Source organism: Oncorhynchus mykiss, chromosome 7 (assembly GCF_013265735.2).
Source record: "Oncorhynchus mykiss isolate Arlee chromosome 7, USDA_OmykA_1.1, whole genome shotgun sequence".
In the NCBI taxonomy this organism is placed as follows: domain Eukaryota; kingdom Metazoa; phylum Chordata; class Actinopteri; order Salmoniformes; family Salmonidae; genus Oncorhynchus; species Oncorhynchus mykiss.
This window is the reverse complement of record NC_048571.1, coordinates 57448670-57592848: the sequence shown is the minus strand read 5'-3', so window position 1 is coordinate 57592848 and position 144179 is coordinate 57448670. Positions and strand designations below refer to the sequence as shown.

The 144179-nt window shown below is 43.9% G+C and overlaps 3 protein-coding genes and 2 long non-coding RNA genes across 11 annotated transcripts in view; 4 read left to right on the top strand and 1 right to left on the bottom strand.

Moving 5' to 3' along the window:
• LOC110528047 overlaps positions 1-13804 on the top strand; it is a 23057-nt gene extending 9253 nt beyond the window's left edge. Inside the window, exon 3 of the long non-coding RNA XR_002474183.2 lies at positions 7113-13804. This is a non-coding gene — a long non-coding RNA (uncharacterized LOC110528047). The remainder of the gene's footprint in view (positions 1-7112) is intronic.
• Positions 13805-27576: 13772 nt separating this feature from the next.
• klhdc8a (kelch domain containing 8A) lies at positions 27577-58572 on the top strand. 5 transcript variants are annotated; one of them, XM_036983606.1, is made up of 7 exons: positions 27577-27707; positions 48703-49123; positions 49331-49541; positions 49801-49965; positions 50574-50792; positions 53549-53650; positions 56669-58572. In XM_036983606.1, exons 2-7 carry the CDS (start codon positions 48959-48961, stop codon positions 56899-56901), a joined length of 1095 nt encoding a protein of 364 aa, XP_036839501.1. In that variant the 5' UTR covers positions 27577-27707; positions 48703-48958; the 3' UTR covers positions 56902-58572. The 5 variants fall into 5 exon arrangements, with proteins under 5 accessions (XP_036839501.1, XP_036839502.1, XP_036839500.1 ...); XM_036983607.1 differs by lacking the exon at positions 27577-27707 and adding an exon at positions 39193-39338; XM_036983605.1 differs by lacking the exon at positions 27577-27707 and adding an exon at positions 39374-40031.
• An 11103-nt stretch (positions 58573-69675) lies between these two features.
• Positions 69676-73621, top strand: LOC118965302. Its single transcript, XR_005052616.1, has 2 exons — positions 69676-70112; positions 71008-73621. It is a non-coding gene; the product is annotated as an uncharacterized LOC118965302 (long non-coding RNA).
• A 13616-nt stretch (positions 73622-87237) lies between these two features.
• LOC110528045 (solute carrier family 41 member 1) lies at positions 87238-130929 on the top strand. Of its 3 annotated transcripts, XR_005052615.1 has the most exons (12): positions 87238-87547; positions 88809-89997; positions 104468-104575; positions 121191-121262; positions 121964-122108; positions 123707-123853; positions 124508-124655; positions 124906-124985; positions 126281-126415; positions 126492-126640; positions 126705-127782; positions 127836-130929. XR_005052615.1 is itself a non-coding variant. In XM_021609829.2 (11 exons), exons 2-11 carry the CDS (start codon positions 89515-89517, stop codon positions 126888-126890), a joined length of 1653 nt encoding a protein of 550 aa, XP_021465504.1. In that variant the 5' UTR covers positions 87238-87547; positions 88809-89514; the 3' UTR covers positions 126891-130929. The 3 variants fall into 3 exon arrangements, 2 of the variants coding, with proteins under 2 accessions (XP_021465504.1, XP_036839498.1); XM_021609829.2 differs by having other exon boundaries at positions 126705-130929; XM_036983603.1 differs by having other exon boundaries at positions 87240-87380; positions 126705-130929.
• Positions 130930-131146: 217 nt separating this feature from the next.
• si:ch211-112f3.4 (EF-hand and coiled-coil domain-containing protein 1) lies at positions 131147-137012 on the bottom strand. Its single transcript, XM_021609828.2, has 7 exons — positions 136044-137012; positions 135361-135841; positions 135124-135258; positions 133586-133789; positions 133346-133502; positions 132725-132850; positions 131147-132540 (listed from the first exon to the last, which is right to left on the bottom strand). The coding sequence occupies exons 1-7, from the start codon at positions 136642-136644 to the stop codon at positions 132226-132228; spliced, it is 2019 nt and encodes a 672-aa protein (XP_021465503.2). The 5' UTR covers positions 136645-137012; the 3' UTR covers positions 131147-132225.
• Positions 137013-144179: the final 7167 nt, after the last annotated feature.

The following is a 144179-nucleotide window of genomic DNA, read 5'->3' as shown; positions in this document are numbered from 1 at the left end:
CTGTTCTCGCTTCTATCGCAAACGTAGACCGGCAGTCAGTGGCGTACCACAGGTTTGTTGTTTTAAAGCACATTTTTGCTGTTTTAAAGCTAATTCCCTGCAATTCTGCACGTATTTTATTGCAATGGGGCACAGATTAATATGTGAAGTTTTGTAGTTAATCTCATGCTATTTTACAAATTTTCCATGAGGCAGAGAGAAAACTTTGCAGTTTTCTTGGTAATCTTGTGCTATTCTACACATTTTGCAATGAGGCTGAGAGAATTTAGTATTTTTTTATATAATTTCCTGCAATTCTACTCACCATTCCGGGGCTGCGGGGATGTGTGGTACACCAGCGCCATCAGTGACTCACAGACCGTCAGCGACTCACAAAGTGATTTCCCCAAGTTTTCTGTCTTTTAAATCATGTTGTAGATTTGAGGCTAACTGTTCTGTTCAGAGTATTACGTGTCCTAACTCATATCATTATTAGATGAATGGCCAAACATTCATTTGAACTTAGAATTGATTAAGGTATAGCCCATACTCTATGATACAGCCAATATGACATGTTGCATGGTTGGATGTGAATGGCTTAGGCCGGAGAACACAGGGACAGTATTGTCTATATGTAAGGAGGGGCTAAACAAGGGAAAGGTCCAATGTGTGTTTGTGCATGTTTGTGTGTGTGGAGGGTACAGGAGACGGCAGTAATCTCTGACTTCTCTGAAGTGATGAAGCTGGTTGGAATCCGTCTGGAAGACAGGACGTGCCACCGGAGTTATTTAGGGACTCTGGGGGATGACTCATAACAGCCCTTGCTACCCCCACCCCCTTGTCTGCCCCTCACTTCAATTTCCTTTCTCCCTTTCTTCTCCCTTCTCACTTCTCCCCCTTTCTTCACCTGCCTCCTCTTTCTCCGGGGGCAAAGATCGTTAGGTGTCTTATCTAGAGGTCTTTACATCACTCACAGCCCTGTTATCACTGCAGCCAGGGCACTGCTCACTTCTCTCCCCCTTTCGCAGGAAAGTAATCCATTTTTTAACCAAGGGAGGGATGAAGGGAAGGGGGGAGGAGACGTTGGACCTGGAGAGCCTCCTTTTCTTTTTTAGTTTGATTTGTTGTATTTAGAAGGGGCATTGACGCAGGCTGTACCAATGTAAACAATCCATTTTAGAATGTCACAACGGGTTCTGGAAACAAAATCTGCACAAACACGCACACACAGACACTCACACACATTTCTCAGTCTTATCACTGCTGTCATGCGTGTGGACTCAGACAGCCAGTTTGCCTAACAAAGGCAGCAGAGTCTGGATTATATCTGTGTCCGTGTGTATAAATAATGTATAATAAGCTAATACGCTTTCAGTATTCTGTTAAACTTGCCTGGCTGTTGACCAAAGGGATCAGTTTAAGGATTCTGTCACTCAAAGTCAATGCCTCTGCTTATCAGCACACATACACATGCACGTGAATGCACACACACACACAGATAAATGTGACCCGTTTCAGAAAACTAGGCATATGTCGCGGGTTTAAACATACCGTTTGAACATACATTTTGGGCAGAAATGCCTTCTCGAAAATGTGAACTTTCATGTGCCTTAATAACAAACTTGTATGCCATCTATAAAAATAAATAAAATTGTTAAATTACGAGCCTAGTTGGTTTAGCCACAGAAAAAGTCAGCAACCTTCCCGCTAGCCATGATTGGCTAAGAAAATTAGTGGGCTAGACATGCTGAGAGATGAGTTTTGATTGGTCTGCCATATAGCACGCTTCTGTCTATTTTAGCTGGTCTAGGTAATCCTGTCTAACACTGCTTTTTTAAAAACGTTTGCGTATTAAAACTGCATAAACCTAATGTCAAGTTAAAGTGTACTGTTAGCAAGCTGACTGGCTCGATATCTAACGTTACGTGTATGCTCTCCACTTTCTGGAGGACCGAGTTTTGAAATCAGTGGAATTTGAGTATGATAGCTAAGGAGATGGAGAAAACACCTGTCTCCAGATTACATCTTCAAACTAAGGGTAACCATGGCATCCTCACAGGAGGCAAGTCCATCCATGATGTAAGATTGTCTAGCTAGCTACATTTTCAGATATTACACGTTTCTAATTTTGACAAAAAGGGATTTTATTTCAAGTTAAAGTGTACTGTTAGCTAGATAACATTAGCTGGCTGTCTCGCTAGCTAACATTACATGTATGATCTCATTCTTCGTATCTCTGACGCATTTGCTTGACTAGTTATAGCCTAATGTTAGCTAGCTAACATTCAACCTGGTTGGTTAGCTACCTGCAGATTCATGCTGGGTAGTAACATCATGAGTAGGGATAATGGTTAATTTTTTACCCAGCTAGCTACATGTCTTAACAAAAGACTCTTATCTTGGTGTGCGAGAGCGCAGAATAACTGATGAATTTATGAACGCTCAACATCCGTTGAATATGGCTGGTGTCAATAAACGTTGGCAAAAAAGCGTAATTGAATTGTTGCCAGCAGCACAGTTACAGTCACCAACGCTCGGGATAACATGAAAACAACCTAACCAGCTCTGATAGGGTGAGTAATGTTCAGTGAGCTGTTCTCTCTCACTTAGAAGTCTGGAAGTAGCTAGAAAGTTATCTTGGGTGCTTGACTACTGCTGTTAGTACAGAACACTCTGATCAACCCGTAAAGAGATGGGTGGGGCTAAAGCTTAAGAGGGTGTGAATGATGCTGAGTGGGTGTAGACAAAGAAGGGCTCTCCAATAGTAGTACCAAAACATTCAAAGGCCATTTTCTCAAAAGTGAGTTTACAAGTTTATCAACTTTTAAAGCAAAATTACTTTTCCATTGTTCCTCAACTGTAGTGTATGACATACCATTTTGTAGCTCTGAGTCTCTACTTTTCGCCAATGTAAAAAACACAATTTCAAATTTTGCTACATAAGACCGATTGGAACCGGTCGGTCACAAAAGTGTATATGCAATTCGACCTGTTCACACCACAAAAACAATCTGATTAAAGTTTGACTATGCCCTGTCTTCCTCTCTCAGTCCCTCTGTCTCTCTCACTCTACTTTACCTATCTGTTTTTCACACCCCATTTCCCTCTCTCACTGCCAGCATCATCCCTCCTCTTTCTCAGTCCGTCTCTCTTAACCACTTTCAGTTTTAGGTAATGATATTTTAGGTCATTCTTCCTCCGGTCCTTCTCTCTCTCCCCTCTACGGGCCCGTTCGTAAATCCGTCCCTGCCCACTTCACTCTCTATCCCTTTCTCTATCACTACTCTCTCCCCTCTACTCCCTCTTTCCCTTTCTATATCCATCCTCTTGCCCCTCAACTCTATCCTGAAACCCTAGGAGCTCTAAAAAGAAGATTTTCTCCCAAACTACAAAACAACTCCTTGTTCTGTGGGATCACAGAAGGCGTCCTGTGTGTGTGTGTGTGTGTGTGTGTGTGTGTGTGTGTGTGTGTGTGTGTGTGTGTGTGTGTGTGTGTGTGTGTGTGTGTGTGTGTGTGTGTGTGTGTGTGTGTGCGTGTGTGTGTGCGCGTGCATGTATGCCTGCATGCGTATGTGTGTGGTATTACCTCTCCTACGCCTCTGATCATTGACTCATCCATATTCAACCTGTTAATAATGTACAGGGTTTTCTCATCTTCTGCCTAGCCTGTAACATAGCTCCAATAATTACCTCCCTCTAAAGAAGATAGAAGGAGAAGACGATGACTCAAATATTGAGAAGATGAAAGGACAGAGTGCAGGAGAGGACAGATGGATACATCGGCAAGAGAAGAAGGGTGGGAGGAGAGGAGAGAGTGAGCATGAGAGATGGAGTGTAGAAGAGATAGGCATAATGTATTTGCAGGATTAAATCATTATGTCAGATCTTGGATAGAGTTGAAGATTAAAGAGTGGCCATAGCAGAGGGCTTCACAAATGATCGTATAGTCAGAATAAAGCTGGAGCATTAGTTACAGCAGTAAAGCTACTGATTGAGATGAAGAGTTGAAGGGCATTGGGACATTGGTTGAGTTGACGATAGGGCAGAATAAAAGAAAGTGGTGGATGTGATAGCATCTAGCTGTACCAGCTCTCACATTCTCACATCAGAATTAGACCTTCATCCATGTCATCAAATGCTACGTTTCAAAGTTGTTGCAAAGTCAAAGGTGTTTAAGGTTCAGTTGAGGCATTAACTCTGAATGGTTATGGTAAGGGTTAAGGTTTAGGATAGGCTTAAAACTAAAATCTCAAAAACAACTTTCTATCTAGATTAAAACTGGCATCCTTTCGGAATTAGAGGCAGATTATTGTGCCCTTCCCCCATCCCTGTCCACAATGCCCTAGCAAAACCGAAACCTACTTGAAGGTAGCTGCACTCACTTTTGCCCCTAGTGGCCGGTTTCTACGTCATCTTCCGACATCCTCAGACATGGGTGGATGTCGAATACTGACTCATATCACGGGTGACCTGGCTGGCGATAGAGTGTTGTTCCAGTATTACTGTAACTCCCTGCTGTGGTGTCGGAGCTGTCAGACAAGCTGAACGTTTTAAAGTCAGAGAGAGTGAGAACGCTACACACAACATTTATATAGACAGAAACGCTGAGGTTAAGAGGATAGGATGCTCACAGAACACACACACAGTCCAAATGGGGGTTGGGGAGGTGGGTGGCTCTTTAACTAACTCGCTGCTGTTTTCTATGGCTTTCTATTCCTATGTGATTTTTTTTCTACTGTCACATAGGGTCCAAAGTCATTGGGTACAGAGTGGAACCTCTGCTATGTCACACACACAAACACACACACACATTCACACTGCAGGGACTAAAGCCATCGGGTACGAAGTGGAACATCTGCTAACGAAGGGGGAGAAGAGGAGAGGAGGAGAGGAATGGGGTGAGGTTGTCAGGGCTTGAGGAAGGAGAAGTTGCAACTAAACTGCGAAAGTCAACACACGCGCACACAGTGTGCCTGTAGGCAGCCCTAGCTCTGGGTCAGAGATAACTGCTATAGTATGAGATGAACACTTCCTTAGGACACATACACACAAAACACACATCCACCCCACACACACGCTAGTTGACGCTTGTTCGTGCTGACTCTGGTATCTAATGAAGCTCTCAGTTTAACCACCTGGCTCTTAATCTCAAAGCAGCATGTGATTGGCTAACGACAGGGAGGAAGAACTGTTAACGTGGGACTTTTTCTATCCCAACAAAACACCCTACTGTAACTGTGACTGTCAATCCATGTGTGAGAGTAAGAGAATTCTGACAGTTAAAATGTTCACAAAGATGTGCGAACGCATTCCCCATGACATATCCATGGGCTACCAGGTCTACAAAGAGGCTGTCAAATAATAGACAGACTGAAATGTCAATCAAGAAACCAGTGTTTAGTGCTGCATATCACTTGTTTTTTCAGTGCTCGTTCTTTATGTCTCAGTCAGATGGAAAGTAATCTGTCATAATTCATTATTTCTGGCTTAACTCCTGATAATCATTTTTCCTGTAATGCTGTAGGGAGAATGGCTGGTATTAGAGAGTGGGATGAAAAATTGGCTTTCCTCCTGCTTGAGTCACAGAGATCGATAAACTGTCGATTTATTCCTTACCGCATTGTGTGTGTGTGTGTGTGTGCGTGCGTGTTTGCATGTGTGCGGACGTTGGCAGAATTATGGGCTGACCTATGGATTGCCACTCAGTAACTTTCAGAGTTTCCCACACAACAGATCAGGAATCTATTCTGTTCTAAACTTTTCACGGCTCAACATCCCCTTGAAAAGTTTAATTTGAGCTTTAATGTTTGAAAATCTCTGGAGTGTGTTTGCCTTCTGGAATAGAAGTTTGCCTACAGGATAAGAAGTTTGCCTATTGGATAAGTGCAGCAATATTTACTGACATGAAAATCTGGTTCTAGACTGAACAAAAATACAAACGCAATATGTAAAGTGTTGGTCCCATGCTCCATGAGTTGAAATTAAAGATCCCAGAAATGTTCCATACACACAAAAAGCTAATTTCTCTCAAATTTAGTTTACATCCCTGTTAGTGAGCATTTTTCCTTTTCCTTTATCAAGGAGCTGATTAAACAGCATGATCACTACACAGGTGCACCTTGTGCTGGGGACAATAAAAGGCCACTCTAAAATGTTCAGTTTTGTCACACAACATAATGCCACTGATTTGAGGGAGCCAGAGAATGTTATGTTATGTTATATTAATTTCTGTACCATAAGCCACTTCCAATGCCATTTTTAGAGAATTTGGCAGTACGTGCAACAACTGCAGACAATGTGTAACCAGGCTAGCACAGGGCCTCCACATCCGGCTTTTCACCTGTGGGATTGCCTGAAACCAGTCACCCGGACATCTGATGAAACTGTGGCAGACAGCATGTATGGTGTTGTGTGGGCGAGCGGTTTTCTGATGTCAACGTTGTGAACTGAGTGCCCCATGGTGGCGGTGGGGTTACAGTATGGTATGGGCAGGCATAAGCCATGGAAAACAAACACAATTGCATTTTCTCGATGGCAATTTCAATGCACAGATATACCGTGATTGTTGTCGTGCCATTCATCTGCCGCCATCACATGTTTCAGCATGATAATGCACAGCCCCATGTCGCAAGGATCTGTACACAATTCCTGGAAGCTGAAAATGTCCCAGTTCTTCCATGGCCTGCATACTCACCAGACATGTCACCCATTGAGCATGTTTGGGATGCTCTGGATCAACGTGTATGACAGCGTGTTCCAGTTCCCGCCAATATACAGCAACTTTGCACAGCCATTGAAGAAGAGTGGGACAACATTCCACAGGCCACAATCAACAGCCTGATCAACTCTTTGCGAAGAAGATTAATTACACTGCATGAGCAAATGGTCACACCAGATACTGACTGTTTTTCTGTTTCACGCCCCTAGCTTTTTTTTTAAGGTATCTGTGACCAGCAGATGTATATTTGTATTCCCAGTCATGTGAAATCCATAGATAAGGGCCTGATTTATTTATTTCAATTGACTGATTTCCGTGTATGAATCATTGAAGTTGTTGCATGTTGCATTTATATTTGTGTTCAGTCTACTTTAACACCACCTCTCTGGGTCTCTGTCTCTCTCTCTCTCTGCAGGTACTACATGTGTCTCAATCAAACCATGCCCCAGTTCACCTTTGCCTGTTTCTGTGGTCTGCACGGCTTCTGCCGGAGACGGAAAAATAATAAAAATAAGAAAAGGGAGGAACAAGTGGAGATGGAGGAGAAACAGAGGGATCAGGAGACAGAGGTGTGAAGGAAGTCTGGAGGGACTTCACCCTCCTCTTCATCTTCTCATAGACTCTGTTTTGGTCATAGTTGAAAAACGGTTGAAACCCCTTCCTGTGTACCTCAGTCCTTGGGAATGAAGACAGGATATTTTCACCAAACACACTCAGTACCACTGATTTTTACTCAATTTAACTTAAAACTGTGGTCTGTAATTTCTTATAATTTTTTTTTTACTCCATGTAGGCCAGTACACTTACAAAGTCCTGCCAAATTGAATTACAGATTGTGCCTTTTAGATGGGGAGATGGAACAGTATGTAATGATGGCATTCTTCTTTCTACGTTCAGATCCTTTTCCATTATTCACACTGTGGTCCGTCTCTCCTCCACCTGAAGCAGCTGTCCAATCAGCAGCTTCACTGGACAGTGTAGGTAGAGGTCAAAGGTTAAAACAAATGTTATTTACAATCTCCTCCACCAAGGGGATGTGCACACACACATGTAAATTAAAGATATGCATGGGTCTGTAAATGTGACTCACTGCCTCGATTACAGTAGGTATTAAGTAACAAAATTATATATATATATATATTTTACATTAGATAAAAGTAGAGACTCAGAGGTAGAAAATGGTATATCATACACTGCAGTTGAGGAACAATGGGAAAGTAATGATATTTGAACTTGTGAACAATGAACCATAATTCCCAACCCATACAGTAATAGCAATACAAACTGATTGTCATAGCTAGCCACCATGCATGAATCTGCAGGTAGGTAAAGCTAATCAACTATGTTCAATGTTAGCTAGCTAGCTAACATTGGCCTATAACTAGCAATGCAAATGGATTTCTGATATACTAATAATGTTCCTACACAGATCATACACGTAACGTTAGCTAGTGAGCCAACAAGCTAACGTTCGCTAGCCTCCTAACAGTTCGCTTTAACTTTCAATGAAAACAACTTTCTGGCTAAATTAGAAACTTAGAATATCGCTTCATGGCAGACTGCTACCCCTTTAACCCCATTTTGTTTGTAGTTACAGCTTGTTTGGCCTGCGTTGTGTCAAGTCACTCCAGTTCACACTGTAGGTAGTAGTAGTCCATCTAAACTTTTTTCCACTGATCTTTGTCTATAGCGCCTGCTAAAATTCAGGGCAGCAATGTTGTTGAGAGCAGTCCAACATTATATCTTTCAAAAAAGATAGCCAGGATTCACATACGAAGCAGCTCATGTTATAAACAGAAGCATGCTACATGGCCAATCGATCTCATCTCTCAGCATGTCCAGCTTATCCATTATCTAAGCCAATCCGGTCTTTTTCCATGGCTAAACCAACTAGGATCCTAATTTAACAATTTTATCCGTATTTACCAATTGCATGCCGTTTGTGTTATTAAGGCACATAAAAGTTATTATGTTCCAGAAGGCATTTAGATTTTTTTTTAAATGCCTAATGCCTCTCCTGTGAAGTAGTGACGTGCGACATACACCTAGCTTCTTGAAACGGTTTATAAATGCCACTGGTGGCGTTGGGACACCTGTCACCTGTCACCTGTCACCTGTCACCTGTCACCTGTTTAATATGGAAGTAGTGAATGTGTTTGTGTGTGCATTGAAACTTCATTGCAACTGGAGCATAGAGAGTTTCAGTACCTAGATATTCATATGCTGCAGAATGGCCACACACACACACACACACACATACACACACACACACACACACACACACACACACACACACACACACACACACACACACACACACACACACACACACACACACACCTTCTCATTAGCCTGTGTAATTATGCATGGCACATCCAGTTGGCCAGTGGAGATGTAATTAACCTTTTCCTGCAGGAAACAGCAGTCTGGACGTCTGACACACACACACACACACAGACACACACACACACGTCTGGTGTCACGGAAATAGAGTGTCAAAGACGACGTCTGGCATTCAATGATAATCCCCTCACGCATATTTACATCCAAGGTTTAAACTATTAATGTCAGATTACCTCTCCTCTCCCTTTATCTTCCACCCTTTCTCTCTCTCCCTCTTCTCGTCCCCAGCCCCTTCTCTGACTTTCTTCCTCCTTCACTTTCCATGTCTCTGTGTCTGTCTGTGTCTGGCTACACAAACCTCTTTCTCTCTTCCCTTCTGACTGTCTCTGTCTCCTTTTTCTCCTTTCTCAACCTCCTTGCCCACATCCCTCTCTCTCCTGCTCCCTCGCCCTCTGTTCATCTCTTTATCTCTCAGTAAAACACGTTCTCTGGGCAGTGAGCATGGCCTTGCCTGGCTGGCACTTCCACAGATTGACACCAGCACTCGCTCAGGGAGCCCTCTCGCCAAGTCCACAAAAGCTGCTTTACAACAGATGAAGGGATAGTGTGATTGTGTGTGTGTGTGTGTGTGTGTGTGTGTGTGTGTGTGTGAGTGTGTGTGTGTGTGTGTGTGTGTGTGTGTGTGTGTGTGTGTGTGTGTGTGTGTGTGTGTGTGTGTGCGTGTGCGTGTGTGCTTGCGTGTGTGAGTGCACCCACATGCGCGTGAGTGTGTGTTTTTGTGTGTGTGGTGGTCATGTGTGTGCATGTGTGTGTATACGTGTAGGTTTATAAGAAAAGATAAAGCGATAGGGTTGAGTATTTTCCTATTCTACCATTGAGAACAGTGAAATAGGATAAAGCTAAGCCATTTCACAGAGATGAGCAGCTATTATGAGCCACCATGTTACAGAAAGGCTTTTTAACAAGAAAGGGAGAGAGAAAATGATAGGGAGAGGGGCAGAGAGAGAACAGTTAATGAGAGAGGGATGGAAATGGAAGAGGGAGCTAATACTCGGCACTCATGCTAATTGGCTACAGTTGCTAACTCTCTGAGGTGAGAGGAGGTTTAAAAAAGCACAGACTGATCCCTGCATTACACTCGTTTAAAGAAACGATTCGCTTGAATAATGCAGAGGAGCTGAAATGAATAACAGGGTGTTATTAGCAGTGGGAGGGCTGTTTTTCACCTGAGTGACTATGTGTAGTCTTCTCAGCCAGGTCGCCCGTGATACAAGTCAGTATTCGACGTCCATCCATGTCTGAGGACGTCGGGAGATGGCATAGAAACTGGCACTAGGGGCAACAGTGAGCGCTGTTATCTTCAAGTAGGTTTCGGTTTTGCTAGGACATTGTGGATGGGTGTAAGCATCTGCCTCTGATTCCAAATTCAAATCCAGTAATAAAAAGTAGTTGATATTTTTGTAGTTGATATCTCCAGCCTTAACCCTTACTTTAACCATTTGGAGTTAACGTCTAACCTTAAGAATGTAGAGTTAATGCCTGAATTTAATCCTAACCTTACAAATGCTGAGTTAATGCCTAAACTTAACCTTAAACAATTTGACATTTGATGTTTGAGAAACATTAATGAACGTCTAATTCTGACATGAGACTGTGAGTGCTGATACAGTTTTCTATGGATCATATCCATACCATGCATATGGAGCCTTAATCAAAGACAAATAGCTGAAAATAAATGGGATTGACTATATAGCGACTCCCAGGCCTGGAAATTTACTGATTTTAGGGGCTAAGCCATTTTTCCTTTAAGAGGTGCCCAATCTGCCAGGGCAACAAGGTCATCTGCTAGGGCACCAATGCCATTAACCAAAATAGGCAATTAAATAGTGTAGGTGATAGCCTATGCATATTGGCTGCAGCCTGTCAAGTCTAGACAGATGCTGACATGAGGGAGTCGCAGGAAAATGTATGACTTTTAATTACATATATCGGCTAAACGCCAGTCATGTTTGACAAATATAATGTAGGATCCTTATTAATATGGAAAGGATTGATTCTGTCGACATACTTGAGGCACTGTTCATTCAGATAGAAGAGAATGGCCAGTTCCTGATGCACACTGCATCACCCACCTTGCAATCTGAGTGGAGGTAGTCAACATTTTGAAACTGTTGAACCATAAACAGAATTGTTTAAAACCTGGAAGTTTTTTGTCATTTTATGAGGCATGTCTTACCATGTCCCAACCATATGAATGTTAAGGGGATTATTTTATGAACATTTCCCCATATGTCATTGAAACAAGTAACATTCACCTGGAACTTGGAACATTCACCTTTATAGCCCACTGCCCTGTGCGCATTGCTGTGCTTATAATGTGAAGAAATAGCCCAATAGTTTATCCTACTTTGGAGTTGCGGTGGTTGTGAGAAGGACCCGATCATGTGAAAGGCATTGGCTAATAAGAATTAAGATATCTGAGCGAGCCATATGTGAGAGGTGCATCGGAGCTGTGCTTCGGAGTACGGTGATTGGCAGCTGGGAGAAGGGAATTGTAATTAGCCTATTATATTCAGCCCAAGGGCACAACGGGCACTGTCCACAAGGCATGGATTTTTTTAGGGGGCATTATGGCCACACAAGTGGGCATGGCCGTCAATGCCCCCGGGAAAATCCAGGCCTGGCGACTCCTATGAAAGCAGGAGCAAAGGAAAAAGGGAGAGGGAGAGAAAAGGAGTGCTGTCAGATTAGATTTGGGTCAGAAAGGGAATTGAAGAGCCAGTGGGGCAGAGGGTGTTACATATGGACGATATTCATCTCTTTTCCTTTCTCACTCTCTCTTTGTCTCACTACCGCTTTCTATCCCTCTGTCCCTCCCCCATCTCTCTCGCTCTTGCTCTCTCTACTCAATACCTCACTATCTCACACCTGCAATATAGGGGGAGTGAAGGGGAAAAGAAGATGAAAACCACCTTCTCCTCTCCTCATCCCCCTCTCCCCTCTTTCCTAATGAAGACTAAAAGTGATCTTTCTACTCTAATGCTCTAATTGGGCAATAAGAGATGGGAACTGATAGAGATTGATTGAGATTGATAGAGATATAGTTATGAAGAAAAGAGGGACAGACAGAGAGTGAGGATTAAGATATAGAGAGGCATAGAGAGGCAGGATTTGAGGTAGAAAGAAGAGCAGGAAAGGAAGTGAGAGAAAGTGAGGAGCTTTTATGTGACTGAGAGACAGATAGGGTGATGGGAGATGAGACGGGATGAGTAAAGTTAGAGAGATATTTTGAGAGCAGGAGAGAGAGAGCAATAGGTTAAGAGAGATAGAGAGAGATGGTGTAATTGTGATGGTAATAGGGTTTGTCAGGAGCACCTGTCAGGGTCGAGCTGAAGCGGCTCCGGAGCGAGGGAGGTGATGGAGGAGAGGAACGAAATAGGGGATTGGAGTCAGGATCCCTCTGAGGAGAGTCCTATATCCATGGCAGGATTACCTGATTGCCAATTTGTGTCCGTCTCCAGACATCACACACATAAAACACACACTCGCATTCACTGCAGGGGAAGGATGGAGTTGATTGGACAGGCTCTTGGTGCCTAACGAGGTGTCTATGGCAATCACAGACCAGCTGCTTTGTGATTGGAGGAGGGCTTGTATTCACATAATTTCTAGATGAAAAGAGAGTGCTGCACTGATTATCTTCTAAAACCCAGCTTAGAAAATCAAAGTGACCTTCATGGGAGAGATCTCAGATATTTCTGAGTACAGAGTATGTTGGCTTAGGCAGATTTATGTATTAAACATACAGGTGTTAGTTAACCTGAGAATGGTATTAAATGCCCACCCAGATGCCTGGAGCGAGGCAGAGAGAAGAGACAGTGAGAGGGAAGGGCTGGGTATGGATCCTCAGAGAGAGACTGGTCCTCGGATCAGAAAATATTGACAGGCTATAACCCAAACACCCAGTTATGTCTGACACTGTCTCACACACACACACGCACACGCACACACACACACACACACACACACACACACACACACACACACACACACACACACACACACACACACACACACACACACACACACACACACACACACACTGGATAGCAGGTTGTTTGTATGTGTAAAAAAGGAAGAGTTTGTGTGTGTTGTGGAGGGGTGTGTAGTGTGCATGTGTGGGGTAGTGGGCTGTATGCTTGGGATGCGGAGCACGTCAGAGTTCTGTGGAGTTTTCTTTGCAGAAAAGCCTCATTAAAGAGGTGTAGGCTCGTCTTAACACAGCTATCTACAGCCAGACCAGACCACACACAGAGAGAGGGAGAGAGCGTGAGGGAGATGCTGAGGGAGACACTGAGGAACACTTAAAGCACACACACAGACACAAATATGAAATACGATATAAAGCATCTTTCTCAGGTTGCTGTGGTATCACACAACATTTGAGTGTGAGTGAATGGGTTTGTTCTCATCAGGATTTTACCTATCTCTCCCTCCAGACTCTCTCATCTTCTGGGTTTCTATGATCTTTCCTTTGTCCTTAAACTATGTTCTCCTATTCATGTATATTTGATTGTGTCAACTCCGCGGAGATTGCCTATGGTGTATATGTGTGCCTTTTAAATCTGTGCTTATGAATAAATAATAGATTCCTACGCACTCTGATTATTAAAGAAGCCATATTGCCAGGAACCCATGATGAAATTATATTGTAATTCATGCCTCTCCGATGAATAAACAGATATTTTTCCTTCTTGCAATTTCTTTCCCGTTTCTGTTCCAGTCAATGAAATCTAAAGCTCTGTTGTTTTGCGCTGAGACTCCCTGATGTTTGCATTTGTATGGTTTTCACAACTGCTCTGAGATTCTTTTATAAAATTGTCCTGTTTCTAAATATACAGCCCTCCTTCTCCTCTATTCTAAAGCAGATGATTGCATTCACACTGCTTCACCAAGGCAAGAGTTCATACAACAAGAACACGGGAGAGAGGGAGAGGGAGAGGGCAAGGGAGAGAGATACAGAAAGAAAGAAAGAAAGAAAGAAAGAAAGAAAGAAAGAAAGAAAGAAAGAAAGAAAGAAAGAAAGAGAGCTTGAGGGTGGGAGAGGAAAGGAGAGGATATATAAGGGATGGAAGTATGGGAATATGAAGAGATGAGGGAGGGACTGGAGACAGAACGGAGAATGGAAGAGAGGCAGGTATAGAAAGAGAAGGAAACATAAGCAGAACAAATCAAGCGAACACAATCAAGAGCCCTTAGGCTAAATTATTCTCCATCCTATAAAACTAAATGCTAAGTTGCTGTTATTTGGTAAATTTCACAATTTGATGGATGCCTCAACACTTCACATTAAGACCTCTCACCTCTCTGTGACCCTGTGATAATCACATAAGCAGCATGGTGATGAGACAGATAACGCTGTACCCTCAACTTACTTCACACCCTCAATTCATGCAAACGGCACAGACCTTGAAAACTGATACATAATCACCCACCCACACCCACGTCAGTCCTACCCTCATCCAGACATACAGTCCCTTCAGAAAGTATTCAGACCCCTTGACTTTTTTCACATTTTGTTACGTTACAGCCTTATTCTAAAATGGATTAAATAAAACAATTTCCTCAGCAATCTACACACAATACCCCATAATGACAAAGCAAAAAAAAAAAAAAAAAAAAAAAAAACATTCATAATTTGTTTAAAAAAGGATAATTTCCTTTCAATATAGTGTATTGTATGTAGATTGATGAGGGGGGGGCTTTGACCTAACAAAATGTGTAAAAAGTCCAGCAGTAGGAGGATGATCAACAGAAACAGGATGCACCTGATTGGACATGATTTGGAAGGGCACACAACAGTCTGTATAAGATCCCATAGTTGACAGTGCATGTCAGACCAAAACCCAAGCCATGATGTCGAAGGAATTGTGCGTAGCACTCCAAGACAGGATTGTGTCGAGGCACAGATACCAAAACATTTCTGCAGCATTGAAGGTCCCCAAGAACACAGTGGCCTCCATCATTCTTAAATGGAAGGCTCTTCCTAGAGCTGGTCGCACGGTCAAACTGATCAATCAGGGGAGAAGGGCCTTGGTCAGGGAGGTGACCATGAACCCGATGGTCACTCTGACAGAGCTCTAGAGTGCCTTTGTGGAGATGGGAGTACCTTCCAGAAGGACAATTAGGCCTTTATGATAGAGTGGCCAGATATAAGCCATTCCTCAGTAAAAGGCACATGACAGCCCACTTGGAGTTTGCCAAAAGGCACCTAAAGACTCTCAGACCCTGAGAAACAAGATTCTCTGGTCTGATGAAACCATGAATTGAACTATTTGGTTTGAATGCCAAGCGTCATGTCTGGAGGAAACATGGCACCATCCCTATGGTGAAGCTTGGTGGTGGCATCATGCTGTGGGAAGATTTTTAGCGGTAGGGACTGGGAGACTAGTCAGGATCGAGACAAAGATGAACGGAGCATAGTACAGAGAGATCCTTGAAGAAAACCTGCTCCAGAGTGCTCAGGACCTCAGACTAGAGCGAATATTCACCTTTCAACAGGACAACGACCCTAAGCACACAGCCAAGACAACGCAGGAATGGCTTCAGGAGAGGTCTTGGAATGTCCTTGAGTGGCCTAGTCAGAGCCCAGATCAAGCATCTCTGGAGAGACCTGAAAATAGCTGTGCAGCAACGCTCCCATCCAACCTGACAGAGCTTGAGAGGATCTGCAGAGAAGAATGGGAGAAACTCCCCAAATAGAGGTGTGCCAAGCTTCTACCGTCATACCCAAGAAGACTTGAGGCTGTAATTGCTGCCAAAGGTGCTTTAACGAAGTACTGAGTAAAGGGTCTGAATACTTATGTAAATGTGATATTTCAGATGTTTTTTTATGTACAGTAAATTGCAAAAATTAGCAAAAACTGTTTTTGCTTTGTCATTATAGTGTATTGTGTGTATTAGATTGGTGAGGGTAAAACAACTATTTAATCAATTTTAGAATAAGGCTGATACCTACCTTTTAAATGTGTATCTTTCCCAATCTCTAATCAACATTTACACACATGCACACATGCACACACACACACACACACACACACACACACACACACACACACACACACACACACACACACACACATACAGGATCAAAGTGACCGGCTAATACCGGTCACTTTGGTCCAGTCACATTAGCATAGCAAAAGAACACTGTCCCTCAATATGGACCTGGTAACCCTGGCAACCAGAACTGGCCAGTCCAGCCACTGAACCAAGCAAAATAACAGGACTCCTACTAGGGTGTACTAGGGTGTATCTCAACAGTCTATAGTGGTCTCCTCTCCTCTAACTGTTACCTTTCCTTTATCTCCACTAATTGAGGTTAAATCTAGTTGAAAACTCTTCTGCAAGACTGTCAAGAATTGAGTACCTGCCATAACTTTGTTCCACACACGCGTGCACATACAGTACACACACACACACACACACACACGCACACACACGCACACACACGCACACACACGCACACACACACACACACACACACACACAGGCATTGTCTCTCTGTTTAATAAGAGTCTAAGTGATTTAATTGTGTTCTACCTGACAACCTCACACAGTGAGTTAATTGTGTTCTACCTGACAACCTCACACAATGAGTTAATTGTGTTCTACCTGACACCCTCACACAGTGAGTTAATTATGTTCTACCTGACAACCTCACACAGTGAGTTAATTGTGGTCTACCTGACACCCTCACACAGTGAGTTAATTGTGTTCTATCTGACACCCTCACACAGTGAGTTAATTGTGTTCTACCTGACACCCTCACACAGTGAGTTAATTGTGTTCTACCTGACACCCTCACACAGTGAATTAATTGTGTGGGCAGACTCTCTGCCCCGCTGTTGACCTCCTCTCAGTGTTACCACACACCATGCTGTATGAGCCTATAATAATAACTAGAAGAGAAAGAACAACACATCACGAAACCGTGTGTGTGTGTGTGCCGTGTGTGGGTTAATTCAGTGGAGTGACATGTTACAGCACAACAGAAGATACAGGCTGCTAAAAATATATGTTATTAACAGATTGTAGAAACCCTCAGCACAATGACGATATGCAGGAAATATCCCAGGTGGACCCAATCTGGAACAAAGAATCACTACTGGTATCTCTTCCCCAATTCATCTCATCTCTACATTGTTTAGTATATTGTAGTTTAATAGTCATTTATGGGGTGCTTAATATATTGATCCTGTTAAACACTTGTAAAAGTGTTTTATGGAAATGTGTTTCTTACATATCCCAACTCACCCTGAGACACCCGCAGGGAGTGGGGTCACTGCCAGGGTCACCATTGTCCAGCACCCCTGGAGCAATAGAGGATTAAATGCCTTGCTTAAGGGCACAGCGACAGATTTCTTACCTTGTCTGGGATTCAAATCAGCAACCTTTTGGTTACTGGCACAATGCTCTAACCTCGAGGCTACCTGCCACCTGTTTTACACTGGTAACTCTGAACTGTGTTTGCGTCCTTTTAGACGAGAAACTCCTTTTGACTAGTTATTTGGAACTCATCATCAGAAGTGTGATGGGGAAGTTTTAAGATAAGGAACTTTTTTTAAAGCTCTTTGAGGTCGTTTTTTCCTCTCTTTCCTCTGTGTGTTGAGTTTCCTGCCAAGCTGCATTGAGACGGAGCCTTAGAAAGACAGAGTTCTTTAATGAGCGTATCGATCAGCTGTTCTCACACCCCTATTTCCAGAGAGAGAAAAGCTTTAGAAAGCTTTACACTCACAACGTGGGCTTTTTCCAAAGGACCACAGGGAACTCTGCTTTGTGCCTGTAAAATTCAATTTACCTTTTCACAGATGGGCAGAACTGCAGCAGGTGTTTAATATATACACACAGAAACACATGCACACACACACACACAGACACACACACACACAGTACAAGTCAAAAGTTTGGACACACCTACTCATTCAAGGGTTTTTCTTTATTGACTATTTTCTACATGGTAGAATAATAGTGAAGACATCAAAACTATGAAATAACACATATGGAATCATGTAGTAACCAAAAAAGTGTTAAACAAATCTAAATATATTTTTGATTTTAGATTCTTCAAAGTAGCCTTTGCTTTGATGACAGCATTGCACACTCTTGGCATTCTCTCAACCAGCTTCATGAGGTAGACACCTGCAATGCATTTAAATTAACAGGTTATACAGAAGATAGCCCTATTTGGTAAAAGACCAAGTCGATATTATGGCAAGAACAGCTCAAATAAGCAAAGAGAAATGACAGTCCATCATTAAGACATGATGGTCAGTCAATCCGGAAAATTTCAAGAACTTTTAAAGTTTCTTCAAGTGCAGCCGCAAAAACCATCAAGTGCTATGATGAAACTGACAGTACCCCGTAATGTCAAAGTGTAATTATGTTTTTCTAAATTTTTACAAATTAATTTAAAATGAAAAGCTGAAATGTCTTGACTAAATAAGTATTCAACTCCTTTCTTATGGCAAGCCTAAATAAGTTCAGGAGTAAAATGTGCTTAAAAAGTCACATAATAATGGGTATGGGTATGCTTGTAATCGTTATGGACTGGGGAGTTTTTCAGGATAAAAAGTACATTGAATGGAACTAAGCACAGGCAAAATCCTAGAGAAAACCTGTTTCAGTCTGCTTTCCAACAGACACTGAGAGATGAATAACCCTTTCAACAGGATAATAACCTTAAACTCAAGGCCAAATCTTAACTGGAGTTGTTTACCAAGACAGTGATTGTTCCTTTTGACTTAAATCTACTTGAACATCTATGGCAAGACCTGAAAATGGTTGTCTAGCAGTGATCAACAACCAATTTGACAGAGCTTGAAGAATTTTGAAAAGAATAATAGACAAATATTACACAATACAGGTGTGGAAAGCTCTTAGAGACTTGCCCAGAAAGACACACAGTTGTAAATGCTGCCAAAGGTGCTTCTACAAAGTATTAACTCAGCGGTGTGAATACTGATGTAAATGATCTATTTCTATATTTCATTTTCAATACATTTGTAAAACTTTAAAAAAGACATGTTTCACTTTGTCATGATGGGGGATTGTGTGCAGATGGGTGAGAATTCTTTTTTTTAAAATCCATTTTTAAATTCAGGCTGTAACAAAACAAAATGTGGAAAAAGTCAAGGGGTAGGAATACTTTCTGAATGCACTGTATCCACACAAAAGGAAAATGGAAATTGCTAGCGCCAATGAATGTGTGTCTGTATATTTATACAGTATGTAATGTATATGTGTGTGTGCGTGTGTGTGCGAGCAGGCTCAGGGAGGTGTAACCCAGCCCTGTGTGAACCTCTGTGTTCTCTCTGACTGAGATAGGGCTCAGTCTCGCTCTAGTTCTCTCTCTCTGCATCGCATTACCTCTCCACCCCCACCCAGAAAACAGCACAGAGAGATAGGATGAGGGAGAAGGAGACAGAGGGAGGAAACAAAGAACAAACGAGGGGGCTGCTGAAACTGGGTTGGGCTGCAATGCCCTGTGTATAGGCTTATAGCATCTGATGTGAACACAGAGATGGAAGAGGGAGATGGGAGAGAGAGAAGGATGAAGAGAGATGGGAGGGAGAGATTGATGAAGAAAGAGAGGAGGGAGAGAAGGCTAGAGAGAGGGGAGGGAGAGAGACGAGAGGGGAAAGGGGGAAAGAAGAAGCAAGAGAGAGGGGATAAGAGAGGAGAGAGAGGGAGAGAAGAGAGAGTGGAGATGGAAAATGAGAGTGAATTTGTTGAAACAAAAAAAGGAGAAATGAGATAGAGAAAGATATGATAGATATATAAGAAAGCGAGAGAAAGGGAATCAAATGTCCATGACTATGATTACTTCGTCAGGTTGTGTTAGTGAGTAAAGCTCTCCAGCGTCGCTCTGCATCTGTGTGTGTGTGTCACCCAGATGCTTCATTTCTGCAGATTTTTAATGAGGAAGAAATTGCCTCGCTCGTTGCCTGCGCCTCTGTAATTTCTGACGCGCTGAAAGAGAAAGAAAACACTTGTGTAGCATCCAGAGTAATATTGCCTCTCTGGCGTGATGCGAATGTGAAATGTTTACAGGTTATTTCTAAATATACAGACACTATGCTCCTGTAGGAATAGCCAAGTGCTGGTCATTGATTTACATTGAATTTAGCTAATTTATAATGCTGATTTATCTTATTGTTTTCTCTCCACTTTTACATCAGGATAGACATAGACTACAAACAGACCAGAGAGGAATCGAGAGGGGACTTCTATAATTCTCTGGGCCAACAGAGTGGAAAGTCTCTGTAAACACTTGAAACAGAGTTTAAGCTGTCCTGATCAGGCTATTGATCTACTGCTGAGGGATATGCACACACACATCTCTCTGTATATTTGGCAGTCTGTCAAAGCTGAGATTTAGCTCTAATCTGAATCAGGGTCTGAATAGAGAAGAAGAATGAGAAAAGGCAGTGCTACGGATAGCAAAGCTCAGATTGGTGAACGGGCCTCCATGACTCCATACCAGACCTGTTACTAATGGAGCAGTGACCTCTCCTGGTTGAGCTATGTACTCCATCTCTATCTGCTTACTGTGAAAACATAATTGTTTAATTTTTTATTTTATTTAACCTTTATTTAACTAGGCAAGTCAGTTAAGAACAAATTCTTATTTACAATGACGGCCTACCAAAAGGCAAAAGGCCTCCTGCGGGCATGGGGGATGGGATTAAAAATACAAAATAAAATAAAAAATATAGGCCAAAACACGCATCACAACAAGAGAGACACCACAACACTACATACAGAGAGATTTAATTCAATGAAAGAAAACACGGCTATCAAACAGACACAGGTGAAGTTGTATTGATGAAATATATAGCCAGACGATGCTGTACAGCTACAGTTGAAGTCGGAAGTTTCCATAAACTTAGGTTGGAGTCATTAAAACTTGTTTTTTCAACCACTCCACAAATTTCTTATAAACATACTATAGTTTTGGCAAGTCGTTTAGGACATACACTTTGTGCATGACACAAGTCATTTTTCCAACAATTGTTTACAGATTATTTCACTGTATCACCTTTCCAGTGGGTCAGAAGTTTACATACACTAAGTTGACTGAGCCTTTAAACAGCTTGGAAAACTCCAGAAAATTATGTAATGGCTTTAGAAGCTTCTGATAGGTTAATTTACATAATTTAAGTCAAATGGAGGTGTACCTGTGGATGTATTTCAAGGCCTACCTTCAAACTCAGTGCCTCTTTGCTTGACATCATGGGAAATCAAAAGAAATCAGCCAAGACCTCAGAAAAACAATTGTAGACCTCCAAAAGTCTGCTACATCCTTGGGAGCAATTACCAAATGCCTGAAGGTACCACGTTCATCTGTACAAACAATATTACGCAAGTATAAACACCATGGGACCACGCAGCGGTCATACCGCTCAGGAAGGAGACGTGTTCTGTCTCCTAGAGATGAACGTACTTTGGTGCGAAAAGTGTAAATCAATCCCAGAACAACAATAAAGGACCTTGTGAAGATGCTGGAGGAAACAGGTACAAAAGTATCTATATCCACAGTAAAACAAGTCCTATATCGACATAACCTGAAAGGCCGCTCAACAAGAAGCCACTGCTCCAAAACCGCCATAAAAAAGCCAGACTACGGTTTACAAATGCACATGGGACAAAGATTGTACTTTTTGGAGAAATGTCCTCTGGTCTGATGAAACAAAAATTTAACTGTTTGGCCATAATGACCATCATTATGTTTGGAGGAAAAAGGGGGATGCTTGCAAGACGAAGAACACCATCCCAACCATGAAGCACGGGGGTGGCAGCATCATGTTGTGGGGGTGCTTTGTTGCAGGAGGGACTGGTGCGCTTCACAATCCTCACATCATGAGAATGGGAAATTATGTGGATATATTGAAGCAAAATCTCAAGACATCAGTCAGGAAGTTAAAGCTTGGTCGCAAATGGCTCTTCCAAATGGACAATGACCCCAAGCAAACTTCCAAAGCATACTTCTAAATTTCAAGGTATTGGTGTGGCCATCACAAAGCCCTGACCTCAATCCTTCAGAACATTTGTGGGCAGAACTGAAAAAGCGTGTGCGAGCAAGGAAGTCTACAAACCTGACTCAGTTACACCAACTCTGTCAGGAGGAATGGGCCAGAATTCACCCAACTTATTGTGGGAAGCTTGTGGAAGGCTACCTGAAACGTTTGACCCAAGTTAAACAATTTAAAGGCAATGCTACCAAATACTAATTGAGTAGATGTAAACTTCTGACCCACTGGGAATGTGATGAAGAAATAAAAGCTGAAATAAATCATTCTCTCTACTATTATTCTGACATTTCACATTCTTAAACTAAATTGGTGATCCCAACTGACCTAAGACAGGGAAATTTTACTAGGATTAAATGTCAGGAATTGTGAAAAACTGCGTTTAAATGTATTTGGCTAAGGTTTATGTAAACTTCCGACTTCAACGGTATAGTGATAAGAATACTTGTCCACTGATTCTATCTAGCCAGGCTGTGAGTAACAGTAATCACTGTGCAGCTCTCAGATGTCTTTATAGATGCAGCCTATTGAGTTGTGAGCCTCTTTGAGTGGCTTGTATCAAAGCCTCTCAGTTTCCCATCCTTACTTAGTTTTACACGGCTATCTCTTCGCAAAGATCCATTCTCTCTCAAACTACTGGGGAATGGCATCAGAGTGAATGGCGGATGTTTTATGTTTTTTTATGCATCGACAGGACAGAACAGCAGAGTCCAGTGTGTGTCTCTTTAATAACAACAGCTGGTGTGGAATCTGTAATATTAAGGACGTTTCGAGGTTCTGCTAACCTGAGTTAGAGAATACCTCATGATAATTTGTAGACCATACTATTGACTATACTATTTTCGTGGATGTCTATTTACCACCACAAACCGATGCTGGCACTAAGACTGCACTCAACGAGCTGTATAGGGCCATAAGCAAACAAGAAATTGCTAATCCAGAGGCCGCGCTCCTAGTGGCTGGTTCTTTTAATGAAGGAAAGCTCAAATCGTTTTACCTCATTTCTACCCGCATGTCACCTGTGCTACTAGAACAGGGGTGTCAAACTCATTCCACGGATGGCCGAGTGTCTGCAGGTTTTTGATTTTTCCTTTCAATTAAGACCTAGACCAGGATTTCCCAAACTCGTTCCTGGGGGCCTACCCTAGGTGCACATTTTGGTATTTGCACTTGCACTCAAAACTGATTTAAATAACCAAGTTTGGGAAACCCTGACCTTGACAACCAGGTGAGGGGTTCCTTACTAATTAGTGACCTAAATGCATCAATCAAGTACAAGGGTAGAGTGAAAACCTGCAGACACTCAGCCCTCCACAGAAAGAGGTGGAGACGTGAACTAGAGGATAACATTTCTAGATCACCTTTACTCCACATACAGAGATGCATACAAAGCTCCCCCTCACCCGCAAATTTGGCAAATTGTACCATAACTCTATCCTCCTGATTCCTGCTTACGAGCTAAACATTTAAACAGGAAGTACCAGTGATGCGCTCCGATGAATTGGATGCTAACCTACAGGACTGTTTCGCTAGCACAGACTGGAATATGTTCCGATTCATCCAATGGCACAGAGGTGTTTGCAACATCAGTCACCAGCTTCATTAATACGTATGTTGGCAACATTGTCCCAACAGTGACCATACATACATACAGTGCCTTGCAAAAGTATTCACCACCTAGGAGTTTTTCCTATTTTGTTGTATTACAACCTGTAATTTAAATGTATTTTTATTTGGATTTCATGCAATGGACATACACAAATAGTCCAAATTGGTGAAGTGAAATTTAAAAAATAACTAAAATAATTTTAAAAGACGGAAAAGTGGTGGGTGCACATGTATTCACCCCCTTTGCTATGAAGCCGCTAAATAAGATCTGGTGCAACCAATTACCTTCAAAAGTTACATAATTTGTTAAATAAAGTCCACCTGTGTGCAATCTAAGTGTCACATGATCTGTCACATGATCTCAGTATATATACAGTCGTGGCCAAAGGTTTTGAGAATGACAGAAATATAACTTTTCACAAAGGTTGCTGCTTCAGTGTCTTTAGATATTTTTTTCAGATGTTCTATGGAATACTGTATAATTCCAAGCATTTCATGAGTGTCAAAGGCTTTTATTGACAATTACATGAAGTTGATGCGAAGAGTAAATATTTGCAGTGTTGACCCTTCTTTTTTAAGACCTCTACAATCCGCCCTAGCATGCTGTCAATTAACTTCTGGGCCACATCCTGACAGATGGCAGCCCATTCTTGCAATAATCAATGCTTGGAGTTTGTCAGAATTTGTGGGTTTTTGCTGGTCCACACATCTCTTGAGGATTGACCACAAGTTCTCAATTGTATTAAGGTATGGGGATTTTCCTGGCCATGGACCCAAAATATATATGTTTTGTTCCCTGAGCTACTTAGTTATCACTTTTGCCTTATGGCAAGGTGCTCCATCATGCTGGAAAAGGCATTGTTCGTCACTGTTCCTGGATGGTTGGGAGAAGTTGTTCTCGGAGGATGTGTTGGTACCATTCTTTATTCATGGCTGTGTTCTTATTCAAAATTGTGAGTGAGCCCACTGAGAAGCAACCCCAGACTTGAATGGTCTCAGGATGCTTTACTGTTGACATGACACAGGACTGATGGTAGCGCTCACCTTGTCTTCTCCGGACAAGCTTTTTTCCGGATGCTCCAAACAATTGGAAAGGGGATTCATCAGAGAAAATGACTTTACCCCAGTCCTCAGCAGTCCAATCCCTGTACCTTTTGCAGAATATCAGTCTGTCCCTGATGTTTCCCTGGAGAGAAGTGGCTTCTTTGCTGCCCTTCTTGACACCAGGCCATCCTCCAAAAGTCTTCGCCTCACTGTGCATGCAGATGCACTCACACCTGCCTGCTGCCATTCTTGAGCAAGCTCTGTACTGGTGGTGCCCCAATCCTGCAGCTGAATCAAATTTAGGAGACGGTCCTGGCGCTTGCTGGACTTTCTTGGGCGCCCTGAAGCCTTTTTCACAACAGTTGAACCGCTCTCCTTGAAGTTCTTGATGATCCGATAAATGGTTGATTTAGATGCAATCTTACTGGCAGCAATATCATCGCCTGTGAAGCCCTTTTTGTGCAAAGCAATGATGACGTCACATGTTTTCTTGCAGGTAACCATGGTTGACAGAGGAAGAACAATGACTCCAAGCACCACCCTCCTTTTGAAGCTACCAGTCTGTTATTCGAACTCAATCAGCATGACAGAGTGATCTACAGCCTTGTCCTCGTCAACACTCACACCTGTGTTAACGTAAGGAATTTTTAATTATTTATATGTTTACATTTGCTTTTGATACTTAAGTATATATGGATTACCAGGACAAGTACTCAGAGCATGTGCTGACCAGCTAGCAAGTGTCTTCACTGACATTTTCAAACTCTCTCTGACCCAGTCTGTTACAAGCAAATCACCATAGTCCTTGTGCCTAAGAACGCCAAGGTAACCTGTCTAAATGACTACTGCCCCGTAGTACTCATATCTGTAATGCTTTGAAAGGCTGGTCATGGCTCACATCATCACCATCATCCCAGAAACCCTGAACCCACTCATATTTGCGTACTGCCCCAACAGATCCATAGATGACGGCATCTCTTTTGCACTCCACACTGACTTTTCCCACATGGACAAAAGGAACGCCTACAATGGGGCAAAAAAGTATTTAGTCAGCCACCAATTGTGCAAGTTCTCCCACTTAAAAAGATGAGGGAGGCCTGTAATGTTCATCATAGGTTCATCATAGTTTTTCCCCACAAAAGAGCTTATAACAGACAGAAATACTCCTCAGTTTTCTCAGCCTGATGTGGAGGTCCTGGACTTGTGGTCTGCTGATGTGAGGCCGGTTGGACGTACTGCCAAATTCTCTAAAACACTGTTGGAGGAAGCTAATGGTAGAGAAATGAACATTCAGTTATTTGTCAACAGCTCCGGTGGACATTATTGCAGTCAGCATGCCAATTGCATGCTCCCTCAAAACTTGAGACATCTGTGGCTGTCAAGGCCGTCGAATGAAGAGTACCAAAGCGCAGCGTGGAGAGCATACATATTTATTTTTCTTAGGATGACGCCGACAAAAACAATAAACAACCATGAAGCTTAAGGGCTATGTGCCACAAACAAAGTTAACTTCCCACACTGAAAGGAGGGAAAGGGCTACCTAAGTATGGTTCCCAATCAGAGACAACGATAGACAGCTGTCCATGATTGAGAACCATACCCGGCCAAAACACAAAATCATAGAAAACAAAAACATAGAATGCCCACCCCACATCACACCCTGACCTAACCAAATAGAGAAATAAAACGGCTCTCTAAGGTCAGGGCATGACAATGGCATTGTGTTGTATGACAAACCTGCACATTTTAGAGAGGCCTTTTATTGTCCCCTCATGCTGTTTCATCAGCTTCTTGATATGCCACACCTGTCAGGTGGATGGAATATCTTGGCAAATGAGAAATGCTCACTAAATGGGATATAAACACATTCGTGCATAACATTTGAGAGAAATAAGCTTTTTGTGCGTATGCAACTTTTATGGGATCTTTTATTTCACCTCATGAAACATGGGACCAACACTTTACATGTTGGGTTTATATTTTTGTTAAGTATACATACTGTCTTACCTGAATTACCTCAACTACCTCGTACCCCTGCACAAAGCCTCTTTGTTTTTGCTTGGTAGGCCTACAATGTGTTAAAACGCTCTGAATAATTCCCTTCTGTTATGTTACTGTTATATGTTCTGGTTCTCATTGGGAATGTTTGGTTTTTCCTCCTGGCTTTCATCCCTTTTCTGTGGAACGCTGCGTGTTCCCTATTCTTCAGCACGCTGTTCTGTTTGTTCAGATAACGAGCGCAGCCACTCACATCCTCCCTACAGAGACACACTGAAGGATTTTATTCTGAGACTACTACGTGTGTCCCAGTTTTAGCAAAATGGCCTATTTGTGCACAGCAATCTCTCACTACAACACCTTGCCCCAAGGCTTGGGTTATTTTAAACAAAGTGTGTGTAGGTCCCCCAGTGTGTTATTATCAGTACGCACGTGTCGTGTGTGTGTGTGTGATGTGTTGCTTTGGGAGGCCAACTCTTGCTCCACTCATCTGTCAGCTCTGTGGGGTTGCTATGGGAACTATAGAAGGGCACGCAGAAGTAATGAGCATCCCATAATTGTTTAAGGTGACCTTGAAGATTCCATTAAGGTTGCATATCTGCGTATGTGTACATGTGCGTGTATGTGCACGTGTGCTACGTATGTGTGTGCAGAAGTGTGTATAAAGTTAATTTAATTCAGTTGAAGTAAATTAATACTTAGTGGATACCCTGTGAATAGTTTCATGATGCACCACTGCCCCAGTCTTTCCCCTCACTTCTCCATTCTTTCTCTCCATCTCTCTCCTAGCTAGCTGTCTCCTGTCACCAGTCCAGGGAGCTTCCACCTGCCACTGTCTGTCTGCCATCATCCTCTGAATACCCTCTCCCCTGGGACTGAGAAACCGCTGCCTGTGGAGGACTGGAGTGGCAGCCAACAGATACAGGGTAGCATATAATCTCCCTCACACTTGCCAGCTCTGTCATTGCCATAATGGACAGATTTTCATCATCACCATAACAACCAGTTGTGTAGTGTGTGGCATTCTAAACTGGGTGGTTCGAGCTCTGAAAGCTGATTGTCTGAAAGCTGTGGTATATCAGACCGTATACCACAGGTATGACATAACATTTGCTTTTACTGTTCTAATTATGTTAATAACCAGTTTACCACGCGTTGCGTTGTGCCTAAGAACAGCCCTTAGCCGTGGTATATTGGCCATATACTGTACCACACCACCTCACGCCGTATTGCTTAATTATAGTGTAGCATTATAGTGTGTAAGTGTATAAATGTAAAAAAGCTCTTGCCAAGTGGTCTAGACCTCTATTCCCTCTCAATGGTTAGTTACATCATCCTTGATTGCTGTTGGTGTAGAAAATTGTTTTATACGTCTCACCAGGTGTGAACACATTAACTGATCAGTTAACACGTTCCAGGAAGAAATTAAAACCTGCAGGACTCTCCAGAAACATTATTGATTGCTCCGAGTTCTCCTCACCTTGCTCTCATTTGTCTGAATAATTGGCTCTGATCCACCATAGTAGTAGCTGCATTGGAATGTAAATTCATAACCTGCACATGGGAGAAACAACATGAAGAACTTTCAAGCAGAACAGAGATTTCACTGCTATATTATAGTTACAGTACCTTGACATTTATCTCCAATGTTCATTAGTGTAAGAATCACTGGCCGATTTATTTCATATTATTCATAACTCTAAAGTTTGTGTTGAAAAGGCTGGCACAGGCTAACATTCCAGCCTTCCCCTTCAGGCTTTTGCTACTTAAGTATGTCTTAATTTCTAGATATTTCCCCTGTGGTGGAGTAGCAGTATCTTAGACTGAGTCGCTGTCCACTTTCATGTGGTGCTGAACTTCAGAATTGTGGTTCTGTCACTGTTCGCTTCAATGGTCGTGAATTTCATCTCTGCTTCCTATTACAAATTACACCATCGGACCTTCAGGAATTTCTTACCGACACCAATGGAGTAAAAAAACGAATAATTATCAGCTCCCATTCAATCAGCCCACAATATCCACACTTCCTCATGACACATTAATATCTTATCGCCTGTTGAAACCTGGGATTCCTACCCTACTTGTAACATTACTGTCCTTTACTTTCATTGAAATATCCTCAAACTTTGTTGCGCTCCTCAGAATTGAAGGCCAAGCTATTCTTCTCTCTACCCCATTCATATCTCCATGAACCTAGGCCAAACTATTCTTCTCTCTACCCCATTCATATCTCCATGAACCTAGGCCAAACTATTCTTCTCTCTACCCCCATTCATATCTCCATGAACCTAGGCCAAACTATTCTTCTCTCTACCCACATTCATATCTCCATGAACCTTGAAAAGATTCCTTTGAAAAACAACTCCCCCCCCTTAAAGAACAAATTACCATACAAAAGCCTGGTACTACCCCAGACTTCACTACACTGCCTCTCATCACAAGCTTGGGATTGTCATCGATTGAAGCCAAGCCTTTCTGATTCTACGCTGTTCAGCTTGATGATCAAAGTGGATCAGGGCAGAGAGTTAGTGAGAAGCCCCCAGATGTAGAAACCTGCCTGGGGCACACTCGGTTCTGTGCATGGGTAATGTGTTCTCTGGTTCTCTACTCTACAGTGTGTGAGTGTGTGTGTGTGTGTGTGTGTGTGTGTGTGTGTGTGTGTGTGTGTGTGTGTGTGTGTGACGTGTGGGGCCGAGAGGTCTCAGTTTAGGAACACACAAATGGAGTTGCTATAAAAATAACCACATCATGTCAGTTGATTGTTGGCGAAATTACAGTAGTTAAGTAACGTCCGTCGGAAGAAGTGGACCAAGGTGCAGCGTGGTACGTGTTCATGATTCTTTATTTCTCAGAACACCAAACAAAATAACAAAGGAATAACGACCGTCATGTTCTGTAGGCTTCACAGAGCTAACAAAAAACAACATCCCACAACCTAAGGTGTTACAACAGGCTGCCTAAGTATGATTCCCAATCAGAGACAACGATAGACAGCTGTCCATGATTGAGAACAATACCCGGCCAAAACATAGAAACGCAAAACATAGAATGCCCACCCTACATCACACCCTGACCTAACCAAATAGAGAAATAAAACAGCTCTCTAAGGTCAGGGAGTGACAAGTTAACCATACTGAAAGATGCAAGGCTAGCATTAGCATTGATGCCCAAACTACAATCGGAGTGAATGGGATCCAGTTAGCATGCTAAAGTCAAGTGTAATTGTGTAAACTATCCCTCTTACTGAGAGATGTGTGTGTGTGCGATACTGTAGTTGTTCACTCCGCAGGAGTTCTGCTCTGCAGACCTAAGTTCTGGCCAATGGATTAAAGACAGTGACATTTTGACAAACCAATGATAGTACCTCCCACCTGTGATCCACATTACTAGGTGTCAGAGGTCTGCCCAGACACAACCTCCTCCTATGTTGATCTGTTGATCTGAAACAATTTGATGGCTACAGTATATGGTAGTTGCTCCATCTTGCCCAACAGCAATGGTCTTGAAGTGATCGATGTGTGTGTGTGTGTGTGTGTGTGTGTGTGTGTGTGTGTGAGAGAGAGAGAAAGGGAGTGAGAGAGAGACAGAAAGAGACAAGCACCTAGATCTTCTGCACAAATTCTGTCAGACTTGGGCCCTGAAAGTAAATCTCAGGAAGACAAAAATAATGGTGTTCCAAAAAAGTTTGCAAGGACCACAAATGCAAATTCCATCTAGACACCATTTCCCTAGAGCACACAAGGCAGGCATGTAGGAAGAAACCTAGAGAGGAACCAGACTCTGAGGGGTGTCTAGTCCTCTTCAGGCTGTGCCAGGTGGAGAATAGAAGAGTACATGGCCATTAAGGCCAAATTGTTCTTCAAAATGTTCAAACGTTCATAGATGACTAGCAGGGTCAAATAATAAACACAGTGGTTGTAGAGGGTGCAACAGTTCAGTAACTCAGGAGTAAATGTCAGTTGGCTTTTTAAAGCCAAGCATTCAGAGGTCGAGACAGCAGGTACGGTAGAGAGAGAGTCGAAAACAGGTCAGGGTTCCATAAGCGCAGGCAGAACAGATTAAACTGGAACAGCAGGACAACCAGGTGGAATGGGGGCAGCCAGGAGTCATTAGGCCAGGTAGTCCTGAGGCATGATTCTTGGGCTCAGGTCCTCCGGGAGGGGAGGGAGAGGGAGAGAGAATTAGAGGGAGCATACTTAAATATATAACAGACAGACCCTAGCCCCCCGGTACATAGACTATAGCAGCATAGATACTGGAGGCTGAGACAGGGGTGGGACGGGGGACAGTGTGGCCCCGTCCAATGATACCACCGGACAGGGTAAACCAGGAAGGATATAACCTCACCCACTTTGCCAAAGCACAGCCCCCACACCACTAGTCTTCAGTAAAGATTAAAGGTCAAGGCCTAGTCTACGTCTCTCACCTGGATAGGCAGGCCATTCCATAAAAATGGAGCTCTATAGGAGAAAGCCCTGCCTCCACCTGTTTGCTTAGAAATTCTAGGGACAATAAGGAGGCCTGCGTCTTGTGACCATAGCGTACATGTACAGTGCCTTGCGAAAGTATTCGGCCCCCTTGAACTTTGCGACCTTTTGCCACATTTCAGGCTTCAAACATGAAGATAGAAAACTGTATTTTTTTGTGAAGAATCAACAACAAGTGGGACACAATCATGAAGTGGAACGACATTTATTGGATATTTCAAACTTTTTTAACAAATCAAAAACTGAAAAATTGGGCGTGCAAAATGATTCAGCCCCCTTAAGTTAATACTTTGTAGCGCCACCTTTTGCTGCGATTACAGCTGTAAGTCACTTGGGGTATGTCTCTATCAGTTTTGCACGTCGAGAGACTGAAATTTTTTCCCATTCCTCCTTGCAAAACAGCTCGAGCTCAGTGAGGTTGGATGGAGAGCATTTGTGAACAGCAGTTTTCAGTTCTTTCCACAGATTCTCGATTGGATTCAGGTCTGGACTTTGACTTGGCCATTCTAACACCTGGATATGTTTATTTTTTAACCATTCCATTGTAGATTTTGCTTTATGTTTTTGATCATTGTCTTGTTGGAAGACAAATCTCCGTCCCAGTCTCAGGTCTTTTGCAGACTCCATCAGGTTTTCCTCCAGAATGGTCCTGTATTTGGCTCCATCCATCTTCCCATCAATTTTAACCATCTTCCCTGTCCCTGCTGAAGAAAAGTAGGCCCAAACCATGATGCTGCCACCACCATGTTTGACAGTGGGGATGGTGTGTTCAGCTGTGTTGCTTTTACGCCAAACATAACGTTTTGCATTGTTGCCAAAAAGTTCAATTTTGGTTTCATCTGACCAGAGCATCTTCTTCCACATGTTTGGTGTGTCTCCCAGGTGGCTTGTGGCAAACTTTAAACGACACTTTTTATGGATATCTTTAAGAAATGGCTTTCTTCTTGCCACTCTTCCATAAATGCCAGATTTGTGCAATATACGACTGATTGTTGTCCTATGGACAGAGTCTCCCACCTCAGCTGTAGATCTCTGCAGTTCATCCAGAGTGATCATGGGCCTCTTGGCTGCATCTCTGATCAGTCTTCTCCTTGTATGAGCTGAAAGTTTAGAGGGACGGCCAGGTTTTGGTAGATTTGCAGTGGTCTGATACTCCTTCCATTTCAATATTATCGCTTGCACAGTGCTCCTTGGGATGTTTAAAGCTTGGGAAATCTTCGGCTTTAAAAAATTGGGAAATCGGCTTTAAACTTCTTCACAACAGTATCTCGGACCTGCCTGGTGTGTTCCTTGTTCTTCATGATGCTCTCTGTGCTTTTAACGGACCTCTGAGACTATCACAGTGCAGGTGCATTTATACGGAGACTTGATTACACACAGGTGGATTGTATTTATCATCATTAGTCATTTAGGTCAACATTGGATCATTCAGAGATCGTCACTGAATTTCTGGAGAGAGTTTGCTGCACTGAAAGTAAAGGGGCTGAATAATTTTGCACGCCCTATTTTTCAGTTTTTGATTTGTTAAAAAAGTTTGAAATATCCAATAAATGTCGTTCCACTTCATGATTGTGTCCCACTTGTTGTTGATTCTTCACAAAAAAATACAGTTTTATATCTTTATGTTTGAAGCCTGAAATGTGGCAAAAGGTCGCAAAGTTCAAGGGGGCCGAATACTTTCGCAAGGCACTGTAGGTACGTACAGCAGGACCAAATCGGAGAGATAGGTAGGAGCAAGCCCACGGAATGCTTTGTAGGTTAGCTGTAAAACCTTGAAATCAGCCCTAGCCTTAACAGGAAGCCAGTGTAGAGAAGCTAACAATGGAGTAATGTGATAAAAAAAACGAGGTTCTAGTCAAATTTCTAGCAGCCGTGTTTAGCACTAACTGAAGTTTATTTAGTGCTTTATCCGGGTAGCCGGAGAGTAGAGCATAGCAGTAGTCTAATCTAGAAATGACAAACGCATGGATTAGCTGCATCATTTTTAGACAAAACGTTTCAGATTTTTGCAATGTTAGGAAGATGGAAAAAAGCTGTCCTTGAAATGTTCTTGATATGTTCTTCAAAAGAGAGACTGATCCAATAGTGGTCCTAAAACCGAATGTTGAGGAAGTTCGAAACTTACAATTGATTTGTCAGAGGACAAATCATCCACAGAGACGAACTGATATCTTTCCGACAGATAAGATCTAAACCAGGCAAGAACTTGTCCGTGTAGACCAATTTGAGTTTTCTAATCTCTCCAAAAGAATGTGGTGGTCGATGGTGTCAAAAGCAGCACTCAGGTCTAGGAGCACAAGGACAGATGCAGAGCCTCGGTCTGAAGCCATTAAAAGGTAATTTACCACTTTCACGAGTACAGTCTCAGTGCCATGATAGGGTCTAAAACCAGACTGAAGCATTTCGTATACATTATTTGTCTTCAGGAAGGCAGTGTTTGGCTGCGCAACAGATTTTTCTAAACATTTTTAGATGAATGGGAGATTTAATATAGGGTGATAGTTTTTTAAAACATTTTCCAGGTCAAGGTTTGGGTTTTTCAAGAGAGGCTTTATTACTGCCACTTTTAGTGAGTTTGGTACACATCCGGTGGATAGGTATTTATTGTATTCAACATAGGAGGGCCAAGCACAGGAAGTAGATTTTTCAGCAGTTTAGTTGGAATAGGGTCCAGTAAGCAGCTTGAGAGTTTAGAGGCCATGACTATTTTCATGAATGTGTCAAGCGATACCGGATTAAAAAACTTGAGTGTCTCCATTGATCCTAGGTCCTGGCAGTTCTGTGCAGACTCAGGACAACTGAGCTTTAGAGAGATACGCAGGTTCAAAGAGGAGTCCGTAATTTGCTTTCTAATGATCATGAACTTTTCATCAAAGAAGTTCATGAATTAATCACTGCTGAAGTGAAAGCCATCCTCTCTTGTTGAATGCTGCTTTTTAGTTAGCTTTGCAACAGTATCAAAAACAAATGTTAGATGTTTCTTATTATCCTCAATTAGGATGATTGTGCAGCAGTGAGGGCTCTTCGATATTGTTCCAAGCTAGTCGTAAGACATCCAGTTTGGTGGAGCGCCATTTCCGTTCCACTTTTCTGGAAGCTTCCTTTAGGGCTCGGGCATTTTTTGTATGCCAGTGAGCACATTTCTTGTGATAAATGTTTTTTGTTTTTAAGGGTGAGACTGCATCTAGGGTATTAAGCAAGGTTAAATTTAGATCCTCAGTTAGGTGGTTAACTGTTTTTTTGTACTCCGACGTCCTTGGGTAGGTGGATGGAATCTGGAAGGGCATCTAGGAATCTTTGTGTTGTCCGAGAATTTATATCACGGCTTTTGATGGTTGGTTGGGGTCTGAGCATATTATTTGTTACTATTGCAAACATAAGGTGGTCCGATAGTCCAGGATAATGAGGAAAAACATTTAAATCCACAATATTTATTAAATGGGCCAAAACTAGATCCAGGGTATGACTGTGGCAAGGAGTAGGTCCGGAGACATGTTGGACAAAACCCACTGAGTCAATGATGGCTCTGAAAGCCATTTGGAGTGTGTCTGTGGACTTTTCCATGTGAATAATAAAGTCACCAAAGATTAGAATATTATCTGCCATGACTACAAGGTCCAATAGGATTTCAGAAAACTCAGTGAGGAACACTGTATACGGCCCAGGAGACCTGTAACAGTAGCTATAAAAAGTGATTGAGTAGGCTGCATAGATTTCATGACTAGATGTTCAAAAGATGAAAACGCAGTCTTTTTCCTTTGTAAATTGAAATTTGTTAGCAACACCTCCGCCTTTGCGGGATTCGCGGTGGATATGGTCACTATTGTAACCAGGAGGAGAAGCCTCCTTACAAATTCATCAGGCTTGAGGCATGTTTCAGTCAGGCCAATCACATCCAGATTATGATCAGTGATTAGTTAATTGACTATGTGTCACATGACATGACGCTGGAGAGATGAAGCAGGAGTAAAACATTTAATAAATAACGGACATGGAACGAGACAGGAACAGCATCAGCAAACAGGTAACAAAAACAAAAGACAATTAATGCATCAGCAGGGAACTGACAAATATAGGGGAGGAAATAAACAGATGACTGAGTGAGTCCAGGTGAGTCCAATATCGCTGATGCGCGTGACGAGGGAAGGCAGGTGTGCGTAATTGATGACAGGAGTGCATGATGCAGGGCAGCCTGGCGCCCTCAAGCGCCAGGGGAGGGAAGAGCGGGAGCAGACGTGACAGTACCCCCCCCCCCCCTTCGGGCGCCACCTGCGTCCCACCTGGGTTAACCAGCCGAGACATGGGCGCTGGGCAAGCCGGTTGGGGCTGAGGCATGGGAGCCTAACATCCGGCTGAGGCAAGACGCCTGTCGATTTCGCTGCAGAGAGAGGGAGCCCGAAGATCCAGTGGAGAGTGAAGTGGGATGGGAAGCCGCTGAGCCAACCGAGGCAAGGAAACCTCTCGAGCCAGCCAGAGTGTGAAAGCCCGATGGGCTGGCTTAGGCACCACCGGTTACATCGACGGCAGAATCCACCCCGAAGTCACCAACAAAACAAAAAACAAACAAAAAACTCCTGGACCGGCTGGGCAAACAAGAACTGACGATCCGGCTGAGGCCCGACGTGGGATGGGCGCCATCCGAGCCAACCGGGGCAAGGAAACCTCTTGAGCCAGCTAGGGCGTGGAAGCCCGATGAGGTGGCTAGGCACCCCCTGTTCCATTGGTGGCGACCCCGAGCTGATGCCACCATACCAACCGGAACGCCAGTTCTCCCCGATGCTTCCTGTGTTGGCTGATGCATTCTGTCACATGGAGTGACGCTGGAGAGACGAAGCAGGTACAGGGAGTAAAACATTTAATATGGAACGGACATGGAACGAGACAGTAACAGCGTCAGCAAACAGGTAACACAGACAAAAAACAATTAATGAATCAGCAGGGAACAGAGCAGGAAACTGACAAATATAGGGGAGGAAATGAACAGATGAGTGAGTGAGTCCAGGTGGGTCCAATATCGTTGATGCGCGCGATGAGGGAAGGCAGGTGTGCATAATTGATGACAGGTGTGCGTGATGCAAGGCAGCCTGGCATTTGAGAGGGAGCAGTCGTGACACTATGACTGCCTTGGAAGTAAGGGATCTAACCGTAAGTAGCCCTATTTTGAGATGTGAGATATCACAATCTATTTTAATAAAGACAGGAATGGAGGTCTTTATTCCAGTGATATTTGAATCAGTTATAGAACCCATTGCCCTTTATGGTTGTGAGGTCTGGGGTCCGCTCACCATCCAAGAATTCACAAAATGGGACAAACACCAAATTGAGACTGCATGCAGAATTCTGCAAAAAAAATCATCTGTGTACAACATAAAAACTGACCACTGTGACTGACCAAAAATTAAGAAAATCTTTGACTATGTACAGACTCAGTGAGCATAGCCTTGCTATTGATAAAGGCCGCCGTAGGCAGACCTGGCTATGTGCACACTGCCCACAAAATGAGGTGGAAACTGAGCTGCACTTCCTAACCTCCTGACAAATGTATGACCATATTATAGACACATGTTTCCATCTGATTACACAGACCCAAAATATTTCGAAAACAAATCCAATTTTGATAAACTCCTATATCTATTGGGTGAAATACTAGGGTGCAATCACAGCAGCAAGATTTGTGACATGTTACCACAAGAAAAGGCACCCAGTGAAGGACAAACACCATTGTAAATACAACCAATATTTCATTACAACACTATACAGACATATTATAAACTGGGTGGTTTGAGCCCTGAATGCTGATTTGCTGACAGACATGGTATATCAGACCGTATACCACAGGTACGACAAAACATTTATTTTAACTGCTCTAATTACATTGGTAACCAGTTTCTGATAACACCTCGGGGGTTTTGTGGTATATGACCAATATATATAATATATATGACCAATATACCACAGCTAAGGCCTGTATCCCAGCACTCTGCATTGCATCGTGCGGAAGAACAGCCCTTAGCCGTTGTATATTGGCCATATACCACACCTCCTGAGGCCTTATTGCTTAAATATGACATTTTAAATGTTTGTATTATTTCTTTACTTTTGTGAGTGTAATGTTTACTGTACATTTTTTTATTTATGTTTATTATCTATTTCACTTGCTTTGGCAATGTAAACACATGTTTCCCAGTGCGTGTCTCCAGCCTGGTACGTCCTGTGCCAGCTCCACGCACGAAGCCTCCAGTGATGATCCATGGCACGAAGCCTCCAGTGAGGATCCATGTCCCGCAGTCTCCAGTGATGATCCATGGCACGAAGCCTCCAGTGATGATCCATGGCACGAAGCCTCCAGTGAGGATCCATGTCCCGCAGTCTCCAGTGATGATCCATGGCCCGAAGCCTCCAGTGATGATCCATGGCCCGAAGCCTCCAGTGATGATCCATGGCCCGGAGCCTCCAGTGATGATCCACGGCCCGGAGCGTCCGGTGATGATCCATGGCTCAGAGCCTCCAGTGATGATCCATGGCCCGGAGCCTCCAGTGATGATCCATGGCCCGGAGCCTCCAGTGATGATCCATGGCCCGGAGCCTCCATTGAGGGTGCCTAGTCCGGAGCCTCCAACGAGGGTTCCCAGTCCGGAGGCCTCGGCGATGATCCACGGTTCGATTCCTCCGGCGATGATTCACGGTCCGGAGCTTCCGGCGACGTTCCCCGCACCAGAGGTGCCACCGAAGTTGGTGGAGCCACGAGCAGAGCAGGGTCTGCGTCCCGCACCGGAGCCGCCACCGAGGGTAGATGCCCACCCGGACCCTCCACTATAGGTTCGGGGGGGGAGGGGGGGGTGACCTTAGATATCCTTTTAATTCTCTATTTGGTTAGGTCGGGGTGTGACTAGGGTAGGCAATCTATGTTTTCTATTTCTTTGTTGGCCGGGTATGGTTCCCAATCAGAGGCAGCTGTCTATCGTTGTCTCTGATTGGGAATCATACTTAAGCAGCTTTTTCCCACCTGTAGTTTGTGGGATCTTGTTTTGGTACTGTGCTGTTTAGCCCTACTAAACTTTATGTTTTGTTTGTATTTGATGTTTTTTCGGTGTTCATCTCCTGCACATCTATCACTCCAGTGTTTAATTGCTAAATTGTAATTATTTTGCCACTATGGCCTATTTATTGCCTTACCTCCCTAATCTTACTTAATTTGCACACACTGTGTATAGCCTCTTTTGTGTTATTGACTGTACATTTGTTTATTCCATGTGTAACTCTGTGTTGTTTCTGTCGCACTGCTTTGCTTTATCTTGGCCAGGTCGCAGTTGTATATGAGAACTTGTTCTCAACTGGCCTACCTGGTAAAATAAAAACATTTAATTAAGTATAGATGAACAAAAGTGAAGTTATGAGAAAAGCTTTGAGCTTCATGATGTAGGCCTGCTGTGGTGTATGGCATTCCAGGCCATAAAATGTGCCTACAGTGGATATTATGATAGATCTAAACGAGATAATTCAATGGCACTGATACAGACATTGACAGAAAAAGTTGAGTTAAATGACAAACACAAACAAAAGGAATATTAGATATAACATTTTTTTGACACAATTCTGCAGAGCTATGTACTCACTATAAAATAGTCATGCAGTGATTTGAGTTGAGTCGACTGAAGGCAATACATGTTAGTGATTTACTTTTTATGCAAAACTACTTCAAAGTAAAATGCATAAAAGTGGGTCAAAGTGCGATGTGGGTTATCAGTACAGCAGTCTCTTTCCGATTTATACAGTTAATGTATGAATGACAATTAGTAGGCTACGGTGAAGGCAGAAATGTATACTTCAAGTGTGACCCATATAATGATGATGGATGGAAGTGGCTGGGTTTGTTTGAAAATGTTTTTTAAGAGTGTGGTACCACAAGAGCCTGCCTGTTTCACAGCGAGGATAGAAGAGAGAGGGTGTGTCTATAGGCTACTTGAGTGGCTTATTGCACTGAAACCTCTCTCCATCTCTCAGCCTGGCCAGGGGAAACGCCGACGGATAGAAGGCATGGGAGCACCTGGACCGCGTGAAGATCGTAATGTAACTGAGAAGGATTCATATAAATATTGTCGCTTTTAATGTGACCGGCCGATCGTTTTGTGCGCCGCGTCCGCTTTGTGATCAACTTCTCTGGGGAGTGTGGGTGCACCTCTCGGTGTTCCGAAAACTCAGTCGCCGGAAGCTCTACAGCCTCTTATTGCATGTGGGGTCTTCCTATTCCTAATAATAGCCTTACTTCTACATACAAAACGTTGTTTCAGTATACCAGTAATTTATGTTTGGTTTGCTGTGTCATTCAGACGAATTGCGGCGTAAATAAAACAACGTTGAATGGATATTGTAGGCTACAGAAACAACAAATTTATTAGCATCCTTAACGTTGTTTTGTACATACTTTAGTGTATATTGCGCTGACTGGATACATTGTCATTCAATTTGATCATACAAGGCCTCAAATATTGATCGTGTTCATAAATCTTCTGTTTGAATTTATACCGCGTTCTGATCATGTCGGAAACTCGGGACGTCCGAGTTAAAATGAACGTAAGTTTTTTACGTAGAGCTTCCTATTGGTTGGTTCGGGTTTATCCCAAGTGTGAAACTCGGGATCCGAATCTTCCGCCTAGGTTAGCAAGTCGGACATTACGTCTTTCCGACATGATATGCATATGGCATCACCATACACTTCCGCTTATACTCAATTACCCTGGGGATGAGATCCGTTTGAACTATGTGAGTATTAAAATACTTTCAAGTCATCATGATGCACCTTAATACAAAACAGATAAAAGTGTGCAATACATTCAGTAGATTATAAGCCTATTATTCATGGTGATACACCTATTATCTATTTTTATGTTCTAACTTATTTTTTACAAGTCGTAAGATGATGATGAGGATTGTGATGATGGTGTTGTTGTGGTGGTTGTTGTTGTTGATAAAGATGATGATGACTGTGCTTGTAGTGATGAGGAGAATGATGCTGAAGATAATGAATTATTCTGTCTGAAATGTAATCTGTTTGTTATGCTGTCTGAATGTCTCACCCCCAGCCCAATCGCACGCTATACAGTTAGGAGCAAGGCTGAGAGATCTGGGACACTCTCTGAGCTGAATATAGACTGAAATCCCCTTCGCTCTATTCTTCTCGTCTCATCTCCTCCTTCTCACCTCCTCCTGTCCTCTCAGTGCTTATTGATTACTTAAAATCATAAAAACCCTTATAGATCAGTGGGCTTGTGCATTGAGCTACCCTATGGGATTTATGGTAAATTAACAAATATAAGATCAAGGCCAGAAATTAAATAGGGAGACCTGGTCCTGTAGTCTCTCTCTCACTCACTCACACACACACGCACGCACGCACGCACGCACGCACGCACACACACACACCCACTAGTAATTAAGTATAAAACCCTAGGGATTGTGTCCCAGGCTTCCCAACCATCAACAAGTCTACTTGTTCTTTATTGCTCTCTCAATAATCTCTCTCTTTCTCTGCCTCAGCAAAAACTCTTTCCTTTATCCCACTCCTCCTCAATACTCTCCTCATCTCTCTTTCCTTCTTTCTGCTCTCCCTGTCTGCACTCATGCCTTCTCCAGGCTGCCATGTTGGATAAAGTCATTCTAATGGGGCTCTTTCACATCAGCCATTGTACTGAGTGTCCGTGTGTCTCCAAGTGTGTATGCGTGTTTGTTCCCAGGGGGTAATGTGCAAAATGTCTCAATTGAGTATACCGTCCAATGGCTTACATAACAGAATGCCTAAAGTATGTGTCCTCCGTTTTATGCCTTGATACCTACACGCATACAGTTTATTCTAGAGGTCGGCCGATTATGATTTTTCAATGCTGATACTGTTACCGATTATTGGAGGACAAAAAAAGCAGATAACGAGAAATCTCCCATTTTTATATATATATATATATGTAATAATGACAATTGCAACAATACAGAATGAACAATGAACACTTCTATTTTAACTTAATATAATACATATATAAAATCTAATCTCAAATAAACAATGAAACATGTTCAATTTGGTTTAAATAATGCAAAAACACGGTGAAGGAGAAGAAAGTAAAAGCACAGTATGTGCCATGTAAAAACGCTAACGTTTAAGTTCCTTCCTCAGAACATGAGAACATATGACTCTTCAATATTCCCAGGTAAGAAGTTTTAGGTTGAAGTTATTATAGGAATTATATAAAAATTTCTCTCTATACCATTTGTATTTCATATACCTTTGACTATTGGATGTCTGCTCCTGCCTACCGTCAGACTGCTCTATCAAATATCAAATCATAGACTTAATTATAATATAATAAACACACAGAAATACGAGCCTTAGGTCATTAATTTTCAATCATTCATTTTAATCTCTGAAACTGGAAACACTTCTCTCCCTCACTAGCTTTAAGCACCAACTGTCAGAGCAGCTCACAGATTACTGCACCTGTACATAGCCCACCTATAATTTAGCCCAAACAACTACCTCTTTCCCTACTGTATTTAATTTATTTTATTTATTTTGCTCCTTTGCACCCCATTATTTTTATTTCTACTTTGCACATTCTTCCACTGCAAATCTACCATTCCAGTGTTTTACTTGCTATATTGTATTTACTTTGCCACCATGGCCTTTTTTTGCCTTTACCTCCCTTATCTCACCTCATTTGCTCACATCGTATATAGACTTGTTTATACTGTATTATTGACTGTATGTTTGTTTTACTCCATGTGTAACTCTGTGTCGTTGTATGTGTCGAACTGCTTTGCTTTATCTTGGCCAGGTCGCAATTGTAAATGAGAACTTGTTCTCAACTTGCCTACCTGGTTAAATAAAGGTGTAATAATAATACAAAATTAATATGGTAAAATCCAGAAACTATTATTTCGAAAACAAAACGTTTATTCTTTCAGTGAAATACGGAACCGTTCCGTATTTTATCGAACGGGTGGCAACCTTAAGTCTAAATATTGCTGTTACATTGCACAACCTTCAATGTTATGTCATAATTATGTAAAATTCTGGCAAATTAATTATAGTCTTTGTTAGGAAGAAATGGTCTTCACACAGTTCGCAACGAGCCAGGTGGCCCAAACTGCTGCATATACCCTGACTCTGTTGCACAGAACGCAAGAGAATTGACACAATTTCCCTAGTTAATATTGCCTGAATTTCTTTTAACTAAATATACAAGTTTTAAAAAATATACTTGTGTATTGATTTTAAGAAAGGCATTGATGTTTATGGTTGGATACATTGGTGCAACGATTGTTCTCTTTTCGAGAATGCGCTTTTGTTAAATCATCACCAGTTTGGCAAAGTTGAAGTAGGCTGTGATTCGATGATAAATTAACAGGCACCGCATTGATTATATGCAACGCAGGATTAAACTAGTTAAACTAGTCATATCATCAACCATGTGTAGTTAATTAGTAATTATGTTTAGATTTATAGTTTTTTTATAAGATAAGTTTAATGCTAGCTAACAACTTACCTTGGCTCCTTGCAGCCACCTGGTCCATTTGATGCTGCACTCGCGCAACAGGTGGTCAGCCTGCCACGCAGTCTCCTCGTGGATTGCAATGTAATCGGCCGTAAGTCTGTTAATTGGCCGATAGGGAGACATTCTATCTAAGTTTTTGATGATTTCATTTCTAACTGCCACACCACCTTGTATTAGCTTGTGCTGCCTGTATGTACGCTGCTGGGTTGCTATGGAAACTATTGGTCTGCTTTTACAGCAGCTGTTTACCAACATGCAGACAGCATACAAACACACACACACACACACAAGCGATGCCAGGAGGGCGAGACAAACATTAGCCTTTTAACAGAGAGAGATTAGATACTTACTTGGCCAACTATTCCTCCAACTCTGCCAACAATCTATCCCAACTCTCTTCTCCCTGGTCCTATGTTCTGAAACCCATATGCATTTATTTAGATAGAGCTATGTTGGGCTGCTAATTGCTCATAAGAAATTAAGACGTATGAGAGAGAGAGAAAGAGCAGTAGCAGTGTAGTGGAGAGAGCTGACATTCAATTCAAGGCATTACCTCAGCCTCCTCTCAGTGTTGCTGTTGTGTATAAACCATCAGTATCGGTGTATCAGTCATCAGATATTGGTCATCGGGTCAAACCCCCTGAGAGAGCGAGAGAGAGAGGTTAGATTTAATGAGGGATGTGTATAGCCACTCAGTGTTCTGGCCTCTGCCCACAACCTTACAATCAGCTATTCTCCAACCTTGGTCCTTTAGTCCAGCACCACTAACGCACCTGACTCAACTACTCAACTGCCGGGCCTTGACTATCTCTATTGCTGTGTGGTAGTGTTGGGCTGTAACAAAAGCCTGCGCACCCTGTAGATCTCCAGGACCAGGGTTGGTAATCACTAAGCTCGGAGTAGAGCAGCTCCAAGAGATGCATTTGTCTGTTAAGATGTAGAAGATGTTGCTGAGAGTCAACATCTGTCACTGTTAGTTAATGTGTTACTGTGTGTGATGATGTCGGTACACTCATACTGTACAACATGTTGTGAAGGGAAGGGAACTGCGTCCTATCAACAGCGGAGCCATTTAAACTAAATCCAACATCAATATTGTTGTTATTGTAATGTTCATAGACAACAACAACAGCGAGGCACAAGGCAGGCACCATTTCGTTTGTCAGAAAGCGGGAGAGCATTGCTGATGCTAATGAATGCAATCAGAACAGAGTATGAAATTCTTCAAATCAACTTTTTTAATGATGAGAAGTAACGATGAGATTTTCTCATTTCTATATTTGGGCCTATAGGGAGAATGTTCTTCTTGCTCTTGGTCTTGTAATAGGCAGTAATGTTAGCCTTCAGGGTGGTATGACGCTGTGAGAGACTGCCTCCCTGAAATGTACTGTATTAAAGCTGTGTAAACAAAGAATAATAGCATGAGCAGTATACTGCAGTATAGCAAGCCCTCAAGCTGGTAAATCACTATGGTAAAACTGCTGTGAGGAGTAATGTATGAAAAGGTACTAAATAAGCAGTTTTAACGTAGGTTTGATTCTATCCTCCTCTGGTCTCTGTCTGGGAGATTGTCTAATGGGGCCAGTACTGTTATTGAAATGTGTTAGGCATGAGTCATCCACCTTATTGTGAACAGTCTTGTATGAGTGGAATAAAGCTGTGTTGGACTGTATTTACACTGAATGACCAGCAGTTTTATAACGTTAGCAATGAGTGGCTCTCCTGGGTGTCAGTTCACTTTCAGCCCACCCCAGCATGAACACTGCTATTAGAGCAGGATTAAGACCTGTTACAAAAAAACCTGACTACTACTACACACACACACACACACACACACACACACACACACACACACACACACACACACACACCCCTTGCTCTGACTCCACTGCTCACACTGCAGTGGTTCTGAGGTGTGGGGAGTAAAGCACTATTTGAATACTGCAGGCTAATTAAATGTTAGTCGTTAAACAATCCCCTGCTTGGCCGTTTTCACCCTGTAGGGAGAGAGAGGGAGAGAGAGAGTAAAAAAGGGGAGCAATAGGGGACAGATGGAGTGGGGGAGAGAGGAGAGACAATAGGGAGACCATTGGGAGTATGCCATCACCACGATCAAACCAAGCTCCTTGTATTTGAAACATTGACTAATAGCTTTGCTGAGGATTACATTATAACTAAAGTTGGCAGTCGACTCGTGCCTATATAGGGATCGAAGGAGACTAACTAACTAATTAAAAGTATGAAAAGAGACTCATGCTGATTGTGAATGACTTCCTTGGGTGCTGGTGGGACTACTGTTGATCTCAAGCTGTTCAAGCAGTTCATTTAAAAAAAGATGTGGCGAAGAAAATCGGTTACTGATTGCAATTAATACGCTCTGCAAGGCACACCAGGAGAAAGCAATTCTGTCTCACTAACAAGGCTCTGCCTGCCGGGGTCAGAGTGGAGAACAACACCACAGCTTTTATTTGCTGTTATGCTTTCCTTCTTTAATCCATTATTAAAACCAAACCAAGTAATATACTGGCTGGCTGGCCATCTGTACCCTGGCCTCGCAACTCCAAAACATGTCACTGTTTCTATGGTAACCCATTCCTGCCCTCAAAAGTTACAGTGGAGAATATTTTTCTTTCTAAAAAGAAGTGTCGATCTTTCTTTATTCTCTTTGTGCATGCATCCTTCCTTTTATTTGTCTAGAGAGAGAGAGAGAGAGAGAATATATCTGATGCTAGTTCTAGGTCGCAAGAAACAAAGAGATCTTCTGTTGGATCTGACAATTAATCTTTATGGTTGTACAGTCGTCTCAAATAAAACGGTGAAGGACCTCAGCAGTACTTTGTTCTGATCTCTCTTTTGACAAACATATCAAGAATATTTCAAGGACAGCGTTTTTCCATTTCCGTAACATTGTTGAAAAGCTAACCCATGCTTTTGTCATTTCTAGATTAGACTACTGGAGGGCTCTACTTTCCGGCTACCCGGACAAAGCCCTAAATAAACTTCAGTTAGTGCTAAACACGGCTTCTAGAATCTTGACTAGAACCAAAAAATGTGATCACATTTCTCCAGTGCTAGCCTCTCTACACTGGCTTCCTGTTAAGGCTAGGTTTTACTGCTAACCTGTAAAGCATGACATGGTTTTGCTCCTACCTATCTCTCCGATTTGGTCCTGCTGTACATACACGTACGCTACGGTCACAAGACGCAGTGGTGTCACGAGTGTCTCCCGACCCCTCCTGTCTCAGCCTGAAATAGTTTGTGTCGGGGGGCTAGGGTCAGTCTGTTATATCTTGTGTAATTCTCCTGTCTTATCTAGGACCATGCCTCAGGACTACCTGGCCTGATGACTCCATGCTGTCCCCAGTCTACCTGGTCGTGCTGCTGCAGTTTCAACTGTTCTGCCTGCGGCTATGGAAACTTGACCTGTTCACCGGACGCGCTACCTTGTCCCGGACCTGATGTTTTCGACTCTGTCTCTCTACTGCACCTGCTGTCTCAAACTCTGAATGCTTGGCTATGAAAAGCCAACTGACATTTACTCCTGAGTTGCTGACCTGTTGCACCCTCTACAACCACTGTGATTATTATTATTTGACCCTGCTGTTCATCTAAGAACTTTTGAACATGTTGGCCATGTACTGTTATAATCTCAACCTGGCACAGCCAGATGAGGATTGGCCACCCCTCAGAGCCTGGTTCCTCTCTAGGTTTCTTCCTAGGTTCTGGCCTTTCTATTAAGTTTGTGCTAGCCACCGTGCTTCTACATATGCATTGCTTGTTGTTTGGTGTTTTAAGCTGGGTTTCTGTACAGCACTTTGTGACATCGGCTGATGTAAAAAGGGCTTTATAAATACATTTGATTGATTGAGAGATTGACTAACTAAACATCCATTGTTGAATGTGCCAAACTCACACAAGTTACCTCGCAGGAAAAAAGACATACTGAAATAAGCCAATTATGTTTGAGTGATGTGGACCCAAGCACTTCGTCTACTAAAGGCTTTTTGTCAATGAAGCCTAATGATATCCATGTTTTATATTACCCACCCACACTCTCAGTGTGATGTGTGGAGGTGTTAATGGATTGTCACTGCTCAGTAGAAATAGGTATTTTGTAAGTGATCCTGTGGTTACCAGGGTTTTAGTTGTGGACTCTTACGCAATTTACATTTGACTTTGTAGTCATTTACTGTAGCAGATGCTCTTATTTAAGATACTCTTTGAAAAGCTAGGGTTTCAGATGTTTTCAGAAGATAGGCAGGGACTCTGCTGTTCTAGGTTTAGGTGTAGAAGGGCCAAGCGACCAGAGTTGGCAGAAAGTGGTGCTAGAGTTGCAGTTGTCCAGGCCGGGGATGTCTGTGGCCCTTCCTCTGTGAGGTATGGTCATAACCTACGAATGTTGTAGAGCATGAACATGCAGGACTGAGTCACTGCTTTGATGTTTGCAGAGAACATGTTGTCCAGGGTCATGCCAAGGCTTTTTTAACTCTGGGAGGGGGACACTGTGGAGTTGATCCTCTCCACTACACCTGGTAGGAGCGGAGAACACCGTGGACGGATCCTCTCCACTACACCTGGTAGGAGCGGCCTGCCAGGTAGAATGCAATCCAAGAGTGTGCAGAACATGAGACACCCAGCCCTGAGAGGGTGGAGAGGAGGATTGGATGGTTCACAGTGTCAAAGGCAGAGGATAGATCTAGGAGGATGAGAACAGAGGAGAGAGAGTCAACTTTGGCAGTGAGGAGAGTCTCATTGACACAGAGAAGAGCAGTCTGGGTTGAGTGACCCGTCTTGAAGCCTGGTTAGGGTAGCGAGAGAGATGATCAAAGACAGCATGCTCAAGTGTTTTGAAAAGAAAGAAGGAATACCGGTCTGTAGTTTGAGTCAGAGTGTTGTTGCTTTTTAAAGGGGAATGACTGCCATTCGTCAGGGATAAGTTGATGAGGAAAGTGAGGAATGGGAGAACGTCTCCAGGGAAGGGAAGAGGTGATGGGGTCAAGTGGGCAGGTTCTCGGGTGGACGGACCTCGCTAGTCGCAATATTTCATCTGGAGAGAGAGGGGAGAAAGAGGTCAAGGCGCAGGGTAGTTCTGTGTGAGAGTGAACAGTGGATTCAATAGGCTGAGTGAATGAGGAGCAGATGTCGTTAAACTTCTTTTCAAAGAGGTTGACAAAGTCGTCCGCAGAGAGGGAGGAGGGAAAGGGAGGGGCGGAGGATGAAGGAGGGAGGAGAAGGTGGAAAAGAGTTTTCTCGGGTTAGAGACAGAAGGTTATAATTTAGAGTAATACAAAGTGCATACAGAGCAACAGAAGGTAGAGAGGAGGGAGTGGAAGGTTGATAGGTCCTCTGGAAATGTAGTTTCCCTCCATTTTCACTCAGCTGCCCGCAACCCTGTTCTGTAAGCAGTGAGTCACTCAGACAATGTTTCAGGAGGGGAGGGCCAAGACGGGTAGGAGGAAAGGGGACAGTGCGAGTGATAGGATGCGGGAAGTGATGAGAGTAGGGTTGAAGAGGCAGAGAGAGAGGAGGAAGAGGGAGGGGGATGTGGGGAGGGGAAGGCTGGTTGCCTGGTTACTGATGGATGTTTTCCTCTGCTTGTAAAGCCCAATTCATCCTGATTGTGTACACAGCTAAAGAGGGCCATGACACACACACACACACACACACACACACACACACACACACACACACACACACACAGCCAAAGGCCACAACAGAACATCCAATCTATTCAATAGTAAATAGCTGTAGGTTGCTTTGATTAGAAGCATCTGCTAAATGACCATATTATTCTGAGTCAGTGGGAACTTAGATAAGTACTCTTCTATTGGATTATATTACATTGTCTTTCATGTTCCATACTAATCATCCTTCCCTCTCATTTCCTCCAGGACCTAGTACAAGCCGGTGGTCAACTCCAGGGAAAGAGCCTCCGGTTGGGCTTTGCTGACCTTGCTCCATCCACTATCTCTGATCCTCCACCTAGTTCTCTGGATCTCCTGACAACACCACTCTCTCGACTCTTCCCGTTGACACGGCACTATACCCAGGGGTGCTAACCCTGTCCATCTCCATCTCTGGTTTCCTGGACCCACCTCTCCCTCACCTCTCCCCAGCAACCCTTCCCCTCCCTGGGCCGAGATATAGATGTCTGTGCCCTCGGCCTTGGAGTTCCACTGGCAGAGCCTGGCTCGGCTGCCAAGCGGGCGTGTCTACCACTCCCTGGCGGAGGTGGGGGGGCAGATGTACATGCTGGGGGGCTGTGATGCTGCAGGGAGGCCCTCCCCAGCCCTGGAACTCTACTCTCCAGAGGTAGGTTGGAGCATACACACCTGCACGCACTCACATACACACACAAACACACACACACAAACACACAACCCACACACACACAAACACACGACCCACACGCACACAAACACACAACGCACACAGGATTAAACACAGAATGCATCGGTTCAAACATTTACACAGGACTAATCGACCATGTAATTAATTACACTTTTTTGTTGTTTTCAGGGGGACCAGTGGCTAAGCTTGCCCCCCATGCCCACCCCTCGGGCGGGTGCGGCAGTGGCGGTGCTGGGCAAGCAGATCCTGGTGGTGGGTGGTGTGGGGGAGGACCAGCGCCCTCTCAAGGTGGTGGAGGTGTACAACACAGAGGAGGGGAGGTGGAGGAAGAGGAGCGCCCTCAGAGAAGCACTGATGGGGGTGGCCGTCACTGTAAAAGGTGTGTTGGGTAGGAGGTGGCTGTCGCTGTGAAAGGTGTGTAGGTGGGGGGTGGCTGTCGTTGTGAAAGGTGTGTAGGTGGGGGGTGGTCGTTGTGAAAAGTGTGTAGGGTGGGAGGTGGCTGTCGCTGTGAAAGGTATGTAGGGTGGGGGGTGACACAAGGACATATATACTTGCATTCTGTACATGGCCAGATCCACGTTAATGGCTTAGTTTCTCACCTCTCACTCTACCTTTCTCTCTCTCACCCTTCTCTGTAGATGGGCGTGCGTTGGCAGTGGGTGGTATGGGTTCAGACCTGCTCCCTCGTAGTATACTACAGCAGTATGACCTGAGGAAGAATGTGTGGGCACTACTGCCCCCTATGCCCACACCGCGATATGATGCTACAGCACACCTACTGGGCAACAAGATCTACGTGGCAGGTAAGTAAAGGGTGTGCGTGTTTGGGTGTCTGTTCATGCTTGTTTGGGTGTCTGTTCATGCTTGTGTGCGTGTTTGGGTGTCTGTTCATGCTTGTGTGCGTGTTTGGGTGTCTGTTCATGCTTGTGTGCGTGTTTGGGTGTCTGTTCATGCTTGTGTGCGTGTTTGGGTGACTGTTCATGCTTGTGTGCGTGTTTGGGTGTCTGTTCATGCTTGTGTGCGTGTTTGGGTGTCTGTTCATGCTTGTGTGCGTGTTTGGGTGTGTGTTCATGCTTGTGTGCGTGTTTGGGTGTCTGTTCATGCTTGTGTGCGTGTTTGGGTGTCTGTTCATGCTTGTGTGCGTGTTTGGGTGTCTGTTCATGCTTGTGTGCGTGTTTGGGTGTCTGTTCATGCTTGTGTGCGTGTTTGGGTGTGTGTTCATGCTTGTGTGCGTGTTTGGGTGTGTGTTCATGCTTGTGTGCGTGTTTGGGTGTCTGTTCATGCTTGTGTGCATGTTTGGGTGTCTGTTCATGCTTGTGTGCGTGTTTGGGTGTCTGTTCATGCTTGTGTGTGTGTTTGACAGTTTGCACGTGTAATGTGTATACTAAGTGTGTGTGTGTGTTCTTTTTAGGTGGGCGTCAGTGTAAGCGCACGTTGAAGGTCTTTGAGGTATTTGATTCAGAGACACGCTCCTGGAGTACACTACCCAACATGCCGTGTAAACGTTCGTACAGTGGCGTGTTCTGGGACAGTTCGGGGAGGCTGTGTCTGCTGGGGGGGCTAAGGAAGGGAGGGGGCCACCAGAGCTCCAAGTTCACCAAGAATGTCAACATCTTTGATACTAACCAGGGTAAGAACCACAAAAAAAACACATACATATGCATTTAAGTGCACTGATTTCCTCTCCAGGTACACAATAAAGTTATATTTCTCTCCAAATAAAAGCTAGGTGCATGCTGCATACACACACACCTCAAAAAACTACTTATCTTCCGTCTCACAGAAAATGAATATCAAACGGTCAAATTGAAAAGAGACCAGGAAGAGAAAAGTAAGAGCCATACCCAGGTAAAAAATCGATAAGTCATTTCAAACAATAGGGTGTTTTGTCACGCATTTAGATTTTTCTATTTTTACCAGTCGAAGCCAAATGAAAGAAGCAGTGGGAGTCTGAATACTAATCTAACACCACGGTGAGAATGTCTGTCTGGCCAGCTGGCAGGCTGGCTGGGTTTTACTCCAGAGATATCAGATAGACATTTACAATACCTACCTCGTTACCTTCCTCCTCACACACACACACACACACACCCCCCCCACACACACACACACACACACACACACACACACACACACACACACACACACACACACACACACACACACACACACACACACACACACACACACACACACACACACACACACTCATCACTCACACACACACAGTAAGCAATAAACAATAAGGCCCATTCACTCCCCCTCCCAATCTAATCTAAGTGGAGATGAGATGGGAGATGAGCTACAGTGAGGAGGGAGGGAGGTGTTTAAATTACAGGATTCAGAAACAGATTGTGTTATTATCTGCCTTCCTCCACAGATGGTCATGCTGTCTGCAACTCTCACACTGGGATATTATACTCTGTAGCTCACTCATTGTTAGATTTACCCAGGAGACATGTATTTAGATATCTGAACATAAGGCTCTGGATTGACCTAGAATTCAATGTCTTGACAGAATGTTGACAGAATGTTGACAGAAAATGTGTGTGCAAAATAGCAACAACAAGGAAGTCCTGTGGGAGAAAACAGCTTGTTAATGAGATGTCGAAGGAAAATGGCAAGAATCGTGCAAGCTAACAGGCAGGCAAATAACGGCGCAGAATAGTGGTGTGCAGAACACATCTCAGAACGCACAACTCGCCAGTCTTTGTCACGGATGGGCTATTGCAGACCATACCAGGTTCCACTCCTGTTGAAGAGTGGAAAAACATTCCCTGGTCCATTGAATCCCCGTTCCTGTTGCGCCATGCTGATGGCAGAGTCAGGATTTGGCATAAGCAGCATGAGTCCATGGCCCCATCCTGCCTTGTGTCAACGGCACAGGCTGGTGGTGGTGTAATGGTGTATGGAATGTTTTCCTGGCACACATTAAGTACCTTGATTCCAATTGAGCAACGTTTTCTTGCCCCAGAGAATTTGGGCTGTTCTGGAGACAAAGGGGGGTCAGACCCGATACTAGATGGGTGTACCTAATAATAAACTGGCCACTGAGTGTAGATTACATTGATAAAAGTAGAATATTAAAATGACTCCAATATACAAAGACAGACATTGTGTAATATGACATAACTAATAACAAATTAGAGCACCAAATTTTCTAGTATCCAGAATTGGGTTCTCCATGTCTGACTGTAGCTCATCATGATCTGTTCAACGGAAAACCACTAACTACCAAAGCCTCTACAAAACTGTAGAAAATACATCACACTAATGCACACTCTCTGTATACAATATACACTCACACACAGCCCAGCACATACATTAACTACACAACTGCAATATCTCCAGTCCCTTCTAGTTCAGCTATCTGTAGTAGAGCAACTAAACTCTCTGAACCTTTCTTCCCGCTAGTGTGTTAGTGTGTGCCCCTCCCTCTGAATCTGAAGGAAAAAGGGAACTTAGTGCTGAATATGATATGTTTTAAAAAGTTATTTGGAGGAAGCCCCTGAGAGTGCCAGCCAGCCAACACTTCAACAACAAAGGCCCTGGCAGTGAGTCGCAGAGCAGTGTGCCCGTCGCCAGCTGTGCTCTGCCTTATTCCCTTTCAAGCTCAAATATGGGCTGGATTGGCAACAGTTCATTAACAAAGTGCTTTTATCTGCTCTGGTTATGTTTTCGTCTCTGTGTCTCCCTCTCTTTCTCCCTCTGTAATTCTCTTCCTCTCTCTCTCTGTGGAGCTGATTGTGAAGTCAGAGACACTAAACTCACGCAGGCTTGGGTTTCTTACAGACAACATAAAAGCTTTAAAAGATTCTTTGAAAAAGAAAAAAATCTCCCTAGTCGCTGTTTCTCTGAAATAGTTTCACTGTCCTTAGCAGCACAAATGTTTGCATAAGTAGAACTGTAAATAATATGCCAATTTACTGTAATAGTCATCCCCTGCCAGACTGCAGGAGGAAAATAACTTGTTTTTCTCCTTTGAAGCAATTTAAGTGTTCAGATTGGATGGTTTTACAGGAAGTGTACCCTATTTTCTTATTTCCAATATCTGGGGCCATGACCTTGTTGCTTGGTGTGTGTGTGGACATTTGTATTCAAGGTGCACACTGTATTTCTTATTGAGTTGTGGTGCCACCAACATTCAGGCACACACCAAATTGTAACTTGCAGAATTCAAAAACAAATGGAAAAAATAAAATTGGCACCTTGCTGGAGTTTTATGCAGTGGTCAAAGTTGATTGTATACACACTTCCCTGCCTCCCCCACCCTCATTAAAATGTGGTTTACACTTGCACACACACGCACACACACGCACGCATGCACACACACACACACACACACACACACACACTCTGACATCGTCCTCTCCTGTCTCCCTCCAGGGTTGTGGTTGAAGTCAGAGGACACAGTGGCCATGAAGACTAAGAGGGCTGACTTTGCCTCATCTTTCCTCAGGGGCAGGATGGTCGTAGCAGGAGGACTCGGTGAGGGAGTGTGAATGTGTGTGTATATGTGCTCATATATGGGTGTTTTTGTTGAACGTTAGTTGGTCATGACAATGTGTGATGACCATACAGTGCATTCAGAGAGTATTCAGACCCCTTGACTTTTTCCACATTTTGTTACGCTACAACCTTATTGTAAAATGGATTAAATACATTTTTAAAAATACTCATCAATCTACACACAATACCCCATGTTAACAAAGTCAAACAGGTTTTTAGAAACTTTTGCTGTTTTATAAAAACAAAATAACAGAAATACCTTATTTACATAAGTATTCAGACCCTTTGCTATGAGACTCGAAAATTGAGCTTAGGTGCATCCTGTTTCCATTGATCATCCTTGAGATGTTTCTACAACTTGATTGGAGTCCACCTGTGGTAAATTGATTGGACATGATTTGGAAAGGCACACACCAGTCTATATAAAGTCCCACAGTTGACAGTGCATGTCAGAGCAAAAACCAAGCCTTGAGGTCGAAGGGATTGTCCATAGAGCTCCGAGACAGGATTGTGTCGAGGCACAGATCTGGGGAAGGGTACCAAAAAAAGTCAGAGAGGTTTGGACATGATTTGAGCAAGAACCCGATGGTCACTCTGACAGAACTCTAGAGTTCCTCTGTAGAGATGGGAGAACCTTTCAGAAGGACAACCATCTCTGCAGCACTCCACCAAACAGGCCTTTATGGTAGAGGGCCAGACAGAAGACAGAAGCCACTCCTCAGTAAATGACAGCCCGCTTGACAGGACTCTCAGAACATGAGAAACAAGATTATCTGGTCTGATGAAACCAAGATTGAACTCTTTGGTCTGAATGCCAAACCTGGCACCATCTTCACGGTGAAGCATTGTGGTGGCAGCATTGTGCTATGGGGATGTTTTTCAGTGACAGAGACTGGGAGACTAGTCAGGACCGAGGGAAAGATGAACGGAGCAAAGTACAGAGAGATCCTTGATGAAAACCTGCTCCAGAGCGCTCAGGACCTCAGACTGGGGCGAAGGTTTACTTTCCAACTGGACAAAGACCCTGAGCACACAGCCAAGACAACACAGGAGTGGCTTCAGGACAAGTCTCTGAATGTCCTTGAGTGGCCAAGCTAGAGCCCGGACTTGAACCCGATTGAACATCTCTGGAGAGACCTGAAAATGCCTCTGCAGCGACGCTCCCCATCCAACCTGACAGAGCTTGTGAGGATATGCAGAGAAGAATGGGAGAAACTCCCCAGATACAGTTGTGCCAAACATGTAAAGTCATACCCAAGAAGACTCTAGGCCGTAATCGCTGCCAAAGTGCTGAGTAAAGGGTCTGAATACTTACAGTACCAGTCAAAAGTTTGGACACACCGACTCATTCAAGGGTTTTTATTTATGTTCACTATTTTCTGCATTGTAGAATAATAGTGAAGACATCCAAACTATGAAATAACACATGGAATCATGTAGTAACCAAAAAGGTGTTAAACAAAGATTCTTCAAAGTAGCCACCCTTCGCCTTGATGACAGCTTTGCACACTCTTGGCATTCTCTCAACCAGCTTTATGAGGAATGCTTTTCCAACAGTCTTGAAGGAGTTCCCACATATGATGAGCACTTGTTGGCTATTTTTCCTTCACTTTGCGGTCAACTCATTCCAAACCATCTCATCTTGGGTTGATGTCGGGTGATTGTGGAGGCCAGGTCATCTGATGCAGCACTCCATTACTCTTTTTCTTGGTCAAATAGCCCTTACACAGCCTGGAGGTGTGTTTTGGGTCATTGTCGTGTTGAACAAATGATAAGCACAAACCAGATGGGATTGCGTATCGCAGTAGAATGCTGTGGTAGCCATGCTGGTTAAGTTTGCCTTGAATTCTAAATAAATCACTGACGGTGTCACCAGCAAAGCACCCCCACGTCATCACACCTTCTCCTCAATGCTTGACGATGGGAACCAGACATGTGGAGATCATCCGTTCACCTACTCTGCGTCTCACAAAGACACGGCGGTTGGAACCAAAAATCTCCAATTTGGATTCATCAGACCAAAGGACAGATTTCCACCGGTCTAATGTCCATTGCTCGTGTTTCTTGGCCCAAGCAAGTATTTTCTTATTATTGGTGTCCTTTGGTAGTGGTTTCTTCGCAGCAATTAGACCACGAAGGCCTGATTCATGTAGTCTCCTCTGAAAAGTTGATGTTGAGATTTGTCTGTTACTTGAACTTTGTGAAGTATTTATTTAGGCTGCAATCTGAGGTGCAGTTAACTCTAATGAACTTATCCTCTGCAGCAGAGGTAACTCTGGGTCTTGCTTTCCTGTGGCAGTCCTCATGAGAGCCAGTTTCATCATAACGCTTGATTGTTTTTGTGACTGCACTTGAAGAACCTTTCAAAGTTCTTGAAATTTTCCAAATTGACTGACCTTCATGTCTTAAAGTCATGATGGACTGTTGTTTCTATTTGCTTATTTGAGCTGTTATTGTCATAAATGGACTTGGTATTTTACCAAATATCTTCTGTATACCACCCCTACCTTGTCACAGCACAACTGATTGGCTCAAATGCATTAAGGAAAGAAATTCCACAAATTAACTTTTAACAAGATACACCTGTTAATGGAATTGCATTCCAAGTGACTACCTCATGAAGATGGTTGAGAGAATGCCAAGAGTGTGCAAAGCTGTCATCAAGGCAAAGGGTGGCTAGAATCTCAAATATAAAGTATATTTTGATCTGTTTAACACTGTTTTGGTTACTACATGATTCCATATGTGTTATTTCATAGTTTTGATGTCTTCACTATTATTCTACAATGTAGATAGAATATAGTCAAAAAATGTTTTTGCTTTGTCATTATGGGGTATTGAGTGTAGATTGGAGATTTTAATTTTTTTTAATCCATTTTAGAATTAGGCTGTAACGTAGCAAATGTGGAAAAAATCAAGGGGTCTGAATAATGTACTATCGAATGCACTGTATATTGACTGTATGAACACCGTATGATGACCGTGCGTGGTCCCCAGGTCACCAGCCTTCAGTTCTGGACACGGTGGAAGCCTTCCACCCTCAGAAGAGGAAGTGGGAGAGACTGGCTCCCATGGCAATAGCGCGATGCTCTGCCTCGTCCATCGTCATCAGGGACCGCTTGCTGGTGGTGGGAGGAGTCAACCAGGTGCTGGAATATTGCTGTGCTTGTTGTCACACACACACACACACACTCGCCATTTACCGTCTGTCTCTGTCTAACTGTCTTTAAGGTCCCTAGTTCAGCCCATGAGATCCTGTATGTGAAAGAGGAGTGTCTGTAGGCTAGAGGACATGACCCTTACAGGATGATTGACAGCAGGATGACCACAAGAAGATTCTGAATTCTAGAACATTCTATTCAAGATCAGTGGTTCCAGTGCTTTCATAATGGCTGCTGCTCTGGGACAAGTGCAGTATGTTTCCTAAGATCTACAGAGGAATAGAAAGGATGGGGAAATAATGCCACAAACACAGAACAGTGCCCTCTGCTGGGTTGTCTATGCACACTCAACTCCAACACACAGTGAGAGAACTTATATCACACAGGCTACACACACAGAGAATAGATCCCAATTATCACCATACTGACTCACATTGTACAAAATATTCTACACCAGGGATAGCCAACTTTGATGGGCGTAGGCCCACTAAAAATCTGAACTCATCATGAGGAGCCGTAGTTACTTGCGGGTCTGCGTACCCACGTGGGCACAACCACATTTCGAAATTGCGCCTTGTGTATTCTATTAAAAAAAAGGTAGCCAGTTGCACATCCCTGTTCTACACACACGAGGAGCTGGCTTTCTCTGTAAATAAGTTATTCAGAAGAGTTTTAGTAATGTAAAGATTCCTCTTCACTGTGTGTGATCTCCCTATAGAGTTTCTCAAGGTATTCAATATTTTTTTTACTTTTGCATCTATTGTTGTAGATTTACTGCTTGCCTTGCCTTAAACGTTTTTAACTGGAGATATAGATGTGATCTTAACAGGGAGTAGAGACTAGAGCAAGGTAATACATGTTGTATTGTTACTGAGATAAATACTGTTTATTTGTTGTGTATGAAATGTGTGCAGTTTGTCAACAGTTTGATATTCCTTACTGTAGATGCAAGTGACATGTTAGTGTACACCCATCTCTAAGACCTAAGTTAGCCAACTCCTGACATACAGTACAGTACAGTATGCAGTCGCTTGGACTAGCATGAAGACATGCACTTAACTGGAGTGTGCATATAGCATGCATGCAGACATAGCATCCATATATCTGGAGCATGTCAAAATAATGTATATGAATTAACTGCACTACTGAAACAGAGTGTGCAATCATCAGGAGTTGACTATACCCACTGATGGAGGCCGCTGAGGGGAGGACTGGAATGGCTGGAATGGACAGAATGTATTGGTATCAAACACAACCATGATACCATTCCATTTACTCCATTCCAGCCAGTATTATGATCCATCCTCCCATCAGCAGCCTCCACTGAAACCTACATATTTGAATGGGTTGCCTATGGATTGCTATGGCAATAGGAATTATATAGGTGTGAGAAGGTTAATCATGTAATGTCTGGTTTAAAGTATATATCAAATGGTGTATGTTCTTTAATCCTATGTAAGATATGTTGCTCTTTTTAAAATCCCTCTTTAAAAAAAATATTTTATACTCATGATTACATGCAATACTGGTTTTCGGTTCATATGTTTTGGTTTGTAATTAGTGCACTCTGTATTGACAATTGATTCATGTCAAATGTACGTATTAATGAATAGCTTCATTCTCAGGATGTTATTAAAAAGCACAAACTACTGGATGAATACTTCTACAGTAAGTATGGCTTCAATGAGGTATTCTTCTAACTTGATTAGAAAATAAAACAAAAGAAGCTTAACAAAATAATTCCATGGAGTGCATCCACTTCCTACCTGTATGTAGTATTCTTCTATATCATTCTTGTTTCATTCTTATTCTGTACTGTTAGATTTCAGTGCAGCCTTTTATATTATTGTCCATTACCTGTTGTTAAGGAAACGTTTCATCCTCTGCCATATCATGGATTCAGAGCTACAATGAATTCGGAAAGTATTCAGACGCCTTGACTTTTTCCACATTTCGTTACATTACAATCTTATTCTAAAAAGGATTCAATAGTTTTTTTTTTGCGCTCATCAACCTACACACAATACTTCATAATGACAAAGCAAAAACAGGGTTTTAGAAACGTTTGCAAATGTATTAAACATATATAAACAGAAATACCTTATTTACATAAGTATTCAGACCCTTTGCTCTGAGACTCAAAATTGAGCTCAGGTGCATCCTGTTTCCATTGATCATCCTTGAGATCTTTCTACAACTTGATTGGAGTCCACCTGTGGTAAATTCAGTTGATTGGATAGGATTTGGAAAGACACACCTGTTTATATAAGGTCTACAGTTGACAGTGCATGTCAGAGCAAAAACCAAGCCATGAGGTTGAAGGAGTTGTCCGTAGAGGTCCGAGACAGGACTGTGTCGAGGCACAGATCTGGGAGAGGGTACCAACAATATCTGAAGTATTTTTTGGTACCCTCAGCAAAGGGTGGCTACTTTGAAGAATCTCAAATATAATATATATTCCTCGTGAAGCTGGTTGAGAGAATGCCAAGAGTGTGCAAAGCTGTCATCAAGGCAGAGGGTGGCTACTTTGAAGAATCTTTGTTTAACACTTTTTTGGTTACTTCATGATTCCATATGTGTTATTTCATAGTGTTAATGTCTTCACTATTATTCTACAATGCAAAAAATAGTTTAAAAAAATAAAGAAAAAACCTTGAATGAGTAGGTGTTCTAAAACTTTTGACCGGTAGTGTATGATGATGATTCAACCATATTATCAGGTTTGAAGGTAAGACCCAGGTGCAGACAGTGTGGAAGTAAACAGGAGACAAAGGGCTGTGAGACATGAGTTTAACTCTGCACATACGAAAGGTAGGATGTATATGAAGGCCCGGGGCAACAGAAGACAAATCTCTGATTTTGGAGATGGGAAACGGGCCAATAAACAGAGGGTATAGATTGTGGGATTCCACCCGGAGGGGCAGATTCCGGGTGGACAGCCATACCTTCTGCCCAAGACGATACCGGAGAGCCGGGGGCCGGTGGCGATCTGTTAATCGTCGATACCAGGAGGTGGTGTTGCCATCAGATGGGGGAAGCCCCGTGACAACGTCGAGGGAGATGTGAGACCAGGGACAGGCAGAGGTTGGAAGAAACGAGCCGGAGTCGAGGAGTCTTGTTTTGTGCATAAACCATGCAAGCGGCGACAAATGAGAGACGTCAGGGACACTGGGGTTCGGCTGGGAATGCTGCGCCTCCCGGACCTGCTTCTCTATACCCCAGCTGAGTGCCGTCGCCAGGCACAAGGTGTGCAGAATGGTGTCGGGCTCTGGGTAATAGCCGTGGGGCTATAGTGGTGAGACAGTGCATCCGGCTTGACATTCTTGGAGCCCGGCCGATATGAGAGGGAGAAGTTGAACCGTGTGAACAGCAGGGCCCATCTGCCTTGCCTGGAGTTGAGGCATTTGACTGTGTGGAGATACTCCAGGTTTTTGTGGTCGGTCCATTCAATGAACGGATGCTCTGCCCCTTCCAGCCAGTGCCTCCATTCCTCCAACACCATCCTCACTGCGAGAAGGTCACGATTCCCCACATTGTAGTTTTTCTCTGTGGCGTTGAGGCGGTGGGAGAAGAAGGTGCAGGGAAGTAGCTTCAGGTCCAGGGCAGAACGCTGGGACAGGACCACCCCCACTCCTACATCAAGAAGCATCATTCTCCACCACGAACTGACAGGAAGGGTCAGGTTGAACAAAGATGGGAGCAGTGGTGATGCAGTGTTTGATGTCCCGGAACGGCCGGTCAGCAACAGGGGACCATGTGAACGGAACCTTGGGAGAGGTGAGTGCTGACAGGGGGTAAGCCAGGGGGCTGTAACCCCGGGTGAAGCAGCGATAAAAGTTGGTGAACCCCAGGAAACGTTGCAGCTGCACCATGGACGTAGGCCACCACCGCTCTCACCTTCCTGGGATCCATCTGGACACTCCCAGCGGAGATGATGTACCCCAGAAAGGGGATGGTGGAGCAATAGAACTCGCATTTCACTGCCTTAATAAACAGCTGATTCTCCAGGATTTGTTGAAGAAACTGACGGACGTGGAGCACATGTTCTTGGGGGGAGCAGGTGAAGACGATGATGTCATCAATGTAGACGAAGACGAACCATTTTAACATGTCGCGGAGAACATCATTTACCAGTGCTAAACACAGCAGGGGTGTTGGTGAGGCCAAATGGCATGACCAAATACGCGTAGTGGCCGCTGGCCGTGTTGAAGGCGGTCTACCACTCATCCCCCTCCCGTATTCCCACCAGATGGTAGGAGTTCCGTAGATCCAGCTTGGAAAACACAGTGGCCCCCTGGAGCGGCTTGAAGGCAGAGAAGATGAGGAGTAGCGGGTAGCGGTTTTTCACCGTCATGTCATCGAGTCCCCGTTAGTTGATGCACAGGCAGTCTTGTCCTTCTTCTCCACAAAGAAGAACCATGCGCCGGCGGGAGAGGATGAAGGACGGATAGATACTGCAGCTAGGGAGTCCCCAATTTAGGTCTCCATAGCCTTGGTCTCCGGTCCCAAAAGTGAGTACAGTCATCCCCGGGGCGGAGTGGTGCTAGGAAGAAGGACAATCCCGCAGTCATGTGGTCGGTGTGGGCGAAGCGAAGTTGCTTGGGTCTTGTTGAACACCTCCTGAAGGTCCTGGTACTCTGTGGGAATGGCGGAGAGGTCCATGGCACCTTTCAAGCCCCCAGGAAGATGTCCCAGGGCAGGTTGTGCTGACTTCAGACAATGGGCGTGGCAGAACGGGCTCCAGCCAATGATGGCACCAGTAGACCAGTTGATGAGGGGATTGTTTCCCTAAAGCCAGGAGAATCTCAGAACCACGGAAATCTGAGGAGACTATGTAATAGTCTCGCTGTGATTCCCTGACACCCATAGTAGGTTGATAGAAGTGGTATTATGAGTGACCCAGCCTATTCAGCGCCCGTCCAGCGCTCTAACATCCTCATGGAGAGGGGCTGAATGGTGATGTTCAGCTCGGAAGCCAGGGTAGCGTCCAAAAAGCTCTCATTGGCCCCAGAGTCAATGAGGACCCAGAGAGATTTAGACTGGTTTCCCCACAGCAGAATGGCATGAAAAGGGGTGCGAGCAAGGGAAGCAGAAAAGTTCTCCATATGGCCCACCAGAATACTCACTCCTGCCAGTGAGCTTGGTCTTTTTTAAAGGACAAGAGGACACAAAATGACCAAGAGTCCCACAATACAGACAACTCTTCGTGTTGCTCCTGTATTGCAGTTCCGCTGGCGACAGCCCAGCTCTGCCTAGTTGCATAGGCTCGGGAAGCAGTTACTCAGCCGTCTTCGGCGACTTTCAAGGGAAGTAGGGAAGCCTCGGGTTCTCTTCGGCAACGGGACCATCGGGGACTTCCGGGAGGACTCGGGTGGGATCCCTGGATGTGCGAGCGAAATCGAATTTCCTCTCTCTCCGTTGTTCCCGTAATCAGCCATCGATTCGGATGGTCAAAGCAATGAGGGAAACGAGATCCGTAGGTAACTCCCGAGCAGCAAGCTCATCTTGACCTCCTCTGAGACGTTGTGCAGGAACATATCAAACAGCGCTTCCTGTTTCCAAGCACTCTCCGCTGCCAACATGCGGAAATCCACCGCATAGTCTGCCACACTGTGGGAGTCCTGCCGAAGCTGGATTAGCTACCGGGCAGCTTCTCTCCCAGTGAACTGGGCATCAAAAACATTCTTCACCTCTCCCACAAACCCCTCCAGGCTAATATGGCCGGCTGTTGTTCCCATACAGCAGTATCCCAAGTGAGGGCCCTCCCGGACATCAGCGTGATGAGGTAGGCTATCTTGGAGCGATCCAAGGGGAAGGAGGAGGGCTGAAGCTCGAAGATGAGGGCACACTGAGCTAGAAAAGCTTGAAGCTTTCCGGGGGAGGTATGCGTGGCTCCCGAGAAGGTGGAGTGCCTGATGAGACAGCGATGCTAACAGCTGAGTTACTGAGGGGCTGTGGGGTTACCACCATGGTAGGCTGCCTCCCAGACAACCTGTGGAATTGCTCCATCAAACTGTCCAACACCCGGGCATGGCGTTCAGCCAAGGTTTGGACCCCCGCCATAAGGCCACAAAGCAAAACTAGAAAACCAGGAACTAAAGATGAGACAGGAGCAAGGTGGAAACCGCTGGTAGGTTTGATGAACAAAACGAACTCGCAACAGACAAACAGAGAACACAGGTATAAATACACAGAGGATAATGGAGAAGATGGGTGACACCTCTAGGGGGGTGGAGACAATCACAAAGACAGATCAGGGTGTGACACATGTACTGTGTCAGTAACCACAGCTATTGAAGTACCTGACACCCTTAACAAGGAGTTGCAGTCAGTTGTGGAATGGACACGGTAATAAACTGGTCCTAAACATCTCTAAAACTAAGAGCATTGTATTTTTGTACAAATCATTTTCTAAGCACCAGACTGAACCTGGTAATGAATGGTGTGGCTGTTGAACAAGTTGTGGAGACTAAATTACTTAATGTTACCTTAGATTGTGAACTGTCATGGTCAAACATATAGATTCAATGGTTGTAAACATGGGGAGGTCTGTCTGTAATAAAGATAAATTCTGCTTATCTGCTTGGCACCACACTCTACAAATCAAGTCCTGCAGGCTCTAGTTTTATCTTATATGGATTATTGTCCAGTCATGTGGTCAAGTGCTGCTAAGAAAGACCTAGTTAAACTGCAGCTGGCCCAGAACAGAGCGGCACGTCTTGCACGGGCCTATTATAAATACTATGCATGCCAGTCTCTCTTGACTAAGAGTTAATGAGCGACTAACTGCATCACTTATTTTCATAAGAAACATTGATGTGTTGAAAATTCCAAATTGTTTGCATAGTCAACTTACGCACAGCTCTGACACACTTACGCAACCAGACATGACACCAGGGGTCTTTTCACAGTCCCCAAATCGATAACAAATTTAAGGAAGCGTACAGTATTACTGTATATAGAGCCATTATTGCATGGAACTCCCACCTCATATTGCTCAAATGAACAGCAGACCTGGTTTTTAAAAAATGGATAAAAGCAACACCTCACAGCCTCTCTGCTATTTTTACCTTCATGTAACTAGGCAAGTCAGTTTAGAACAAATTCTTATTTACAATGACAGCCTAGGAACAGTGGGTTAATTGCCTTGTTCAGGGGCAGAATGACAGATTTTGACCTTGGCAGCTCAGGGATTCAATCCACCAACCTTTCGGTTACTGGCCCAATGCTCTAACCACTAGGCTACCTGCCGCCACATTATTTGACCAAGATATTTTATGTGTATTCATTGCTACACTATGTAGGGCATGTATGCTGTTTATAAGTGTATCTAGTTCTGTCCTTGAGCTGTTCTTATCTATTAATGTTCTGTATTATGTCATGTTGCATGTCCTGTGTTGGACCGCAGGAAGAGTAGTTGCGGCTTTCGCAACAGCTAATGGGGATCCTAATAAAATACACTACATGGTCAGAAATATGTCAATACCCCTTCAAATGAGTGGATTCGGCTATTTCAGCCACACCCGTTGCTGACAGGTGACTAAAATCGAGCACACAGACATGTAATCGCCATAGACAAACATTAGCAGTAGAATGGTCTTACTGAAGAGCTCAGTGACTTTCAATGTGGCACAGTCATGGGATGCCACCTTTCCAACAAGTCAATTCATCACATTTCTGCCCTTCTAGAGCTGTCCCTGTCAATTGCAATTGCTGTTATTGTGAAATGGAAACGTCTAGGAGCAACAACGGCTCAGGCGCTAAGTGGTAGGGAAAAACAAGCTTCCAAAACTGGACCGTTGAGTGCTGAAGCACGTAGCATGTAAAAACTGTCAGTCCTCGGTTGCAACACTCACTACCGAGTTCCAAACTGACTCTGGAAGCAACGTCAGCAGAATAACTGTTAGTCGGGAGCTTCATGAAATGGGTTTCCATCGCCGAGCAGCCACACAGCCACGCAGCCTAAGTTCAGCCTAAGTGTTGGCTGGAGTGGTATAAAGCTCGCGGCCATTTGACTCTAGAGCAGTGGAAACGCGTTCTCTGGAGTGATGCTTCAAAAATAATCTGAGTTTGGCAGATGCCAGGGGAACGCTACCTGCCCCAATGCATAGTTCCAACTGTACAGATTGGTGGAGGAGAAATCTAGGCTTGATTTTAATGGTTTGGGCTAGGCCCTTAGTGAACAGTTACTGGATTTCAGTTACCCCCAATTTCATGGTATCCTTTTGATAGTAGTTACAGACTTGTCTCATCACTGCAACTCCCATACGGACTCAGGAGAGGCGTAGGTCAAGAGCCTGGTCAGCATGCACTGTGCCTGGCCCACCACAGGAGTCACTAGTGTGTGATGAGACAAGGTTATCCCTGCCGGGTAAACCCTCCCTAACCCGGACGATGCTGGGTCAATGGTGCGTCGCACCATTGACCTACCAGCCACGGCCACGGCCACGGCCGGCTGCGACAGAGTCTGGGCTCGAACCTAGAATCTCTGGTGGTACAGCTTGCAGCAGTGCCTTAGACCACTGCGCCACCCAGGAGGTCGTGAATGTAAATCTTAACGCCACTGCGTACAATGATGCAGAGCCCTGTGCAGGCCAGTCAATATTAATGCCAATGATTTTGGAATCGAGCGGGTGTCTACATTGGTCATGTAGTGTACCAAATACCAAAATTATTTTCAGCCTCTCCTGGGCATACAGTCGGTGTTGAAAACTGCCTTGTAATCTCACTCTTCACCACTAGATGACAATTAAACACAACACATAAGCTATAAACTGAGGAAGATGATTCTTCTCTAGCACAGAATTGACCCAAACATACTGAACAGGCTGGCTGACTCTTTATGGTGTACTTATCTTTTTGTTCAACAGTCTTTTTATCGCAGTATAGCCATAGGTCAAAGCCTCACAATAACTATGCAAACACACGCTCAGTTCTGAACCTTCCCCCTCAAAGTCAACAATACAGTGGATTTATACATGGATACACACTGTGCTCTGAAACACTTGTCTTTTAATGATACTCCTTCCTCACTAAGGTGAGAAAAACAGGCGACGTTGGCGCCAAGTGGAGTTGTAGAATGTATTGTGAACAGTTGAAGTAAACATGGCCTCATGTTATAAGCATCAATTACATTAACAATCTTCCAAATAGTATTTTTTATTTTCATCTGCCACGGAGGAGATTTGTTGTGAATGGAAACGTTGGTTCTATTGATTCTAATGCTGTAACCAAGACTTCCTGTGCATGATGACTTCCGTTGTCCATTTTGGGTCTACATTTGCCCCATGACCCCTCTTTGCCCTGCACACAGGCTGAGCTGCCAGACACATACACACACCACAAACACCCTATATGAATCACCACTGTCAAATGGGTTAATTGCATTCCGAGGGGAGAGGTTGGCTGTTCTCTGTGGCAAGTGTATTCTCCCCTCTGCTTTTCCCACATTATTACAGTTTTTCTCAATTGCTAAAACACTAAAACCCATTGGCTGAACAAAGTTCTCAGTTGCCTGGACTAATTTAGCTAATTATGCCATCTGTTGTCAATACCTTAAACCATTTCACATGGTAAAACACAATTTGCAGATCTCACTTAGACTTTTCAGCAAAACTCTAAACACATTCTCATTCTCAAAACACATTCTGCACTCTAATGCACATGCCATCCATACTGGTAAACACAAGTGGCAACAATCAAATACAAATAGAGAACACATGTCATTCATTGAAAACAACCACTCAAAATTGATTTAACCTGTTTCAAATGATGCGACACAACCAATATAAGCCAGTTCAGAGAGCAAACAGGTTGTTGAAGGTGGGAAGGAGAAAGTCTGAGAATGCATAGAAGAAACAATGTGAGAGGACGAGGACGAGTGCGTATGCGAGGTGGGCGACGAGGAGGAGGAGGGCAAGAAAGAGGAAGAGGGGGACGAAGAGGAAAAGGAAGACAAAGAGTGGAAATATCTGATGAAATTCGAGCAACAGTTATAGACCATGTTCTTGTCCATGTACTGACAATGAGGGAAGCAGGACTTAGAGTGCAACCCAATTTGAGCCGATTTTCTGTGTCCACCATAGTAAGGACATTCAGAGAAGAGAACAGGTACAGTATACTACTGTATTTTTGTAATTGCAAATTTACTGTACTACACTATATGCAGCTGTTTCAATAGACATTTGTAAAGTTAATCACTGTATGTATTGTACTGCATGAATATGTTTTGTAACTGCACAACTACTTTTTATAGAATTGTAAGGCTGCCACATGCAGGTGGAAGGACAGCTATTTTCACTCAGGAGCAAGAGGCCGTTATAGTTGGCATGGTCCTTCAAGATAATGCAATACGACTCAGAGAAATCCAGGAACGACTGATACAAGACAACACATACTTCCAGGGAATCGACAGTGTGAGCATTTCCACAATTGACTGTGTCCTCCATCGTAACAGGATGCGAATGAAACAAGTATACAGAGTACCTTTGAGCGCAACTCACCAGGGGTGAAAGAACTGCGAGCTCAGTATGTGCAAGTAAGTGTACATTCAGAAACATTTACTGTAATCCAGATTGTCTACAGTACTAACACATACTATGTGAATGACATTACTCTTCCGTACATACAATGTATATGAATCAGAATTGTACTCTACAGTATAGCATTGTCTCTGTACGACTTACAAAATCCTACATACAGTATATTGTGTTCTACATCACCATGTTACACTCGGGCCATATAACACCCAGCACCTTCTAAGATTTATTGCCAATCTAAGATATATTTTATTTCAGCAGCAGGCTCAAGAGCAGCAAGGTCAAGAGCTAAATGAGAATCCCATTCCCACCTATGTGATAGTGTGGGACAATGTCAGTTTCCACCGAGCTGCTCAGGTAAGGGAATGGTTTAACATCAATGGGCAGTTTATGAACTTGTACCTCCCTCCATACTCGCCTTTCCTGATTCCGATTGAGGAGTTTTTCTCCTCTTGGAGATGGAAAGTGTATGATAGACAACCCTACACCAACCCTACATCTGCTGCAAGCCATGGATTTAGCCAGTGGTGATATAGGTGAGGAATCATGTCAGGGCTGGATACGGCACACAAGTTGCCCCGTTGCCTCAGGAGGGACAATATTGCTTGTGATGTCAACAAAGTGACCTGACCCAGCCCAAAGACAAGAAGAAGCACATTGATCACATGTTTACTCCTTTGATTTTTGTCCCTTTTATTATTGTATACTGTAGTACAGTGCATTGTAGGCTGTATACTGTGCAATGGACAAATTGTATGGCCCTGAACATTGTGCTTTCCATTTATTAACAGTACTGACTGCTCAATAGATTTTGACTGATTGCAGGTTCATATCAACAAAGAACAATAATTACAGTATCACAGAGACAAAGGACAAGTTTGTGAGATGTAGGGTATAGTACTGTAAAAATAGGGGTACAACGAGGAGGAAGAACAAAAAACTAAATTGCATAAAGCAAAGCAGAGTAGTAATTTCTGATCAATTTTGAGCTACTATGATAGAACATGTTTTCGTTCATCAAAAGACAATGACGGAAAAATATGAATATTTTTTTTAGATTAAAAATGTACTTCTCCCTGAGAATTGTATGTTTTGAACAATGTGTTTTCTATTTTTCGGTCTATTGTTTACTGACTGCCTGAGAGTGTATATCATTTTGATCACTTTGTTTATGATTTGAGTGCAGTGTTTGATTTTGAACACAACAACAGGCCATGATGTGGGTAGGATCCATATCTGCTGTATCCATTCAAATGATCACAGTTAGATTCAGTCATCCCTAATAGGACTAGTGTCGCATCGAAGGGGTGATATCAACTGTCAAAGGATAAGGTAGCTACTGAGGATAAAATAATGGAGGGAAGGATTGCTTCATCCTCAACTCGTCTGTATCAGAATGTGATTAGTTGAGAGCGTGTGACCCAGACAGGAAGGGGTTCCCTGTCAGTAAGAAGTAACAGTGTGGTCGGAACATCACACCTGTCCAGCCATGAGGGTTTCACTCAAACATTACTAACAATGGTGCCCATCCCAGATCCTCACCTACATAAGATAATTACTTTGTTTTACCAGTTTGTTGTTTTTCATATTGTATCATCCTTAACCCAATACCTAGCGACCTTGTCAAGAGGAGGTTCGGACCTCTTGGAATAATGGTTAAGGTTTTGGCTTGACAGTTGCTGGACCTGGGTTTGCGTCCCAATTGGGGCTACCCCTTGCATTTGCTACATTGGTGTCAGAAGTGGGATGGCACTTGTTAGGCCATCGGAGAGGCATGTACACGTAAGGGACTTGGTATAAAGAAGTGTGGGGACACGCTCTCCCGAAGGAAGGGGGTAATGTTAACCAAACCTTAACCAAACAACTAGCGAACTTTTCAAGTGGTCCGGACCTCTTGGCATAGTGGTGAAGGTTGTTGACTTGACAGTCGTTGGACCCGGAGTCCTGATTGCTTATAGCCAGAGAACTCCTAATATCTGTTGTGATCTAGTACTGTCTTTTTGCTAGCTATGACCATCTACTTTAAGTGCTGCCTGTCTTCCCAGTGGCCTACTTGGTGTGTGATCTACTGACTGCTCATAATTTGCATATAGTTTTTGACACATCAACCAGGATCATGGGGAGGGCAATTTGTGACTTGTTTTGGTAATCAGTGGCTGTGTTGGAGGGAGAGTGGCTTCACTTCTCCTAGGAAATCAGCAATTAATACAGGGAGGCGTGCTCTCCACCTCTGCTTGGCAATTAGCAATTAGTGTTAGTACTTTAGTCTCCCTTGGTTTCGCAGCAGTAGCTGTAAGTGGCGGCTATGTCAGTTTTGTCACAAAACTAAGACTGGTCTTTGGAGTTGTTTGAGGAAGGCTCCATACCACCACTCTCTCACTTGAGTATCTTAAGTTATTTTCAGATCAAATTTTTGTAGCTTTGGCAACTGTTTTCTAAACCTGTTCGCACTGCTCCCTGTAGGCTTTACAGAGCCTCCCCACCCCTTGGCTGCAACCCTCCTAATTTAGTGTACCCTGCGCGCACAACCCATGTGGAATTCCAGGTCTCTGGCAGCATTTGGAACTGCTGACCTGCGGTTAAGAATGCTGACTTCATCTCCGCCTATGCTGCCCTTCAGTCCCTTGACTTTTTGGCCCTGACAGAGGCATGGATCACCCCAGAGAACACTGCTGCTCTTTCTTCATCTGACAATGTTCTCTCATAGTCTGAGAGCATCTGGTTGTTGTGGTGGTGGCACAGGTCTATTCATTTCCCCTAAGTGGAACTTCTTTTCTCCCTCTCCCCAGTCCATCTCCTCACTTGAATTCCATGCTGTCACTCAAGCTTAACATTATTGTCATCTATCACCAAACAGGTGATAGATGGCGAGTTCCTCATTGAGCTTGACACCTTGATAAGCTCATTTTCTGACAATGGCTCACCACTCTTCGTTCTTGGCAACTTCAACCTCCAGATGTCTGCCTTTCCCAATCCCCTCCAAATCACACAAGGCAGGCAATACGCTTGACCTAATCTTTACTAGAGGCTCCTCCCAGACTAATCTCACTGCAACCCCCCCCCCCCCCCCCCCAATCTTCGCTTTCTCTCCCACTACTCTCTCCTCTTCTATCCTATCATCTCTCCCTTCTGTTAAATCCTTCTCCCTCCAGTCTCCTGATTTTGCCTCTTCGACCCTACTCTCCTCCCTTTCCCCATCCTATGACTCGCACTGGGCCCTTTCTGCATCCTATGACTTGCACTGGGCTCTTTCCTCCCGGCCAGCTCTGCCCTCCTCTCCTGTTCTGTGGCTGAGTGACTCCATGCGAGCTTACAGAACAGGGCTGCGGGCAGCTGAGTGAAAATGGAAGAAAACTATCAGGACTGATACTCCTTTCACTCTGTCCTCTACTTTCTCTTCCTCTGTATCTGTTAAAGCACTTTTCTACCACTAAATTTCAAGCATCTGCCTCTAAACCTGGGACTCTTTTCCACTTTCCCCTCCCTCCTTAGTCCTCCCCCTTCCACTCTTTGGACAACTGTCAACCACTTTGAAAAGGTTGACTACATCTGCTACTCATTCACTCAGCCTAGAGTCCACTGGTCTCACTCACACAACTACCCTACGCTTTGACCTCTTTCTCCCCTCTCTCTCCAGATGAAATCCTGCGACTAGTGAGGTCTGGCTGCCCGACAACCTGCACATTCAACCCCATCCCCTCCCTTCTACAGAGCATCTCTGGAGACCCTCTCCCATTCCTCACTTACAACATCAACTCATCCATGACCACTGGCTGTGTCCCCTCTGACTTCAAAATTGCATGAGTCGCTCCCCTCAAGAAACCAACACTCAACTCATCTGAAGTCAACAACTATAGACTATCCCTTTTCTTTCCAAAACACCTGAGCGTGCTGTCTCAACTTTCTTGCGATCTCTCTCTCTCAGAATAATCTTGACCCTAACCAGTTAGGCTTTAAGACTGGTCACTCCACTGAGACTGCTCTTCTGTGTCATGAAGGCTTTCCGCCCTGCCTAACCTTGCTCGCTCTCACTCAGATCTTTCAATTCAAGGTGCTTAATTTGCATGGGAAACATGTTTACATTGCCAAAGCAGGTGACATGGATGAAGTCAACAGTTCCAAAATAATGTTTATATAGTGTTGTAATGAGATGCAAATAGTTAAATTACAAAAGGGAAAACAAATATGGGTTGTGTTTACAATGGTGTTTGTTCTTCACTGCACCCAATAGATATGGGGGTTTATCAAAATTTGATTAATTTTTTTTAGAATTCTTTGTCTGTGTAATCTGAGGGAAATATGTCTATGGTCATACATTTGGCATGAGGTTAGGAAATGCAGCTCAGTTTCCATCTGGTTTTGTGGGCAGTGTGCACACAGCAGACCTGGCTCAAGAGAAGACCGGCTTTCTGCAGCCTTTCTCAATAGCAAGACTATGTGGAGTCGGTACATAGTCAAAGCTTTCCTTCATTTTGGCTCATTTACAGTGGTAAGGTACCACTATGTACTTACTGTTTATGGCCAAAGACCATTCTAGTTGGCTCTGTTTTTTTGTAAATTCCATTGTAATTAGATTTGTTTTCTCATGATTTGTTTGGGTCTAATTGTGTTGCTGTCCTGGGGCTCTGTGGGGTCTGTTTGTGAACAGAGCCCCAGGACAAGCTTTCTCTTCTCCAGGTTAATTTCTCTGTAGGTCAAGGCTTTGTTATGGAAGGTTTAGGAATCACTTCCTTTTAGGTGATTGTAGAATTTAACGTCACTTTTGTGGATTTTGATCATTTGCAGGTATCGGCTTAATTCTGCTCTGCATGCATTATTTGGTGTTTTACGTTGTACACAGGATATTTTTGCAGAATTCTGCATGCAGTCTCACTTTGGTGTTTGTCCCATTTTGTGAATTCTTGGTTGGTGAGTGGACCCCAGACCTCACAACCATAAAGGGCAATGGGTTCTAACTAAATAAAGAGAAACCCTTGAATGAATAGGTTTGTCAACATTTGACAGGTACTATATATATATATATATATATATCTATATATATCTATATATCTATCTATTAGTTGCATGAATTTTGTATAATTGAAAACAATATTTTTTTATGCCATTTTGCGTATCCGTTCATAAACAATGTGCTATGGAATCGGTACATCGACTCTCTTCCCAGCTATTTTGCAATCTGTATGGATCTTAAATTAAACTGGTATACTTTCTATTAAGTAATTTTCTTTAACTAATTTTGGTCTTTAATGCAGGGCTGACTTCTTTCTCCCTGTTCCACTTGCCTCATTCCATTGTTGCAGTAATGCTGCTTTTAGTTGGTAATTTTGGATAGAGCAGACATTTCCTTTTTTTGCTGCTTGTTAGACTAACTCCACCAGTCCTATTAATGATATAATTTACACAGATTATACTTTTTTTTAAAAATTTTATCCAGAAATGGTTTTTAAATGTTTATACATTTGAGTTTAACCATAATATTTGTTCTGTCTTTTCTGGTGGTATAAACCAAAATATCAACCGACTTTCTACGGCTTGTTTTAAAAATAGCAATATGGTGGATATTTAATTTTCAAATAACCTAAAGTGAGAGGTTGTAATCTGAGGCCGTTTTTCAACACTGGGTGTGCAATTCTTACTAATCTGCTAGAGAAGCAGTTCGGATTTAAGTGTAGTTTATGCATGACTGAAACCGTTAAGGTCTAATGCTTTAATATCTAATTTCGGCCATCCGAATTCATATTCATTATATAAATAGGCCTGTTTAAATTGTCTGGCTTGCTGTCCCAAATTAAGTGGATTTATACATTTTTTTTTTAAATTCTCATATAATTTAAAAAACAAGTTGTGTCAGCAGGGCCTTACGCAAATTGGTCATCTGGGACATGACTAAAGAGTTAATCCAGGTGATTTTTTTTTCCCCTGCTCCCCCCTACAAATAGACAGCTAATTTCCTTTCCATGGTAACGATTGTATCTATTTTTGTTAACTGTTTAATTTATTGTAGTGACAATGTATTTTGGGATATGAATACTGAGTGTGTCCACTTCACCATCAGACCGTTTTATTGGTAAACTACATGGTAATGTAAAAGTATTTGTGACCCAGTACGTAATATAGTACACATCACAATTTGGTTTTAATCCAGAGGTTAGAAAAATTGTTGTTCTGAGGCTGTGGAGGGATCCAAATTGTGGATTTAAAATAACATGACTCAGTATACAATAACACCTTCTTTGTTTTAAAGCCCTGGATTTCTATCCCCTTGATATTATTGTTGGATCTGATTTTAATGGCTAACATTTTGATGGCCGTAAACAGATATGCCGATCGTGGAGAACCTTGTTTTACTTTGATAATAATACTTTCGGAGAGGTCAACATTATTTATTTTACACCTAGGATTACTATACATGACTTTAACCCATCCAAAATGTTAATATTCCAGGCATTTATGTATACATTTCAGTCATACTTTATAAAAAGGTATTTTCAAAAACAGGTCTGAAGACCAGGCCTGGTTCCAAGATATTTCATAGTGTTCTATTGTTTCTAGTACTTGTCTTATTATCTCCAATGTATCTCCTATGTAAAAAAAAATAATAATAAAAACAAATAATAATAATATCTGGTTAGGATCAATAATATCCGACCATACCTTTTTTTAATTCTATGGGCTATGAATTATGCTCAAATTTTTGCATCACAACACTGAAGTGTAAGAGGCCTCCAATGTTCTTTTAAATGAACTGGATCTTTATAAACTCAGCAAAAAAAGAAACGTCCCTTTTTCAGGACCCTGTCTTTCAAAGACAATTAGCAAAATCCAAATAACTTCATAAACCTCAATTGTAAAGGGTTTAAACACTGTTTCCCATGCTTGTTCAATGAACCATAAACAATTAATGAACATGCACCTGTGGAACCGTCGTTAAGACACTAACAGCTTACAGACAGAAGGCAATTAAGGTCACAGTTATGAAAACTTAGGACACTAAAGAGGCCTTTCTACTGACTCTGAAAAACACCAAAAGAAAGATGCCCAGGATCCCTGCTCATCTAAGTGAACGTGCCTTAGGCATGCTGCAAGGAGGCATGAGGACTGCAGATGTGGCCAGGGAAATAAATTGCAATGTCCGTACAGTGAGACGCCTAAGACAGCGCTACATGGAGACAGGATGGAGAGCTGATTGTCCTCGCAGTAGCAGACCACGTGTAACAACACCTACACAGGATCGGTACATCCGAACATCACACCTGCGGGACAGGTACAGGATGGCAACAACTGCCCGAGTTACACCAGGAATGCACAATCACTCCATCAGTGCTCAGACTGTCCGCAATAGGCTGAGAGAGGCTGGACTGAGGGCTTGTAGGCTTGTTGTAAGACAGGGCTACAGAACATAGTGTGGGACCTGCTAGATCAACATTTACTGGTAGGTTACATCTCTGTGGTCTGAACTGTCTAACAGGAAAAAGCTGAAGCAGCAGCTCATCTCCCTCCCTGTCCTGTCCCTGTCTTGTCCCTGTCCTGTCCCTGCCCTCTGTTTACATCTGCATGGTACATGGCAGCACAGGCCTGATCCTTTCACACAGGTCAGATACAGAGATACCGGCCAGTCACCAGTAATCTTACAGTTATGCAACAACGAGTTCTACTCCCTGAGAATAAACAGATGAGAGGACATTGAGCAGAGTGTGTCCTCATCCACTAAGGTCAAGGGTCACGTGGTGGTTAATGGGTAAGGTTCCCTGTTACTCTCTAATGTGTTACATGATACAGGTTGATGTGTGGTTGATAAGCTGCATAATTTATTGGTCCCTGAGTTTGGGGTGAGTGAGTGATGTCGTCCAACATATATATTCATTATGGTCACTGTGTAGGTTTCTGACATAACTCTACTGTACCTTTCTGACAAACACTATCCAAGTTTCCGTCCTGACTGACCGATTGACTCACTAACTGGCTGACTGATTTCCAGATCTGTCAGTTACTGTACAGTGCTCTGTACTGTGGTTGGTGATGATGTGGCCTGGGTTCCTTGAAATGATGCTGTTAGTATGATAGCTTTTAAGTAAAATCAAATCTGTTTTTCATCGCGTACAGATTTGCAGATGTTATCGCAGCAAAATATTTGTGTTTCTAGCTCCAACAGTGCCGTATACCTAGCAATAAAAAAATACATTCAAAAAACTATATACATGTAATCAAGAAAACAAAAAGTGACATAGGATGAGTGAGGTGGAATATTCTAATCAAGTGAGAGAGACTTTGTTTGTAATTTCTTCAATCATCTTTATTCAATATTGATTCATTATTGCATTAATGAGACTAGTCAACCCAACACTTGACTGTTGGGCTGAGCAGCCTAACCTTTAAAGACAATGCTGTTTCTTTTATGTAGCTGACAATAAGAATTCTTAGTCATGGCTGGTCCACCCCTCCCATGCAGCTCAAGGGGTATCCTAAGCCACTCTGGGTTCATCCTGTCATTATCTGCACGGGGGTACTATTTTACTCTTCCAGACTAAGTTTTTCAGATACAAGGATGAGAACAATTAAATGTTTGATCTATTCCTTCAGGATATCTCTGTCATGCACCACTACTCATAGAATGGAATGTGGCTGTTTAGTTTTTATCACCAAGCCATCACTTAATCAGTTGCCGGCCAAAGCTTCAAAAGACTCCTCTCCGTTCACTCAGAAAGGAATAGAGAGTTCTAAGAACCCTACTCTACTGCATAAAACAACCATTCGGTGCATAAACAGTATCATAACATAATCTTTGCTCTCACCTGAGTCATGACTAGAATGCAGTATATACATTTTAATGTGGGTGAAATAGTATGTAAACATTATCAAAGTGACCAGTGTTCAATGACTCCAAGGTGCAGGGTAGAGTGCCGGGTGGTGGCCGGCTAGAACAGTGACTAAGGTTCAGGACAGGGTACTGTGCGGAGGCTGGCTAGTGGTGACTGTTTAACAGTCTGATGGCCTGGAGATAGAAAAACAGCTTCTGTCTCTCTTTCCCAGCTTTGATGCACCTGTACTGTCTTTGCCTTCTAGATGGTTTCGAGGTGAACAAGCCATGGCTCAGGTGGCTGAGGTCCTTGATGATCTTCTTGGACTTCCTGTGACACCTGGTGCTGTAGATGTCCTGGAGGGCAGGCAGTGTGCCCCCGGTGATGCGTTGGACTGACCACGCCACTGTCATGACTGTCCTGATCAGGTCAGGTTACAGGAGACCACAACCCTACAGATTATCTCTCAACCCCAACAGAGGAGGAGAGATCTAGGGGTCTGAAGATGTGGGGGTTTTATGACCCCTCACGCCCCTGGTAAATCTCAGGCCACAGACAAATTCCTTTGTCCTGTTACTATGGAGAACCAGCCTCAGAACATTCAACATGAAATAAAGGGACTTTGGAACAATGGTTTCCGTCAGCCACAAGGGTGGTCATGACGATGGATGGAATATGAAAATGTATGTCATTTTTGTTTTGTTATTAAAGGTTAATATATGACGTTATTACGAAAACATTGTAACGTGAATAGTTTTCCTAGTATATGTTTGATGTTTATACATTGTACGTTGTATGGAAATATATCCAAATCAAATAGAATGTTTTTGGAAAGATGAAATGTGAAGTTAGTTGTCTCAAATTGGATTTGAGTCAAATCTAGACCTTGCCCTCATAACTTGGTACGCCCAGAGAATTGTCCTAAAGGCGGTTACGCCAACTTCTGACACAAGGGTATAAAACCTGTGAGTAAAGAATTTCCAGAGAAAACTATGTGACCCAAGCTGCAGCCAAGGTCTAAAAAGTCAACGAACCCAAAACGCAACGCAAGTTTGAAGACAAAGAAATCTTTTTCTACCCAAGCTACGGATGAGTAGCTGTGTCTAAGCGGGTGAATTCAAGTCAAACCACCTAGCCTCCATCTCCCATCGAATCGTGGTATCTACACTGTTTCATTCCAACGCTGTGAGCTCTGAGCTACAGAGTTGTCTGTCCTCAGAAGACCCCTTCCAGAGCAAGGGTGAGGGAACAGACTCCTAAGCAAAAAAGACACTGACATTAGGAGTCATCGAGCAGCTGAACGGTCCTCGCAGAGAATCCTCTGAGACTTCCCCCACGTAATTACATCATTATATTCTGACCCATAAGAGCGGCAGTTTGGCACGGCTAGGGTTAGAATAGCATAGCTGACAAATTCACCCAAATGTATATTTCTCTCGTGTACTTTCTTTTTCCTCTCTCTCTTTGAAATCCCCATTTTGGGTAACACGCGCCATAGTGTGTTGGCCCGTTATACTAAGTTCTAATCAATAGCCTATAATGTGTTTTGTCTATGTGTATTTTTTATCATAATTTTAGCTTTTAAGTAAATAAATATTCAACTAAGATTGGTGTGTAGTACAAACTCATTGGTGAGACCCGGGTCCGTGCAGATTCACGGACTATACGACGTTCAGAACGAGATTGTAGAGGTAACTGGTTAATTAGCGGCTGTTGTAAAATCGATATCCTGACATTCTTTGAGTTCATTTGGGAAATACAAACTCAATAAAAACTAGTTTTCCCATGGTGCCCTGGATTAATGAGTTAATAATTGCTTGATTCAGTTAATCACGCAATTAGAAACTTTTAATCGTTCGATGAACAACAGTCTATTATATTAGTTAATGTCACGACACCACCCTCTGGAAAGCCCTGTAGTTGCAGATGGTGCAAATGTAGTGTTCAGATTTGAATTATATGTACTGGACAATTTTTTTTAATGTACATTCAATTTGCGTAGTGTTTTGTGCTATGTCCCTAATAGCACAAGTTTTTTAGTCAATCCTATTTACAGTGAAGCACACAGCCTTATCCTAACTTATCAATACTTTGAAAGAGCACAAGTAAGTATTTTCAGCCAGAGTAATGCGGTGTCAGACAAAAACATTAAGACCCATAAACCTGACGGTTGAAGTTGCTTGTTTAGGCCTCTCAACTAAAGGAAATAGTGGAGGGGGGAGGGGATGGTCAGTGGACAGCTATTCATCCAAGCCCAAGCGAAAGTTCCAAATCTCTCCTGACATTCTTCTGGGCTCAAAGAACCGCAGGGACTGAATTGGCACAGGCTGCCACACAGTTTCTATGGAGAAGCGCTCTCTTGAAGCGTTGCCGGGGTGAGCACTTTTGTGTCCCGTTGCCACCTCACTTCCTGTTGGAGAAAAGACGGGAGGAAAAAGAGGGAAGAGAATCATTAACCCTCTGAGCACCCCTACTGCCCAACCAGACCCCACCCCCCAACAGTGCCAACACCATGCATCTCTGCAGTCTCACTATCCACTTTGGTTACCCATTTCTGTCCTCAAATGAAGGCTGCTGAGGGGGGACGGCTCATAATAAAGACTAGAAGGGAGTTAATGGAATGGTATCAACCACATGGGAACTACGTGTTTGATGTGATTTATACTATTCCATTGACTCCATTCCACCCATTATTATGAGCCGTCCTCCCCGCAGCAGCCTCCACTGCTGTCCTCTTTGGCAGCAATACTGAACAAAAATATATACGCAACATGCAACCATTTCAAAGATTTGACTGAGTTACAGTTCAAATCAGTCAATTGAAAAAAATTATTTCAGCACTAATCTATGGATTTCACATGACTGGGAATATTGGTCACAGATACCTTAAAAAAAGGTAGGGGCATTTATCAGAAAACCAGTCAGTATCTGGTGTAATGGCTTTTTTCCATCTACGTAACATTGCAAAAATCAGAAACTTTCTGTCCAAAAATTATGCAGAAAAATTAACCCATGCTTTTGTCACTTCTAGGTTAGACTACTGCAATGCTCTACTTTCCAGCTACCCGGATAAAGACCTAAATAAACTTCAGTTAGTGCTAAACACGGCTGCTAGAATCTTGACTAGAACGTTTTGACTAGAACCTCTCTACACTGGCTTCCTGTTAAGGCAAAGGCTGATTTCAAGGTTTTACTGCTAACCTACAAATTATTACATGGGCTTGCTCCTACCTATCTTTCCGATTTGGTCCTGCCGTACATACCTACACGTACGCTGACGTGATCTTCCTGTCTGGGTTGGCGCCTCCCCTTGGGTTGTGCTGTGGTGGAGATCTTTGTGGCCTATACTCAGCCTTGTCTCAGGATGGTAAGTTGGTGGTTGAAAATATTCCTCTAGAGGTGTGGGGGCTGTGCTTTGGCAAAGTGGGTGGGATTATATCCTACCTGTTTGGCCCTGTCCGGGGGTATCGTAGGACGGGGCTACAGTGTCTCCCGACCCCTCCTGTCTCAGCCTCCAGTATCTATGCTGAAGTAGTTTGTGTCGGGGCGCTAGGGTCAGTCTGTATATCTTGAGTATTTATCCTGTCTTATCTGGTGTCCTGTGTGAATTTAACTATGCTCTCCAATTCGCTATCTTTTTCTCTCTTTCTTTCTTTCTTTCTCTCTCTCGGAGGACCTGAGCTCTAGGACCATGCCTCAGGACTACCTGGCTTGATGACTCCTTGCTGTCCCCAGTCCACCTGGTCGTGCTGCTGCTCCAGTTTCAACTTTTCTGCCTGCGGCTATGGAACCTTGACCTGTTCACTGGACGTGCTACCTGTCCCAGACCTGCTGTTTTCAACTTTCTAGAGACAGTTGGAGCGGTGGAGATACTCTGAATGATCGGCTAGGCAAAGCCAACTGACATTTACTCCTGAGGGGCTGACCTGTTGCACCCTCTACAACCACTGTGATTATTATTTGACCATGCTGGTCATCAATGAACATTTGAACATCTTGGCCATGTTCTGTTATAATCACTACCTGGCATAGCCAGAAGAGGACTGGCCACCCCTCATAGCCTGGTTCCTCTCTAGGTTTCTTCCTAGGTTCTGGCCTTTCTCTGGAGTTTTTCCTATCCACCTTGCTTCTACACCTGCATTGCTTGCTGTTTGGGTTTTTAGGCTGGGTTTCTGCACAGAACTTGGTAACATCAGCTGATGTAAGAAGGGCTTAAAAAATACATTTGACTGATAGGTGTGACCACCATTAGCCCCATGCAGCACAACACTTTTCCTTTGCATAGAGTTGATCAGGCTGTTGATTGTGACCTGTGGAATGTTATCCCACACTTATTTGATGGCTGTGCGAAGTTGCTGGATATTGGCGGGAACTGGAACATGCTATCGTACACGTTGAACCAAAGCATCCCAAACTTGCTCAATGGGTGACATGTCTGGTGAGTATGCAGGCCATGGAAGAACTGGGACATTTTCAGCTTCCAGGAATTGTGTACAGATCCTTGCAACATAAGGCTGTGCATTATCATGCTGAAACATGAGGTGATTGAGGTGGATGAAAGACATGACAATGGGCCTCGGGATCTTGTCACGGTACCTCTGTGCATTCAAATTGCCATCGATAAAATGCAATTGTGTTCGTCGTCTATAGCTTATACCTGCCCATACCATAACCCCACCGCTACCATTGGCACTCTTTTCACAACATTGACATCAGAAAACTACTCGCCCACACAATGACAAACACGTGGTCTGAGGTTGTGAGGCCGGTTCGACGTACTGCCAAATTTGCTAAAATTACGTTCAAGGTGGCTTATGGTAGAGAAATGAATATTCAGTTATCTAGATATCTCTGTGGAACATTCTTGCAGTAAGCATGCCAATTGCACACTCCATCAAAACTTGAGACATCTGTGGCATTGTGTTGTGTGACAAATCTGGACATTTTAGTGGTATTTTATTGTCTCCAGTACAAGGTGCACCTGTGTAATGATCATGCTGTTTAATCAATTTATTGATAAGCCACACCTGTCAGGTATTATCTTGGCAAAGGAGAAATGTTCACTAATAGTTATGTAAACATATTTGTGCACACAATGAGAGAAATACGCTTTTTGTGCTTATGGAAATTTTGCAATGGAGGCTGCCAAGAAAGAAAACCCCACATACCGCCAGTAGTTATAATGACTGATTAACAGACTGACCTGGGTCAGATCTTTCCATTTTCTCTGTGTCTGTTCTGACGGCTTACACTGACTTCCTGTGACCCAAGTCTGCTGGAACTCCAGACAGAGACAACTTTCTGGCAATTCATTTGCAACCATGTGAACCTTAATTAATGTGAATTTTAGTGCCTTCTTTGTCGTGCTGACTAACAAATGGCCAATATTTGCCAATACAATCAGATCTACTCTACCATACACCTAACATCCAACTTCAGAATTTCACGAATGGTGCTCTGATGAATGCTCAGAAATGTGAGAATGTGAGAAAAAATATCATGCTCTAAATCCAGAGCTGAATCCTCTTAAATGTGACGATTAAGGGGAACGCTGTGATTTTCCATATTTTTTGCATTCCTGCAAGGACTCAAATGTGTGTTAGGTAGGCCTGTCAGGCCCACCATACGCCGGAATACACTCCAATGGAAATCTACTTGACTAACTGGAGTCTGTAGCACATTCACTCCGGATACACCCGCACCATTGATTGACCCACACGTTGATGTTTAATTTCTGTATGAGAGAGACACCCTTTTTAGAAGAATGTCACAACTCAGAACTAACTAACATAAATGTTAGTCTCACTGCTCTTCAGGTCAGTTCAGCATGTCTAGACTCTGCCGCTGTCCCAAGTCAAGTGTATTTGTATACACAGTGTATTGAAATGCCGTTTTGCAGGTTCACTCTCAACAATGCTGCATGATAAGAATAATACAATGGAATAATGACATTAAATATGCTGAATGGAATAAAAATGGTGAATGAAAAACATGGAGGCACTCAAACAAATGTACAGTAGGATATTTCTACATGTGGCGGGGAGGAGGAATGGAGAGCAAAGTGATGAATTGTCCTCCCAGAGCACAGCACACCTGGATACAGACAACAGACTCAGACAAAGGATCAGCCATCTTCTGAGGACACAGACCTGTGTTATATATGTGTGACGTGGAGCGTGTGATGCAAGGAGAAATTCTGCACAAGCAGACAATAAAGTATAATCTCTCTATCACACACACACACACACACACGGACATACACACACTACACAGAGGGCACATCTAGCCTGGCAGTGTTAGCAGAGGTAATTGATGTGTCATGATGACAAACATGGATGTATCCCATAGCAGGCCGAATTTCTTCATGATGCTGAAGAAATTTGGCCTGTCACCGAGGGCCCTCACAGTGTTATACAAGAGCTCCATCGAGAGCATACAGTTGGGCTGCATCACAGCCTGGTACGGCAACTCCACGACCGCAAGGCACTTCAGAGGGTGATATGTTCAGTCGAACGCACCACTGGTTGCACACTGCCTGCCCAACAGGACACCTACAACAACAGGTGTCGCAAGAAGGCCAAGATCAACAGGGACCCCAGCCACCCAAGCCATTCCCTGTTCTCCACGTTTCAATCACTCAGACGCGGGCAATACGGGAGCAACAAGGCAAAAACTGGAAGACTGGCCAATAGTTTCTACCCTCAGACCATCAGGCTGCTGAACAGTCCACCACTAGTCAGCTACCTGCTCCCACCCCCCACTATAATTGTTATTGTTTTTATTTCACTTGGCCCCCACACATCCTCAATGGTCATGCTGCTCCCCCTATGACACCCCACCCCCTCAACAGTCTTTACTCTGCCTTCACCCCAATAGACATTTATTTATTCATCACTGACACAGTTGTTATGAAGTATATAGTGCTATTTATATTGTTGCTTTTTTATTACCATTTTCATTGTTTACTTCACTTTGTCCTGCATGTTGTAGCTCGGAGCCTGAGATTTTCACTGTACCCTGCAATCACAACTGCAACCATGTACATGTGACGATTAAAAACTCTGAATCTGAATCTCTAGCAGCCATCACACAAACCACAGTGACACGCTGCTACCTTCTTATCTATGCTTTTCAAATGCATGCACACTACACAGAGGTGTGGTGGTTAATCATGTACATGCAATGAGATGTCGCCCAATGAGATGCAATGAGCTGTCACCCAATGAGATGTCGCCCAATGAAATGCAGTGAGATGTCGCCCACCCTCAGCTATGATGTGGGTGTGCCCCAGGGGTCATCACTGGGGCCCCTCCTGTTCAGCCTGCACATTCATGTTCTTATCTTCTGTTTGTACTGGGTCTAAAGTACAAATGTATGCAGACGATACAGTGTTTTATGCGCATGCAAAGAGTAAACAGCAAGCTGCACAAGAGCTCACTGCAGCAATGGTCAACGTTACAAAGTGGCTCAGTGACTCATGTTTGCACCGCAATGTGAAAAAAGCAGTCTGTATTTTCTTCACAAAGAGGGCAACTGATGCTACTGAGCCAGACGTCTATGAGTCAGGGGAGAAGCTCCAGGTGGTATTCGTTTTTAAGTACCTTGTCATCATATAATCTCCCTTTCAAAAAGCAGGTGGAAATGGTAACTGAAATAACCAAATTCAACCTGGCTAATTTCTCATACACAGAATTGTTTGGCTACACAGGCAGCAAAAATGTACTTCAATGCTATGATCCTCCCCCACTTAACATACTGGTTGATTAGTTGGGCCCGAGCTTAATGTACAACATTAAAGTCGATTCAGTCTGTCTACAAACAGGCTCTCAAGGTGCATGATGGAAAGTCCAATAGCCATCACCACTGTAACATCCTCAGAAAGGAGGTACAGTCTCTCTCTCTCTCTCTCATTTAAGGCATGGGAAACATACTGTATGTTTACATTGCCAAAGCAAATGAAATAGATAATAAACAAAAGTGAAATAAACAATTTACAAGTTCCAAAAGAATTTTTTTTAAAATACAATGTCATATGTCTATATACAGTGTTGTAATGATGTGCAAATAGTTCAAGTTCAAAAGGGAAAATAAATAAACATAAATATTGGTAGTATTTACAATTGTATTTACAAGTGTTAGTTTTTCACTGGTTGCCCTTTTCTTGTGGCAACAGGTCACAAATATTGCTGCTGTGATTGCACACTGTGGTATTTCACCCAATAGATATGGGAGTTTATCAAAATTGGATTTGTTTTCGAATTCTTTGTGGATCTGTGTAATCTGAGGAAATATGTGTCTCTAATATGATACATTGGGCAGGAGGTTAGGGAGTGCAGCTCAGTTTCCACCTCATTTTGTGGGCAGTGTGCACATAGCCTGTCTTCTCTTGAGAGCCAGGTCTGCTTTCTGCAGCCTTTCTCAATAGCAAGGCTATGCTCACTGAGTCTGTACAAAATCAGAGATTTTTCTTAATTTTTGGTCAGTCACAGTGGTAAGGTATTCTGCCTGTTTATTGCCAAATAGTATTCTAGTTTGCTTTGTGTTTTTGTAAATTCTTTCCATAGTGTCAAGTAATTATCTTTTTGTTTTCTCATGATTTGGTTGGGTCTAATTGTGTTGCTGTCCTGAGGGACTGTGGAGTCTGTTTCTGTTTGTGAACAGAGCCCCAGGACAAGCTTGCTTAGGGGGCTCTTCTCCAGATTTTTTCCAGATAATTTCTCTCTAGGTGATGACTTTGTTATGGAAGGTTCGGGAATCTTTTCCATTTAGGTGGTTGTAGAATTTAACGACACTTTTCTGGATTTTGATAATTAGCGGGTATCGGCCTAATTCTGCTCTGCATGCATTATTTGGTGTTTTACATTGTACACTGAGGATATTTTTTCAGAATTTTGCATGCAGAGTCTCAATTTGGTGTTTGTCCCATTTGGTGAATTCTTGGCTGTTGAGTGCACCCTAGACCTCACAACCATAAAGGGCAATGGGATCCTAATTGGTATGTCAAATTGTATGTTCCTTTTGATGGCATAGAAGGCCCTTCTTGCCTTGTCTCTCAGATAATTCACAGCTTTGTGGAAGTTACCTGTGGCGCTGATGTTTAGGCCGATGTTTAGTCTCTCTCTCACACACAGTTTCCCATCCTCAACTTGTTTATACAGAAATCAAACCCTACCAATGGGATAACACACTGTCTGCTACACAGATCTATGATCAGAAAAACATAACCAATGTCTTCAATCAGTTTGGGGCAACTGCGCTTCCCAAAAGTTGCTGCACTATGCTCAGCCTGTTCTCGAAGACTAGACGTAACATAGTAAAAGTAAATCCGGAACACTCAAATTAGAATGATATTATATTCCATTTGGTATGGTTACATGAGACAGATGGTTACTTACGTCAAAAACAGAAGTAGGGTAGTTGGCCGGGGTGGGGCGTATAATTCGAACGTCTAGCAACCCAAAGTTTGTGAGTTCGAATGTCAACATGTACAACTTTAGCATTTTAGCAAATTAGCAACTTTCAACTACTTACTACTCCTTAGCAACTACCCTAACCATAACTCTTTTAGCTAAGCCTTCCCCTAACCCTAAGCTTAATCATTTTAGCTAACCCTTCCCCAACCCTTACCTTAACCCTTTAACCTAACTCATAAATGTAACCCTAACCTTAACCCTAAATACTAACCCTAATCCGTAGCCTAGCTAACATTAGCCAGCTAGCTAACTTTAGCCACCTAGTTAAAATTCATAACATATCATATTTTTTGCAAATTCATAACATATATGTTTTTGAAATTAGTACATATTGTACATTTCACAAATCTGTAACATATCATATGACTTGTAATTCATAACATATCATAGGAAATGGCTGAAGGACACCCACAAATTAATATATACATACGAAATGTAAAATATCATACTGAAAGATGTGTCTCGAATTTACCTACACAATAATACAAAATGCTCTGAGACCAGGTTGCTACACTGCACTACCTGAAGCTTTTAGGGACGGTTCCCCGGTCCACGAAACGGAATGAACCCCTATCCTGATTTCTAGCCAATCTCAGTCACGAACCCAACCACAATTCACCATCTGGGAAATATAATCTACAGAAGTAAACACTACATTACCAGCATTGTATGTTGTACCATAATACTGTAATGCTTTATGTAATTCTTGTTAAATCTCCATTGTGTTATAGCCCCACCTTCAATACTTACCTGGAAACCAGTCAATTAACAAACAACAGGAAACAGCACTGGGCCCATGCCTGCCATTGTGAAAATCCTTGGTGTAATCCAAAGCTAATACTTATACAGTGTATATAGACTTTAGGTCAGCGGTCAAACGCAATCTTGAGTTACACAGATGACCGGGGATCAATACACAGTTGATTCAGTTAATTTCAAATAGGTGAAAAAAGGTCACATTGGTGCCTTGACTCAAGTAACACAGTTGATGTCTAGCCTATCAGTTACTGAGTTCAAAGTATAGCTGAGGTTATTCGGTGAATGCCTTAGCTTTATGCTCACTGGGCTAACACCATCTTGGAAAGCATAGATGACCTGGGCTCAATACCATTTCCACTGTGCTGTAGTCGATTATCTCTACTAGTGTACTACTTACTTTTAAGGCTATAAGAATATCATCCCCAACCGGCATGGCTAAGTGTGCTTCTGAATGAGCATGGTGGGGTGATGTGATAAGCAATACAGTTATATAAGGACGCATTGGTGAATGAGTTACCTGAATGTTCACTTCAGCTACACTTAAGAATCCAGGCTATAACCATCACAACTCTTCTCTCCATGGGTGATATTGTTAAATTAAGGATAGATAAACAAATCTAAATCTACTGTGGTAAGAAAGCCATAACAAGACAAAGAACTCCCACACACACACACACACACACACACACACACACACACACACACACACACACACACACACAGAGCAAGGACAGCTCAATTCACGCGCGTGCTTATCGGACATAGATGCGGCTGGCTGCACCGCGCAGCGCTCAACCGTGACAAATCGCAGGGGGCTATCACGCGCACGCGCTCACGTCATCTCTGGTTGCCCAGCCTTGTGACTTCCTATGCCATGAGATTGTTATATGCGTATGTAGCTGCTCGCGGGGTTCTAAATGGGACAATGTGACGGGTCGGAAGTGACAGCCTTAACCGTGTGGGGTTAACGATTAAGCCAGGTACGGGCCGTTACCGTTACCAGGCATGCATACCGGCACCCACGCATCAGGCTGCAGCACACATTATAACAGAGTGCAGGATATGAGACAACCGTTTTGAGGCGTTCAGCAGTGCGCTCTGTTCAGCGTCTGTTCACTCGTCTCCTCTGTGGACTTCTGCGTTTTAGGTAAAGACCTGTCTGTTATACCTGATCTGCTGGTATCGATCCAGACATATTGGACGCTATATTGGATGCTTTTCACCTCAGGCTATTTTCCTATTGTATTCCTCGCTGCTCTTTCTATCCAGCCCATATTTCTCTGTGAAGAAGGGAATCGTTGATTTTTGCCACTTTAGAGAATATTCCCTGCCTCATGTTACCGTTATGTTATGACTAGTCTACCTGTTACGTCAATTGGCTGAATTATTTCATTATACATAGCTGGGCTACAGGTTTGGAGAACAAAAAATCCCCACGATCTATAATTTAATTCAACGGTCGTGTCGGCATTATCACAAACTCGCAGAAGGGTTCCTTCCCCTATTCATCCACGACCAAGCTTGTACTAATTTACGCCTTTGCCGTGTTGGGCGGCGGGGTATTGGTCTTGACTACTAAACAGGATTGTTTCAGGACCAGGGGGGAAACCAAATGCGCACTAACGCAGGAGAGTTCTGACGTCGTAACATGCGGGGGGGAGAATCAGCATTAGAGGATGTAGCCTACACCTCGGCTATTGGATAATTATTTGTAGCCGGCCAGAGGAATTTAGATGTTTGGCGCTGTATGAAACCGTTTGTAAACGCTTCCATAGGTAACCCGGCTTCATAACGCCAAACATAGTCCGAGGAAAGCGTGGAGGGTTGTTGGCGCAACACGCTGCTTTTTTAACGGATAACATCCCACCCCTTCCTCAACTCAGCTTCTTTTTCTGGAGCGTGTTGTAGATTTTCACTCCGACCCTATTCTAGAACACCCGATTCTAATAATTAGCTGGTTCATAAACTGAATCAGATTATTTACACCTGGGTTTGGATAAAACCGACAGGATGGTAGCTCTCCAGGAACAGGGTTGGAGAACCCTGGTCTATCCATATAACATGATAATGTCATGAAAGGATGCCATTGTGGAATTAGGTAACACTGTAGCTATAAACTTACCCTTGATGGACATAATGTGTTTGAGAATAACATACTTAGGCAAATAACCCCCCAGAAATGTATGTCTCATCATTTAGTAGGATATCATAAACATAAGTATTCCAACCAGTGCCTATACCAAATAAATCCAGTATTGTCATGTCCATTCCATGACAGCCATTTGTGCTCAATAATGCGCATTTGTAAGCTTGGCTACATAAAAAGCTGAAAGTTGATGAGATGTTCCCTGTGAAAGAGACAGGACATATAGCCTATTCTTAAAAGTTATTATTTTCTTCTCTTTTAGGTTAACAGCAGCCAGAGCGCTGAGGGGAAGTGTTCTCCTGTAGGGCTGCTCCGTAACTATATCCTTGTGCCGCAGCCCTTTAAATACTCCTCATAAAATAGCCACTTGGTGAAAGGTGAGACCTTCCCAGCCCAGGACACGGTCTGGAGCGAGCTAGTCTGAAAGGACCGTCAGAGCGCGTGCAGGACTGACCTGCGCTCTTGGATGACTTTCTGAAAAGAACTTCGGGCTACTAGCTGGACCTGCAATACTGCATGTACTTTTTCATACCAACTTTTCAATACTTTTTGGTTACCAGTCGTTGTTGACCAGATAAACATTGGTTTGTTTGTTTTTGCTCTCTTTTAAAAATATATAATTGGTTCATTCTTCTATACATCTGCCTACAGTGCTTACGCAGTGAATGGAGGACATACTCCAGCTTCTCCCGAAGCACCGGCAAATTCTCACACAGGCCTGGGGGAGAGCAGCTACTCACACCTGCCTTTGCAGGAGCTTAGTTGAGCTTTCAAAACGTTTTTTACCACTTAATTTTGCGTTCATGACCACACCTGAGTGCCACTCACCAACATTCTTTAATGGGATAAATTCACTTGTGAGATCAGGTTATTAAAAACCGATCAAGGGAAATCTAAACCAACCATCCCACACCTTTTTGCCATAGCCTATATTTGTAATTCAGTCTACTGTCCTCAAAAGCTTCCGCATGGTACTTTGGTCGAAAGAGCAAGACCAACCGCCGGACACCGACATGTCATCCGGGGCAATAGAAATGAAGAAAGTGGTGCCACCGGTGTACCTCCACTCCAACGGCTCTGTTCACCCAGCCATCCTCACCGATGACCCTGAGGAGATGAGACCGGAGGAGATGAGACCGGAGGAGAGGGGCGAGTATGAGCTCACAGAAGTGACATCCTTCACAGACAGGTCTGGTGAACCGGGAGATGAAGGCCGGGAGATAGTGGTGATAGACTGCAGGGCGAATGCCAAGGGCCAGCGCGAGGAGGACGCTCTCCTGGAGAATGGCAGCCAGAGCAACGAGAGCGACGACATAAGCACTGACCAGAGCCCAGAGCCACCAGCGCCGTTAAAAGAGACCTCCTTCTCCATCGGCCTCCAGGTGGTCTTGCCATTCCTGCTGGCTGGGTTCGGGACGGTGGCGGCGGGCATGGTGCTGGATATTGTTCAGGTGAGGAGAAACTGTTTTGATTCACACCAATATATTTTGGGTCAGGTGACAGGTCCAAAACTCCTGGACCAAAACTCCTGAACATATTGATTCTATCTGATTCTGCAGAGAGAGGAAGAGGCAAAGTGAGAGGGATAACTGAAAATCTGTATTCTCCAGCAGGTGGTGTTTTTTCCACTCACCAAGCAAGGAGTTTTTGTATGGAGGTCAATAAGTGTCGAATTTGGTCAACAAAAAATCAAATGGCTCATTTGCTATGTGAGCTTTATTTGGTTGAATATAGTTTTTTTAATGTTGTTTTTAAGTTGTTACGAGTGTACTGATATAAGTAGGACATGTGACATCCCGACAACTTTGAGAAAAAACACTTGATTTCAGAGTTGTGCCTTGCGACATCCCTACCCTAAACCCTAATCCTAACCTTAACCCCTATTCTAACCATAACCCTTACCTGAACCTACCTCTAACTCGTACCTGAACCTTTTTAAATGTAAACTTCAATGGGGTGGGGATGTCCCAAGGACACTACATTGCAAGGACCATTGTGGATGTTCACACGCATATCTGCCCTCTCATTTGCTAGAATGGTCCCACCTGATTTTGTTTCTTCCCGACTGCCTTCCGTTTTTGAAGACATTTCTTTTCATTGTTAGAGCAGCCAATGGAGTACCTGGTCAATATAATGGAACGTCTTAGTTCAGCAGTATGGACTCAGAAACAGAATGTTGAGGCTACAGACAACACTTGCCTTGCTTGTGCTAGGAGCTGTACTGTAATGTGTTTATGCTACCTCCTCCACCCTCTACTCACCTTAGTCCCAGTCCCGTTGAAGACAATAAGGAAACAGTCTTCAGCGTTGTGCTAGTTATGTTAAGACATGCTCCAGAACTTTTGCGCCTACTAAGTCTTTTTTAAACCTCCTACTTTGGGCTGGATGTGTCAATGTGTTCTTCATACATGCAAAATATATGAGCAGAATTACTGTCTTACCTCAATTAGCCATGAAATCCCTAGTTTGAAAGCAACTGGTTTTTTTAGAAGCTGTGCTGCACCATTTTCTCTAAATCTTCCCCCATGTGGGCCAGCCCCCTAGCAATCTGAGTTCAACCAATGAGCTTCAGCCCCTCGCCATATGAGTGACAGCTAGCAAGAGTCAAATGATGCACACAAGGTAGAGAGAGAGAGCAATGACTTGGTGCACATTTCTGCACATGTGACATTTTCAGGGACCACTTTTAGCCCATGAACACTACTTCAGAACTGCTGGCTAAAAAGTATAAAAAGTACTGGAGAAGGCTTCTTACTGGCAGAGGGTAGGAGGACATTTTGACCTTAAGAAGGGAGGAATGGACACGGTTGCCTATCTGACTGATCTAGTCGCATATATTATTATATTAGTCTGCATAACAAACCCCAAACTAAAGCACATACATGTTTGGCTTTAGCTGTGGTCATCGAGGTACAACTTCTTCTTAGTGAGGTCACATCATGTGATGAAGACTACTAAGGGGTGGGTCTTGGACATGTTTGAATGAAGTGGCCTGTCAACTGATTGGCCCTGTACATGTCAATCACTGCTCTGCCAGCCAATGTGATATCTCAGCACTGAGTATAGACAGAATGGGAGGTCATCAGAGAATATGGGGTATTTACATATTATATTACACTCCTTACACCCCATTTACTTTAGCAATTGGCATCACGCGGTGAAACATCAGAAGCCATTCACCTTTAATGGAAAGGATAGCGAGAGAAGTGGAATGGGCGGGGGTACCGTTGAGAATTGCAAGCATGGGCGAGGGAGCTGAACCGGGCGGGACTAAAGTTGGAGAAAGCTGAACTTTATTGAAATCCTCCACAATGTCGCGACACAAGAAATCAATCCAAGCTTGCCATAGCTTCCAACCCCTACTGAATTGGCTGAGAATGGCTGTTGATACGTAGCACTACCTTCTGTATCTAAGCTTGCTGGCTTGTTAGTACCCACTTGAGGGCGAGGCTAGCGTGGCTAAGGGGGAGTTGGGGTGGAGGGGGGTAGAAAGAGGACAGCTGGACAGTTAAAAGACTTATCTGTTTATTTATCTGACTTACATTTGAAGTCAGAAGTTTACATACACCTTAGCCAAGTACATTTAAACTCAGTTTTTCACCATTCCTGACATTTAATCCTAGTAAAAAATGCCCTGTTTTAGGTCAGTTAGGATCACTACTTTATTTTAAGAATGTTAAATGTCAAAATAATAGTAGAGAGAATGATTTATTTCAGCTTTTATTTCTTTCATCACATTCCCAGTGGGTCAGAAGTTTACATAACCTCAATTAGTATTTGGTAGCATTGCCTTTAAATTGTTTAACTTGGGTCAAACCTTTCAGGTAGCCTTCCACAAGCTTCCCACAATAAGTTGGGTGCATTTTGGCCCATTCCTCCTGACAGAGCTGGTGTAACTGAGTCAGGTTTGTAGGCCTCCTTGCTCGCACACACTTTTTCAGTTCTGCCCACACATTTTCTATAGGATTGAGGTCAGGGCTTTGTGATGGCCACTCCAATACCTTGGCTTTGTTGTCCTTAAGCCATTTTGCCACAACTTTGGAAGTATGCTTGGGGTCATTGTCCATTTGAAAGACCCATTTGCGACCAAGCTTTATCTTCCTGACAGACGTCTTGAGATAATTTTCCTCCCTCATGATGCCATCTATTTTGTGAAGTGCACCAGTCCCTCCTGCAGCAAAGCACCCCCACAGGATGATATTGCCACCCCCGTGCTTCATGGTTGGGATGGTGTTCTTCGACTTACAAGCCTCCCCCTTTTCCTCCAAACATAACGATGGTCATTATGGCAAAACAGTTACATTTTTGTTTCATCAGACCAGAGGACATTTCTCCAAAAAGTACGATCTTTGTCCCCATGTGCAAACCGTAGTCTGGCTTTTTTTGTGGCGGTTTTGGAGCAGTGGCTTCTTCCTTGCTGAGCGGCCTTTCAGGTTATGTCAATATAGGACTTGTTTTACTGTGGATATAGATACTTTTGTACTGGTTTCCTCCAGCATCTTCACAAGGTCCTTTGCTGTTGTTCTGGGATTGATTTGCACTTTGCACACCAAAGTGCGTTCATCTCTAGGAGACAGAAGGCGTCTCCTTCCTGAGCAGTATGACGGCTGCGTGGTCCCATGGTGTTTATACTTGCGTACTATTGTTTGTAGTACCTTCAGTCATTTGGAAATTGCTCCCAAGGATGACCCAGACTTGTGGAGGTCTACAAAAACATTTCTGAGGTCTTGGCTGATTTCTTTTGATTTTCCCATTTTGTCAAGCAAAGAGGCACTGAGTTTGAAGGTAGGCCTTGAAATACATCCACAGGTACACATCCAATTGACTCAAATTATGACAGTTAGCCTATCGGAAGCTTCTAAAGCCATGATCTCATTTTCTGGAATTTTTTGTTCACAAGAAATTTGTGGAGTGGTTGAAAAACTAGTTTTAATGACTCAAACCTAACTGTACGTAAACTTACGACTTCAACTGTATCTGTGAATACTGCTGAGACAGACTCAAACACATAAGTAGATCCTCATGTTTCTATTTTCTGATAGAATAGAGCTGAGCAGAACAGAATATAATAACACCTCATATAATGAAACAGAGTATAGTATGAGCACGCAGCTGTAAAATATAGTGTGTATTTCAGCCACTGTAGCTGACTGTAACCCAAAGGAGACAAACAACAGTCTACAGCCAGAGCAGCGCTGGGTTCTGAGAGCACCGCTGGGTTCTGAGAGCCACAGGGGAAACAATTTAATAGAATTCTTCACACTTTCCTGTTGACTTGCCTGGTGTAAACTGGGTTTGGATATACAGTATATTATAATATGTGGATATTTGTTGGTCTGTGTGCAAGTGGTGTGCATGCAAGCATGCACATTAGTGCATGATTGTGTGTGAGTTTACTGTGTGATGTTTCTGACAGTACGTGTGTGTTACCGTGTTTTTTGCGGTACTTGCAGTGTAAAAATACAGTCCTGGGCCTGGGTGGCTGACAGGTCATATATTTATTTAAGGTCAGCCTCTGCTACGGATAAAGCTGGAGGTGTCTGGTTGCTTGGAGACCAAGTGCTGGCACTGACTGCCCATTCTGATGCCAACATAGTGTAACACAGGAACTCTGAAGAAAGAGAGAGGGAGAGAGGGAGGAACACACAGAGAGCAAGATGGTGAAGAGAAAGAAAGTGCTCACCACTCTGGTTCTGGGGTTATAATTGTTATAAGGACAGATTAGTGCCTCACTGTGGTTAATAGCCTGCACTCTTATGCGGTTACCCATATCCTGCCCTCTAACCAGGACGTTCTCTCTTTTCCTGTCAGTCTACCTCTCATTTTCGCATTCAATCATAGCATGCTGATTCATCTGTAGTTCTCTGAACTTCCCTGCTAAATACTGAATTATTTTCACCCTATTAAAGAATTAATAACAACAACTATGATGATAAAGAAAAGAGAAGGTGATATAATTTCCTGTGTGAAGATAAATAATAGATCATGACAATGTCTTCAATATAATGATTGATTCTAGAAGCCTGTCTAGTAGGTTCTATCACATTGTAATTCCCCTCCCCTGACACACTGCTAACTCAGCTAACAGCTAATCCCCTTCTGCCCTTGCAGGAGGCAATTACCCTGCTCTCTTCCTCTCTCTAATCTCAATCTCCCTGACTCAGATGTATGGTAGATGCAAAATACCTCATCCTCTCAATGTGTGTGTGTTGCCCCTCAGCTCAGCTGCTGGAGTAAGGAATGGTTGCCCAGGGTGATGCATGCGTTCTCCACAGCGTTCTCGATCATTTAATTTTTTAAACATTTTTTTTTAACCTTTATTTAACTAGGCATGTCAGTTAAGAACTAATTCTTATTTACTATGATGGCCTACCCCGGCAAAACCCGGACGACGCTGGGCCAATTTGTGCGCCGCCCTATGGGACTCCCAATCACGGCCGGTTGTGATACAGCCTGGAATCAAACCAGGGTCTGTAGTGACGCCTCTAGCACTGAGATGCAGTGCCTTAGACCGCTGTGCCAGTCGGGAGCCCCAATCTCTGTGAAATGTGACCCACCTATTTAACTTCCCTTAGTTTCCTCCTCACCACACACACACACACACACACACACACACACACACACACACACACACACACACACACACACACACACACACACACACACACACACACACACACACACCCTGTCTCAGGCCCCAAGGCCCCATTCCTACATTGTCACACAGGAAAGACAACACAGGACAGTATTGAGAAGGAAGGGACTAGCTGACATTGCAGAACAGTGTCCCAATACTGTCTGTCAATCCCAAACCTGAGGACGCAGTGTCCCAATACTGTCTGTCAATCCCAAACCTGAGGACGCAGTGTCCCAATACTGTCTGTCAATCCCAAACCTGAGGACGCAGTGTCCCAATACTGTCTGTCAATCCCAAACCTGAGGACGCAGTGTCCCAATACTGTCTGTCAATCCCAAACCACAGGAGCAGTGCGCCTGCTGAAATGGTCTTCTGAAATGGACACTTTCACACCCTCTGAAATTGACACTTACTGTAGGTCAGTGAGAGGACAGTTCACAGATTTGTTCTTCGTTAGATGTGATTTATGACCTTCCTACGAATGTCAAAGGTCAAGACAGGTGCAATGGTTGTTTTGATGTTGGACATGCTGGACATGCTTCCAGTAGAGAGAGAGAGAGAGCACTCCACACCAGATAGTGTCTCAGCCACAGTTGATTGACATTCACAGTTTATATAGTGTAAAAATGTGGGGTAACTTGTTTGTTGCCTTGTATGATTTCTGCTATCTGTTTGTCTATCTCTTATCCGTCTGTCTGTCTCCCCACACTGTGGCGTCAGATGACGTGCAGATGACCAAAATAAAACCGTGAGGCAAGACATTGGTTCAGTCTCAGCGCCTCAAAAACAGACAAACAATATCTAAAAATACAGGAAACAGTAAACAGGAATTCACAATCAACACTAAAGCCTGAAACCAGCCAACTCTCTCCCCCCACAGGAGGACATTTTGGGACAACCACATCCAGTTTCTACAGGAGCCAGTGGGAAACCAGAGTGTGGACTTGGTCCCCTGTCGATCTGGTTTATTCTAATAATCTGGAAAATCATACTGGCTTCCAGCTGTCTCTCTTTTTGTAGTCTGGTCGAATTATCCACAGAAGTGAATAAAGATAAAATCTCTATGGTGCTAACAGTCATTTCATTGATCCACATATATAATCTGCTAGGCTCTTATCACATAGAGTGCATTCGGGAAGTATTCAGACCCCTTTACCTTTTCAACATTTTGTAACATTATAGCCATATTTTCTAAAATGGATTAAATAAATAAAAAATCCTCATCAATCTACAAACAATACCCTATAAGGACGAAACAAAAACAGGTTTTTAGTAATGTTTGCAAATTTACAGTGGGGCAAAAAAGTATTTAGTCAGCCACCAATTGTGCAAGTTCTCCCACTTAAAAAGATGAGAGAGGCCTGTAATTTTCATCACCATAATTTGCAAATAAATTAATAAAAAATCCTACAATGTGATTTTCTGGATTTGTTTTTCTCATTTTGTCTGTCATAGTTGAAGTGTACATATGATGAAAATTACAGGCCTCTCTCATATTTTTAAGTGGGAGAACTTGCACAATTGGTGGCTGACTAAATACTTTTTTGCCCCACTGTATTACAAATATAAAACAGATACCCTGTTTACATAAGTATTCATACCCTTTGCTATGAGACTCGAAATTGAGCTCAGGTGCTTCCATTTTCCATTGATCATCCTTGAGATGTTTCTACCACTGTATTGGAGTCCACCTGTAGTAAATTCAATTGATTTAATATGATTTGGAAAGGCACACACCTGTCTATATAAGGTCCCAGAGTTGACAGTGCATGTTAGAGCAAAAACCAAACAATGAGGTCGAAAGAATTGTCCGTAGACCTCTGAGACAGGATTGTATCGGGGCACAGATCTGTGGAAGGGTAGCAAAACATTACTGCAGCATTGAAGGTCCCCAAGAACATTGTGGCCCCCATTATTCTTAAATGGAAGAAGTTTGGAACCACCAAGACTCTTCCTAGATCTGGCCTCCCGGCCAAACTGAGCAATCAGGGAAGAAGGGCCTTAGTCGGGGAGGTGAACCCAATGGTTACTCTGACAGCGCTCCAAAGTTCCTCTGTAGAGTTGGGACAGCTCAAATAAGCAAAGAGAAAGGAAAAGTCCATCATTACTTTAAGACATGAAGGTCAGTCAATGCGGAAAATTGCAAGAACTTTGAACGTTTCTTCAAGTGCAGTCGCAAAAAAACATCAAGCACTTTGATGAAACTGGCTCTCATGAGGACAGTCACAGGAAAGGAAGACCCAGAGTTACCTCTGCTGCAGAGCCTCAGAAATTGCAGCCCAAATAAACGCTTCACAGTGTTCAAGTAAGGCACATCTCAACATCAACTGTTCAGAGGAGACTAAATGAATCAGGTCTTCATCGTCGAATTTCTGCGAAGAAACCACTACTAAAGGACACCAATTAGAAGAAGAGACTTGCTTCGGCCAAGAAACACGAGCAATGGAGATTAGACCGGTGGAAATCTGTCCTTTGGTCTGATGAGTCCAAATTTGAGATTTTTGGTTCCAACCAGCCGTGTCTTTGTGAGACGCAGAGTAGGTGAACGGATGATCTCTGCATGTGTGGTTCCCACCGTGAACCATGGAAGAAGAAGGTGAAGAAGGTGTGATGTGTGGGGGTGCTTTGCTGGTGACACTGTCTGTGATTTATTTAGAATTCAAGGCACATTTAACCAGCATGGCTACCACAGCATTCTGCAGTGATATGACATCCCATCTGGTTTGCGCTTAGTGGGACTTTCATGTGTTTTTCAACAGGACAATGACCCAACACACCTCCAGGCTGTGTAAGGGCTATTTGACCAAGAAGGAGAGTGATGGAGTGCTGCATCAGATGACCTGGCCTCCACAATCACCCACTTCAACCCAATTGAGATGGTTTGGAATTAGTTGGACTGCACAGTGAAGGAAACAGCCCACAAGTGCTCAGCATATGTGGGAACTCCTTCAAGACTGTTGGAAAAGTATTCCAGGTGAAGCTGGTGGAGAGAATGCCAAGGATGTGCAAAGCTGTCATCAATGCAAAGGGTGGCTACTTTGAAGAATATAACATATATTTTGACTTGTTTAACACTTTTTTGGGTTACTACATGATTCCATATATGTTATTTTGTAGTTTTGATGTCTTCGCTATTATTCTACAATGTAGAAATTGTAAAAAAATTCAGAAAAACTCTTGAATGAGTAGGTGTGTCCCAACTTTTGACTGGTACTGTATATATACACACAAATAATTGAATAACTCAGTCACTTCAAATTCCTTGGTGTATTTTCAACTTCTTCATTTTATATTGCCACAGAACAAAATCCTCACAAGATTGGCGAATTGCCGTGACAGGAATATGAAGCTGGACTTACCTGGATTTAAATGACTTATAGATCAAGTTGATAGTAATTTGTCCAAACCGTGAAAACAGCAAAATAGAAGCTAATCTCCAAATTGTAAAATCAGTAGAGATTAGACAAAAACGGCACCACTGAAACAGGTACTAGCAACGGTTACAATGATATAACATATTTATAACAACAATACAGGGAAATACAAGGTTATACCAACACAGTGACAAATACTTTTGTCTATTTTAATGACATAATGGTTAGAAAAAGGTCTTCTAAACATGATTAAGTAGTTGCCCTTTTGAGGATAGTCGTATTTTCCAGTGTTCTAAGAACAGTGGGTGAACATCCTAAATTGTGTTGTCATTTCAGGAGTGGTACACTTGTGGTATGTTTATTTTGTTTAACACCCTCCCAAAGGTAATACAAAAAAATGCTCAGAAGTTGAATAATGTGCATTTTCTAACCATCCAAATCCTCCTTTTAAGTGCTACACTGTGGAATAGCCTATTAACAATGCTACATCCTGTCAATCGTTGACTGGCATAAACTCAGAAAAAAAGGTACAGAATTGTACAAATGCTTATCACTGTAGTGGTACCCAGTAAGGTACGTCCATTTTACCATTAGTTACAGGTGCATAGTTGTACCCATGCAGTTTGTACCTTAAAAGAGACAATAGTGTACCATTTGTTCCTTTTAAGTGACAAAAAATGTACCTCTTCTCTATATCAAGTCCCTCACATGTACAGTATACGCCTCTACACCATCCCACTACTGACAACAATGGAATGACAAGGTCGCTCAGTGTTGGGTTAAGTTTGCTACTAAATTAATTACAGCTCTTTAGTGTCACACAAATGTACCATTCTACTAGGTTATCTGCACATGTACCATAAAATGTACCGACAGTACCATGTGAGATCATATGTGTACCTCTGTGTACATTGTGTATATTTTGATATTTTTGTGCCCCATTGAACAATACTGTACCCTAACCGTACCCTTTATCTGAGAGTGTATGGCTAGCTTGTTAGTGTCTGATTGAGTTTGAAGGTTTTAGTGGGTTAGCCTGCTATTGAGTGGCTGAAAAAAATGCTCAACAAGATGGCGCCGACAGAGATGGTCGCCTCGCTTCAAGTCCTTAGGAAACTATGCAGTAATTTGTTTTTTTATGTATTCTTTTTTACATTGTTAGCCCAGTGTTATTACATACAGCCGGGAAGAACTATTGGATATAAGAGCGACGTCAACTTACCAACATTACGAATAATTTCCAGAAGGGGATCCTTTGTTCGGACCTCCACCCTGTACATTGGATCTAATCCCAGAGGCCGACCCAAAACAACATTGTCACCGCAGGAGAGGCAGACGGAGCGCCCTCCTGGTTAGACTTAGAAGGTGAGCACAACACTCACTGCTTCTGAGCATATTAGTCGCCAATGTCCAGTCTCTAGACAACAAGGTGGACGAAATTAGGTGACGAGTTGCCTTCCAGAGAGGCATCAGAGATTGTAACATTCTCTGTTTCACGGAAACATGGCTCACTTGGGATATGTTGTCAGAGTCGGTACAGCCAACAGGTTTCTTCATGCGGCGCGCCAACAGTAACAAACATCTCTCTGGTAAGAAGGGCAGGGGTGTATGCCTCATGATTAACGACTCATGGTGTAACATTAACAACATACAGGAACTGATGTCCTTTTGTTCACCTGACCTAGAATTCCTTACAATCAAATGCCGGCCGCATTATCTCCCGAGAGAATTCTCTTTGATTATAGTCACAGCCTCCTCCTCCGTGGCCGACGTGAGTAAGACATTTAAACATGTTAACCCTCATCTTCAGAGCATGCGCAGACCCGCTGGCTGGTGTGTTTACGGACATATTCAATCGCACCCAGTCTGCTGTCCTCACATGTTACAAGATGGCCACCATTGTTCCTGTACCAAAGAAGGCAAAGATAACTGAACTAAATGACTATCGCCCCGTAGCACTCACTTCTGTCATCATGAAGTACTTTGAGAGACTAGTCAAGGATCATATCACCTCCACCTTACCTGCCACCCTAGACCCACTTCAGGTTGCATACCGCCCCAACAGGTCCACATACGATGCAATCACCATCACACTGCACACTGCCCTATTCCATCTGGACATGAGGAATACCTATGTAAGAATGCTGTTCATTGACTACAGTTCAGCATTCAACACCATAGTACCCTCCAAGCTCATCATTAAGCTTATGGCTCTGGGTCTCAACCCCGTCCTCTGCAATTGGGTCCAGGACTTTCTGACGGGCCGCCCCCAGGTGGTGAAGGTAGGAAACAACATCTCCACTTCGCTGATCCTCAACACTGGGACCCCACAAGGGTGCATGCTCATTCCCCCCCTGTACTCCCTGTTCACCCATGACTACGTGGCCATGTGTGCCTCCAACTCAATCATCAAGTTTGCAGACGACACAATGGTAGTAGGCTTGATTACCAACAATGACTAGACAGCCTACAGGGAGGAGGTGAGGGCACTCGGAGTGTGGTGTCAGGAAAACAACCTCTCACCCAACATCAACAAAACAAAGGAGATGATTGTGTACTTCAGGAAACAGCAGAGGGAGCACCCCCCTATCCACATCAATGGGACAGTAGTGGAGAAGTTGGAAAATTCCTTGGCGTACACATCACATACAAACTGAAATGGTCCACCCACACAGACAGTGTGGTGAAGAAGGCACAACAGCGCCTCTTCAACCTTAGGAGGCTGAAGAAATGTGGCTTGTCACCTAAAACCCTCTCAAACTTTTACAGAAGCACAATCGAGAGCATCCTGTCAGGCTGTATCACCGCCTGGTACAGCAACTGCACCGCCCTCAACCTTAAGGCTCTCCAGAGGGTGTGGTGGTGCGGTCTGCACAACAAATCACCGGGGGCAAACAATCTACCTTCCAGGACACCTACAGCACCCGATGTCACAGGAAGGTCAAAAAGATCATCAAGGACAACAACCACCCGAGCCACTGCCTGTTCACCACGCTGTCATCCAGAAGGCGAGGTCAGTACAGGTGCATCAAAGCTGGGACCGAGAGACTGAAAAACAGCTTCTATCTCTAGGCCATCAGACTGTTAAACAGCCATCACTAATATAGAAAGGCTGCTGGTTAGCAACCAGCATTATTGGCTCAGGGGCTCCCCCCTAGGAAAATAATCTAGCAGAAACACTGCTGTGTGCCATCAGTGTTACTGCCTGTGATGTCATATGTGTTCCAACCATTGGTGTCACTGCACAGTCATCAACATTGCGTTGGTGTTTTATGCTGCTGGGTTCAGAATCCTGCCTGTAGAAAGTGTGCAGATATACACAGCAGTTTCATATGAGCAGTGTTTCTGCTGCATTCATTTAGCTGTCGAACTGCACCATGGTAAAATCTGCAATGTTTTTAAACATAATACATTTTTTAACATCATAGTATTTTTACCAAACATGCAGTACTTTTGATAATCTGTCTGGGTACAACACCATACTAAATGTTATTTAGCTCTGTCTGGGTACAACACCATTCTAAAGGTTATTTAACTCTGTCTGGGTACAACACCATTCTAAAGGTTATTTAGATCTGTCTGGGTACAACACTGTTCTAAAGGTTATTTAGCTCTGTCTGGGTACAACACTGTTCTAAAGGTTATTTAGCTCTGTCTGGGTACAACACCATTCTAAAGGTTATTTAGCTCTGTCTGGGTACAACACTGTTCTAAAGGTTATTTAGCTCTGTCTGGGTACAACATCGTTCTAAAGGTTATTTATCTCTTTGTGCCACTGTGACAGCCAAACCTGCCTGTGCACAAACAGTGCACTGTCCTCGAGACAGCATGCTAGTCAGGCCCAGAGAGACAACAAGCCAGTCACTGGTACGCAATACATATTATGAACTTTTGTAATTCCTTCTCTTCAGACCTCACCCCTCACCTAGTCAAGTCTCAACACTGTACTAGTCAAGTATCACCCTACCACCTCAACGCTCCCCCTCCCCCTCAACCCCCAGCTCGCAAGCAGTGTTGGACCTGTGCAAAGTCAGATTTTTTTCCCAGTTTTAAATCTAATTTCCTGTCATTCAAAACATTTTGCATTTTGCCATGGCTTACAACATGTTCATATGCTCGGCAGCTTTAGGGGGCCCACAACCCAAAATAATGGGAAGAATATCCTTTTAAAAAGTCACCGGATCTTCTAAAAAATAATTATCGTGGGGGACATGCCCGGTGAACACTCCACATGAGCAACACTGGGCAAACGGGGCTGCGTTCATTTCCTCTTGATACACCATGATACTGACTGACTGACTATCCACAGAGTTTGCAGAACTGGGGCTGGTCGTTGGGGGGTGAGGTGTTGGCTGGGCTCCACTGTTCCATTGGAGACAACAACATATATAACAGCTGGAGAGGAGAGTAGAAAGAGGAGGACAGGGTGAAAGTTGGGAAAGGAAAAGGGAGGAAAGAGGTAGAGTTTAATAGAAGAGAGACAGAGAGAGAGAAGTGGGTTAGGGTGGTTGGCTAACCAGAGCTGGGTTGGGAGAAGGCCAGAAGGTGGGGTGGTGGGGTCCCTGTAGAGTCAACCGTTTTAAAGAGCCCAGGCTGCTGACAGACAGAGAGGAGGTTAACTGTGCTATCACTTCCACCCAGACTGCTGATGAAACACTGCTATTTCTCACTGTAGGGATGTGTAGGCAGGATAAAGTTATCTAGCTGTTATTCCTCTCCCCTACAGCCTTCTCAGTATTGATTTAGCTGTGGGCTGAGCGATGAGCTGCAAGTGCTGGGGGCAGGTGGGACTGACTCTGAAGGCAAGCGCTTTCTCAGTTGATGGATTAATGTCCCCAGCCTTATACCCCAGCCCCAACCCCCCAGCCTTATACCCCAGCCCCAACCCCATCCCCCCAGCCTTATTCCCCAGCCCCAACCCCAACCCCACCCCCCCAGCCTTATTCCCCAGCCCCAACCCCAACCCCAACCCCCAGCTTTATGCCCCAACCCCAGGCTTGTACCACTGCCCCAACCTTATAGTGAGTCTAACCCAGTCATTCCTTAGCCATGTATCCCAAAATCATCCTCATCCTTATGCACCAGCCCTGTCTATCCTCTGTCCCACTTTGCTGCTCCTGCCACTGCACTGGGCTAATGGAGAAACATCAGAGAGGCACTTTACCACAGTCATCAGTTCAGGAACTCATAGAGACCATCTCAAGGGCTGGAATACAGCTAAGGTGGGGGGCATAGTGGGCCGGTAATCTGCTCCAAGACCACAGAGTCATCAACTGGGAATTTCCATTTGATTCTACAGCAACTCAGCTGCGTGAGCGTGAGCATTTGTAATTTATTCATTTTCTCTGATGTCTCCCATCCCAGGCCATACAGTATATCTAAATGACCCTTTAGATTTAGCTGGCCTTGCTCCTGGCTGACTTTGCCCCAGACTAAGTCGTTCACTGTGGAGAGGTATGGTAACTGGAACAGAGGCAGAGAGTATTAAATACTCTCTTCTTCTTTGCCAATCTGCCTGCTAGCTCTCTGCCTCAGCACATGAGCTAGCAGGCAGATGGAGGGTTACAGTAAAAACAATGTGGGCTGCAAGTACTGTATGAAAGGTGATATCTATAAAAATAAATCTTGTTACAGTGTTTTATTATAGTGTTGTTGAAGACAGGGAGAATGGCGAGAAAGGGCAGGGGAAGAGAGAGAGGAGAGGGATAGATAAGGAGCAGGTGGATGTTTAGAGAAGAGAGGGAGAGAGAAGTGACAGAAAGAGGGTGGTGAAGGGTCACAGTGTAAGGTCAAAATGACCTTGCTCCTCTCCAGAGGGAATATGATTATGATTCCAACACGGTTTGAACAGATAGCATGTCACTGAGAAAAGGAAGAGATCAGGTTTCAGACTGTGTTCTTGTGTTGCAGCACTGGACGGTGTTTACAGAGGTGACGGAGGTCTTCATCCTGGTCCCAGCGCTGCTGGGGTTAAAGGGCAACCTGGAGATGACACTGGCTTCCAGACTGTCCACAGCGGTGAGTGTGTGTGTTGTGTGTGTGTGCGTGTGTAGGTGCCTGTGTGGACATTTCTGGACATGTATGCTCGTGTGTGTGTGTGGGGTGTGTGCGTATTCAGTCATTTCTCAACATCAGGAGGAACAGAGGCGAACTCTAGAAACCATAATGTTATTGTAATATTCCACTCAGATAAATCAGTATGACTAATATCAACATGAGCATGTATAGTGTACAAGAGATCATACAAAATATTTTGCTGTGACTCTTATGTGGAAATATTTGTTGGTCAGATGTGATTAATGAGGAGCATCCAGACGCTGCGCTTGATGAATTTATGAAATTGCTTCTTCCAATTATTGATTAACATGCACCTGTTAAGAAACTGACTGAACTGTTAAGAACTGTTAAGGCTCCATGGTTTGATGCAGTGCAAAAGCAGTGCAAGTTTGAATTTTGTAAAGTTAGTGTGGAAGAGGTGGATTTTTTTTTGTTAATGATCAATAATGACAAACCTCCTGGCATTGACAACTTAGATGGAAAGCTATGGAGGATGGTAGCTGACTCTATAGTCACTCCTATATGTCATATTTTTAATCTGAGCCTAGAGGAAAGTCTTTGTCCTCGGGCCTGTAGGGAAGCCAAAGTAATTCCACTACCCGAGAGTGGTAAAGCGGCCTTTACTGGTTCTAACAGCATACCTATAAGCTTGCTGCCAGGTCTTAGCAAACTGTTGGAAAAAAACCACAGCTAATAAAGTCACTGAAACCCTTAACAAAGAGTTGCAGTCTGTTTTGGAATGGGTGGTAATCAGTAATAAACTGGTCCCGAACATGAAGAGCATTGTATTTGATACAAACCATTCCTTAAGTGCTAGACCTCAGCTGAATCTGGTAATGAATGGTGTGGCTGTTGAACAAGTTGAGGAGACTAAATTACTTGGTGTTACCTCAGATTGTAAACTGTCATGGTCAAAACACAAACAACAGTTTGCTATTCAGTGGTTGCAAAGATGGGGAGATGTCTAGCCGTAATAAAGAGATGCTCTGCTTTTTTGACACCACACTCCAAAAAGCAAGTTCTGCAGGCTCTAGTTTTGTCTAATCCTGATTTTTGTCCAGTCATGTGGTCCAGTGCTGCAAGAACCCTTATTGCATGGAACTTCCTTCCATCTCCTATTGCTCAAATAAACAGCAAACTTGGTTTCAAAAAACAGATAAAGCAACACCTCGTGATGCACAACGCCTCTCCCCTATTTGACCTAGATAGTTTGTGTGTATGCATTGATATGTAGGCTATGTGTGCCTTTTTAAAAATGTATATAGTTATGTCCTTGAGCTGTTCTTGTCTAATGATGTTCTGTATTATGTCATTCTGTATTATGTTTCATGTTTTGTGTGGACCCCAGGAATAGTAGCTGCTGCTTTTGCAACAGCTAATAGGGATCCTAATAAAATACCAAATCAGCCTGTTGGAGCACAATAGAGAGTTTGACTGATGAGAGGCCTGCAGGTGGGCTACAGGTGAACAAACATTAATCACAGGTAAAGCAGCAATCAGAAGTTGAAACAACAACAAGGCATCCCCCCCACCACTGTTTCGGTATATAGTGGGGGGGATGGGGCTGGAGAAATGTAACCACCCTTAAATTCAAAGACAGAGCTATGGATGCAAGGACTGACCATCTATGATATCAAAATTATTTTTAACCATGTTTTTTATGCTATACAGTGTTTGCTTGCATTTACTTTTTTTTACAAACATTGTTTGTTCACCTCAGTGTATGAAGAGGCTTTGGCGTAGTTATCATGGAAACATTCAGCATAAACTTGTTGAAACCAGATGAGAGCGAATTTAATTTGATGTTTCCAGAAGTAAAGTAAGTAATTAAAGTAGCCTTTGGCTAGTGCGAGCCGAAACCGCTCATACGAGCAGGAGCCTATCTCTTGTTTCTGTAGCGTGAGGCAGCTTAATGTACATGTACACCCCCTGGATGGTACAGATGTTGGATCTTATCTTGATCACTCTTTGTCGCAGAGAATTTTCCTGATGCATCAGGAAATTCAAATGACCCTCGTGAGTGGCTGAAAATGAGCAGTTCTCTTTCTGTCCATGCAGGGGGCAGTTGAGTAATTGGAATCAGGGCTTGCTATTAAAATAATGTTCTCTCTGACTCGCTCAAATGCTAGGCCTTGATCCTATTACTGCAAATATTAAAATGTACAAAAATCTATCTGAAATGCAACCATACACATCATCAACCGTCATTTTATATAGCTTAATAACACAAGATAGATATTTGTCTCCACTAGGCTACTACATACAAGTGTCTAGACCAGGGGTTTTCAACTCTTGCCCTACGAAGTCCGGAGCATGCTGGTTGTCTGTTTTACCTGATAATGAATTGCGTACACCTGGTGTCCCAGGTCTAAATCAGTCCCTGATTAGAGGGAACAATGAAAAAATGCAGTGGAACTGGCTTCGAGATCCAGAGTAGAGTTTGAGGGGTCAAGTGGATCCTAAGGTTACGAATGAACTGTCAATGTTGTTCAATCGTGACCTGGGGTGGTCTAGTGGTTAGGACTGCTGCCTTCAGTGCACACATATAGGCCTAACGTCTCAGTGTGGGTTTGATTCTGTCCCCACGCCCTTTTGGCACAAGTAACTCAATCAGCTGATTGATTTGGTGTAGTTATACATCTCAAATATGGACAGTCCAGGGTTATTTTACCCCCAATCTTGATTTAAAAAATCTGACCGTACCAGACACTTGTTTAACATAAATGGGAAACAAATAAACTAATTAGTTTCGTACATTACACTAACAGTAGATGTGCTGTGGTAAACAATTAAACAGGTATTTGGTATTTTAATAGGATCCCCATTAGCTGTTGCAAAAGCAGCAGCTACTCTTCCTGGGGACCACACAAAACATGAAACATGACATAATAAATTACATTAATAGACAAGAACAGCTCTGTTCAAACTTGGAGTAACTATTCTTTCATTATTTTTTTTTTATGCAAGAATACGATGGCTCACTGTTTGTTGTTGTCATTTCCTGCCTAAGTTTGCCCACTTTGCCAATGAAGTAATCATTAAAATAATTGGCAATATCAAATGGTTTTGTGATGAATACGCCATCTGATTCGATAAAAGATGGACTTGAACTTGTCTTTCTGCCCATAATTTAATTTTAAACTACTCAAGTTTTTTATATCATTGATCTTGTCTTCATAATACAGTTTCTTCTTTTTTTTTTTGAGTTTAGTCACATAATTTCTCAATTTGCTGTAAGTCGTGCAGCCGGACTTATTAGTCAAACCTTTGCCCCATCTCTTTCAACCATCCTGTTTTTAAATTCCTCATCAATCCATGGAGCCTTAACAGTTCTAACAGTCAGTTTCTTAACAGGTGCATGTTTATCAATAATTGGAAGAAGCAATTTCATAAATTCATCAAGTGCCGCGTCTGGATGCTCCTTATTAATCACATCAGACCAACAAATATTTTTAACTTCATCCACATAAGAGTCACAGCAAAATATTTTGTGTGATCTCTTATAGACTATTTAAGACCCAGCTTTTGAAACTTTGGCCTTCCTGGATATAGCCACAATATTGTGATCACTGCACCCAATGGGTACGGATACAGCTTTAGAACAAAGTTCTACAGTATTAGTAAAAATGTGATCGATACATGTGGATAATCTTGTCTCTGTAATGTTTGTAAACACCCTGGTAGGTTGATTAAAAACCTGAACCAGATTACAGGCACTGGTTACAGTGAGAAGCCTCCTCTTGAGCAGACAGCTTGATGAAAACCAGTCAATATTCAGGTCCCCAAGAAAGTAGACCTCTCTGTTTACATCACATACACTATCAAGCATTTCACACATATTATTTGGATACTGACTGTTAGCACTTGGTGGCATATAGCAAAACCCCAAGATAAAATTGTTTAGATGTGCCAAGTGAACCTGCAACCACAACACTTCAATAACACTTGACATAAGATCTTCTCTTAGTATTACAGGGATATGGCTCTGAATATATATATTCAGCAACACCTCCCCCATAAGCGTTTCTGTCTCTTCTATAATTGTTATATCCTTGTATTGCTACTACTGTATCATCAAATTAATTATCTAAGTGAGTCTCAAAAATGGCTAATATATGAATGTTATCTGATGTTAGCAAGTAGATTTTTGGGGGGTCTCTAGGAAGACCAAACATTTAGAGCCGGATACACGTCATCAGAGTGCGCAACCAAACATTGTACTGTCTACACTCGGTTTGTTGTTAATATATATTTTTTAAATCATTAAATCGGTTTTAATCAGAACTAAAGTTTTGTTACTAAAGATTCCACAACGCGGTTAGCCTTACAGCTGGGACTGTAAGTTTGTGTTACATTTTTTTGTGTGGATTCCGCGAGTAGTAGCTGGCTGTATGACAGACACATGTCGTCATCGTGGGAAAGACTCATTGTTATCTTTTCGTAAAGTAACTGGTTGTTGTAAAGAGCCAACCTGGATACTAAGGAGATCCTGATGGAAATTGACGAGTACCAACAGCTTTACGCTATGGAGGAACAAAATACTCCATCATGGAAAGGACAATTTAGTTACAGTTGAAGTAGAAGCTAGTGCTCTGGCTGGAATCCTTGCAACACTGGAAAAGTTGTGTGAGGAGGTAGCAGGGCTGAGGGGGAGTTTGGAGTTTAGCCAAAGTGAAATTCTCACTCTCCAATGAGAACACAAGACAAAAATCACAAGACACAAGCCAAAATAAAAATCCACGATTTCAGCATGGATTGTCTACTCAGGGAAAACAGGGTGATGAAGGAGTCGCTACTAGACATACAAAGTTGAAGCATGCGTGAAAATTCCTCAAAATTCTGGGATTCCTGAGGACGCATCCAGTAATTCAGAGGGCGTGATCAGAGAATTAGTGCAATCCGCCTTGATACTTCCTATAGAGACTGTAAACAAGGTGGCTTTCCACCGAGTACACAGACTGAGCCCAGAGCGACAATACTAAGAATCCCCGACCGATCATCGCAAAATGTGAACACCACCAACAAAAGGAGCTGATCAAAATCAGGGGAAGGGAGCTTAAAGGGACCAAATTCGGTCTCAATGACCAATTTCCAAGGGAGATAAACAATGGTCGTAAGAGACATTATCCGGTACAAAGGCAACAAAGGGAGAAGGGTAAGCGTGCCTTTCTCATTGTGGACAAACTCTTTATAGATGGACAGCTATTCCGAGACATCTCCATAACACCATGGCTGTACTAAAATCTACAGGGCCTTCAGGTTACGAAAAAAAGAAAGTATGAGAACTGTAAAAATATCTGAACACTATGAAGTGGATATGAACACACATGTACTCAATTTCATGCTCGCTTACACATACGGATTTATACATACACACCTGATCTCGCTCTCTTCTCTCTCTCACTCTCTCTTTTCTCTTCTCTTCTCTCTCTCTCTCTCTCTCTCTATTGTCGAGAGCTGTTTTATAATGTAATGTCTTTATTGTTTGTCTAGGTTCTCAATCAGAGGCAGCTGTCAATCGTTGTCCCTGATTGAGAACCATATTTAGGGAGCCTGTTTTCTTTTGTGTTGGTTGGGTGATTGTTTTCTGTTGTGTTTCTGCACCAGCCAGAACAGTTTTCGGTCGTTTCTCTTTGTTATTTCCGTGTTAATTTAATAAATATGGACACATACCACGTTGCACCTTGGTCCTCACCTTCTTCCACTGACGACGACCGTTACAGAATCACCCACCACCAAAGGACCAAGCAGCGTGGTAACGGGCAGGAGCAGCGCTATAAGGAGGAATGGACATGGGAATACATTCTGGACGGCATGTTGCTACACATGGGAGGGGCTTCCTGGCTGGAAGGGATTGCCTCCCATGGGAGCAGGTGGAGGCAGCCAGGAGAGCGGAGGCAGCAGGTAAAGGGGGCCAGCGCTTTGAGGGAACACGGCTGGCAAGGAAGCCCGAGAGGCAGCCCCAAAAATGTGTTGGGGGGGAGGCTAAGTCAGGTAGGAGACCTGAGCCAACTCCCCGTGCTTACTGTGGAGAGATGTGGACCGGGCAGGCACCGTGTTATGCCGTGAGGCGCACGGTGTCCCCGGTGCGCAGGCATAGCCCGGTGCGGGACACAGCAGCGCCTCGTATCGGCCGGGCTAGAGTGGGCATCGAGCCAGGTGCCATGAAGCCGGCTCAGCACATCTGATATCCAGTTCGTCTCCTCGGGCCGGGGTACATGGCACCAGCCCTACGCATGGTGTCCCCGGTTCGCCAGCACAGCCCAGTGAGGGCTATTCCACCTCGCCGCACTGGCCTGGCTACGGGGAGCATTCAGCCAGGTAGGGTTGGGCAGGCTCGGTGCTCGAGAGCTCCAGTGCGCCTTCACGGTCCCGTCTATCCGGTGCCACCTCCACGCACCAGCCCTCCGGTGGCAGCCCCCCGCACCAGGCTGTCTCTCTGTCTCCTTCCTACAGGTGCTCCCTCCAGTCCGGATCTGCCAGAGTCTCCCTCCAGTCCGGATCTGCCGGAGTCTCCCTCCAGTCCGGATCTGCCGGAGTCTCCTGTCCGTCCGGATCTGCCGGAGTCTCCCGTCCATCCGGTGCTGCCGGAGTCTCCCGTCCATTCGGGACCCGTGGCTAGGGTCCCCAGTCCGAGGTCGGCGGCAAGGGTCACTGCTCTTAAGAGGCCACGGAGGCGGGCTAAGAGGCGGACAAGGACTATGGTGGAGTCCACGTCCCGCGCCAGAGCCGCCACCGCGGACAGACACCCACCCAGACCCTCCCCTATAGGTTCAGGTTTTGCGGCCGGAGTCCGCACCTTTGTGGGGGGGGGGGGGGGTATGTCACCTTCTGACCTTAGTTCTTTTGTTATGTCTTTGTTTTAGTATGGTCAGGGCGTGAGTTGGGTGGGTTGTCTTTGTTAGTTTTTCTTTGATTTGCTATTTCTGTGTTTGGCCTGGTATGGTTCTCAGAGGCACCTGTCAATCGTTGTCCCTGATTGAGAACCATAATTAGAGAGCCTGTTTTCTATTGTGTTGGGTGGGTGATTGTTTTCTGTTGTGTGTCTGCACCAGCCAGAACTGTTCTCTGTCATTTCTTTATTATTTTGTTATTTCAGTTTTCATTTAATAAATATGGACACATACCACGCTGCACCTTGGTCCTCACCTTCTTCCACCGACGACGACCGTTACAGGGGTGGGGAATTGAATGAATTGTATTTTTTTTCTTTTTTTTTTCTTGGGGGGGGGGGGGGACTGTTGGAGAGGTCTCGAATGGTTGAGGGACAGCTATTGGGGAACTGTGGGGGATCTTGGAGGGTTCGGGTTCATGTTTTTTGGCCTGTTGGGAGACCTGTCAACGTGCCTTTGAGCAGGGCATAGACCCTGGATGCTTCTGTGTGTCGCTCTGAATGGGAGTTTGTTGGATGACTGGTATGATGTAGCTGTTTAGTGGCTTCAATGCTATAAGAATATTGTATGTTTCGTATATTCAATGTATATTCAAGTATATTCAATTTTTTTTTTAGTTATTTTAAGTTACCTTGTTTCTAAAGCCCATATTATTATATGTGGCCATGCTCAGCCCTTTCCTGGGTATCTTATTAGAAATAAACATATGAAAAGAGCAAATAAAGCAAAATAAAAATATATACTTTCAGCTCTCCATTAATTGGTGTGTGTGAGGCGGGATTGAAGCTACAAACCCATAGGATTGGCTCTCTCATCCCTTCCAGGCTTCTGGGAGGGTGGACAATAAGCCTGTCATAGCAGATGTAAGCAATGTCCCAACGCACTCTAGGAGCTTTCATGGCTGGAATAAGTTCTTTCCTCTTCTGGCGCACAGCTTCAGGATAGTCCTCGTTGAGGAATATATACATACATTCCTCTCAAGTTCTTGGCTCTTTCCAGAACAGCTACCTTGTCCTTGACCCTCAGGAACTTGACCACTATCGGCCTAGGCCTGTAATATCCTCACCTAGGCCTGCAATATCACAATGTAAGATAGAAATAGATTCCGCTAGATCCCGCACCTGCCCGCCCTTCTAGCATCACTACTCTGGATGGTTTTGACTTATGTGGACAACTACAAATACCTAGGTGTCTGGTTAGACTGTAAACTCTCCTTCCAGACGCACATTAAGCATCTCCAATCCAAAAGTAAATCTAGAATTGGCTTCCTATTTCGCAACAAAACCTCCTTCACTCATGCTGCCAAACATAACCTCGTAAAACTGACTATCCTACCGATCCTTGACTTTTGCGATGTCATTTTCAAAATAGCCTCCCAACACTCTACTCAGCAAATTGGATGCAGTCTATCACAATGCCATACGTTTTGTCACCAAAGCCCCACATACTATCCACTTCTGCGTCCTGTATGCTCTCGTTGGCTGGCCCTTGCCAAACCCACTGGCAAGGGCCAGAAAAAAAAATGTTGGTCTTTAATGCAGGGCCTACAGACAACTTACTATTGAGAGTAAGAATAGTACAATACCCCAGGTGCAATTTAAAATATGGTTGGGCATCAGCAGTTTCTCTCTTATATCAGTTTCTGACAGTCACTCAATTAGTCATGTCAACTAAAATGTTTAGATTGGTAGTTAGGCCATATTCACACTACGAGAGATGAAGGAGAGTCTGAGGAGTGGTGTGGCGAAAGAGATATCTACTTTTGAATTTACATTAAATCATTGCCTTACCTTTCGTTGTGGCTGGCAATGCAACATTCTTGGTCCACAGCTCAAATTGTATGAGGTAAAAGCAAATAGAGACTGAAAACATTGATAATTCCATTGGGAGTTGCTTCTTGCCTGGTGGCTCAATACAGTCAAGCAAAGAAAAACATTTTTAGATTTTAAACTACGGTGATAATCATAGAATGCAACAGGCTGTTACTACAATTACAGGTAATTCCATAAAACAAGATTCAAATACAAGTAAAATGTGTTACGGTGCGTGAATGAGGACCCAAAAGCGAATTAACGTAAACAGAACTTCTTTAATAACAAAACGTAGGTAGGCTCAGATGGACCGGCAGATTCCGACAGGACAGGACAAGGTTGCAGCAAACATGACGATAGTCTGGTTCAGGCATGAAAAACACAAACAAGAATCCGACAAAGACAGGAGCAGGAACAGAGAGAGATATAGAGGACTAATCAGAGGGAAAAAGGGAACAGGTGGGAAAAGGGGTGACGAGGTAGTTAGGAGGAGACAAGGAACAGCTGGGGGAAAGAGGGGGAGAAAAGGTAACCTAATAACGACCAGCAGAGGGAGACAGGGTGAAGGGAAAGGACAGAAACAAGACACAACATGACAATACATGACAGTACCCCCCCACTCACCGAGCGCCTCCTGGCGCACTCGAGGAGGAAACCTGGCGGCAACGGAGGAAATCATCGATCAGCGCACGGTCCAGCACGTCCCGAGAGGGAACCCAACTCCTCTCCTCAGGACCGTACCCCTCCCAATCTACTAGGTACTGATGACCACGGCCCCGAGGACGCATGTCCAAAATCCTACGGACCCTGTAGATGGGTGCGCCCTCGACAAGGATGGGGGGGGGGGGAAGACGAGCGGGGGCGCGAAGAACGGGCTTGACACAGGAGACATGGAAGACCGGGTGGACGCGACGAAGATATCGCGGAAGAAGAAGTCGCACTGCGACAGGATTAATGATCCGAGAAATACGGAACGGACCAATGAACCGCGGGGTCAACTTGCGAGAAGCGGTCTTAAGGGGAAGGTTCTGAGTGGAGAGCCAAACTCTCTGACCGCGACAATATCTAGGACTCTTAGTTCTACGCTTATTAGCAGCTCTCACAGTCTGCGCCCTATAACGGCAAAGTGCAGACCTGACCCTCTTCCAGGTGCGCTCGCAACGTTGGACAAAAGCCTGAGCGGAGGGGACGCTGGACTCGGCGAACTGAGATGAGAACAGCGGAGGCTGGTACCCGAGGCTACTCTGAAAAGGAGATAGCCCGGTCGCAGACGAAGGAAGCGAGTTGTGGGCGTATTCTGCCCAGGGGAGCTGTTCTGACCAAGACGCAGGGTTGCGAAAAGAAAGACTGCGTAAGATGCGACCAATAGTCTGATTGGCCCGTTCTGCTTGACCGTTAGACTGGGGGTGAAAGCCGGAAGAGAGACTGACGGAAGCCCCAATCAAACGGCAAAACTCCCTCCAAAATTGAGACGTGAATTGCGGACCTCTGTCCGAAACGACGTCTGACGGAAGGCCATGAATTCTGAAAACATTCTCGATGATGATTTGTGCCGTCTCTTTAGCAGAAGGAAGCTTAGCAAGGGGAATAAAATGAGCCGCCTTAGAGAACCTGTCGACAACCGTAAGAATAACAGTCTTCCCCGCTGACGAAGGCAGTCCGGTGACAAAATCTAAGGCGATGTGAGACCACGGTCGAGAGGGAATGGGAAGCGGCCTGAGACGGCCGGCAGGAGGGGAGTTACCGGACTTAGTCTGCGCGCAGACCGAACAAGCAGCCACGAAGCGACGCGTGTCATGCTCCCGGGTGGGCCACCAAAAACGCTGGCGAATGGAAGCAAGCGTACCCCGAACGCCAGGATGGCCGGCTAACTTGGCAGAGTGAGCCCACTGAAGAACGGCCAGACGAGTAGGAACGGGAACGAAAAGAAGGTTCCTAGGACAAGCGCGCGGCGACGGAGTTTGAGTGAGTGCTTGCTTTACCTGCCTCTCAATTCCCCAGACAGTCAACCCGACAACACGCCCCTCAGGGAGAATCCCCTCGGGGTCAGTGGAGGCTACTGAAGAACTGAAGAGACGAGATAAAGCATCAGGCTTGGTGTTCTTAGAGCCCGGACGATAAGAAATCACGAACTCGAAACGAGCGAAAAACAGCGCCCAGCGCGCCTGACGCGCATTAAGTCGTTTGGCAGAACGGATGTACTCAAGGTTCCTATGGTCAGTCCAAACGACAAAAGGAACGGTCGCCCCCTCCAACCACTGTCGCCATTCGCCTAGGGCTAAGCGGATGGCGAGCAGTTCGCGGTTTCCCACATCATAGTTACGTTCCGACGGCGACAGGCGATGAGAAAAATACGCGCAAGGGTGGACCTTGTCGTCAGAGAGGGAGCGCTGAGAAAGAATGGCTCCCACGCCCACCTCTGACGCGTCAACCTCGACAACGAACTGTCTAGTGACGTCAGGTGTAACAAGGATAGGTGCGGATGTAAAACGATTCTTGAGGAGATCAAAAGCTCCCTGGGCGGAAACGGACCACTTAAAGCACGTCTTGACAGAAGTAAGGGCTGTGAGAGGAGCTGCCACCTGACCGAAATTACGGATGAAACGACGATAGAAGTTCGCGAAGCCGAGAAAGCGCTGCAGCTCGACGCGTGACTTAGGGACGGGCCAATCAATGACAGCTTGGACCTTAGCGGGATCCATCTTAATGCCTTCAGCGGAAATAACAGAACCGAGAAATGTGACGGAGGAGGCATGAAAAGAGCACTTCTCAGCCTTCACAAAAAGACAATTCTCTAAAAGGCGCTGGAGGACACGTCGAACGTGCTGAACATGAATCTGGAGTGACGGTGAAAAAATCAGGATATCGTCAAGGTAAACGAAAACAAAGATGTTCAGCATGTCTCTCAGGACATCATTGACTAATGCCTGAAAGACAGCTGGAGCGTTAGCGAGGCCGAAAGGAAGAACCCGGTATTCAAAGTGCCCTAACGGAGTGTTAAACGCCGTCTTCCACTCGTCCCCCTCCCTGATGCGCACGAGATGGTAAGCGTTACGAAGGTCCAACTTAGTGAAAAACCTGGCTCCCTGCAGGATCTCGAAGGCTGAAGACATAAGAGGAAGCGGATAACGATTCTTCACTGTTATGTCATTCAGCCCTCGATAATCTATGCAGGGGCGCAGGGACCCGTCCTTCTTCTTAACAAAAAAAAACCCCGCTCCGGCGGGAGAGGAGGAGGGGACTATGGTACCGGCGGCAAGAGCTACAGACAAATAATCTTCGAGAGCCTTACGTTCGGGAGCCGACAGAGAGTATAGTCTACCCCGGGTGGAGTGGTTCCCGGAAGGAGATCAATACTACAATCATACGACCGGTGGGGGGGAAGAGAGGTGGCCCTGGACCGACTGAACACCGTGCGCAGATCGTGATATTCCTCCGGCACCCCTGTCAAATCACCAGGCTCCTCCTGTGGAGAAGAGACAGAGGAAACAGGAGGGATAGCAGACATTAAACATTTCACATGACAAGAGACGTTCCAGGAGAGGATAGAATTACTAGACCAATTAATGGAAGGATTATGACAAACTAGCCAGGGATGGCCCAAAACAACAGGTGTAAAAGGTGAACGAAAAATTAAAAAAGAAATGGTTTCGCTATGATTACCAGAAACAGTGAGGGTTAAAGGTAGCGTCTCACGCTGAATCCTGGGGAGAGGACTACCATCCAGGGCGAACAAGGCCGTGGACTCCCTTAACTGTCTGAGAGGAATGTCATGTTCCCGAGCCCAGGTCTCGTCCATAAAACAGCCCTCCGCCCCAGAGTCTATTAAGGCACTGCAGGAAGCTGACGAACCGGTCCAGCGTAGATGGACCGACAAGGTAGTGCAGGATCTTGAAGGAGAGACAGGAGTAGTAGCGCTCACCAGTAGCCCTCCGCTTACTGATGAGCTCTGGCTTTTACTGGACATGAAGTGACAAAATGACCAGCAGAACCGCAATAGAGACAGAGGCGGTTGGTGATTCTCCGTTCCCTCTCCTTAGTCGAGATGCGGATACCTCCCAGCTGCATAGGCTCAGCACCCGAGCCGGCAGAGGAAGATGGTAGTGATGCGGAGAGGGGGGCAACGGAGAACGCGAGCTCCTTTCCACGAGCTCGGTGACGAAGATCAACCCGTCGCTCAATGCGAATAGCGAGTTCAATCAAGGAATCCACGCTGGAAGGAACCTCCCGGGAGAGAATCTCATCCTTTACCTCTGCGCGGAGACCCTCCAGAAAACGAGCGAGCAAAGCCGGCTCGTTCCAGCCACTGGAGGCAGCAAGAGTGCGAAACTCAATAGAGTAGTCTGTTGTGGATCGATTACCTTGACATAGGGAAGACAGGGCCCTGGAAGCCTCCTCCCCAAAAACAGATCGATCAAAAACCCGCATCATCTCCTCCTTAAAGTCCTGATACTGGTTAGTACACTCAGCCCTTGCCTCCCAGATTGCCGTGCCCCACTCACGAGCCCGTCCAGTAAGGAGAGATATGACGTAGGCGACACGAGCAGTGCTCCTGGAGTAAGTGTTGGGCTGGAGAGAAAACACAATATCACACTGGGTGAGGAACGAGCGGCATTCAGTGGGCTCCCCAGAGTAACACGGCGGGTTATTGATTCTGGGCTCCGGAGATTCGAAAGCCCTGGAAGTGGCCGGTGGATCGAGGCGGAGATGGTGAACCTGTTCTGTGAGGTTGGAGACTTGGGTGGCCAGGGTCTCAACGGCATGTCGAGCAGCAGACAATTCCTGCTCGTGTCTGCCTAGCATCGCTCCCTGGATCTCGACGGCTGAGTGGAGAGGATCCGAAGTCGCTGGGTCCATTCTTGGTCGGATTCTTCTGTTACGGTGCGTGAATGAGGACCCAAAAGCGAATTAACGTAAACAGAACTTCTTTAATAACAAAACGTAGGTAGGCTCAGATGGACCGGCAGATTCCGACAGGACAGGACAAGGTTGCAGCAAACATGACGATAGTCTGGTTCAGGCATGAAAAACACAAACAAGAATCCGACAAAGACAGGAGCAGGAACAGAGAGAGATATAGAGGACTAATCAGAGGGAAAAAGGGAACAGGTGGGAAAAGGGGTGACGAGGTAGTTAGGAGGAGACAAGGAACAGCTGGGGGAAAGAGGGGGAGAAAAGGTAACCTAATAACGACCAGCAGAGGGAGACAGGGTGAAGGGAAAGGACAGAAACAAGACACAACATGACAATACATGACAAAATGTCTGTACATTTCAGCTTTTTAAAAAACATTGCTCTGCTATTACAATGTTTACTGTAAGAGTGTTGGCTTAACGAAACAATTCTGTTTACACTTTGCTGCTTAAATGGGGGCAACTGTCGGGCGAGTGTTGTGCGAGGTAGCGGTCGAGACGTGACAAGTTCGCAACTTCACATTGCAGTAATATGTGTAGCCCAGGGTATTTTGCGAAAAGTCTAAGTGTGAAGGTCCAGCTAAATTAATTAATCATGGCCGAATACCGACCGGGCATGCGGGGAACGTACCAAGGGGCCTTGACCTCCAGTGGGCCCCCATTGATTTTGTTAGTCATTCAGATATGATATAACATGGCATTAGTCATTACAAAATGTGTAGAATTGCAGGAAGTGCAAATTTGCAATTGCTCATTTTTTTCTCTCTGCCCCATGGCAAAAGGAGTAGGAGAGCATAAAAATTGCTTTAAAACTGTAACATTTCTCTCCACCATCAAGAGGGGGGCCACTAAAATGTTTTGCCGCAAGGTGGGGGGCCTAAAAGCTCTAGCCCAAAAGGCTATAGCCGGCCGTGGGAGAACCCTTTAAAGAACCCTTTTTGGTTCCAGGAAGTACCCTTTTGGGTTAGATGTAGAACTCTTTCCACAGAGGGTTCTACATGGAACCCAAAAGGGTTCTACCTGGAACCATAAAGGGTTATTCTATGGGGACAGCCAAATAACCCTTTTGGAAACCCTTTTTTCTAAGAATGTATTCCTAGAACTATGTAGTAACTAAAATTAGTAGCTCACTGCTGCTATTAAGCACATCAATCCACACATTCCTTCCACTGGCTTGTGGGAAAACAGCCTGACAAACACAGCAGAATGTGATAAGCTTTTCCAGTTCTTTCCTGTCCTGACTTTTGAGTTGTGATGCAGGTGAATTGAGTCTAGGGCTCCCAGATATTGCTATGTTGGGTAACCCCCATTCCAAGACTGGAAGGAGGAAGAATGGATGCATTTTTTATGTAGCAAACTTTACTGCTTTCCTTGCTGTTGCGACTTGGTGGCAGCCAGGTGACTTGAGCGTGTATGATCTGGCAGATGAACTGTGTATGTCATTTGTTTGGTGTGACATTAGCCTACTCCCGTTCCACCTAGAGTTATTGTTTTTCTTGGAGGATCTTGGCTGGCTTCAGTTGGCCACGTTTCTTTCCACGGAATGACTAATTATCAACAGATTAAGATCACTGTAAGTTTCCTAATGAGCCTATCAAAGAAAAAATGGTTGGTCCCAGGGGCTGAGTCAGAATGCCATCCACATGACCACATCTCTGTCTTCTTTCTTATTTTGATCTGCTGAAAATGGTTGTTTTTGTTTAGGGGTTGAGGAGATTCTGGGCTAAACTCACACTCTCTCTCTCTCCTTTCTACAAACAGTTGTTTTCTGTAACTCTCTGTGATCCTTGCATTTGAGCCTAATTGACTATTGGAATAATCATATTTAGTGGATGACGGCAGGCTGACATTACCGCATTAGCTACCACATAGTGTCTAGAGCCAGCCTACTGTAGGCTACTCTCTGACATCCATTATTGACATGGTTTAATGTACATGTTCATAATAAATGTAATATCTGCTATTCCTGCTCTCTTTCTCTCTAAGCCTAAAAGACGGATGAGTGCTAGGCTAACAAAAAGATAGCGGGGTAGCTAGCTACCGTCATTTACTGTCACACACTAAACCCTTAGACGCTGCCTTATCTCACCACCAGCTCATAGCCTTCAACAGCTGGGAAAACACAGCTCATAGCCTTTCTACAGCTGGGAAAACACACACCAACTGAAAAACAACCAAGGCTAAAGCTTACGTGACATTGTGGCCTATTCTGGCTGAGCCCTTGCTGCCTTCATCACGCCGTCAGTGGTGTGTGTGTGTGTGAGCGTATGGTTTCTTTATTGTTTGGGTGGCTGGTGTGTGTAGTGTAGTGTGACCTGCCCTGTCTCTTATCTCCCTGCCTTGCGCCCCCTTATCCACCATGCAGCCAACTCCACTCATCTCTCTCTGTACACATGGGCTTGAAACACGGCCCCTGAAGGCTCACCCTTCCTCTTTCAACTTCCCGGATACAGACACACACACACGCCTCTGAGCAGAGTGGTCATTAGGCTCATAGCCTCTGACACACACTGTGCCTCTGTTGGACAGCCACTTGATGCTTGAGACCATGAATGAGAGAGACGTGTGTGTGTGTGTGTGTGTGTGTGTGTGTGTGTGTGTGTGTGTGTGTGTGTGTGTGTGTGTGTGTGTGTGTGTGTGTGTGTGTACAGAGAGATGAGATAAGTGGAGTCGGCCGCAGGGTGGAGGGGTCAGAGCTTCTTTGAGAATTGAACCCTAATTGTTCTGACAGAACCTAGGGCCTATGACACAGCGCGCACACACACACGTTTTCATGTACATGTATACATACTCAATTGTACAGATTCTCAGCTTTTGAAACATCATGATTCTGGTTACTTTTCCTCTTTTCAAACCGTGGCCAGTCAGACATAGTTGAGTGCTGTGGTCTTGGTCTCATGGTAATCTGTTTTATAGTTGTGTTGCGTTCTCTTACGGTCTCCCGCGTCTCTCTCTGCAGGCTAATATTGGTCAGATGGACTCAGCCAAGGACATGTGGAAGATGATCGTTGGAAACCTCGCCCTCATCCAGGTAAGGAACACTCTATGAAAGAAAAGGAGAGCCGCACACTCTAGGACCTCAGATGCAATCATTTAATATCCTAATAACCAACGTTTCAACAGACAAACTGTCTTCATCATTATACCTTGATGAATACAGCCTGTATGTTGAAACGTTGGTCATTAGGTTATTAAATTATTGCATCTGAGGTCCTAGAGTGTGCGGCTCTCCTTTTCTTTTTAAAGTGTTCTACTCCGCTAGCCAGCCTAAACAGGTGTGCGTTTCTTTTACACATGGAACACTCTATAACATCCCACCACACCTGCATGGAACACTGTGGAACAGAAAACCATTCAACACATTCTGAAACAAAACATGTGCATGGAATGATGGAACACCGACATAAAAAAATCACAAAATAAGTCCAATCACGGTGTGTCCTGGTAAGGTGACATTTTGTTACCAGAACTGGACACAGTCAGATGTACAAGTGCTCTTATGTGTAATATTGGACAGGTTCCTGGAAGCCCCCTAACCCCAGCACTTTGGATCCCCGTCAGTCACATAACCTGCTAGAGGGGGTCACTGTGAGCTGGGTCAGCTCACCAGGGGGTTACAGTACTCACTCACACACACACACTAAGCCTCCTCAGGTCGAGGAGACCTTTACTACAGTGACACACACGTACAGTATAGTTTACAGTACCCCTTCTCTCTCTGCCTTCTCCCAGGTCCAGGCCACGGTAGTAGGGTTCCTGGCGTCCATCGCTGCGGTGATCTTTGGCTGGATCCCAGAAGGGAACTTTAGACTGGGACATGCTATCCTGTTGTGTGCCTCCAGTGTGGCAACCGCATTCATCGCTTCTCTGATACTAGGTACCACTAGAAGAATAACTATGTAAATAATACTGTAAACATTTTTCAGACTGTAATTGTTCATATGCACATAGTAACCCCAGATACGATTTAACCTCTCTAGGGTACGTGGAATGCTAACGTCCCACCTAACCAACATCCAGTGAAAGTGCAGGGCGCCAAATTCAAACAACAGAAATCTCATAATTAAAATTCCTCAAACATACATGTAGTATACACCATTTTAAAGATAAACTTGTTAATCCCACCACAGTGTCCGATTTCAAAAAGGCTTTACGACAAAAGCATACCATGCGATTATGTTAGGTCAGTACCTTGTCACAAAAAAACACAGCCATTTTTCCAGCCAAAGAGAGGAGTCACAAAAATCAGAAATAGAGAAAATTAATCCCTAACCTTTGATGATCTTCATCAGATGGCACTCATAGGACTTCATGTTACACAATACATGTATGTTTTGTTCGATAAAGTTCATATTTATATCCAAAAATCTCTGTTTACATTGTCTCGTTGTTATGTTTTGCCTCCAAAACATCCTGTGAAAGTGCAGAGAGCCACGTCAATTTACAGAAATACTCATCATAAATGTTAATGAAAATACAACTGTTATGCATGGAATTAAAGATATACTTCCCCTTAATGCAACTGCTGTGTCAGATTTCAAAAAAGCTTTATGGAAAAAGCACACCATGGAATAACCTGAGTACAGCGCTCAGAGACCAAAACAAGCAATACAGATACCCGCCATGTTATGGAGTCAACAAAAGTCAGAAATAGCATTATAAATATTCACTTACCTTTGATGATCTTCATCAGAATGCACTCCCAGGAATCCCAGTTCCACAATAAATGTTAGTTTTGTTCGATAAAGTCCTTAATTTATGTCCAAATACCTCCTTTTTGTTTGTGCATTTAGTACAGTAATCCAAATGCGCAAGCACTAGGTCCAGACAAAGTCAAAAAAGTTATATTACAGTTCGTAGAAACATGTCAAACGATGTATTTAATCAATCTTTAGAATGTTTTTATCATAAATCTTCAACAATGTTTCAACCGGAGATTTCCTTTGCCTTTAGAAATTAAAGGGAACGGACGCACGCCTGACTGAGCACATGGCCTTCTGGCAGACCCATGACTCAATCAGCTCTCATTCACTCCCACTTCACAGTAGAAGCCTGAAACAAGATTCTAAAGACTGTTGACATCTAGTGGAAGCCTTAGGAAGTGAAATATGACCCCACAGAAACTGTATATTGGATAGGCTAAGACTTGAAAACCTACAAACCTCAGATTTCCCACTTCCTGGTTGGATTTTTTCTCCTGCTATATGAGTTCTGTTATACTCACAGACATCATTCAAACAGTTTTAGAAACTTCAGAGTGTTTCCTATCCAAATTGACTAATAATATGCATATCCTAGCATCTGGGCCTGAGTAGCAGGCAGTTTACTCTGGACACGCTTTTCATCCAGACGTGAAAATACTACCCCAAAGAAGTTAACACTGATTAAACTGTGATCAAATGAACATGTTACATATTTCCATAAAGCTGATTATGATTGGTGTGTTTAACATTAAGCCCATCCTTCTGTTTGCAGGGATCATTATGATTGGTGTAATCATCGCATCCAGGAAGGTGGGCATCAACCCTGACAATGTGGCCACGCCCATCGCTGCCAGTCTGGGAGATCTGATCACCCTCTCTCTGCTGGCTGGCATCAGCACAGGACTGTACAAGGAGCTGGGTACGCGCGCACGCACGCACGCACGCACGCACACCCACACACACACACACACACACACACACACACACACACACACAGACGGACACTTGAGATCACAGAACTAAATAGAACACATAGTACATGCTTGAAATAGAGACACACTCAGACACACTTATCACTCACATACACACATCTCACCAACACCCACTCTGCGTTATACTTATCTGTCTCACCCCAGGGTGTGAGTGTGGCTGAGTATCTGAACGGCCTTTTCAGGCAGTAAAAGTCCCAATGGAAACACTTTAACTCGACCCTTCCTGGCTTGACACTAATAGAAGGGATCTTATTTTAACATAGGCCTACTTGAGGTTTGATTCCACCACTAACCTCACAGTGGTAGGGAATGTGTGTATGTTAGTTCAGTGATAGTGTTTTCACTATCAACAAACCCTGTGACATGTGATGCAGGATAACATGTTTTCACACCACACCTCATTGACCTCACCATCACATATAAAAAGATGGAAATACTCATGTTGGAAGAGTAATAACACATTTCTTATTCACAAACAGCGTTGTGTACCATGCGTTGGTACCGTTTTTATATTGAGCTGATGAAGTGTGTGTGTGTATAGCGTAACAAGGATGCTGACTCCTGTGTGTGTTTTCTTATAGAGTTTAACGACTATGCCAACCCGTTGGTGTGTGCTGTGTTTGTGGCGCTGACCCCTCTGTGGGTGCTGATCGCTCGGAGGATCCCCTCCACCAGAGAGGTGCTCTACTCAGGCTGGGAACCTGTCATCATTGCCATGGCAATCAGCAGGTGCAAGACCTATGTCTCTCCTCTCTCACCTGTCTCACCTTCCTCTCATCTATGTCACTGTTCTCTTACCTGTCTCAGCTTACGCTCATCTGAGTCACTCTTCTCCTACCTGTTTCACCTCTCTCTCATCTGTGTCTCTGTTCTCCTACATGTTTCACTTCCTCTCATCTGAGTCACTGTTCTCCTACCTTTTCACCTACCTCTCATCTCTCACTTGTGTTTCACCTCCCTTCCTCTGTGCTCTCCTCAGTGTTGGGGGTCTGATCCTAGATAAGACCGTGTCCAACCCCAACTTCGCTGGCATGGCTGTCTTCACTCCTGTTATCAACGGTAAGACTCTCTCCTGGCACTGAATACTCTGCACACAACCACTGATACACAACCACTGACAGAGTGAATTTGGAAAGTATTTAGACCCCTTGACTTTTTCCACATTTTGTTATGTTACATCCTTACTCTAAAATTGATTTAAAAAGTAATAATCCTCATCAATATACAGACAATACCCCATAATGACAAAGCAAAAAAACGGTTTCTAGAATAAAAAAAATAAAAAAAAAAAAACTGATATGACATTTACATAAGTATTCAGACCCTCAGCGATTACAGCCTCGAGTCTTCTTGGGTATGACGCTACATGCTTGGCACACCTGTATTTGGGGAGTTTCTCCCATTCTTCTCTGCAGATCCTCTCAAGCTCTGTCAGGTTGGATGGGGAGTTTCTCCTATTCTTCTCTGCAGATCCTCTCAAGCTCTGTCAGGTTGGATGGGGAGCGTCGCTGCACATGTATTTTCAGGTCTCTCCAGAGATGTTCGATCGGGTTCATGTCCGGGCTTTGGCTGGGCCACTCAAGGACATTCAGAAAATTGTCCAGAAGCCACTCCTGTGTTGTCTTGGCTGTGTGCTTAGGGTCGTTGTCCTGTTGGAAGCTGAACCTTCCCCCCAGTCTGAGGTCCTGAGTGGTCTGGAGCAGGTTTTCATCAAGGATGTTTTTATTTTACTTTTATTTACTGTAACTAGGCAAGTCAGTTAAGAACAAATTATTATTTGAAATGACGGACTACCAAAAGGCAAAAGCCTCCTGCGGGGATGGGTGCTGGGATTAAAAATAAATGAAATAAAAATATAGGACAAAACACACATCACTACAAGAGAGACAACACAACACTACATGAAGAGAGACCTAAGACAACAACATAGCATGTTTTAGAGGTGTTCAGAACAAGGTTAAGGGCAGAGAAAGCTTGTTGGACACTAAGAAAGTTTTGTAGTAGAGCGTTTAACACAACATCCGGGGAGGGGCCAGCTGAGTATAAGACTGTATCATCTGCATATAAATGGATGAGAGAGCTTCCTACTGCCTGAGCTATGTTGTTGATGTAAATTTAGAAGAGCGTCAGAGAGGAGAAACGGGTTAAAAAGGTCAGAGATGGGCTTGTTTCCTTTCACTTTGTCATTATGGGGTATTGTGTGTAGATTGATGAGGACATTTTTATTTAATCCATTTTTGAATAAGGCTCTAACGTAACAAAATGTGGGAAAAAATCAAGGGGTCTGAATACTTTCCCGAATGCACTGTACACTATGTCTGTCTCATATGTGTGCTGTATTGTGTGTATGCCAGGTGTGGGAGGTAACCTGGTAGCGGTGCAGGCCAGTAGAATCTCCACCTATCTGCACATGAATGGTATCCCCATGGGAGACCCTGACCCCAACCCCAGGAAATGCCCCACCCCCTGCACATCCTTCTTTGGTTCCAGTGAGTATTGATTAGTTTCATAAAAAGGTACAATATTGACTGATATTGACTTAATTGATTTCTCTCTCTTTCCCAGATGTGAACTCTCGTTCAGCACGGGTGCTCTTCCTCCTGGTTGCTCCAGGTCACCTGGTCTTCCTCTACACCATCAACTCCATGCAGGGAGGACACACCACGCTAACATCCATCTTCATAGCCTTCTACATGGCTGCTGCATTACTGCAGGTACACACACACACTCACACACACACCTTCACACCCCCTCACCACTCACCCTCTCTGTCTCTAGGTGTTGATCCTGTTGTACCTGGCTGACTGGATGGTCCACTGGATGTGGAGTAGGGGGATGAACCCTGATAACTTCTCTATTCCTTACTTGACGGCCCTGGGAGATCTGCTGGGGACCGGCTTCCTGGCCCTCTGCTTCCATGTCCTCTGGCTCATTGGAGACAGAGACACTGATGTGGGAGACTGAGCACACAGCTGGACAGCATACATATACAGCATCAATTCGGGCTCACCGGAAAACAACCTGAACAACTGAACTGTACAGTATCTCCCTCTGGACATCGGAACAACTGAATCACTTTCAGACCCAGACCTCAACCCTGACCCCTTGACCTCCAATCTCCCCCCAAACCCCTCCCCCTGGGTCACAGACTATGCCATGTTTTCTTTATTTGACTAAATAAGAGTTTTACTACTATTGTTTTTATTGTTATTATGATGACGATGATTATGATTATTATTGTTAATAGTGAATTTGATAAGAATCTATATCTGTTTTACCATTGGGTGGGTGAATCCTCATTATTTTCAATGGGGACATTCTCCCTTGGGCCAGTCACATTGGCAGCATTTGTAAAGATGAGCTCAATCTTAAAGACTTGAAATGAAGACAGACAGACAGCAAAAAAAACTCACACAAGCCTAGAATGCTTAATCACCAAGTGCTATACGTATAAAGAGATTAATACATTTTTAAGGGACCCTTCCAATTTGCCTTGCCTTGAGAGTAGTGATTCAGTGGGGACAGCTCCACAGGGGCCCGGACCAGAATGTAGAGACCTGAATCCGCTTAGGTAACAACCCCCCAACCCTGTTAAAGGATGACTGAACACTAACCTGAAAAGAAACAGGAAGATTTAAGTTGCCCTTAAGCACAGATCTAGAATCAGTTTACCCTCTCCAAATCCTAACCTTAACCATTGGGGAGGGATGAAAACATAACTGACCCTGTATCAGTGGTAAGAGGCAACCTCAACCTAGTCCATGGACATAGGTCCTGCCAGATGGTACAGTCAGGTGCCACATTATGTTTCATTGGTGACAGTTCGATCTGGCACCTCGCCAGATCGTACTGTCAGGTACCACATTATGTTTCAAGGGTCACCAAGGAGGTGCCAGATCGTACTGTCAGGTACCACATTATGTTTCAAGGGTCACCAAGGAGGTGCCAGATCGTACTATCAGGTACCACATTATGTTTCATAGGTCACCGAGGAGGTGCCAGATCGTAGTGTTAGGTACCACATTATGTTTCATAGGTCACCAAGGAGGTGCCAGATCGTACAGTCAGGTACCACATTATGTTTCATAGGTCACCAAGGAGGTGCCAGATCGTACTGTCAGGTACCACATTATGTTTCATAGGTCACCAAGGAGGTGCCAGATCGTAGTGTCAGGTGCCACATTATGCTTCATAGGTCACCAAGGAGGTGCCAGATTGTACGGTCAGGTGCCTCATTATGTTTCATAGGTTACCAAGGAGGTGCCAGATCGTACAGTCAGGTGCCAAATTATGTTTCATAGGTCACCAAGGAGGTGCCAGATCGTACGGTCAGGTGCCACATGTTTCATAGGTCACCAAGGAGGTGCCAGATCGTACAGTCAGGTGCCACATTATGTTTCATAGATCACCACCAAGGAGGTGCCAGATCGTACGGTCAGGTGCCACATTATGTTTCATAGGTCACCAAGGAGGTGCCAGATCGTACAGTCAGGTGCCACATTATGTTTCATAGATCACCACCAAGGAGGTGCCAGATCGTACAGTCAGGTGCCACATTATGTTTCACACTCAGTTGGAGGGTTGTTTTTTAAATTAAAGTCAACCCAAATTCTTGCCAACCATGTCCTTAGTGGTCCTTGAGGCCTCAACGCTCAATAGCAAGGTTTCAACACCTCCTTGTTGTCCCATGAATCCTCCTAAAGGGCTACGATTGTGACATTTCTTCATTTACATTTGTTTCTTCTTTGTTTTCACACAAACACTTAGACAGAAAATTGTGCTTTGTTTGTCAGGCTGGCCATCTGTTTGTGGCAGCCTGTTGGTTACACACACACACACAAAACTCTGCTTATCGCTGGATTCACTGAGGTTAGAGTGGCTTTACTGGGAGGCCAGAGGGAGGTCAGAGAGGGTAGGGACAGAGCTCTTATTGAGACAGAGGCCATTCCAGGTGACATCCTATCTAGTGCAAGGACTTAGGAGCATATGTTAAAGGGTGGGGTAAGTTTTCCACTTGATCACACTGCTGCCTAATGCTGTAGTGACAAGACCTGTTTGGTGTGTTCTGATTAGAAGGCTTTAATGGGCTTCATTAGTTAGTGAGGAAAGACAGGATGTTGAGGGAGGAATTGTCAAACCAATATCGCCTGCTTAGGAATATCATGCAAACATCTCGCTCGCTCTTTCTGTCTCTCGCTCTCTCAAGTTTTCTCAAATGGTACAAACAACATCAGCGATCTTCTTGAGTTGAAGCAACTCAAGGCCTGTCCATGCTGACTACCACACTTCCTTAATGTCTGTTGTGCATTGTACATACACACTGTGCAGCTGACCTACAATATCTGCCACAGACGCCATGCTTCAAAATGGCCTCCTATCCTACCCACATGAACATACTGTCAGTATAGACACTCTAATTCTCGTAAGCAGCAGAGCCCAGCTTGATGGTGAAATGCATGTGTTATCATCTGATGCTTTGTTATCTGGTGTTAAATTGATATGTTGTTTTAAGGGGCCAGCAGAGTGCATGTGCAGGGCACATAACATGAATATGCAAAACGTGTGCATTATGAGTTAAGTTTCCTTCTCTTTAAAAGATAATGTATCCTTCTTAGGTTTGACACAATTTACAAAGTGGAAGTTGTGTCCGTTATTAGATGTATTCTTTAAGTTCATAATTTTTCTTAATCCTTCTGTGATCTTTATGTGTTAGATAATGATTATGTCATGTTTATGATTGAGAGCCCCAGTGGGGTTTAGTGTCACTGTTGGAAAGGACTGTAATATACACACACAGGCACCAGAGGGCAACATTGTCATATGAGTGAATATGAGACAGTGCTGATAGTGATAGAGGCTGTTCACTATTAGCGTCATCTAGATTATAGAACCTGTATCCAAGATTCTAAAGAACCTGTGTTTTCTAGATTCTAGAATTTGTATTTTCTTGATTCTAGAATCTGTGTCCATGATATAATTGCATACCTTCTGGATTCTAGAGCCTGTATCCAAAATTCTATTCTAAAACCTGTCCTCTGTATTCTTGAGGCGGAACCCTGGATCTAGAACCTGGGTTCTCTCTGCTGTCTTACTGAACCTGTGCCAGCGTTCTGCCCCAGTACGGATATGAGGTTGTGAATACTTCTTCAGGGGAAGGAATGCTTTGTCTATTTATTTTTAGATGCACACAAACAAATTGTATATACTATATTTATTCTATAAATAAGGTGTTTATTTTTCATTTAATTTTGTCTCGGTTCTGTCGCTGTTTTTGTAATTGTTTCTCATTTAATTTTTTTGTTCATCCTTTTTTGGGTTGTATCCAGCCAGTAGAGCTTCAGCGCTGCCGCGGTAGATTAGCGCCTAGGCTAACAAACAACAGTGTGGGTGCCTAATATCTGATGAACCTCACACACCTTACACCCCCTGCCCTCGGACAGGGACCCAAACATAGAAGGCCTTAACCTATCAGGAACCAAGCTCAACACATAGTAACCAATCAGGAACTAGGCTCACCACAGAGTAGAATCTCTCTAATTAGCTTTTATTAATAACTGACATACCTTGATTTGATTTTGTAATGTAATGAATGAATAAATAGTCTATGAGAGAGGCTGCATGGTTGCAATGGCTGCAGTGTTTGGGAATCACTAAGGCCAGAACCTTCAATTGAGAACATAAATTAATAGATGGATATTGTAAACACTCTGGCTCTGACTAGAACAGACTAGTGGTCAGACAACACAGAAGTATAACGGATGGATCATTTCTCTATAACCACATTCCTCAACCCTCACCTCCCAGACACACACACACACTACTAGCACAAAATGTCCATACAGATATATTGGTTACACACACAAACACACACGCATACACTGTATTTGGAACTGTGTGCTCCCCCTGCTGTCCCCCTCTGTAACCCTGTAACTGTAGTGGGGTTCACAATCTGCAGGACTTTATAAATTGCTGGAAATAAAGGACTATATTATTTTGTACCACTCTTCAGTATTGCTGTAGTCTTCTGTGAGTCACTATGTGTGTGATTGTATGGGGGGCTATACCTGAATTAAGAGAACCTAAGAGCTGGACGTCAAGTATGTGTGTGTGTGTGTGTGTGTGTGTGTGTGTCAGGTGCGGTTATGCCTTTCTGAGGATACAATGTATCATGGATATGGGGCAATGAGTGGCCTTGCTCAGATATCATACAAAGGTCAGAGTAGCTTTATACCTCTCTCTTTCGCTGACACACTCACGTTTGGTGCTTTCAGCTGTTTCACAAACAAAGACACACACATACACCCTGAGTCCTGGTTCTCACAGTCATATGAGAGATAGAAATGTCTGAGCTCTGAGCTCATATTGAGCACTAAGTACAATGTAGCAGCTGAATGTTGTGAAGACACCTGATGTGAGTCCCTATAATCAACCACAGTAGATATGCATTTGTATAGATAAGGAAAACACTTATAGTATACTACTATATGCACATTTTATGAGGTTTTATTAATTAATGTATTAATTGTCCTCTACAATAACTGCAATAATTAGAATGTTACATGTTTATATATCAGGTCTCCCGGGTCCCTCATGTGAAAAGATGTGTCATCTCAATGAGAGATTTGATAAATAATGAATAGAGTATAAAGTACGGTACCTGATGTAGAGTAAGCAGTGTATCTAAGGTACAATCAGAAGACATACATACACAGTCATCACACTAGTGTGCTCCTCTACAAAGCTTTAAACTAAACTAACAAAACATGTCAAATGACACAGAAAGACAAAAACATAATACATAGCTAATCAAACTTGTCCCATTAGTATAAATATGAATATATAAATGTGCATAAATAATCATGATTGTGTCATAAGTGCCATGTTAGTAACAAACACAACAGAATAGATATACAAAGGTGAAAGGCTAAATCTGCTGTGTACATATAGTAGTGCACAGACAGAGACTGTTATAGCCGCAGAGCAACAGAGATGAACCTGTAGTATCTTCCTCTCATATACACAGTCATAGCTAGGCCTACTCCTGAGGAAGTGGTATATGCCGAAGACATTGATGTCGATGAAAGCAGCCCCCCGCACCTCTCTGATTCAGAGGGGTAGGGTTAAATGTGGAAGAAACGTTTCAGTTGAATACATCCCGTTGGACAACTGACGAGGTACCCCCCTTTACCTTTCCCTTCATAAGAGGACATGGTATACAAGAGGACGTAGTATACAAGAGGAAGTGGTATTGTAGCATAATCAGAAGGAGGTTTAGGAGTGTACTGTAGCTGTAAACCAGTTATGTAGTGTTCATGGAGGGGAGTTGGGGAATTTGGTGAGAAGAGAGGGTTGTGTGCTGCCTAAACAGGAGATGAGCAGGGGGGTTGGCGGTGCTTGAGGGTCTCTGGCTTGTAGACACAGATACTCGTGCCTCTCCACCTACCCCACCACCTTCCCCTCCCACTCCTACCCCATCTCGCAGCAGCTCATTGGACGAAAGCTGGGCACAGAAGGAATTGACCACCTGCAGCACATGGGATGGGCTATGTCCACTCTTTCTGCAGACATCCAGAGTGTCCATCAGCATCTTCCCCAGAGACCTATGAGAGACACCCTGCCCAGAGAGGATGAGAGAGAAATGTCAGGGTGGGAAAGGCTCGACTCATACACAGGTCTTTACACACACTATACCACTAGGTGGCACTACAAAACTAGAAAGGCTGGTATAACAAACAATCAGAATGTTCCGAGGACCTGTGTGTTTACTGTTCTTGCTTGTGTATACAGTATATGTGCACCTTGATGCGTAGCTGCAGTAGCAGTGTTAGTGTGTCTGTCAGTTTCTCCTCCAAGAGTGACAGACGTACTCTCTCGGTCTCCACCATCTGAACCTCCAACCTCAACCCCTCCACCTCCTCATGCCTCTGACAGTGCGCGTGCGCGAGAGAGAGAGAGAGCGAGAGAGTGAGAGCGAGAGAATGGTAATATTGTAAATCTCCAAAGTAAGCTTTGGCAGTATATGTACATTTTGACATCATGCAAATAAAGCAAATTGAATGGAATTGAATTGAGAGAGAGAGAGAGAAAAAGCAGAAGTCAGTCAATGAAGAAATAATAATATAAAAATAATATAAAATAATAAATAAAATGGATAGTGAGCTGTGCCAGACAGGCTTTCATTAGTCTGCTTGAATAGAGCTAAAACAGTATTAGTTGTATCTAAAGTACTCTCACAGACACCATCTGCTGCATACTTCAGATATGGTTAACAAGGAAATGTATCTATAACTGCCTCCCACTGGCCACTAGTTCTCTATATGTTCCAAGATCAATTCCAAGTCTTACTTTTTTTCTTTCTCTTTGGAGGGAGCTAAATAAAAATGGAATTGGCCCTAAGAACCCCTCTAGTTCTCTCTCACCTTCTCTAACTCGGTCTCCCTCTCCTCCTGATAAGTGTGACCTCTGCGGCCCCACCCCCTGGGGATCATGAGGAGGTCATTGCCATGGAGATTGTTCTGGTTGTCAAGGAGGAGGTTCTGGGAGAGTAGCAATTGGTGGGATGTTGTATTCTGACACCTGGAGAGGAGAAGAGAGTCAGCTGTGTGTATGTGTGTGTGTGTGTGTGTGTGTGTGTATGTGTGTGTGTGTGTTGCACTCACCCTTTACCACAGTTGTGCAGTCTGTTGATGAGCCTTTTCACCTCCAAAAGGCAGCACTGTCCTTCCTCCCTCTCCTCCTTCCTCTCCCTCTCTTCCTCTTCCTCGTCCGAGGCAGCTCTCCCCTCCACCGCTCGCTGGAGGCAGGTGTCGTCCATGGGCTCTCGAGGCGGTGAGGCATGGCTTCCTCTGCAGGTGCACTGTGATCTGAGAGGTCAAAGGTTAGGCACAGTATGAGTCAAATCAAATCAAAGTGTATTTGTCACATGCACAGAATACAACAGGTGTAGACCTTACAGTGAAATGCTTACTTACAGGCTCTAACCAATAGTGCGAAAGAAAAAGGTGTGTGTGTATGTAAGTAAAGAAATAAAACAACAGTAAAAAGACATTTGAAAATAACAGTAGCAAGTCTATATACAGACACCGGTTAGTCAGTCTGATTGAGGTAGTATGTACATGTAGATATGGTTAAAGTGACTATGCATATATGATGAACAGAGAGTAGCAGTAGTGTAAAAGAGGGGTTGGCGGGTGGTGGGTGGTGGGACACAATGCAGATAGCCCAGTTAGCCAATGTGCGGGAGCACTGGTTGGTCGGGCCAATTGAGGTAGTATGTACATGAATGTATAGTTAAAGTGACTATGCATATAAGATAAACAGAGAGTAGCAGCAGCGTAAAAGAGGGGTTGGGGGTGGCACACAATGCAAATAGTCCGGGTAACCATTTGGTTACCTGTTCAGGAGTCTTATGGCTTGGGGGTAAAAACTGTTGAGAAGCCTTTTTGTCCTAGACTTGGCACTCCGGTACCGCGTAGAGAGAACAGTCTATGAATGGGGTGGCTGGGGCATTTGACAATTTTCAGGGCCTTCCTCTGACACCGCCTGGTGTAGAGGTCCTGGATGGCAGGCAGCTTAGCCCCAGTGATGTACTGGCCGTATGCACTACCCTCTGTAGTGCCTTGCGGTCGGAGGCCGAGCAATTGCCGTACCAGGCAGTGATGCAACCGGTCAGGATGCTCTCAACGTTGCAGCTGTAGAACCTTTTGAGGATCTCAGGACCCTTTTTAGTTTCCTGAGGGGGAATAGGCTTTGTCGTGCCCTCTTCACGACAGTCACTATGTTTTTGCACGTTCATGTATGTGTGTGTTGCTGGTGAGTGTGTACACTACAGTAGTAAAGGTCTCTTATGTTTCGTGGTGAGAGCATTACAGCTTCACTGTCAGCCAAGCTGTTAAACCATTGCAGATACCACTACCAGAGAGAGGCAGGGCCAATGACTTACCCCACTAATGACTACCTTACATTTCAACAGTCATAAATGTGTCCTCAATTAATAATACTTTGCCGTTTATGTGGTTAATATAAAGTATCAGCAGTGTAGAGGACAGAACCTATGCTGGGTTGTTGCTATGTTGTTGCTGTTGGTGATATAGAGTTCAATATTAACCAAACATAATCCCATTTATTCAGACCCCTATGTGCCAGTGTGGTGGACCTCCAGGCCTAGAGTTGGGAACGGGGGTGTTGTATAATCTACCTGTACTCTTGAATGTCTGTTTCCAGCTGTGTGACTCTGCTCTGGAGCTGAGGGACGTTCTGAGCCTGTTTCTGGATCAGTCTCACCTTCTTGAGACCCTCTCTGAGAGCCTCCCTCGCCTCTTCTGTTCTCCGCCTGTCAATCAAACAATCAATCAGTCAGTCAACAAACCAATCAACCAGCCATTCCATTAATCAATCAACCAATCAACAAAAAACTCAGTCAACCAAAACCAACCTGATCTCAGCATTCTCCTGCCGTAGGCGAGACTCCACCCCCTCCAGCCTGCGAGCCTCACCATATGCCCAGCCAAGCTCCTCCTCCAGCCGCTGGTTGAACCTGATTGCCTCCTCCAGCTGTCCGTCACGTGAGGAGCGAATCAGCTGCAGCTCCCTGAGGATAGGGTCTTTGGAGCCCCGTCTCCCTGCTACCCTCTCTTCCCCCACCCCGCACCCTCGGCCCTGGGGATTTGGGATCCCTTCTTTTGGGGGGTTAGGTGCACCCCTCTCGCGTCCCTGGGCATTTGGAATTGGTATGTTTGAGGGTGTATGTGTGTTTGAAGTCGCTACATTGGAGTGGTGCATGGTAAGCCTGGCTGGGCCCCTCTGTCGTAGTAATGCAACTTCCAGAGCCAGGCAGCGAGCATCGCTGCCCTGTAGAGCAGAGCGCAGGTCCTCAACCAGCTCCCTCAGAGCCACACACTCGGTTTCTGTCTGGCCTAGAGGTGGGAGAGATGAGGATTGTCCATAAGGAATGGTGTTAGTATCCTCAATTGGAGATAACACATGAGGAATCCTTCCTAATGAGTGAGCTCAGCAGACAGTGTAGCAATTGAGGGGTGAGGGCAGCTGGAGCACAGCAGTTTGAACCTGCAACCATAACAGTTCAGACATTTTAGAGTCCAGTAGCCAATTGCTTACCTGTTTTATGATGTAGTTCTGATGAACCCGTTTCACGGTTGTGCGCTTTGGGCGCGGGCCTCCTCCCGGTTTGTTCTCTTGTGAGGTCGAAACTGACACATTTCCGTCGCCTGACCCGCGGCCACCGAAGCCGAATCTCGCGCTCAATGTGCTCGGTCTCCTCTGTAACTGGGAGGCGCATGACCCCAGTTGCATCGCGCTCTCGGACGCGGAAATAACCGCATAGCCGCGAATGGAAGTCCCTAAAGGCCAGCTCGCGAGGGAGCCCCGAGCAAATACCTTGACCCTCCTCATCATCTCCCTCCTCTTCCTTCTCTCCATCCCTTGTCTCACTTTCCTCTCCGGTAAGCCCCAGCACTGAGCAAAGCACAGTGAAATCCTCTGCCGAGACCACGTCGTCTTGTTTGGGGTAAACCAAGTGGTGAAACACCTCCTGGAGGTACTGGTCAATCCCCGTGGCCAGGACCACTATTTCGTTCTCCACGCCGGGGTCGGGGCAGTGATGGTGGGCCAGAGCGCTCCGCAGCCACTCGCTCTGCCGCGCAGCCCTTGGAGAGGACTGGAAAGATGGCGTCGCTACTGTACCTCTTGAGCGCTTCATGGTGGGGACGAGGTGTTTTGCCACCTAATTATATGATAAAATAATTCCCTACCCAACACCGCTAAAAAATGTCCCGGGGCGCGAGGAGAGAACCTGTTCATCCAAGTTGTAATACAGTGGTTTCCCAGTTCATTCACTTAGAGCGAGAGATCCCAAACTTTCCACTAAAACGCAGGTATACATCTAATAAGATTAAAATACACCATCGACCTCACGTAGCACTTATAATGCTCTAACGTTTCGTCGTATATTAGATCTTAAGCATCCAAGTCGTGTCTTCACATTGCGTGAAGACTTCTATCTCCCTCAACAGCAAAGTGTGTGTGTTGTGTTGTGCACGCCAGGACCTGGACGGTGAAATCCTTCAAGACACGATTAGGCTCCACCCGCGCAGAGCTAACTGTGTGTGTATACTGTATGTGTGTCTGTGTGTGTGCGCATTGGCGTCATGCACCCAGCAATTTGAGGGGACACAAAGTAGGTGTGGGTGGCTGGGGGGGTACCCACTTCCTTAAAGTTGAGATTTTTTCTTTTTTCAAACACCTGAAACAGCTTTTTTTCTGCAATTAGAGCTATACTCATTATGCTTAATTCTAGGAAAACATACATATATATATATATTTATTATTATTATTATTATTATTATTATTATTAGTAGTAGTAGTAGTAGTAGTACCAGTCAACATTTTGGACACACCTACTCATTCAAGGGTTTTTCATTATTTTACTATTTTCTACATTGTAGAATATTAGTGAAGACATCAAAACTATAACACAAATGGACTTTTACCAAATAGGGCTGTCTTCTGTATACTACCCCTGCCTTGTCACAGCACAACTGATTGGCTCAAACGCATTAAGAAGGAAAGAAATTCCACAAATTAACTTTTAACAAGGCACATTGAAATGCATTCTAGGTGACCTACTGTACTCATGAAGCTGGTTGAGAGAATGCCAAGAGTGTGCAAAGCTGTCATCATTTCAAAAGGTGGCTACTTTGAAGAATCTCAAATATACAATTTATTTTGATTTGTTTAACACTTTTTTGGTTTCTACATGATTCCATGTGTGTTATTTCATAGTTTTGATGTCTTCACTATTATTCTACAATGTAGAAAATAGTACAAATAAAGAAAGCCCTTGAATGAGTAGATGTGTCCAAACTTTTGACTGGTCTAGTATATGTATATTTTTCTGCATGTCTAAATATACCTCTTGAGTTGTCTGTATCCTCCTGACTAATGGTTCTTATTAAATCAATTAAATGTGCTTCCCTGCATCTCTGCTAAAATCTTTGTAAAAGGTTCGTAGTAGTTACTTATGAGGTTGGGAGATTGGGAACCTATCTGGGCTAAAACCAACTTCATAAAATTGTGAGGTGGCTAATAGTATTACAGAGAAACAACAACAACATTTTTAAACAGGAAGAATCCGAGGGGGCACGAGCCCCTGTGCCCCCTATGGGCATGATGCGCATGTGTGTTGTGTATTGGATAACAGACCTGGATCTCATAGTGTCCTGTTCACTAAATGTGTGACACACAGAGATGGTGTCCCTCCGTTCAAAGAAAGAGAATAGAGCTAATTGAGTCATGAGGTTTTTTGTTTCAGTGCTACAACCTGTGTATTAGTCACTTCTACTCAGGGTGCGACAATCTGACAGGTCACCTGATAACCAAACACATCAGAGAGACACATGCCAACACTCACTGTCACCCAATCAACACACATACACACACACACACACACACACACACACACACACACACACACACACACACACACACATACACTTTCAGCTAAACTTAACACGTTCTTTCAGCTAAACGTAAGACACACATTCTCTCACTCTCAGTGAATCCCAGAGGACACCAAGCACCTCTGAGCGGAAATACCTTTCCTCACCCTCATGTCTACTCATCACATACCTGACAGCTACAACATGCATGTGCATGAGTGCACACACACACACACACACACACACACACACACACACACACACACACACACACACACACACACACACACTCACACAACCTACTCTAATTTCAGCCTTAATGTGTTTGCTGTAACATCCTACCTATGGAATGAACCTTACCAGGAAAAAATTCCCTATTGTGCTAGGGTCATAAGATAAGAGAGAGGCACACCTTACACACACACGGACACACCGGCTGTAACTAATATACAAGTCTGTGAGAGGTGAGTCACCTGGCTGCGGTAAAGTCATTCATTGTTCCTTGACTCAGCGACACTTGTTTTGTCTTTACTTCTAAAAGTATGGAGTTCCTTTTCTACAGCTCAATTTCAGTTTCAGATTCAATGTGACGTTAGACACGCTTTGATCACATTTTTTATATTTTTCTGCTTTGTAAAGGAAGTTGAAGTTGAATATGGGTTTATTAAGAGTCTGGAGTCAGTTATAGAAAATCCATCCTGTTTATCTTTTTTTATAGGAATTAGCCTAGTGGTTAAGCGCATTGGGCCAGTAAACTGAAAGGTCACTGGTTCAAATCCCTGAGCGTAAGACACACATTCTCCCACTCCCAGTGAATCCCAGAGGACACCAAGCACCTCTGAGGGTTGATGTGTCCTTGAACAAGGTACTTGACCCTAATTGGATAAGAGTGTCTGCTAAATGACTGAAATATGGAGTTGTTTCTGTTTTGTGACCTCCCTTCAGTGATCAGGACATCTGTCCGTCCGCCTGGCCTGTTTACTGTAGTGTTGTTTACTGTTGTTGTGTCTGGCAGGCCATCTAGTGGGTGATGTCAGAGGTCTGGTCCGGGCTACAGTGGCCTACATCTACAGTATTACATCCCCTGATAATCACAGACACTCTGCTATCTGGCATCTCAGAGAGAGGAACACACATAGACATAGACCCTCACACACCCACCCATGTTCAAATACACACACACACCAACTCAAGCACACACTCACACGAAGAGAAGATAAACGGATGACCTATTTTATACGGACAAGTGAAGACATGCAGTAGCTCCATCTACCTTTCTCTGTCTAACTCCATCCCTCAGTCTATCTGTCTCTCTCTTTACCTGGATGTGGGGAGTTTACTGAACTGGACATTCATCAGAGCAATTCCTTTCATCTCTGACATGGGAAAGGTCTGACTGAGAGCTAAGTGAGATCACAGATCTGCAAGTAAAATCACCATTGGTTCCAATGGCAGCTAACATGGTTAATCAGTTCGTGACTTAGTTTGGTAGAATTACAGTGCAATGCATGTCCCATCATGAATTATTCTCTCAAGGGGTAATGAGGTGAGAGTTGTCCGCTGAAAGAAAGAAATAAAGAAAGATAGAAAGAAAGAAAGAAAGAAAGAAAGAAAGAAAGAAAGAAAGAAAGAAAGAAAAAATAAAGAAATAAAGGGGTAAAGAAAAAAAGAAGAAAAAAGAAAGAAAGAGGCAAGTGGAAAAAAGAGAGAGAGAAGAAGGAGGGAGGTGTCCCATAGTGCTAGCGAAGGAGATTCAGCCAGTAATTCCCAGCCTAAGGGCTCTTTCTGAGAAGATAATCACATTACTGTACAGGGATGGGCTACAGTTCAGAACACAGACACTCCCCCACACACACACCCCCAAATGCATGTACACAAACATGCACACACAAACACACACACACACACACACACACACACACACACACACACACACACACACACACACAAACAAACAAACACACGTACACACACACGTACAAACACACGCACCATGCCACCCACAGGGAAGGGCAAACCCCCTTCAGCCTGTTAACCATTACCTGTCAGAGAGAAGCTGGGGGGTTTAAACCTGTTGACTCCCAGCTGTCACTCATACTGTACCAGGCCAGTGGTCCCAAAACAACTTCTAGCCCCTCCCCTTAGCCCCCACCTCATCAGTGTTGGTAGACATGAAAGGATCCCCCAGCCTGGACACATGCACACACACACACACACACACACACACACACACACACACACACACACACACACACACACACACACACACACACACACACACACACACACACACACACACACACCACACACACACACACACAGGTCTCTCCTCCTGCAGGACCCACAGGCTAATTTGTAGCTGATGTGTTGCTGGGGAAGCACAGCTTTGTCCAACCCAGTGGAGAGTAACAGTCCATTCAGGCCTGCAGTGGCTCTAAGCCCTCACCACACAGCTGCTGTCTGTTTAAGGTGAAAAGGCCTGGGCTGCAAATGAAAGGACGGAAGACAAACGAAGAGGTAATAATGGAGGAAGGGGTGGAGGAGAGGGAGTAGAAGAAGGGGGGCATGGGGATGGAGAAGAGTCGGGGAAAGAAGAACAGAGCAGTGTGTGTGTGTGTGTGTGTGTGTGTGTGTGTGTGCCTGAAGAGCAGAATATGGAGGCTGTTGGTAGATGTGGCCTGTTATTCACCTTTAAGGGGTGGAGTTAGGGTAAGGGTTAACAGAATAGAGCTCGCTAGCTGCTAGTCCTAAACAATGGAAATGAGTTAGCCATGGCTCGTTGGTCAAAGCCTGCGGGGAAATAAATGTTATTTTTTTGTATGGTTTTTGGAAAAACGCCCAAAATAAGGTCTGAGGTTAACACAGGCTTAGGGAATCTTACAAAAGTTTTGTTCTATGAGATAATATCAGTCAGTTAACATGACCTTAATGAAATATGAAGCCTTCATGTGCTTTATGTGCTTGTTTTGATGTCAGAAATGCTTCAAAATTCACTGATAGAGATTACCTCATAAATTAGAACAAAATGTACTGTATAAGATCTCCTAAACCTGTATATACCACAGACCTTATTATCGGCGTTTATCAAAAAACCCTCCAAAAACCCCATTAATTTCTCCATAGGCTTTGAACACCAAGCCATGACGGAGTTAGCCTCCGTTAGTCCTTACAAAAAGACGCCATTACTATTGCTGTCTATTAAATGGGTTTGAGTTAAGTCTTTGTGTTCACTACCATATGGCCCACTGAGTTCAACAATAGTTCAAGATATGCACAAACACTCACGTGGTCACTTACCCAGACCTCACACACACACACACACACACACACACACACACACACACACACACACACACACACACACACAAACGCACCTACACAATCGCAGGCTCCCTCCCGCGACCACATGCTTATTATTTTATTATTAGTTGTTACAATAACCCTATAGCTGCCCTCCCACTCCCCTCTCTCCCCCTCCCTCAGTCAGAGCCCCTATATCTGTGCACTGACCCAAACCTAGGAGAGTGCCAATGCCCAAACACACACACACCCTAATACACACACTCACTCCAGGACACCAACCGCATTCTGATGCCCTCCGTGTTTCAGCAAACTGTGTCATGTCAAGGTCGGAGATTCTTACACAGTGTGTTGAAGGTGTGTATGAGAGGGAACTTGTTGATTGTGTCCCTTCTGCCCTAAAGACACTGTCACGTCCTGACCTTAGAGAACCTTTTATTTCTCTATTTTGGTTAGGTCAGGGTGTGACTAGGGTGGGTAGTCTAGTTTTTCTATTTCTATGTTGGCCTGGTATGGTTCCCAATCAGTGGCAGCAGTCTACCGTTGTCTCTGATTGGGGATCATATTTAGGCAGCCTTTTCCCACCTGTTTGTGGGATCTTGATTTTGTATTGTTGCTTGTTAGCCCTACACAGCTGCACGTTCATCTTCCACGCTGCACCTTGGTCCAATCCTTCCAATAACGAACGTTACAGACACACTCTGGAACTTTAGCGACTTCTAAGCATTTTTCAAAACTCCCACTGTGGACTGGGTGTGTTAATGTGTTGTTCATACATGCATAATCTACAGTATGAGCAGAATTATTGTCTTACCTCAATTAACCACAAAATCCTACATTTTAAAGCAACTGTTTTTCTGGAAGCTGTCCTATGCCATTTTCCCTACATTTTCCCATAAGTTTCCCATCAAATTTGCAATTTGAGTTCAATCAATGAGCTTCAGCCCCTCACCATTTGAGTGACAGCTAGCAAGAGGCACATGATGCACAGACAGCAGAGAGCGAGAACAATAACAATGACGTGGTGCTGAAATCTTGATATAATGTATGTGATGTAGTACCAATTTTCAGGGACCACTTTTGGCTCATGAGTGCTACTTTCAGAACTACAAGCTAAAAAAGTATACAAAGTACCGGAGAATGTCTTTAACTTGCTTCCTTTCCTTGTCCATCTAGATCACTGATCCTGTATTGGGACTCTCTCCTATAGGAGCGGCCTTAAATCAGCACATGTGGCATGCGAGAGACATGAGACTGGGACTGAACTGAATGAAGCTCATAAATGTCATTACACTTAAATCACTGAAACCAACAAGAAAACAAAGGGAGGGGTAGAGGGGGGTAAGAAAGGGAAAGAGAGGGAGATGGAGATTAAGCAGTGCAGGTTGGGTTGGAGCCCTTCTGAAGCAGAGTGTGTGGGTGAGGTGGGATCCCCATTCTGGCAGGTTCAGGTTCATAGATAGGAGAAAAGTAAATGAGACAGACAGAAGGAAAAGGGAGGAAGAAGTTAGTTCAAGTTGAAATGGCAGAGTGTGTTAAAGAAGAGTAAGAAAGAGAGTTGGGGAGAGAGAGCATGGGCTATCCATGGGGTAAGAGGGAGGGCACAGGACATAAAGGCATACAGAGGAACTAGTGAAAAGGGGTCCCTATAAAAGTCCAGAGCTCTGTAAGGTCCAGATGGCCAACATAGCTTGGCAGATGCTTTGTATAACATTAGCATGCCTTGATACACAATAGGACAGACTTATAACATGTTTACAGACACAATGTTTGTTTTAAAGTGTTGTATTGTGTAAAGACTTGTTGATTAGCTATGCATTAGACATATATTTGTCTGCATTGTCATACCCAGCTCAGATATGACTGTATGTGAAATTGCATGCTTGTCCTGTATGAAACCACTGTAGTTAGTTTGTCTTTACCCTGTAAACCTGGATATTTCAGTCTGGTGACCTATTAGCAGTGGCTACAGTGGCTTAAAACAATGTCCCAACATTCTAATAAGCCACTTCCTTTATAAGCAGGGGTTTCATGCACCACCAAAACTTGAGGGGCCACAAAGTATGTGAGGATAGCTGGGCAACTAGCTCTCACAGTCTCATGTCAGAATTAGACATGCATGCATGTTTCTCAAACATCAAATTTTAAAGTTGTTGCAAACGTCAAATTTTGAAGTGTTTAAGGTTAAGCTTAGGCAATAACTCTGAAAACTTAAGGTTGGGCATTAACTCTGAATGATTACAGTAAGGGTTAAGGTTTGGGACAGGGTTAAAACTAAATTTTCAAAACCTAGATTTGAACTTTGGTTTCAGAGGCAGAGGCAGATCCTTATCCCCATCCACGTCCACAATGCCCTAGTAAAACCGAAACCTACTTGAAGGTAACAGCATTCACTGTTGCCCCTAGTGCACGGTTTCCATGTCATCTCCCAACCTCCTCAGACATGGATGGACGTCGAATACTGACTTGTATCACGGGTGACCTGCCTGGGCTGGGG

Excerpts from the sequence above, each read along its gene's own strand:
- klhdc8a (XM_036983606.1), top strand. The coding sequence starts at position 48,959 with ATGTCTGTGCCCTCGGCCTTGGAGTTCCACTGGCAGAGCCTGGCTCGG. Across the intron at positions 49,542-49,800 it reads GGTGGCCGTCACTGTAAAAG|ATGGGCGTGCGTTGGCAGTG; the intron begins GTGTGTTGGGTA and ends CCTTCTCTGTAG. Across the intron at positions 53,651-56,668 it reads GGTCGTAGCAGGAGGACTCG|GTCACCAGCCTTCAGTTCTG; the intron begins GTGAGGGAGTGT and ends CGTGGTCCCCAG.
- si:ch211-112f3.4 (XM_021609828.2), bottom strand. The coding sequence starts at position 136,644 with ATGAAGCGCTCAAGAGGTACAGTAGCGACGCCATCTTTCCAGTCCTCT. Across the intron at positions 135,259-135,360 it reads CAGGAGAATGCTGAGATCAG|GCGGAGAACAGAAGAGGCGA; the intron begins GTTGGTTTTGGT and ends TTTGATTGACAG. Across the intron at positions 133,790-135,123 it reads ACAGACATTCAAGAGTACAG|ATCACAGTGCACCTGCAGAG; the intron begins GTAGATTATACA and ends TTGACCTCTCAG.
- LOC110528045 (XM_021609829.2), top strand. The coding sequence starts at position 89,515 with ATGGTACTTTGGTCGAAAGAGCAAGACCAACCGCCGGACACCGACATG. Across the intron at positions 121,263-121,963 it reads GAAACCTCGCCCTCATCCAG|GTCCAGGCCACGGTAGTAGG; the intron begins GTAAGGAACACT and ends GCCTTCTCCCAG. Across the intron at positions 122,109-123,706 it reads CATCGCTTCTCTGATACTAG|GGATCATTATGATTGGTGTA; the intron begins GTACCACTAGAA and ends TTCTGTTTGCAG.